General features: G+C 33.0%; 2 protein-coding genes across 2 annotated transcripts in view; both read left to right on the top strand.

The window, feature by feature from the left end:
• The window catches only part of LOC129228269 (mitoguardin-like), a 90,242-nt gene extending 15,998 nt beyond the window's left edge, over positions 1-74,244 (top strand). The window contains exons 2-14 of the mRNA XM_054862938.1: positions 4,837-4,959; positions 5,039-5,139; positions 13,502-13,666; positions 25,453-25,541; positions 27,217-27,441; positions 29,197-29,318; positions 41,154-41,226; positions 42,618-42,704; positions 47,023-47,121; positions 50,121-50,255; positions 65,106-65,159; positions 68,413-68,529; positions 74,066-74,244. Coding sequence (XP_054718913.1) covers positions 4,850-4,959; positions 5,039-5,139; positions 13,502-13,666; positions 25,453-25,541; positions 27,217-27,441; positions 29,197-29,318; positions 41,154-41,226; positions 42,618-42,704; positions 47,023-47,121; positions 50,121-50,255; positions 65,106-65,159; positions 68,413-68,529; positions 74,066-74,203 — 1,515 coding nt within the window. The 5' untranslated portion in view covers positions 4,837-4,849 and the 3' untranslated portion in view covers positions 74,204-74,244. The remainder of the gene's footprint in view (positions 1-4,836; positions 4,960-5,038; positions 5,140-13,501; positions 13,667-25,452; positions 25,542-27,216; positions 27,442-29,196; positions 29,319-41,153; positions 41,227-42,617; positions 42,705-47,022; positions 47,122-50,120; positions 50,256-65,105; positions 65,160-68,412; positions 68,530-74,065) is intronic.
• A 7,534-nt stretch (positions 74,245-81,778) lies between these two features.
• On the top strand, positions 81,779-142,483 carry LOC129228074 (uncharacterized). The gene is made up of 13 exons (XM_054862708.1): positions 81,779-81,908; positions 87,162-87,234; positions 94,009-94,113; positions 100,057-100,066; positions 103,991-104,013; positions 107,108-107,149; positions 108,461-108,511; positions 123,326-123,423; positions 123,878-123,977; positions 126,548-126,648; positions 127,103-127,270; positions 127,673-127,863; positions 142,353-142,483. The coding sequence occupies exons 1-13, from the start codon at positions 81,826-81,828 to the stop codon at positions 142,481-142,483; spliced, it is 1,176 nt and encodes a 391-aa protein (XP_054718683.1). The 5' UTR covers positions 81,779-81,825.
• Positions 142,484-144,179: the final 1,696 nt, after the last annotated feature.

Raw genomic sequence — 144,179 nt, 5'->3', positions numbered from 1 at the left:
TGCCCGCACATGTTACTCTTTTATTCGAACACTCAAAATTCAAAACCAAAACCAATTGAACTGAGTCCGTTTTTTAAGTGTAACTTTTCGAACGTAGACAAAATGTATTTTTTTTTTTTTTAGCAGAATGCAGAGGAGTAGAAAATGATTTCTTGCTAATGAAGATAATAATATTTTAATGCTTTATATCGTATTCGCTCGAATAAAAACTTCACTGGGTGAAACTCGTAGTTCTAATTTGGCGTAGTATTTTTTCATTTGCACAAATGGTCGAACACTGCTATTAGAAACATCTACATTTCAGCATACAATGAAAATGTTTTTCTGCACAAAAAGGATTTCCTTTTGGTAAATCTAATACTTTTTTATGCTTACATTATGCTGAGTGATCTGGATGTAGTCAAAGCTTAAAAAAAAGGAAGAACACCCTTCGATTAACAGTCAACTTATCCAAATGATAACTGTAGCCTGCATAAAGGAGTAAAAACACCAAGTAGCATTCCCACTGCATTTATTTTATTACGTTTGTATGTTATGAGTACATGTAATGCGTAATACTAATATAAATTTGATATTATATCGGACAGCCAAACTTGCCCGAAGTTCAGATAGTTTGTAGCCGAACGCTCTACCGAAAAAAATTTATCAATTTAGCTGAACAACTAAGTCCAGTGCTTTTAAGCTTTATTAAAGTATGAACACACACACAGGCTATTTTTTTTTTGCCGAGAGCGACGTAAAAAATGGAAAACTGCATTAGAACTTTGCTTTTAAAAAATGCGTAAGAACTACAGGCTGCATCAAGGTTTTGAAACAGCAAGGGGCGTTTTCGAAAACTTGATTTTTCGACCGTAAGTCTATTTTTCTTCATTAGCCAGCCTGGTAAGATTTAAAATGAGAAGGGAATAATATATAAGATATTGAAGAAACATTTTTTTATTCTTGAAAATTTTTACAATTTGTTACCGCAGGCTGCTTGAACCGTTATGACTTAGATGGCAGCACGTGTTCATCAGTTAACAGCACGTTTAAAATACAAAGTAAATTGAACTATGCTCTTTTTTAAAGCATAGCTTTTCGAATGTAATAAAAATGTGATAAGCTATTTGTTTTTTTGCAAAAAGAAGAAAAAATATATTTTACCCTTCAAATTGAGGTAGTAATTTTTTTATTTGTACAAAGAGTCAAAAACTCATTAGAAGAATATATATTTCAATATACGATTTATTATTTTTTTCTGACTAAAAAACAATTCTATTGTAGTCTGAAATCTTAAACCTGTTACATATATTTTCGCTTACATTATGCTTTAATTTTCTTACCACAGCCAAAGCTTAAAAAGAAAAGAAAAAAAAAACGTACAATTCAGAAGTAATTTAGCACAAAGTCACTTCAAGTGTTCATATCAGCAAGGAGCGTTTCCTTCTCATTTATTCTATTCCTTCATATTTGTTATTCAATTAATTAAGTGTTCATGTAATGCGCGATATTTCTCTAATTTTTTGTTGCAGATTGTCCGGACGTGGGCCCGAACACGCATTCTCCCGGTTACGAAGAGAACGCTCTGCCGATCAAGCTATCCAGCTCTGTCGGTCACAGCGCAAATTAAAGTTATAAGTTTAACCGAAAACCTCATTCTGGTTCTTTAAAACAGGTTTTTCGGCTGAAAAAAACAATTTTCAGACCGTGGGTCTATTTTTCGTCAGTAGCCAGCACCATAAGCTTTAAAATAAAGCGTAAATCAAAGAAATCGATCAAGAATTGAAGAAAATCTGGCGTAGAAACCAAAAACAGGCTACAGAAATAATATATAAGGATTACTATTAAAAATATTAGATTCATATTGCTTTTTAAAATTTATTTATTTTTAAAAGCTAGGGGGGTGAAAGGGCCTCCTTAGCAGCCCCTTACCGGTGCTGCGAGGGAGGCGTACTGCAGCACCAGAAAGCGTAATGGACATAAGCGTGAGATTAATAATTTTTGTGATGCATTTTGTGACTTTCCCCTATCTGGTTAATTAAATTTTATTTTTGAAAGCCAGGGGGTGAAAATGCACCAGACTGCCAGCAATTAATGAACATAAACATGAGATTAATATCTTTCTTGATTTTCTTAGTAGTTTAAGTTTTCTGTAGCTTGGGTTGTGTTTAAAATAAATTTAATTTTATTTATGTAACACAAATAATTATTTTTAGAAAGTTTAAATATTAAAAAAATATTTAATTTTTTTTTTAACCGGGAGGGAGGGGGAGGAGTGCATTAATGGTCTGGCCCCCTGACTTTTTCAAGGTACGAGCCGCCATTGCAACAGAGTGAACATTTATTTTACCAACATGTAAAGAAATTGTACGGGAAACGATACGTTCCAATGCATTGAATGAAGTGGTTAAAGTGCCAATTCCAGGTGATGTTATCAGGCGACTAATTAATGACATGATGGAGGATATTAAAAATAATGGTTGTGATACACTACAAGTAGCTGATTTTTTTTTTTTTTTTAAGTTCAAGTTTTTTTAATTTCAATCAACAGATATAAAAGGCTCGCTATTCTTGCTGATGAGGACGGCAATCAAGATCATTTTATTTTGTGCAAAAAACTTTCTCATCATGCAACGCGTAATGAAATATTCTGCATTACAGCTAAATAAATAAAAAACAACAGGATTCAGTGTAACAACTGCACACCCACATGCTGTGAGTAGTTGCAAAGATGGGAAATATCAAAGAATTCATGTTGAATGCGAAAATAAAATTCAGGTTCTCAAATTGGTTTCCTCCATCGTGAAACTCTCCTGGAAAACAATACGACATATGAGCTGAAGTTAAGCCATGGTTGAGGCAGTAAAAACCATCAACTTCATACATTTAAGACCACTTAATTCTCATATTTTCATTGTACTTTTGGAAGACTTAGGGCAGATAATCACTCCCGGCTTCGTCACATGGCGGTTCGCTGTTTTTTTTTTTTTTTGAAAAGCAAGGTCTAGCAAAGAATTTTTGAGTGGAGGGATGAGGTACAAATTTCTGATGTCTCTCGACAAAACGAAACATACCAGTTTATTACAAGATAAATATTTTCTGGAAAAACAAGCGAACGTGGCTGATATTTTTTAGAATCTTAACGAACTGAATCGAAGAATTCATGGACGTGGTGAGTATCGTGTTCATATGTATGCACAATTAAACGGATTCAAACCAAAAATTCAATAGTGGAGAGAGGAATTTGATCGTGGTCCGCTGGAAATGTTTAAACAGACCAACTATAGTTGGGGTAAAACTAGAATGACAGTATTATGAAGGCTAAACAAATTCTAATTACAGCATTATGATGCTGCCAGGTTAGGTTTGCCCCAACTATATATACACCTTGAAAGAAAAGCTTAAAATGGTGGTAGGCCATGAAACAGAACAAAGTTTAAGCAGAACTTCAAGTTGACATATAACTATATGACTGGGTCCGTGATCCGTTGAGGCATCAGCAAGGAACTTTCTTCATAAGAAAAAATTATTGATCTCTGGAGCGACCACTCCTTAAAACTGGGGTTTAGCGCCTTTGAACATATATTAGCTCTTAGTAAAAGGAGTATACCTAAAAATTTCTGATCACGTTATTCATGAGCTGTTACTGTAACCGTTATTCTTAGCATTGACAACAACAAAACAAAAAAAAAAACAAAATATTACGGCTACGTCCTCGATTTAAAAACTTCCCATAGCTCTTCTCATCATAGAGCTGAATAAATAGCGCCACTTTCCCTCAAGACAGGCATAACTTTCACAGTCGTGTTAAATGAAAGTTTGGGACTTGCTGGTTATAATAATTACTAAAATTTATGATGGACTTTAATTCAATTTCTTAAAAAACTGAAATATTTGAAAGATTAAATGTTAAATCTATATGTGAATGCTTTTTTCCCTTCCTTGCTTCAATTAGTGAGTGATGAAAACATTGCCCATATTGAGATATGAAATTTAATTCAGTGTGCCGCAAGAATCGAACCAACTATCAAGTGTGCCATGAAGTAAAAAATGTTGAGACGCACTGTCTTACTGTAAATATCGAGGTTCAATGTGTTGGTGTTGAGAAAAAAAAACAGATAATCTGCAGCAGCATATATCCGCACCTCATTAACTTTTCAGTTTTTTAACAGATCATTCATGGGTTATACGCAAGAGAATACTAAAGGGTGTTTTTGTTAGAGGTATAGAACTTTAAGTTGGCATCACTGTTTGATATGTGTGCCATTTTGATAGCTGTCACTTATTTTGTGTTCAGTTCGGTTTGCCATTTCATCATGAATAGACAACAAGGCGGTGCAACATGCCACACAGTTCATGTCGCAATTGATTTATTGAAAGAAATGTTCGGTGAACGAATAATTTCGCGTGAGAAAATTGGACTTTCTCCGAGCCCGCCGAGGTGGCTATATGCCAGAAATCATATTTAAATAAAAATGGCAAAGAATCATCTTTCGAATAAAGCAACATTCATCTCAATTAACAACATTTAACTGTGTTTTATTTGAACCTAAAGTTTCCTACCTCTAAAAAAAACATCCTTTATGTTACATGAAATGAGGTGCGCCTTGCAGCATCCCCTCATTTTGTGGCGCGTGGGGTGATTGCCCAGCCCTTGGGACGGCCCTGACCAAAGTTATATATAATACCTTTACAATCAGTCTATCCCTATCTTACTGAAATTTAATGAAATCTGTTTTTTAAAATAAGTATTTTGGTTCATTAGATTGCATCTTTTAAAGTTTTTGATGATATTGTGATTGAATGTGTTTGATGATCTCTTTTTTTCACTAATTATGATGAACAACTTTATTATAGCTTTAAGGATATAATGGATTTTAAGCCAACTTTAAAATTCTTGCCACTTCCTGTTTCACAGAATGCAAAAATTACATTTCTCTCTGTAACTCTAGGCATAACGTTATTAGGATTGGTTGCAAAGTAAGTAGGTTCTGTGTTTGCATATTAAAAAATGTTTATCGTCACTCCAACTGAAAATTTATTATTTTACAAATTTCAGATTATTACGCAGAAGACGTAGAAAAGGCTCAAAAAGTGGTGAGAAACCTCAAGCTAATAGAACAAAAAATGACTCCTATGCTAATGTTGGTTCTAATGGAGGTATTCAATTTATTTCACTTTTACATTTATCTTATTTTTTTACTGTTTGAAAGTTCATTTTTAACACTGCTTTCAAAAGTATCCTACTTCTTCATGTAAGTTATAAAATTTCCTACATTTTACAACTAGCTGACCCATGCAAAGGCATTGGCGCTCAACAGAAGAAGTTCAAATATCCAATTCTTAAAGTATTTTTTTGAATACCAAAAGTGTTATTTGTTAGCTCATTTTTCACTGATAGCGGTGAATAAGGATTGCAATACTGGTATACTGAATACCGGTATTTCGAGCAATTTTGCAATTTTGTAATCCCGGTATTTGCTGAGGAAAATACTGGTATTTTCGGTATTATCTGAAAATAATAAATAGTTTTAGTTCAAGAATTTTCAAGTTAACGTATTAAATATCTACTTATATTTTAAATGTACATTTATTTTCCCATGATACAGAACCAAAATCAATCTATTGATACAAAAATTTAGCTTCAAAAGCATGAACTTATAGAATATCATTAAACAAACGTATTTTGTGCACCATGTATTTATTCTTTCTATTTCGCCTGATCGCTCCTTTTTCTTTTTGTGAAAGTTAATTTCGAGTGTAATTTTAAATGCTTCCCCCCTTGTCCAATGAACAATTTATTCAAACCATCAATTACAGGAATGCTTGATTTTTTTTCCCTTAAATATTTGTCGCAACTGTACTAAATTTTGACAAAAACTTTCTTATTATGACAATTTGTTGGCACCAGTATTGGTTTGTTGTGCCTTCTCGCTATTTGGTTTCATACTTGGCAAGATAATATTTAGAAATTATATATTACCTTGAAATTTTGCACAGAGGAAAAGCATAAGTATGTTCCACAAATTCAAAGATATTTTCAGATATTTACATAATTATAATTGCAAAGAATTTTAAAAAGAAAGCTAAAATGAATAAGAGAAACCAACAAGTTCAAAGTTATTCAAGTTTATCGTAAATTTCAAAGTATAATCTCTTCTTCTTCTTCAAGGATTAGACATGAAGCCTATTCCGAATTCTTGGTTGCCCCACCTCTTCTTGGGCCTACCACGGTCTCGTTTGCCCCTTGTCTGTAATAAAGGGCTGCTCTTGGAAGTCTCCCTCGTGCCATACGTCAAACATGGTTTTTACAATCGTTACAATATTTCGTAATTTTTTCATTGAGGCTTAATATCTGTAATTCCCTTTGAATAGATTCGTTCCTTATTTTGTCTAGGATAGTGCAGTTCTTTAGTGATCGCAAATACTTCATCTCTGCTGCTTAAATTCAACTAGTTTCTTGACTGTTCGAAGTCCATGATTCAGAGTCGTATAGTAAGGTTGGCCCCGCCATAACCTTATAGAACTTCAGTTGTGTTTTCTTTCTAGTTTTTCTCTTTAGGGTTCTTGTAAGGGTCCCGCATAAGTGTTGAAACCTATGTAGTTTGTTTTGGGCATCATTGTCGTGGTCAAAGATGATGTCACATCCTAGGTAGTTGAAGTGCTTCACCTGTTCAATAATTCTATTATCAATAACAATTTTACTTCTGATTGGCTCTTTACCCCTAAATGCCATTGTTTTAGTTTTCGGGATTGAGATCTTCATATTATATTCTTGGCATATCTTGTGGAGTATGTAGGTGGATCTTTGAAGATCGTCTTCATTTGATTGGATAATAATCTGGTCATCAGCAAAGAGTAATGTATTAACATAGGTTGATATATTTAGGTTAATACCAGCATTAACTAATGCTTTCCAAGTTCACAGGATATCATCAATATAAATATTGAAATGGGTCAGGAAAGAAATTTCAACTAGCTTTAAATTAAAACAATAATAGAAATTCCCACAATACGAAAGAAACACACACACACAAGGGTTTATTCAAAAATGACATGGAACAGACTGATTTTTTTTGGAACTGATGTGATATACCCCACCCTTGGCGACTTTTTCCTGTTGGCGCCAAGAAAGCGTCGCCAAGAAAACTATGTATGACGACATATGTCATACATCGTTCTTAGCGATGCTTTTTTAGCGCCAACAGGAAAAAATCAGATAAAAAAAATGATCAAAGCACTTCAGAACACTATCTATATATATAAAACGCTTATGCGTGGCGCAAAACGAGCCTTTATTTCTTTCTCTCCGTTGGCAACGATCCGCTTTGTTTACGATCGTTGTTTACAAGTGCTGCCGACTCGCTTCTAGCGTTAGATGTCTAGCGTTAGAAATTTTAGTTTTGAATGAGTGTTTTCGATCACTTGAATATAATTTACAAAGAAGAAAGCAGTGTGCTTGGGAGTCTCTAGATGAAAGATTTAAACGCTGAGCGGTAAGAAATGCTGCCGATAGGATTAGACGCGCAAACGCACGCCGTGAACTGGGAATTGCAAATCGAGTGATTTCTGTGTAAGTGTTTTCAAACATATTTCCGGTATAATCATGCACTTTACTGGAGAAAAGAGTTGAAATGACAGTGATAGTAATGAAACTGGAGAAAAATATTATTTTATTTTTAAAAAAATGCTAATAATAACACTGATACTTATATCCTCGAATACCACTTATTTTATCCGATACTAACGTGCCTTTTAAATTCAAACGTGAACAATTTCCTGTTAGATTAGCCTTCCTAATAACTATAAATAATGCACAGAGTCAAACTTTTGATAAATTTTTTTTAGTTTGACAAAACCACTTTTCAGTTACAGACATGTCATATGTAAGGCATTCAAAAGTCATAGTATCTGAAAACCCAGAAATTTTCTATTGTGTATCCAGAGAAGTATTATGATTTTCTTCTTTTTTAAAAAAAAATCCTTTGCAAAGTTAATGTTGATGTCAAAAGGTAAATTGCCCTTAACCATAGTGCTTACAAAAAATAAAGTTCCCTACTTACGAGGGCTGCAGAGTCGGAGGAAAATGTCTTACTCCGACTACAGGATTTTTAGAGACTATGACTCCTTTACCCAAAATTAGTCTGACTCTGGCTGTGACTCCTCAAATATTGGGAGAGCTGCGAATTTTGAGAGAAAATTACTGACTCCGTCTCTTGAAATTTTAAACCTTTGACTCCGACTCCTTTACCATAAAACCAGTCCGACTCCACAGCCCTGCTATAGCTTACCATGAAAAGAAGGTTGATGACCTTAATGCAAAAACATCATTTGTAATAGGTTGTTTGTTATTATTTTGGAATAGATAGGATTAGCGAGACCATGCCTCTTACTCTTTGGTGCTTTCTGGAAGATTCTACCTATTACAAATGATGTTTCCCTTAAAGGTCATCCGCCTTCTTTTCGTGGTCAAGCTTAACTAACTGCAACCTGTAAATACTGAATTTTTTTTCCAAACAAATTTTTTATATACAGTGAAGCACCGCTTATACGTTTTTGAAGGGACTATGAAAAAAGCGTACAAATGAAAAAATGTATAATTGGTAAAGAAAATATATATTAGACCCTCCAGGGACAATTTAAAAAACGTATAATTGATAAAAACGAATAGAAGAGAAACGTATAAACCGTGCTTCACTGTACTATGTTATTCCACATAGACTAAATGAATTTATTGGACAATTCTCATTGCAAAACATGTCGCTTAGTTTTGCAATGCATTGAAATTAAGAACTGAACAACAATGACAAAGTAGAACAACAAATTGAATCGTGAAGACCGGAAGAGCAAAACATTTCACATACTTTTGCAATGGCATTGATGTTAAGAACTGAGCCACAGTGGCAAAGTAAAGCAACAAATTGAATCGGGAAACCTGATTTTACTGCTAATATGTTTTCACAAAATCATTTTGACCCTCTGTTTTATTTATAGTTATTAGGAAGGCTAATCTAAGAGGAAATTGTTTACGTTTGAACTTAAAAGGCATATTGCTATCGAATGAAATAAATGATATCCGAGGTATTTCAAATATTAGTGTTATATAATAATCAATAATTTTTTTTTGCTACAATAATATTTTTCTCCAGTTTTACAATTATCAGTCTTAGGTCAACCCTTTTTTTCCAGTAAAGTGCATGATTAGTCCGTAAATGTATTCGGAAACACTTGCGAAATTCTTTCGATTTGAAGACGGTGTAAATTTGTGCACCTTAGCGTATCGGCAGCATTTCTGACCAATCTGCGTTTAGATCTTTCATTTAAAGACTTCATAGCCCACTGCTCTCTTCTTCGTAAATTATATTCAAGTGTTCTGAAGCCCAGAGGTAGCCCTTCCACACTGCAGGTTCGGGTTCAATCTCCGGGTTGGGCATGATTGATTCAGCTGTTCATTCCTTCAGTGGGTCGATAAAATAAGTACCAAGTATGCTTGGGAACTAAACCCAGGGGGTTCCGCATTAGGCTGACCTCTTAAACGAAAATATCTGCCTAGCACACCAGAGCGCTTGATCAGAAGGAGTGAGATGGGTACAGTAGGCCTTGGGCCCTCTTAAGCTGTCGTGCCACTGGATTTGGTTTCTTGACTCTTAAAACACTCATTCTAACATTTTTTGACTAAATCGCTGCTTTCAGAGAATGTCAAAAGTTGCTTGCTCTTTGCAACTGTTAGACATTTTGAAACATATATATACACATATTTTGACACTAAACATAGTATACTTAATGACCATGAAATGGTTTTAAGTGTGTTAACATTGTAGGGTTTTTTTCACTGCAATTTCTTTTGCATTCAGAAAATGTAGGAAAGAAAGATTATATTATGTTTGTAAATTTAGTACAAAAATATCCCTTTGCATACTTCTCTCAAAAGATAATGGAATTGCAAACTTTTGCTTTATAATAATCCACTGCATGAGTTGCATGTCAAAGTAATTTTCCCCTTTTAAATGTATGAAAATAATAAGTGTTATGATATTCATATTAAGAAAAGAAAAACTACTTTTTAAGATAAAGATAAAACTAGACCAATATTTGGTGACCGGTGAGCGAGCGTAGCGAGCTCGGATCGCGAAGCGATCCGAAGGAACTGCGTAAGCAGTTCCGGGGGTTGGCGAGCGTTAGCGAGCAGGGGGCGATCGCCCCCTAGTATATATAAAAACAACATAAAAGCACAACAAAAAACATCACGAATATATGCTTCAAAAATGTACAGGGCCGGGGTTTTTTGTAAACATATTAAAATACAATGAAATAAATTATTGTATTAATTACAAGTCGAAATTAATGCATTAATTGTTTTTTCATCATTTCTCCGGGATACGAGCCCTCGGTCTCATAGTACTTTCGTAATGAGACCTCGGCTCGCCGGCCCTGCCTCGGTCTCATTACGAAAGTACTATGAGACCTCTGGCTCGCCAGGACCTCGCTCCGCTCGGGTCCGTTATCCCTCCGACTGTTAATATACATTACAGTCGGAGTATGGTCACAATTATGTATATTTATGTATATTATGCATATTCATGTGTATGTACACCCAAGGGTGGCTCCTTCCGTTCAGTGTACAATAATGACACAGTTTTAAGTGTGAAATATGCACCATTATTGTGCAGATTTATTAATAAAATTCAGCATTTTTAAGAGTACAACCGAAAGAACTTTCAATTGTTAACATAAAATTCAGTACCTAAAGGAGGCATGTTAATAGAATTTCTAAATAATTCGTGGCATCGATAAGAATTAACTTTTAAAACAAAATAACCGTACTATTTCTGTAAAATTAATTTACATACAGTAAAAATAAAGTTAAAAACTACAAGAACCCCTCAAGGATTTGTAAAAACAAAGAATTTTGGAAGTGAGAGGTTTTTTTTGAATTCGAAAATAAAGAACTTACCTTTTTATATGGTATAAATATTCACACTCAGTCTAAAACAAAACATCATCTGACAATGGCGCGTTACAGATACACACCACGTTGGAGTTAACTTTTAATTAACCTTCAAGTTTGAAGAAACTGGCATTTTCTAATGTTTTTACTTCAAAACACAACTACTGAATCTAAACTAACACAAAATAAGCATTCCTGTAAGGTATATTGCACAAAACAACACGTATCTCTCCTGCGTAAAACCAAGTAAAGAACCCAAGTAAACAAGTTCGAACAAGTTTCCCTTCTCGTTGCCAACCGCAGGTTAGTTTCACCAGGGATGCCATGCTTAAAAATTTATCACCTCATTGGCGAGAAAAATATTTCAATTTTGTGCAAAAAATCGGATGTCGCCAAATGGGGGGGGGGGGGGGTATATCACATCTGTACCTTTTTTTTTAAGATAAAATACTTTTAGACAATTAAATTAGAGGAGGAGTATCATGCATTGTTAACAGTACCACCAACCTGACTGAATTTAGAAAGAGTTGTTTCAACTCTAGGAAAGTTGAGCACTAAAATAAGTTCCAGGCTAAGAGACAATTTAATAGATGTTTTTTACTAGTATTGATTTTTTTTTAATGACATTTGATCCTTCATTTTATATTTGTTCACAATTACGTTTTCATAATAATACAATTTTTGTACAAAATTATGAAACATGGCAATGAAACAAATATGTTTTCAAGTAATTTTTGAGAATTTCAAATACCGGTATTAACACCAGTATTCCAGTGTCTCATTTTAAAAATACCGAATACCGGTATTGAGTTTTTGGTCTAGTATTGCAATCCCTAGCGGTTGTAGCAATCTTTAAAATGATGTTTAATTTTGAAGTTTGATGAAATATTAAGTAAGTTGTGGCATACCCCCCCCCCCCCCCCCCCCCAAAAAAAAAACACCTTTTAGAAATAATATCCTGTTTGCCTCTGAGAAGTTGAGCTATGGCCTTGGGAAAGTCTATTTCTTGCAATGGAGAGCTATCAGTAAGAAGAGGAATTGTTTGACGCAGAGTTGGGCTATGATTGCAACCCTTTTTATAGGCGAGAAAATCCTCTACCTCTTGCCACTTCTTACCTGAATAGTAATATTGCTCGCCAAATGGGCAATAACACTGCAAACTAAATCTGCAAGCTCTTAAGCCATTTTTCCTCACCCCTATTTCAACTAATGGAATTGTTTAATCGGGCAGCGAAGCTCAACTTGCCAGAGATGGACAGTATATGACACTGATTTACCAAGTTAAAATAGAGGCTTTTTTTTCTGATTTCAATGTAATGGCACTATACAACTGGTTTAGAATCTTGGCTTCAATGAGTTTAGATTGTATATGTTTGAAAATTTAGAGTGGAGTTCTGCTGAAAAAAAAAAAACCTTATTCTGCTTAAAACGATATTTTCAACCTATGGGGAGTCGGACGCATGGCCAAAGCATTACGGAGGGAGTTTACACCTTTTTAGAACCATTTCAGAATCTTTTTTTAAATGTTTAAAATGAAAATAATATTATTTTAAATTCTTACTCTGATAACCTTAATTCTGAACAATTAAGTCTACATTATGCTTTCCATGATAGAAATGTCTTCGTAACCTTTCTAGTGGTATCGCTTGCTATTCCTGTTACAATACTTTCTTAAGTCTATCACTGATAGTGCGTTTTCATTTATATATAGCTCATTTCAGCAGGCCAAATGCACGATAGTCTATAGGAAAAGCATCAGGGGACTTTGCAGGAATGTGTTAAAAAGGCATATGCACAATACCAGTATATATATATATATATATATATATATCAAGTTTATTTTTTTCAATTAATGCAGTTGTACTCTTCAAGTTATGATTGATCGCTTTGTCTTAGTCCCTGTTTCACATTTTCAAAATTGCTCTGATAAAGAAATTTAATTTTTTCTTCTAATATTGAACGTAAAACATTCTCCTGATCATAAAATGAGTTTATTTTAATATTTAAAAAAAAACTCTTTTTACTTTTAATTTCCCACTAACAGAAACTTGACAATCATAATTTCTTTACTGAAACTTGCTTCACGTTCTTGGAAACAAGATTGGACATTTTTTCTTTGTGCTGTCTGTAGTAAATGCAGAGTGCCCACCCCCTCAAGAACAAGGATGCACCTCCTTCCAAATACCATAAAGATCCCCCAAAGCGAGAACCCCCCCCCCCCAAAAAAAAAGAAGAAAATACTCCTCAAAACCGCTCACTGAAACTAACAATGGCTCAGTTTGCCATGACCCCCCCCCCTCCAAGGTAAATGAATGTATTTTTGTCTGGAATCATTCATACAAAACCTAGTGGCTTAATAACTATTATCGCAAAAGAAATTGAAATCTAAATAGAAAATTTTTCAATTCAACACCATAAAAATTCAAATTTGTAGAGCACACACATAATAAAAACCTTTTAGAATTAATTTCATTGTTTATAAATAGAAGAAGTAAAATACAGAAAAAATGTTATTGTTTGGTAATATATATTATGCATATTCCTGTTTGAAGAAATGTGATTTAATTGTTTCAGACATCATCCCTGGTAGAGTTGGCACAAGTTTGAGTATTTATCGGCATCACCGCCAAGGGTCAATATGCAGTGACCGGCAATCCATTCACTCCATCCTGACTGCCAACTTAACCATGGATACTGGTGCATCAACAGAATTAACACCTCAGCAGTTAGGAACAATGGGTATTGTTTTTCAAACTATAAAATGTTATGAATATATAACTCATACATTTTTGAGCCAAACAAATAGATGATCTAATTTATTTGTTTTAATGTTGAAATATTTAATGAATTACATCAGTTTCAACATTTTTTTTAAATTGATTTTCTTCAATTGTGTCAAAGGCTCTTTTGCTGTCTCTTGTTCACAAGTAAAGCTGCCTTCTAAATATCTATGATTGTCTACCAATATATATTTTTTAAAAATCATGTGCAAATCTGCGGCATTTCTGCTATTAATCTGCAAGCAGCCCAAAAAGAGGAAGAAATAAAATAATAATGTGAATAACATTGAACATTGATAGAGTCATCGTTTGAAAACTTTAAAATAATAGGGCAGTACCTAAGATGATCACCTTCCATCTCACCCTGGCGACACAGAGGACATCAGGGCGAATCCTTTACTCCAATTCTATGCAGATGCTTTTGCAAATAGTCATGTCCAGTGATTACACGAAAACAAGCCACTCCAACAGACCGAGGCAATAAATTGGGGGTTTTATTACTTTTATGAGCTGGGAATTCCACTTTTTACTCACAGCTGCATCACTATATGAAGAAATCAAGTCCTTTTTTAGTTTGTTAAAAACAATTCGTTTAATGTTAGGCGGAGGCAGAGGAGAATCTGGTTGTCTGCCAATGTGGCAATAAGGTGGGTGTATCCTAGTTTTCAAAACAAGATTTGAATGAGTGGAAAACTAAGTGCTTCTATTTTGCTCATTTAGTATCAACTTGACTGATTTTCTTTCCTGAAGAAATTCAGTGTCAATATTGTGACGAGTGCTTTTCTCATGAAGAACAAACAATCCTTTTGTCTCAGCTAAACAAAATAAAGGAGCAGTTGCAATAATTATTTCATATTTTGTATTTATCATAAATTATCTTTAAGCAACAGTTACACTTGAATGGTTGAACACTTTTTGTATAACTGTTAAGTGTCATTAGTTTATGTTAATGATAATCCTAAGTAACTAATGCTGATATAACAAGTTGTATTTTTAATGCTAAAAATAATTATTTCAGACTCTTCAAAGCTATGTAATTTTTTGTATCTCATAAAATAAGTTACAATTGACACATTTAAAATTAAAAGTTCGAACTATTCTTATTTGTAAATCATGGTTAAAATCTTGTAGTTAATTTATGTTGCACTAGGGGATTCTTGCTCCCAGGGCCAGACAGGGCCGTTAAAACGACCTGGGCGATTACACAAAACTGGCCCTTAGATCAAGGATACATTTATTCCCCCCTCCTCCCCCGGTTTAGGAGGGTGTTATTACAAGATTGAAGTGTTGGCAGTACAAACCTCATCGTAAGTGTTATATTCTCAGAGTTCAGGGTTTCTCCTCCCGAAAGTTTATAAAATTGTATTTTTATAAATGCATGTTAGTCAATCTTTAGTAGTGTTGAGGGAGGGAGAGAAGTTCAAGGGCCCTGGCCCAGTGATTTTTCAAAGTAGAAACTTTAAAAACTCGCGTGCATTGTGATTCGATTATGATGGTGGGGAGGAGTCCGGGAACACCATTGGAAAAATTTTGAAATTGTAGTTCTAAAAACGCAGTTTTAGACTATCCCTGGTCATGTTGAGAGAGAAGAGATTTGGAGGCCCTCCTCCGGAAATGTTTTGAAATTGAATTCTTAAATAATCTTGAAATTGAGCGGAGGAGTTTTCTGAGAATATCTTCCCGGAAATTTGCTGAAATCGTAGTTTTAAAAGCGCAGTTTTCGACTGTATTTGCGTGGGTGACCCGAGGTGCTTGCAAGTGAGATACTGTGGGTTACAAGATAGGATTCGGAGGGACAGACGTGGAACCCTCGAGCTGCCATTCGAGAGGTGTTGGTTGGGTTGGAGAATGGCAAGAGAAAATGAGTAGCAGGAGTCTTGTTCCACGGGGGAGTGTCGAGAGAGGATACCTTTTCTATAAGGTACTGTTTGTGAGAGGAAGGGGGTGGGGTCCGAAAATTTTTCGAACCTGAAATTCCTGAAACGCTGTTGTAGTTGATCTCCAATGATGTTATGAGAAGAGGGGGTTTAAGGGCTCTCCCCCAAAAATTGTTTAGAAGTGTTGCCCGTAAACGAAATTTTAGATGATCTTTAATAGTGGAGAGGGTGCATTACAAAGGATTATGAAGATTTTTCCTCCTCTGGGAGTTTTTTGAAATTGAAATCCCCTAAATACGCAAGTGTAGGTTGCAGTTGTGATGTTTGGGAACTCTCCCTGGGAATTGTTTCTTCGTCGAAGTTTCAAATAATGATGGGGAGGGCAAGTTTCTTAGTCTGCTTAATCAAAATTTAATTTCTTCATATTTGTTGGTTGCAATTGTGAGGTTTGGAAAGTCTCCCCCAGTATGCTTTCAAAAAGTTTTTAAAACACAATTCTAAGGCTACCCTTGACCACGTAAAATGAAGGAATAAGGTTCTTGGCTGTCCTATCTTATTTATTCCAATTATGGTTATAACTATTGTGGGAAATAAACCCTCAGTTTTTCTTCTCCCAAACCATAGGACTGATTTAGTTACTTTGTGCTGCCTAGTATTTTTATCTGTATATCTAATGGTGGCTCCAATAAAAAGAATTTTTAAAATTTTGGACTGATGTTGTGTACTTTGCTGCGATACCTTTAGGTCTTTTTTTCCACTTTTTAAATTCCTAATATCATTCTTCCTGAATCTCTTGAATAAGGTTTTTTTTTAAATTCTTGTCAGCCTAGTCGGAAACTAGGCGCCCGCCCACAGGATCGCAGTACTAGTTTTTTAAGTGTTAATGAGGATATTATTTGAAATTTCTGCTTTAAAAGCTAATTACAAAAAAACTATTCAAGTTCTTTAAAAAAAACTACAGTCCTGGGTATACATCCCTGGAGTCTGAAAACATTTTGTCCCAAACTTTAAGGCTGTAGGTTCTATTCGGTTTCCTGCACATAAGACAGACAAATTCAATTTCTTTACTATAATTCTTTTTTTATATATAATGCATAGAGATTTCTTTCATATCTAGTAAAGCTTTTTTGATATGATCGCAGAAATTTTTGAATTTTCAGCCAAACATTGAGCATGAGACAGAAAATATATGTGAAAATCAAATGGCTCAAGCGGTATCATATTTAGCTGATATGATGAATGAAGATAGAACAATTAAACTCCATTATGTCAAAATCACACCTAATATTATAAAATTTGAAGTGAGACCCATGGGCGTCGCGGCCGGGGGGGTCCAAGGGGTCCGGACCCCTCCAATATTTGAGGATCGAACCCCCTCAATATTTGAAAATCGGACCCCCTCGATAATTGTCAAGATGAAATTCATTATTTTGGGGAAATTATTTTTGCTTTGAAGACTTTAAACAGTTGCATAATACATAATTTACCATGTTCAATTCATATCAAATAAAACAAAATGAACATCGAAAAAAAATGAACTAAAAAAAAAACAAAATAGGTGATGTGTATAGTGAACGGAAAGTGGGGAAGTGAACTACATTGACAAACCATTGTTCTTCTCTCTGCGCACACTAGGTTCAGTAGAGGATGCTAGAAAGGGGACAACTTCTCCCGAATGCAATGTCAACCATCCATAGTTGAGTCTAAAGCGTATATGGACACTCCCCCCCCCCTTTTTTTTACGACTCTCGTGCTAATAAGTCAACAGAAGTCAGACGGGGATCTGAGTTTCTGCCCCTTTCTTTCTTATCTCGTTTCTCGGCGCTTCCAGGTTTCTGTTTCGAGTTTTGCAGTGTTTGTTTCGCCGATTCGATTCAATTTATAGCGACCCCGATGTTACCCAAACAAAATGAGACACCAGACCTCTTTGGCGGTTTTTTGCAGCTGGAAACAACACCCTGGCCAAAGGATGTACAAAAATTTAGAATACCACTTACAAGGAGAGGTTACGGTCTCGGAAATTCAGATCGGAATGAGATTTGGTAGATTAGTAGTATCCTTTAAGGGTACTCTCAGGGTAAAGTAATAAAGCGCACTATCCATAAAATTCCGAGAAAACAGCCTTTAAAGATTTGCGCGCAACTTATAAACTAGTAGAGATTGTTCGTAAACAAGCGCCTGGTGGTCATGTGGGCAGCGCTCTGGGGTTCCATGCGTCCTATCCGAGTTCAAATCCACTGCAAGTTTCTTTTTTGTTCATTTATAAAGTGACTGTTACAGCTTTGTGCAATTTGAATTGAAGATAATGCGAAATTTTTGAACACGTAAAGCACTTTAATAGAGAAAATGGAGATAAATTAAATCGATACAAGTTAAAATTTGAATTACAACGGCTACAAAATCACTGTAGAGCTTAATTTATAGATGATTTTTAACAATATAGTTGTTATTTATATACATACACCAGAATTATATTTATCATAAAAACATGGAAAACAAAAACTGTTTTGACATCTCGCACAATTTATAAAGGAAGATTGCTTACAGGAACAACTTCTTTGTAAAAGAGTCGTTGGAACATACTTCATTTACATTCAGGAAAATTTCTCTTTTGTCAGAAAGTTTAGAAGTATACCAGGCATCGAATCATTTTATCAAAAATTGGTGATGACAGTTGATGATGGACAATTGATTGTATTTTATGCAGTCTTCACGGGTATTCATTTCTCTATTATTTTCAACGAGATACGCGCAATTTTGTATACGTTTTATTAAATTCTTTACCTGTCTATAAAAATGGAAGCGAGAAATTGAACTTGATATGATTCTGATGCAATCAAATGATTTTCAGTAAGCAAGCTCTCGTAATAAACGACAGCATCTTTTAATCTCTGCTTCAACATTTCACTGTGCAATGAATTTTTATCCATTTTGTTAACAGATTTTATTTGTTTCAGGGTTACTTCAATAACCGACCATTTCGATTCACAATATTTAAAAAACTCAAATCCTTTTTCACGGTATAGAATTTTCCAGTCTAATATACAGCACAGACGATAAATAAATTTAATGATGAAAACAAACATGAACATTGCAGACGATAATTAGATGGAAAATAAAGAGTTGAATATTCAATGTAAAATACAGCAGACGACAAATTTACAAATAACAGAATCAAGGAGCAAAACCATTGCTCGATAAGTGTGGTTAGGGTTTTTAAAACTTGACTACCTGCTTATATGCAATAAAACAACATTCTTCTTACTCATCCACAAAGAAACTGATTATGCATTTATTGCAAAAATCATTTACTTCGTCAAAGTTTATAATATCTAAAAATGTGTAATCACTTGTTTGTGAGAATAGTAAATAGAAATTTAATGTACTATCACACATTAAAAATACATCATATTTTTTAAATTAAGTATTACCTTCAATTCAAACTGCAAAAAGCGGTAATAGTCACTTCATAAAATGAACAAAAAAGAAACTTGCAGTGGATTTGAACTCGGATCGGCCGCATGGAACCCCAGAGCGCTGCCCACATGACCACCGGGCGCTTGTTTACGAACAATCTCTACTAGTTTATAAGTTGCGCGTAAATCTTTAAAGGCTGTTTTCTCGGAATTTTATGGATAGTGCGCTTTATTACTTTACCCTGAGAGTACACTTAAAGGATACTACTAATCTACCAAATCTCATCCCGATCTGAATTTCCGAGACCGTAACCTCTCCTTGTTAGCCTGGTCAATGGTTAAGTTTGGGGTAGAAAGGGAAAGGACGTGTCATGTGTTTGCCATTATTCAACACGTGGCTTCAAAGTACCTCACCGAAGCGCGGTTTCTCAAATGTGTTTGCACATCTCAAATTTGACCAAAAAGCGTTACGTTACAGAAAAGAAAGAGGAGGAGTCTAAAAATTAACGTGCAATTTCAAAAGCAGATCGTAAGCCAGCATAACGATGGATACTGTGATGTCACATCCGATAGACCAACGAAAAAAGAAGCGCAAGATGACCAGAAAAAAAAAGACAGAAATAAAAGGACATTCCGACAAAAATAAAGATAATTTCTTGTGGTCTTTTGGTCTCCTTGAGAGTAGGTGACCTGAAGAGCGCTCCTATTTTGGTAAAAATACCTTTTTTTACATATTCGATTACGGCTATGGAGAGGTGACTTGAAACGGGAAAATGTAGCAAACCTTCTGCATCAAATGAACCTGAGCAATTTTTAACAACTGAATCATCATCAACATCCACGGAATCATCTTCAAAAACAAAAAAAAAGACCGTGATAGGTAAGTACCATTTTGTTTAGTGTAATACATGCAGAGGCTCCCCGATTTTATACTATTCAGATGGGGTTACTTCTCGATTTTCCGAATGAAGTTCCTAATTACCCACATCACTACATCTAATGAGAATATCTTTTTAATGCAATATTTCACAAAAAACTACTCGAAATTTGAAGACTCGTCAGACAAAATTTTCTGGGAAAGGAAAGTTCATGAAAGTGCAGTGACCTCTTATCGACAATTTGACATTATGAGTCCTGTCGGAGCTAATGCGTTCAACTTTCTCTTTTTTTTTTTTTGAAATGTTTCAACTTTTATAAATTTTAATGGAATAAATAATACTCTTTTTAGTTATTAAAGCTTAACAGAAAATTATCCATTAATAATCCTGCTTTACTAAACAAATTTTATTGAAATAACCATTTTAAAACTTATTGTCACGTGTCAGAAAAAAGCAATTCATTTCTCTATCTCTTTCCCATTGTCCGCTGATCAGAATTCAATTATACACCAAATGCTGTTTGTTCTCTGTGTAGGCCAGTACTTTTCAATCTGTGAGGTGTGCCTCTCAAGGCAGGCCTGTCACTTAAAGAGGATCAGGAGGGGCACTTTCCCTGTTGACTTTGAGAAATCAGAAATTAATGTATTTACATAGGCATGGTTTTTGATGTTTTTTTGGTTTAATATGCATTAAGTGTATGGAGGATTCAACAAAAAAGCAAAATTTTGGTGCATTTGTTACAAAAAACCTGAAAAAATTAAGAAAATACTTTAAAAGGTAGCATTATTAAAATATGATATTATGAGAGCTTAATTATTTGTGTCTTATTTTATTTTTGTAGTTGTGTTTTTCGTAGGTTCGTGAATGTCATAACGGTGAATTATATACTTTAATTTTTTAATTAAAAAATATCAAATTAAACTCCTTTGATTCCAACTTGCGCCAAGAACTTAGAGCTGCAGGGTTTATCAGTATATAATCTTAAAATTTAATTATACAGTTGTTGCGGCTTATATGAGTCACATTTTGTTCTAAACAGCTTTGATTTAATAAAGCTGGATTTCGTTTTTGATGATTTCATTCATTAAGAACGGTTAATTAAATTGTCCACTGTTTAAAATGTTGAAAATTTGGTGCGGCTACTCTTGGTGTGCCGCCCTTCGTCGTGTAAAGCTGAAAGAAGCTTCAGTGCGCTGAGAAAGCTGAAATTGTATCTAAGGTCGACTATGACACAAAAGCAGTTGAATCATGTTGCTTTATGCTACCTTCACAAAAACATCTTGGACGAAATTGATCACAAAAAAATAGCACGGATATTTGATCCTATGTGCAGTCTAGAAAAAATGTATTTGTTGGTATTTATTTTTTTTTCTTATTGTTTAATTATATAAATCAAGATGTACCCGTTTAAAAGTGTTGTATTAAATGTAAACCCATTATATATATATATATATATATATATATATATATATATATATATATATATATATATATATATATAAATGGACTTTGGTAAATTTGTTCTCTAAGATCTCAGAAACTACCCGGCAGATTTGGCTGAAACTTTCACCGTTTGTTCTTTTTGGTACTGGGGAGGTTTGTAGACCAGTTCGATAATAATCCGATTGATAGTTCCTTTTTTATTCTAATTTGTCCAAATTTTCGCATAAATGCCCCAGTATGATGATTAAAAAATACGTGCACATATTAAAATTATGTGTCCATCGAAAGCGCTTATTTTTCTGCTGAAGATGGCATCTGTTAGAAAGTTCTAAGTTGTATGAAAAACGAGTTAATGAGCTTTTTTTGTTCCATGTTCGAAGGCTTTCCTCAATATAATTCATTTTTTAGTGTATCATCTCAACTCCCAGAATCAACTCCAGCTAGAATTGTTGAATATTTTTGTGTTTTGTCTGACTGTTTGAGGCTTTTCTCAAGTCAAATCTTAAAGTAACGTTTTTTCCCCAAGATTGGCTAATAATAACTAGATTTGACTGATTTTTTTCCATTTAAACGAAACTTCAATCGTAATTACTGGGTTTTTTTATGATTATTTGTGCTGATTGGACACTTAATCATTATCCAATCTAACAGCAGAAATCTCGCCAAAATTTATGTAGAAAGATTTCAGTAGTTGATGCATTTGGCAGTTTTTTCAACTGTCGCGGTTTTTGAAGCCAAAGACTATGTAATAATGTTTGTCAGCTTTCAGAATGTAAACAAAGTATCGCCAATCAAAGAATCTTTAAAAACTTTTTTTACTGTAAAATAATCCAGCAACTAAATTAGGCAAATCCATAAGCAGCACAAAAACTTCCATTAATGTGACTTTGTGCACAAATTCAAACCAACGCCAAATTTTACTACTTATTTTGGAAACATTACGGATGAAATTGTTCAGCGCCATTTTATGGTGACCAAAAGTATCTTAGCATATGGCGACAATATCTCTTTGACAAACTTTAGTAACATACCGTTTTACAAAGTAAGAAGGGGGAGCATTATCTAAGGTATCCCAAAACGATTCCCGCAAATTCGGTAACATTTTAAATCGCACCAAGAACCCACAATAATTGAAATTTTCCAAAATAACTAAAGCAAGTTTAAGGGGATCACGGGCGTGCGGCCAGGGCCGGATTACCAAATAGGCAATGTAGGCAGTAGCCTAGGAGCCCCGGAGAAATATCAAAGTTGCAAATAGAAAAAAAAATTAGATTTTCTTCAAAAAAAAGGGGTGGGGGTGCTCCTTCCTGGTTTGTATTCAATAAAAATATATGTTGCGCGTTGGATGTGAAAAATTTAGACGCTACAGACCCCCGCCCCTGTTTTCTGACCTTGCGATGGCTCTAGGGAGCCCCATCACTTCTAATGCCTAAGGGCCTCCGAATCCTGTATCCGGCCCTGCGTGCGGCTGCATTTTTTTAAACAGTTCGTTCTTCAATAGACATACAGAGAAGGTAAAACTCCATGTTAAAAAAATAAGTAATACTGTTTGACCACGGATTGCATGGAATTGGCAAACATCCAGTTAAGGCGACTCCATCTGAAAGAGGGGGAAAATAAAAATTTTATGCGCGTATTCCGCTCATTTGAATGTGACTCTCTTTAATTTAGAGGCTAACATACATCTGCAAAATCTGACATCCCTGAAAACTAATTGATGCTTCCATTTCCGCGTGTAAACCGGATGTTTGCCTTTCCATAAATCCGTGGTTAGACAGTAATTGATAAATCTTTTTAACCATGTGAAGTTAAATTTCATGTTTCGGAAATTCTTCAAATTTGTATACGCCTAAATTTCGTGTTTTCGTTTCTAAATGAATAGTATTTTGCTCTTTTTACTTACTGCTACTTTAGTTTTATGAGTAAGGCAGAAGCTATATTTTAAATCACGTCAAAAAGGTGTGTTTTAAGTTCTTTCACTTAAAACAGAAAACAAATGCAAGTAACGATTGTTTCTCATAATTATTGCTAACCCAGGCAACGCCGGGTATTTTTGTTAGTATATATATATATAATAATAAAAGTGAAAAATATTAAAAAGTCCACACCAAGAGCCCATAGATGCACAACGCAGCAAAACTAAAAAGCCAAGTAAATATAAAATTAAGCAAACAGAATTACAAATATTAAACAAATTATAAATAACAAATGATGATAAAAAGGAAAAATGCAAACAGCTATTAAGTAGGAATAGAAAAAGAGTGAATCCAGAGCTCATCAGCCGTGGAGGATTCATTAATAATGGTCAAAAGACCAAAATTTTAACTATAAACTAGAAGAGAATGTTTAAGCTCCAGTACATGTAATATAGAGTAACAATGGGCAAACGCACCACTTGCTAAGCTAAAAACAATAAACTGGAGCTCAAACCTAAAACTAAAAGCAGGGGGTTTCGCCTCGACTAATTAGGAAAACAAGTTCCGATAATTAGCCTTCCACGGGACAGTACCTGCCTATAACAAAATTGTCTTACCTTGAAATCCACGTAAAGAAAACCAAATCCATTGTTCAACCTGATAAAAAAACATTCCATTTGTCAACAAGACAATAAAAACATAAAAACAAATCCAGAAATCACGCCAATGTTGAGACCACGACATATTTAGTCAAAAACATATCGTTGCTTTCTTGATTATCAGTTGGATAAGAATGATCACTGGGTTTACTCGATATTGTTGTGACTGTGCTAATGGTAGGCTCACTGTTGGATGTTGTTCACACATTGCGAGGATCATATATTTTCTGTCTCATGCTCGATATTTGGCAAAAATAGTAAAGCCTGCTGAAATATTGAGTTGTCTGTTCATTGATGAAAAAGTCAATGTCGTTGTGAATGAAGACGGTTACAAAGACTGACCTTACTTAAAAAATCATCATAAATTGTTGAATATTATTATATCTACTGTCAGTTATTTAAAAAAGTTATGTTAAACGGTGTCTAAAAATTATAAAAAAGGTTACTTTAATGTTCGAAATTTTTGTTCTTATTGGATCCAGACAGAAAATTCATTCAAAATATCGTGGACAAATTATAGATTTGCCTTTATGTACAATTTAGCATTGAATAATATTTATTTAAAAACTCTTCAATCTTTTTTTTTTACATTCCTAAAAACTTCATGAAGGATATGTCTTAGTTTTTTTATGGTTGTCTTTGTTTTTTTCCTGATAAGATAATATTTTTGAAATGTTTTTTTTTTAATTTTCTTTTTTACTTAGCAGACGATTTTTTACTGACTTAGTTCAAATAAATTTTTTGGCAATAAAAAATATTTAAATTTGTTTAAACGCAAAATTATGAAAAAAAAAATCAATTTTTTTTCGTATTGTTCCACCATTTAAAAAAAAAAAAAAAGGAAAAAATTCCTGAATGTAGAAGAGTATAAAAGACATTTTCTGACAAAATTTGATGAGTGACACTTTTCAGAAAGGCATTAAACAACAATATTTAAATTTTAGTTCCGTTGCAAAAAATCGACTTTTTGTTTAAAAATTATTTCTATAATAATTTTTTTATGTATTTTATTTCTTAGAATAAAGAAAAAAATTACCATTCATTAATTTTGATTTTTACTATGGAAAAAAGATTAAAATAAAAAAAATGTTTTTTTTTTTTTGAAAAACTCAAAAGTCGTTTGAGGTGCTGAAAATTTGGCTAAATTATTTTTATTCGACATCAAAATGATCCCCCAAGTGCAAGTCGAAAAAGCTGCAAGGGCAGATTTAACATAGAAACCAGGGTTATGGCCTTTCGGCTCTTGGTTTTGTTTTATCTTGTTTGTTTAGTTATTCCCCGATTTTTTCTTTTTAAATTGTCAATTGTTCCACCTTGTTACTTTTCTCCGGTTTATTTTACATTCGAAAGCTCAAACTCTTTTGCATTGGGAAAGTGGTTAATAGAACCCCCAAAATACACATCTGCAACCAGTTGCTAGTTTATGCATTTTCAACCTTGTGTTTCCCACTGTTACACCATACATAAAGTGATTATAGTTACACTTCTATTGGTAAAATAGAACTGCGTTTACATTTTTTACTTTCTCAATTACTTATTTATTCATTGTTTTTAAGGTATGGAGGCTTTGGAAACAGCTATAGCATATTGGGAAGATGCTTTAGCAGCCTATAGACCTCCCCCTGGAGATGTACTTGCTTTGACTGTAGGTATCGAACTCAAGTTATCTGAAATGAATGCTTTCTTTAAAATACTTGACTGAAAGAGTTTATTGAGAATTTTTTGAAAATAATTATTATCACTTCTGGATGTAATCCCCCCAAAAAATATCTACTCTTTGCAATTTTTCTATTTCCTTTTACTCACTTGCTGTAATGTGTGGTAATGTTTTTTTTTTAATTTTTTTAAAATTTATTGAAAATATATCATAATGGTCTTTTCATTTACTCATTCTTATCAGTTTAATCAGGAGCTACTTCATTCTTGTTAGTTATCACACAAAAGTTACATAAACTCTCATCGGTGACATTTTTTTTTTCTACTTCATTCAGCAATATTTTTTCGTTTGTGCTGTAAATTTTTTATGTTTTCATGGTGTCTCATGGTATTTTTATTGTGTTTGTGAGACATCTCTGTTGGCAATCAAACACATTGCATGTGTCCCTTCCTCTACAAATATTTCTTCAGTCAACAAAATAGTCATCAAGCAGGTATCTGTTTTTCAAGCATTATTAAAAATTATGTAACATAATTAAACAGCAGCATTGCACTCCAACTCGCTCTACTTTTCAAGCTCCTTTTCCACTATCCTTCTAAAATTTTGTTTTTAAATATGATCAGAACTGGACTATGACTTTATATTTTATTAATTGTCTGTTTTGCCCCACATATTAAAAAAATAATGATAATAATAGTAAAAATTTAATTTCCTTCCCCCTTTCTCTGTCTAACATTTTACTAAAATCTGAATTTTGAACGGTATTTGTACTTTGTATAGGGTGTCAAAAAAAATATCATAAGTACTGTATATGAGTATATTGAACACAAGATTGGTTTTTATGTAATCACTAGTGGTACCCGCATGGCTTTGCCCATAGTTGAAAATTAAAAGGTCATTCGGTTTGCCTATATATTTACAAATAATGGATGACGAATTTCTCGCTATGTTCATTCGCTCTCCCATTCCATGTCATGATAATTTCGTAATTTACTCATCCATCTTATGATAATTTTGCTCCGGAAAATGTTCTTAAAATTGAAATAGAAAAAGAATAAAATTGAATTTTTGAGAAATCGCTTTGAGGTGCACACCCCCATGCTACAAATTACTTTGTGCCAAATTTCATGAAAATCGGCAGAACGGTCTAAGTGCTATGCGCGTCACAGACATCCTACAAACATCCAGACAGATAGACTTTCTGCTTTATTATTAGTAAAGATTGTTACTTGGAACCTCGGCGGACACATTATTTGTTAAGAGCATGCTGTTTCTTCCTTTTCTTCTTACTATTCTGCTGTGCCAAGCACAAAGGTGGTATTTGTACTTTTTATCAAAATTGAGTTCTTGTCCCCTTGTTTGTATCATATTTTACCTAAATACAATATTTTGCAATGATTTGGGAATGGAAATCATTTTTTTTTTAAATCTAAAAATGTGGCATTTGAATCAAGTGTATGGAGTTGTAAAACTTTAAAATGCATTTTCTCATTTTAAGCTCCTCTGGGGGTACTACTTTTGTACTTAGCATGGCAGTAGTGTTGTTTATGACTGTTGTGCTATTTGGGAAAAAATTCATATGTGAGTAAATTGAAAATTAGTTTTTTTTTTTTTTTTTTTAAATTATTCAGTACTCTATTTCTTGATAATATTATATCCTTAGGATGCTGAAGAAGGAAAATTTACCCACATGTTAGAAAAAATTTTAGAAAAAGCCTGCAAATTGCAAGATTCTTGCAGCCAACTGTTTTTAGATTCCAACTCTGTTCTTTTTAAATCTGAGACCCATTCTATAGTATCTTCACGTCATGATCGAATCACAGAATCAGAAAGAAGAACTATCTGTAGCATGTCGTCTGTTGAAAGTTTTGTTTCAGCTCAAGCAGAGGTAGGATTTTGCTTTTCTTCTTGCACATAATTTTCACTGAAATACTAACTTGCTAGTTATACGTCATGTGTAAACATCATGGAATTTCTTGATTTTTATAGTCATTTTATTACACATTTTTAAATATTGATGATTTTATCATGTTTTTTAAATCTGAAAAGAAAGTTGTATTGTTCCTTTTAGCATTACTATACATTTTTTTAGACTGCTTGAAAGTATGCAGTACTTGGTAGATTAAGAAATAACATTGTCAAATAGTAAAAATTGCAGATTGCTGCAGACACGTGTTTCGGCATTACAAGGAACGCCTTATTCAATTCGAAAGACATGAGCTGATGGATGAAAACACAACCAACAAAAGATTTTGTCGGATATCTTTCCATCCATAAATAAAGTAAAAATAACATAAAATAATTATCTATAAATGAAATAATAATCATCCATATAATCATCCATAATCAAAGAAATAATAATGTTGATAATTCCATCTACAACTTGTGCTATTTGACGTTGTTATTTCTTATTTTACTATTTGTGCACAAATGTATTTATTTAATATTCTAGGAGGCTCTGTCCCCTGCTCACTAACGTTCACCAACCCCCAAAGATTGCTTGGCAATGGTTTAAATCATTTATTAGAAAGGAACCGATTAAAAAAGCATTATGAGCTGCCTTTGGAACAAGAAGCACCCCTTCCCTGTTTTTCAAAATAATTTGTACCAACTTTTAGAGCGATAAGGGCTAAGAGGCTCCTGAGCATTTCAAAACTGCCGTTGCGTACATTTGAAAAGCCGCTTTCATATTCATGGTCTCTAGTAATATATTTTGCTCTTTAGCTTGGGGCTTGAATTGAGTTGAGCCTAAGATTTTGCGTTAAAATCGAAATCCTTAAAATTTATGAGTAAGGAAAAAAAGAAACAAACAAATCGAAAAGACATAACTATGGCAATGCCAAATAAAACATCAATAATTTGAATAGAAATGAGTTCTTTCAAGCTTGATTAAAACTGCTTGTAACTTTTTTCTTTGGAGATAGAAGCTAAGTTTTTCGATCATAGGTCGAGATAGATCTGGAGTAAAAAAAAGCCGCTCTTTTCCAGTTGTGTCAAAAAGAAAACTGTGGGACAATTCCTTCACTTTTAACGGATAGATTGAATGAAGAAAGTAGTGCCTAAATTTTAGCTAAGCCTAAAAAAAGTTTGAGCTAAAAACACAAATACTCGCGCCATATTTAAGTTAGAGCATTGAAACAAATTGCGTAGAACGCGGAAAATTCTATCCTTTCCAACGATATATAATATTAATATGTGCAAGTAAGTTGTCACCCCTTTAATAGGCAATAATAGGCAATTTACGTGAAATTCGAGCATAAAAAAATTAATTGCAAAAAAACTAATTCGAATTTTAAAGAACAAAACCCAATGTGCAAACCACCGGGACTTGACGTAATTTTGTACAAAATTTCAAGCCTGTAGTTGCTATGGCGTCTCCTGGACTCATTTCGGCCACAGACTTCCTTTCAAAATTTTCTTTGACCTTACATTTTTTTAATATAAAGAGACAACATTAGTTACGTTTCTTCAAAAAATAAGCTTAGAGAAAGCTGAGTATGTTTTAAAATGCTCGTGATTGTTTGAACTATTTTGCCTACCTGCACAAAAGTTAATTTCGCTTTTTGTTAATCTATTTTCAAGTTCTAGTGTTTTTTGCATACTTAGTATTAATAATAATAATCAGGAATTTTTCTTTCTCTAGATTGCAGATTTAGCTGACTTTGACGATTTTGCAGACCTGCATATTGATTTGAAGGAATTAGCTTTATACCAAACTGCCCTGCGAAAATATGAAGCTGGTGCTATTCCTATTCGGTTACTTCGGTAATTACTGTTACAGATAATCTACTTAATTATTCTCATTAGAAAAATATACTTTCTGTTAAAAAGTTACTGGCGAATAAAATTGCTTTTACCTTAAACTGCGACTCAAGCAAGCACGATAAAATTTCGCTGTTACAACATTATTTTTGAGAACTGCCTTTATACCTCTCAAACTCCTAGGGTTTTGTGAATTACCTGCGGAAAAATCAATGCGTTAAAACAAATAAGCATCTTCATAAGCATTTCATGTACTGAAAAGTATAGCAAACTTAGAGGTCTAGCCTCTGCCCATACCTAAATAGCATACGTTAATCATGACGTCATCGCTCGGATGCATCGTAACGAACCCTAGCAACTTACGCACTTACCGTCCATACGGTAAATGTCGTAGTCTCTGCCCAAAAATACCGGAAGTTGGTTAATATTCACTGGGATAACAAACGTACAATAAGCATTAAACCACGCCTTTCTTCCTGTCCCTGTAAGCCAATGGAAAATTAGGATCATTGGCATGAAAATGCTCAGGAGACGAGGCTAGCTTCAGTTGTTTTGTTTTGATTCTCCTTTGGACGTCTGCTCCCAATCACAGAAACATGGAAAAAATGTTCTTATTGTTACTTACACCACTCGGGTACCCAAATCAGAAAAAAAAGGGACACAAACAAAGAACCATAATGATAATAAAAAAGAGCACTTTTGTTGGAGCATTAAAAAACAAGTTCCTAAAAATTAAAATAGGAACTAGCAAAGAAAACAAAGCAATGGAAGGTTCTAATTAAATTCATTTCTAATATTTCTTCATTGATCTGTCAACATGATAATGAAATTACAAAATATTTCTAATGTAGCGAAATATCATTCTTTGAAACATTATTTTGAATAGTTTTGTATATTATCAAAATAGCTTTAACAATGTAATATTTTTTAAGAATTTGGCTCAAAATAATTTTGTGCCAGATCTCAAATGAAAAACAGGCACTTCTGGCCCCATGGACATATCCACCGGGGGGCATATACACTACCTTTACTCCTGTTCGGTCATAGGAAAATTTCAGGCCTTCTCATTGACTTATTCGAGTGTCAATCAAAGCTTCAAAGACGCCATTGTAATGTTACTAGTTGTCTTTCTCACTGCGTTTCTTGTTTGTAATCTGCTAAATACGAATAAGCATTTGCAAATGATATCTTTAATTGAATGTTGCTGGCAAAAACAGCATTATTATTTCTTTGCAAAACAAATGAAAGCTACATTTGAGCAACTATGCTTTGAACAGGGAGGTAGAAGGGAGGAGATAAATCTTTCCTATGTAGAAGTGGCAATGATTGTTCACTTTTTTAGAGGGCGCTGTCGGCGAACCGCTCCCGTCAATCGCAGCAGATCAATGTAAATGATGCTAAGTTTCTCATTTTTTTAGAGGCAGCTATTAAAGCAAAAAAATAAAATACTACTGGAAATTGGTTGTAATAAGTGGCTAATATAGTGGACGATGTACGACTTGCTTCCACAGGAAGTTTGCACAGTATTTTGATGGAAAAATTAATTTTATTTTTCATCACCAACTTGCCAAATTCGTCTGCTATTAATATTGCGCTGTGCGATGTTCTCTTTTTTTACGAGTTGGAATGTTTCTATTCCGGTAAATAATTGAAAAAGTGAGAATGTAGTACAATTAATTACTTAAATGCCTTTTTTTAATTTGTTGTAAATTTCGTGACATGTTTCGAGAACTAATTAAAGCGAAATAACTTTTACTTTCACGACCTTTAACAGATAAAAATAAATATTACTGTTCTGTTTACTTAACTTCAAGCTGATATTGATTATAATAATTTTATTCATGTATTTACTCACTGCTTTAACAGAATTGTTATCATTATTTTTTTTATTATTGCATTTATTTCGACAACCAAATGGAAAAAAAATCGAGAAACCTTATTCATTAAAAAAATTATACCTTGGAATGCTTTTTTGAGATATTTGTGGGATTTTCTGTTGAAATTAATCAAGTTTTCAAAAATTAAAATTTACTCTTATTGTACATGTATTTTTTAGATGAAAAATGTTTTCCGATTTTTTTCGATTTGGTCGTAGAAAAAATTTAATAGTAATAAAAAGCAATGATAATTATTATGTCTAAGCAGTGAGTAAATACATGAATAAAATTTTTATAATCAATATCAGCTTGAAGTTAAGTAAATAGAACATTAACATTTATTTTTATCTGTTAAAGGTAGTGAAAGCAAAGAATTATTTCGCTTTAATTAGTTCTCGAAACTTGTCACGAAATTTACAACTGATTAAAAAAAATGTATTTACGTAAATAATTGTACTACATTCTCACTTTTTCAATTATTTACAGGAATAGAAAAATTCCAACTCGTAATAAATAAAACATCGCACAGTGCAATATTAATAGCAGACGAATTCGGCAAAGTTGGTGATGAAAAATAAAATAATTTTTTCCATCAAAATACTGCGCTAACTTCCTGTGTATGAAAGCCGTACATTGTCCACTATATTGTCCCCTTATTACAACCAATTTCCAGTAGTTTGTTTCTTTTTTTGCTTTAATAGCTGCCTCTAAATAAATGAGAAACTTAGCATCATTTACATTGATCTGCTGCAATTGCCGGGAGCGGTTCGCCGACAGCGTGCTCTGGAAAAAGTGAACAATCGTTGCCACTTTTACTCTAGCAAACCCGTAGGACATTTCTCTCCTTCTTCCTACTCCGTGGCTTTGAAATAAAATACGTAACACCATCTTTGGGCAAAAAATGCATCTTTTACGACATTGTTTTGAAGTTGTTTTAAAAATAATTCTCATGGTAAATTATTTTGTAGATGGAAAAGAGCGAATTCTGCAATTTTTCATATTCTTAATGATATTTAATGCAATTTAAACAGCACTTCTTAAAGAAATGATTACCATTTAACTTAATAATAAATACTTCTAGTGAATAATTTAATACATAATAATTTCTAATATAATTTTCTCTTGTGCCAATTTATTTCTAGCTAATTTCCATTGAATATGAGTTAGCATTCAAGAATAAGACCTTTAATTGAGTAGTGAGTGCATTTGGAAAAAGTTCCTTTTTGTTTTGGAAGAATTTCCTTCTTTACAAAAAAAAAAAAAAACTAATCCTTTACTTCAAAGATTGTTTAAAAGAATCAGCTGTTCGCGCACTACTATTGGATAAAATCAGCTGAACAAAATATCATATCGTTATTGGTCAAAAGCTTTATAAAGCTCTCTAACAGGTTGTCCATTTTTTTTATGTTAATCCGTTTTTTTTTGTCTATATTTTGTTTATCTTATCGTTCATTGGTTGGATTGCTTTATGTACGTCTTCACTGGTTAAATTCATAATCCTGAATTAAATTATAAATAGTCGATGTGTACTCTTTATAAAATGCTAAAACAATTGAGATGTCTGTATTTAAAAAAGAAAGTCTTCCACCTTCATTAAATTCAATTTTTTTGAATACTTTAAAATTTTTTCAATGAATGTATGATATTTAATGTATTTGAATGATTACATTCAAATTGTTCAGAACTATCCATGAAACCAAGAAGGTCTTATCAGCAGTACAGCAAAAAGGTAAGGAAAACTTTTTTGCTAATTTTGCTGAAAATATTTAACAGCTGCTGTTCTTTTCATGGGTCAGTCTAAAAAACTTCGCTGTATTTTTTATTACAATACATTAAAAGTCATATACTAATTTCAAAATTGTCTCAAAAATGGTTGAGTTTTCAAGTTTTAGAATTTTGTGAAGCTTTTTTTTCTGCAAATGTATTTAAGTTAAATATTAAATGAAACTGCATGAAATTCTCTTGAATTGCCTCATCAACTGTATGTGATAATTTTTTTAATTAATAATAAATGAATTTAAGGTAACAAACGGTGCGATTTCTGAAAGTTTGACTTGAAATAACACATATATAATTTTACGTTATGAAACATTACTTTTTAATGTTATTTTCAATTATTTCATTCAAGAGTTTAAATTATCTATTCCTTTTTACATAACTTTAAATATTATGAAGAATATTAAAAGATAAAGAATTTGCTGTTTAATTAAAAAAACTTACATTGAGAATTAGTTGGAAAAATGAGTTAAATTAAACTCCAATAGCTCCTTCTTCAAAAGTGCCATTTTTTGCTTAAAGATAATGATATTTATTCGTTTAATTATATATTTTACAGATTTTTTTTAAAAAAGCAGAGCATTATTTTATTTTATGAGTTATGAAATTAGAAGGAGACAAGAAGGATATGTTTGCCAGACTCACTCAAAATTCAATTGGAAGTCTTATTCTTGAATGTTAACTCATATTCAATAGAAATTAGCTAGAAAAAAATTGGCTCTTTTAAACATAATTCTTCTAAACATAATCTTTGAAGTAAAGGATGTTTTTTTTTTTTTTTTTGTAAAGAAGGAAATTCTTCCAAAACAAAAAGGAACTTTTTCCAAATGCACTCACTACTCAATTAAAGGTCTTATTCTTGAATGCTAACTCATATTCAATGGGAATTAGCTAGAAATAAATTGGCACACCTTACCGGTCCGGTCAACATACCCCACCATCGGATACAGGTTGTTAATCTCTGTATTTATTGCACCTTGTCTCACCCTTCGGAACCTTGAGGGGCCGGATATCCAGTACTGATTATGCGTTAGGATATCCAAGGATGTCATGATACCCTAAAAGGCATAAAATCTTTGAGGCGGATGGCAAACAGGTCGGCGTGCAAAGCGAGCAGGGGGGTGGGGCCCCCTAGTCTAAACTATTTATTTCTGTGTCTGTAACTATCTTCTCCAGATTGGCCGTGTCTACCAGTACCATTGGATACAGGGCAAATAGGGGAAGCCATTTCGACTCTTTAACACCCCTCTAAACCTTTAGGGGCCTCCATTCCTGTGGATATCTAGGGATGTCTCGACACCCCTAAAATCATTAATAGTCACCTGCTGCATGTGGCTTTGAGCCCCCACAGGTAGCAACCGGGGGTTGGCGAGCCAAACGAGCAGGGGGCAGAGCCTCTAAAATTCCATTACAACTATACTGCAGTTTGTACAGAATATGTTTAATATTCCTTTTTATAATAAAACTAGCTGTACCCGACGCGCGTTGCTACGCCAACAAAAAAATACATCATTATACTGATTTTCATGACAATCGGTTGAACGGGGCAGAAGTTGCTACTCTGCAGTGCCACCTGGTGGCGAGTGGCTTCAATGAGCATATTATGCACCTTCTCCGTGGAAAAATACATATATATAGCAATTTTCATAATAATCGGTCCAGGTATCAAGTGAAGCCGTGACTATACTCAAATTTTGTACTCACGCAGTTTGCAAGATCAATCAATCGCTAAAAATATCAAATAGAAAAAGTTTTAAATCCCCCCCGTTGCATGAAAAGCCATAAAACAATAAAGAAAGAATTTATTTGTTCAAACCAATGTGGTTCTCCAGGGAAACTAAAGACGCTCTAAAATTACAAGCAAGCTGCTTTTCATAGGTTTAGAGAAACAGGTCACAGTGCAGATAGGCTCCAATATTGTAAGGCAAGGCGTAAATTTAAGTATTTGGTACGGATTCAGAAAAGAGAGTTGGAACAAAGACTGGCAGATAACATAAACAGGAATCCCAAGAGGTTTTTTGCATACGCTAATTCGGGGAAAGTTCGAAATAGTCATATTGGGCCACTGGTTGATGAGCACGGAATTTTAATTCAGGACGATAGTGATATTGCTAATGTTCTTAATAACTTTTTTTCGAGTGTTTTTAACGATAACTGTATCTCAACAGTTGACACCAACAAGACACAAGCTAAAGTACAGCTTGAGGACTTTGTATTTTCCAGGGATGACGTTTTACTTCATTTGAAAAAAATTAAAGAGACTAAGGCTCCGGGGCCAGATAATATTTATCCGAAAATTTTAGTTGAATGTGCTGAGGAATTAGCAGATGTAATCGCAAACATTTTCAGTGCTTCTTATAATTCGGGGACAGTGCCAGAGGACTGGAAGCTGGCTAACATTACACCGCTCTTCAAGAAAGGGTCTAAAGTGAGTGCGGGAAATTATAGACCTGTGAGTCTAACTTCGGTAGTTTGCAAAATTTTTGAAACATTGATGAAAATTAAGATAGTAAATTTTCTAGAGACTAATAATCTATTGACTAGTTTTCAGTACGGTTTTAGGAAAGGTAAATCTTGTGCAACTAATTTATTACATTTATATGACAAAGTTACCATGGCTTTGGACAATAAGAAGCCTGTAGATGTTGTTTACATTGATTTTCAAAAAGCTTTCGATAAGGTACCACATGTTGCTCTACTTAGCAAATTAGCTGATATAGGAATAGGAGGGAAAACTTTCATTTGGGTAAAAAATTGGCTGACCGGAAGGAAACAAAGAGTAGTTGTAAGGGGAAATTATTCTAATTGGAGTGAGGTCTTAAGCGGGGTTCCTCAAGGATCAGTGTTAGGGCCTGTTTTGTTCATTGTCTTTATGAACGATATTCACAAAAATATTTCTGGGAACATGAATTGTTTTGCTGATGATGTCAAAGTTATGGGGAGTGTAGAAAATGAAGAACAAGCAAATCAGCTGCAAGAGGATCTAGATCATATTACGGAGTGGGCTGATAAATGGGGGTATGGCTGTTAATGTTGGGAAATGTCAAGTGCTACATTTAGGGCATGGAAATAAGTGTACAAGTTATTATTTGCAAGGTTCAGTCATTAGTCAGGCAGACAAAGTTACTGATCTGGGGGTCCTAATAAGTCAGGATTTAAAGTTTAGCCAACAGTGCAGCATTGCTAGCAACAAAGCCAATAAGATGCTTGGGTTTATCAATAGATCTATTTCAAATAAATCTAAAGAAGTTCTTCTGCCCTTATATAGAAGTTTGGTAAGACCCCATTTGGAGTATGCTGTTCAGTTTTGGTCTCCTTATCTTAAGAAAGACATTAATGTATTGGAAAGGGTTCAAAGGCGGGCTACAAGGCTAATAAGTGGACTTTCCCACTTAGATTATGATTCCAGGCTTAGAAGGCTAAAAATGTACAGTCTTGAGCAAAGAAGAGACCGAGGGGACATGATTCTGCTGTTTAAATTTATTAAAATGAAAGATGTTACGGGGCTAAAGTTTAGCACTGAAAACAGGACAAGGGGTCATTGTTTTAAGCTATTTAAATCTCAGGTTAACATGGATATTAGGAAAAATTATTATTTTAGCAGGGTAGTGGAACCTTGGAACAGCTTACCAGAAGAGGTAGTAATGAGCAAAGGAGTAGACAGTTTTAAGAGGGCCATTGATCTTCACTGAGGATTTGTAAATTGACTAGGACCAGTCTAGCTGGGCCCAGAGCCTGTTGCTGGTCCTCACTTTTGTATTTGTATTTGTATTTATAAACTCAAGAAAAATGGCAACAGCTAACTTCTTATCAATGAGATCTTTCACGCGAATTAATTTCTGCAGCCGATAATTTTATTTGTATTTATCCAATGGATTGAGCCTTAAATTGGAATAAAAAAGGAACTATCGATCGGATTTTTTTCGAACTGGTCTATAAACATTCCCAGTACCAAAAATAACAAACGGTGAAAGTTTCAGCCAAATCTGCCGGGTAGTTTTTGAGTTCATGGATGACATACAGACAAACATTCATTTTTATATATATAGATAACAGCTTAAGTAAAGAAATTTGTTTGAAATCAGCCGAAGGATTACAAATAAAGTGCATATTGAAGAAACAACAAAGAACATTGATGTAAATGTGCATTTATTGGTTCCGCAAATGTGTAAAATTTTGTGATGTGTATTATGGGAATGATGATATGTATACTGAAGAACATGAATTCCAGATCCATCAATTGGGTGGTAAGGGAACCCTCTAAATTTTAGAAACAATCAAATTTGGCATTATTGTGTACGCATTTAATTGTTTTCTTCCTATATAATCCATTGAGCACAAATCGTTAGCCCCCCCCCCCCCATGGAAAATTGTGAAATGAGACCCTACTGTAGCTTAAGGGAGTCCTACGGAAGTATACATGTGTATCTGAGCTTACAGCTATTATGTGCAAAGTCTATGATGTTTGCTGAGTACTGAATTTGCTGCTTTGAGTGTTCAACAAAAAGCAGAAATATTGGAATGCATCAGAAGACAAGTATTTCAGGAGTCTTATACAATGTGTTGAATAGTTTGGATGCTAAGTTTGTCAACTTCTTTTCTGACCAAAATGTTCAGATTAACCTCACAGCAATGAAACATTGCTTTCCGTCAGCAATATTACCAGCTCATTTGCTCCTTCATCATTATGGGATTACCAACTAATTTACCTCATCATTCGTCAAACACATCATTTTTAATTCCTAGCATTCATTTCTATTTATTGATGGGAGTGAAGTAAAAGGTCTTGCAGCTTGACCCTAGAAACATTGTTTATTTTATTTGTACAAATTAATATTATTCGACATGCAAATGGATCATATCAAACCTATAAATAAATAAAATTCTCAACCTGACCATCTCAAATTTTCATGAAAGTTTCAGAAACCCTACTCTTTGACATCTTAAATGTAACAGTAAAACCCCTCCTAACGGCCACCCCTCTGATGTGGACAATATTTTATTCTCCAATTTCAAGGAAAATAACATTATTAAATCTCTGTCCTGCGGACACCCCTCTATTGCCGACAAAAAAAAATTGTCCCATTAGTGTCCGTATTAAAGGGGTTACACTGTATATAATTAAAAAAAAACTTTCATACTTGATTAGTAATTAATTTTTGAAAGTTGTTAAAAAGCACAGCACTTCTTTTTAACTTCCTGGCAGTTCTTAAAATTTTATAATTCAAGCTTTATGAGAGGTACAAGAGCTGTATTATAGCTCACTTTGAAGAGAAAGACATGCACTTCAGTTGAATGTGTAAATTAAATACTTTTCGGGAAAAAATTCTCTTTCCCAAAATTTTCAAATTAAAAAAAATTGAGAATAGTGTCATTTTATAAAAAAGAGTATAATTTTTACTGTATTTTAGTGAATTGGGCCAAAAATTTTCAGAGTGGGACTATAACAAAATTTTAAAAAGTACACTATTTTAAAATTATTGGAATAACAAAATGTTTAATTTACAAATCAGAGATGAAAGATAATGAAATTATCTTTAAAATGCGCTATTGTACAGCTCTGTAGCTCAAAAAAAAAAAAAAAACAAAAAACTTATAACTAGTGATGTGCTGGATCGTTAAAAGTTCAGATCTGCGGATAGGGATCACTAGTGTCTAGAGATCCGTGAGAACTTCTTGTGGGTCAGTACACGCCAGAAACTGAAAGCAGATAAATTTTAAATTGTGGAGCAACAAAGAAATCTTTATTACTCCCAAACGGCAAACATAAAGGTGTGACATTGTACTCAAAATTTTCTTTTATGTAAACAAGATTATAACTCCTACTTAGAAATTCCTAACAAATATTAAACGCAGAAAATTTCATTCTTTCAACTAGTGCCAATATTTAAATGCACACATATAAGATCTCACTGTTAAAACTGCGAGAAACACTAAGTTGGGTTTTTAATTAATATCTTCATTAATTCATAGGTGTCCACCAAGGGAAGGTCAGACTACGGCATTGAAAATGTTAGGAGGGTTGTTTTCAGGGGTATTTTTTTCTGTTGTATTTGGGGAAGAGGTGGACACCCCTGGGTAATTAGTGCTACCAAGACGAGACCAAGCTAAGAACACTTTCGATCAGGTCACCTTTTAAGCGTAAAAAAGAATGAACAAAATCGTTTCATCTGTGTAGGAGCTACGATTCCACAAACACTCACAAATACACATGTCAAACTTATTATATCTTTCCTAATAGAGTCAACGTTTTAAAAAATTAACTTTTTTAAATTCTGAAATGATACCTTATTTAACTAAATGAAAACACCTAACTTACATAGAATTTAAGAGTTTCATACCTATCTATATTTAAAATTCAAATATGTGTTGAAATTGAAGAATATAAAAGATTTGTTTAAGATCCGTAAAAAAACAGATAAGGATACAAATCTTCATCTTCCCTCGGATATTCAGCATATCACTAGTCAGTATTTTCTAAAGCCAATTCTTTGCAAAAATTATCCCTACAATATTTGCTGTAACTGTTCTGAGCCCACTCTGAACATTTGGTATGCATTCATTATAATACATTACAAAAAAAAAAAAAAAAACCTGAAGTTTTGAGACACAATGTCAAAATTTAAAATTGTGAAAAAAATATTTTTACCTTAAATATTTGTGTTTTTACATATCAAAGTAAGGCACATACAGTTTTTTTTTTTTTTTAAATGAGCTATCATGCAACTCTGATGCTCCCATAGAACTTGAGTTAGGTATAACATTTCAAAACACTGCCGGGAAAATAGTATTTAACAAACTCAGACATTAATTACTGATCAATTGTGTAAGATAGATATTTTTTAAAATGTATATACATTTTAGGTGTCAGAGAGTAGTAGGATTTCGGAAAGTTTTCTTGAAAACCTGAAACGATCAGCTTGAGAACTTTGTTTGTTTTATTGCTTGGTTTAAAATGGAATGACCCACTTACCTGTCGGAAAATAATTAATCTGTACAAACAAAATCAACAGCAAATTTCGTAGGGCCATGGTGCAAGATCTTTTACTTCACTCTTATCAATAAATATAAATGAACGTTAAGAATTAAAAATGATGTTGTGTTTGTAGAATGACGAAGAATGTACTCACAAATTAGCTGGTAATCCTCTATACAGGAGGGAAAGCAATGTTTCACTTCTGTGGCGTTAATCACTTAACTTTTGATCTATTCATAAAGTTTGACAAACCTTGAATCAAAAATATCCAACTGGTGTGATGATCCTTCAATACTTTTCTTTCGATAAGTTCCAATAGTTCAGCAAGTTTCACAAAACTCAATGCACGGCGAATACAGCAGCCATCTTTGTTTTGACTCTTAAACGTACGTACGAAAGGTTTACGCCAGAAAAATCATGGCGTTAATTTACCATACGTTCACCTTTTGGCAGCTGCCTTTTGCGTCCGGTAAGAAAGGGCAGAGACTAGCGAGTTTTGTTGCGTACGTAAAAGTGACATCATGGGTGGGCGTTGCATGCGTTAAATTTTTACATATTGGGCAGAGACTAGGCCTCTTACTCAGCATAACTTTTTCAATGCATGTAATATTTCAATGAAAGGTTAAGGCTAAGGTTAAGATGTAGTTTTTTTTTTTCAGTACTGAGAAATTTAGCATGAACTTTAGACAACAAAACTTTAGTAGTTTGGAGTTCATTGTAAATATGTCAAGTGTTGGATCCAAGGAATTATAGAAAGCTTAAGAGACTTTAAAATATTATCATCATAAAGTGATCTGAAATTGTATGAAATATTGTTATAGCCAGTTTTTTATTCTGTTAAAAAAATGTTTTTTGTCAGATAAAATAAAAAAAATAATGAAATGCTTTGAACACTTTGGTTGAAAGGTTTGCTTGAGTGCATAGCAAATTTTTATACAGTAAAGGGTGCAAGTGAAGTCTACATAATTCTCACCCTCCCCCCCTCCTCCAATATCATTCTAATTTGTGTGTCTGTCTGTAATAAAAGATGTAAAATTAGTGTGTGGTTTGAGTCAGTGTTTTAGGACTCTCATTTGAGTGTGAAAAGTATGTTTGTTTAGTGTATTCCATGCACTCTATAAATATGTACTTCAATATTTCAATACTGTTTGATGTCTAACTAAAATAACCAAAAGCTAATGTTATCTTTTTTTCTTTACACTGTGTCAGAACAGAAATGCTTAAGTGTCAGAGCAATATGGAATACATCTCAAAAGTACATTGCATTCGAGTGGCTTTTCAGGTAGTTATTGTTATGTTGAATTTTTAGCATTTTCAAATGTATAAAGCATGTTTTTTTTTTTTTTTTGAGATCAAAGTTTTTAAAAATATCTTAAGGAAAAATTAGCATTCTATTTCTGCTTTTATTTCTCTAAATGTTTTTCAGAAACATTGTAGTTGTTTTGCATCTACTGTTCCTTTATTTAGAAAAATACTTCGTTACTTTTTCCTATCTTACAATTGACAGGATTACTGCGGCTAATTGAGTATTGGGACAAATATCTAGTTATTATTAAATTTTACTCAGAAATTCAATATTAATTTCTGAATTTTGTCAGAATAGTAAATAGAATAAATTCAAAAATTAGTTTATTCCAGCATATGTGCATATAGATTACATTTTAATGTTCAGTTGTGAATATTTTGTTTTCTGGAGAAAATTTTTATACAGTTCGCTAGTGAAAAAAAAAAGATAAATAAAGGCTCAACTTACTTTACAAGATGCTATGCCTTAAGCGGAACTCTAGTTTTTTCATTCTAACCAGAAACTCAGATACAAATTGTAAGTTTTCCTTTATAACTTTTAAATGAATAGGTTCTTATTTAAATCCTAGCCTTATTTTTTCTTCTTTAAGTCATTCTAGAATATTTTATTGCTCATGTTAAACTTTTATAAACTGTTCATACTGAAGAAACACTCCAATTCAATTCTGCGTAAAGTGACTTGTACACTATCTTTCTTGAGTATGGAACTAGGAATAAAAGGATTTTATTCCTTGAAGTTTGATGAGATTTGGACTTTTGTTTTCAAACGAACTTTGGTTCCAAAAGTTAAACAAAGCTTAATTTAAATCCCAAGGTTACAAAACTCTTAAATTTAAAGTTAAATGATGTTGGATAATATATTAAAGCAAGAAAGATCTGTATTCAACAATCATATATCCTTGGAGGAATTGATTGTTTTCATGGGTTTTTTCTGTTGAGCATTTCTTGGGATAGTTTGTGTGGAAAAATGCTATGGCACACACTATGCTCTAAAAATAATTTAAAACAAAAAAAAATTCTCAATTGAAAACACAAATGCTGTAAACCTTAAAGGAATTTATTATTTTTATGGATTATTCATTTGTTTTTTTCTGATGTTGGTTTTTATATTGTATTAGGCATAATAAACCATTTAAACTGATGAAATTGAAATGAAAAATTCAATCTTCATCATGTTGGTTTCAGTTAATGTTTATTAATTATTAAATTTTTTTTCTAAGTACAAAAAATTCCAAATTTACTTTTTTAAAACAGATTTCAACAATCTTCCATGAAATCATAATTTGTTATTATTTTTGATTTCAAAGTATATTTCCGTGATATATATGTGTACATGTAAATGTAATGCATTTTCTACCTTTGATTTAGTTATTGTTCCAGCAAGATGACATACGTATATGGTTTATGAATGTTGGACGTAAAATATTGGCTGGCCTTATGCTTCGTGGTGAGAAAGTTAGTTTTGAATTTTTATTCCATTTTAATTCTATTTTTGTTCCCATGAACAGAAGATTTTCAGTTTTATTCTGCTCATGTTTTGTTCTGATGTATTAATATTTGATGAGTGTAATAAAGTTAAAACTTGGTACTTTAGCTTAACTGTATTACTTGTTTAACAGTAGCTTAAGTCTTGAAAAGAACCTTTAACTGAAGTTGTAATCACAATGATTTATCCTTCCTTCTCAAAATTTGTAATAATTGAACTTCGTACTGTACCAAGTTATCAGCATTCTTTTATATGTAAAATGCTGAAATACGCCAGTTTTTTTATTTATTTATTAATGATTTTTTCTAAATCCCCCTCATCATGGGAGGGGGGGGAGGAACCCCTAAACAGATATTGAAATATTAATTCCTTTTTGTGAAATTTTTGTGTATTTTATTGTAAACTTAAGATGCATAAAATTTAGTAATTCAGTTTGAAAACCAAATTATCCAATAGTTGCAATTTTTAAAAGTGAGATTACTTAAAAATCCATTTTTTTTTAAAAATGAAAAGGATCAATTTGCTCCCCTTTAATGTTTAACAAATAGATGTTGATCTCATCCTGTGCTTTCAATTTTTTAAAGCTGTAACTTGAGAGAGAAAAAACATTTTTTTTTTGCTAAATCAAAAAACTTTTCTTGAGGGGGGGGGGCGGTCCCCCCCCCCTTCCTGGGTGACACCCCATCTGTTGGGTGACACCACAACTTAGTTTCAGAGTTTATTAAAATGTAAATACTTTAATTCTAAAAAATTTCCCGAATAATAAATCTTAAATTTCCTCTCAAAAATTTCAACGAAAAGGTTGCACTATATTTTGGGTAGAAATCGGGTACATGTTTGTCTGGAGCAAATTTTACACAAAATGCGGCGGTATACAGCTTTGTAGGAATAGCTTTTACCATGTTTACCTGCATTTCTTGGCTCAATTTTTAATTCTAGTTTTATTGGCAGCTTTAGAATTAATCTTAAAGTCTGAAGATTTTAAGATTAACTGCAGTTATTGAGTGTTGCAACCAATTAATCATATACTGATTTTATTTTGTACTTTTTAGTGAGAACCAAGCTTATAGATATAGTCTTTAGATTTAAAAAAAAAGGATCTAAATTTTATCGATATTTTGGAGTTGTGACTTTGTGTCAACACTTATTTGAATTTACCAAGCACCCTCAGAAGTTTCCCGACTTGCTCAAGCAGTACACACATTCCTTTTGCTGTTTTATAAGTGAGATTGAGAGAAAAAAAAAATTATATATATATATATATATATATATATATATATATATATATATATATATATATATATATATTATTTGAAAGGGATTACTTAGAAAATGTTAGGCAACAAAACTGTTTGCTGACAGACTTGGGGACGGCATAAGGGGCCATTCATTAGTTACGTAAGGGTACCGAGGGGAGAGGCGGTTACAAAAATCTCTACAGACCCATACTTTGGGGGGAGAGAGGGATCTAACCCATTCTCACATAATATTTCTCAAGTCAATAGTTTATATTAGAAATTGCGTGGTCAAGTGGTTTGGACGAGATCATATTTCATTTGCTTCTGGAAGGTAAAAAAACGTATTAGGATGAGCTGTTTTTTACTTGTTTTACAAAGAATGAATAATGTAAAATATAATTAAAGAATCGCACTATTCATGACTTGTTTAATTTTTAATTAATATTGTATCATATAATATACTAGCTGCGTTGCCCGGCTTTGCCCGGTCCACCATGAAATTAAAAATTGTGTCAAATGACATATATTCAACAATCAGGCTTAAATAAAAGAAAAAAAAAATCATGCAAAATTTCCCTTCCAAACAATGACGACAGATATTAAAATACTTTTTTAAGGAATCAAAATGAGAAAGATGGATTTAAAAAGCATAACCATGGAAACACAAAATATAATAAGTTTTAAAATGAAAAAGATGGAAAGAAACATTGGATTCACAAAGCGTTGCTGTGGAAACGCAAAATAATATGGTTAAAAACTTGAATAGAGAACAGATTTTTGAACTTCATTTAATTCGCTTGTAACTTTTTTGCTAATGGAGATAGAGGGTTAAACTTTCGACCTTAGGTCAAGTTAGATCTGGAGTTGAAAATTCACTTTCATATTCGCGTCTCTAGTAATATATTTTGCTCTTTAGTTCAGGTCTTGAAATGAGTTGAGCCTAAGATTTTGTGTTAAAATCAAAACTCTTAAAGTTTGTGAATAAGCAAGAAAAAAGCAAATCGAAAAGACGTAACTATGGCAACGTCAAATAAAACATCAATAATTTTAATGGATATGAGATTATTTTGGTTTTTCTTTTAACGGCTTGTAACATATTTTACTTTGGAGATAGAAGCCCAATTTTTCGATCATAGGTCGAGTTAGATCTGAATTTATAAAAGCCGCTCTTTCCAATGCTATCAAAAAGAAAACTGTGGGACAATTCCTTCACTTTTTATTGATGGAATTAATGAAGAAATTAGTGCCTAAATTTCAGCTAAGCCTAAAAAAATTCGAGCTAAAAACGCAAATAACTGCCGTTGTAATAAAGTTAAAGCATTGAAACAAACTGCGTAGAACGCGGAAAATTCTACCCTTTCTAACGATATGTAGTATTAATATGTGCAAGTAATTTTTTACCCCCATATTTGACAATTAATGTGAAAATTGGAAGTAAATTGGAATAAAAGAAGAACTATTCATCGAATTTTATTCGAACTGGTCTGCAAACCTTTTCAGGACTTAAAGGAACAAACTGTAAAAGTTTCAGCACAATCGGCCGGGTAGTTCTCGATATTTGCGAGTTCAAACACACAGACGCTTTTTGGGGACTTCATTTTATACTCTGTAGAGATTTGAAAAATAAAAATCTTTGATTTACGTCAAACTGGGAGTTTTAGTGTAACTGATCCTTTTCTAACAACATTTTATCATTTTGAAGAATGAAATAGAATCTTACATAAAAATAGGGGGAGTGGTTTGAAAAATCTTATGTACCCTTACATGAGGTGAGGGGGTGGGGAATAAAAATTGCCAAATTCATCCGTATGTAATTAATGAACGGCCCCTAAGTAGCTGTTGCAGAAAGTTCGATAAACAATCAAGCCAGCTGATGGTTGCCATGCCACAATGACAGTTATTTTCTTATTAGTATGCCTTTATGCATGCAATCAAGCTAATTGGTAGCCAGTTTTTTAAAGAATGCAAGGAGAGTCAGTGAAAGTTAAACGAAAAAAAGAAGCCTGTATTCGGAGTTGGCATGTTTTCGAATGACTTCGACTCCTTTACCTCAATATCAGTCTGACTCCCACTCTTCAACTACGACAGCCCTGATAATTACTGATTTTACGTGCATATTGGATTAGTATTTTTCCTAAATGTTCATTCAGATAAAATTCATGAATAAGCATCTAAGAAAGGGGGAATCAAAAAGTATGTATGAGAAGTTCGTCGTTGCAAGTTCATTACAGTAAGCAGACTGGTAGTGTTGTTTTTAGTGACATAGCATTTTTTTAAAAATATTTCTAGAGTAGTGCCAAATTTAAATGCCATTTTAATATTTCAAGTATAGATCATTTATCATACTTGTTTAAAAAAAATATTCATAAAACTGATGATTCTAAATTGCAAAGATGTTTCTCTATTGATTTACAGAAGATATTGAAACAGAATTTTATGTTATGTGCCTGTTGTGATAATTATTTTCAAGCTGATATTTGTCCCCGTTGCCTACTCAACAGCTGGATTAAGTGTTCCAAAGACCGAATATGTATATACCCATAAAGCACCCTATTCCAATTGAAACTTTGATGCAAACCGAAAAACCTAAAATATATTTTGTCACATATTTAAGGAACTATATTATAAAAAATATCTACCTGGATTTTTGCTATAAAGCAATAAACAAATGCAAAAATAAGGGCAGGATTAAAACAGAATGTTACTTGTGTTTTAGACTTTGAAAACTTGAAATTGATATTTTGTATTTGGATGTTTTACACCCTAAAACCCGCCTTTGGTTAGGGCCTTGTACTCGTATGTATACAAGCATGTGTTACGGAAGGTGTAGGCAGTTGTCTGAACATGTGTACTTGAAATGTTTGCATTTTGAAATAATGTCACATTATTTAAGCAAATCTGTTATTGTTTGCTTTGACTTACATTTATTTTTACTTTTTTGATAAATGCTCCATTATGCTCTACTTCTTATGAATGGTTTGCTGCAGTAGCATTTCTGAAAATAGTTTTCATTTTTTATCAATTTTTATGTGTATTTTTTCTTTTTTAGGATCCAAAGGAATGTTTGTTTGCTTATGATGAGATAATAGCATTTTCAAAGGACCAGAGTAATTGGGCTGTCATGGAAGATGAATTGTCAACCCGAGATGTACGATTTAAGAACATATTTATTTGTTTTTGTTACAGAAATAGGTTGTGGAATAATCATGCATTTTATTGATTTTTATTGTTTTCTTTTATGAAAAGAAAGGTTTTTAAACTAAGCTTAGAGAAAAAAAGCAGTGTTGTGTTAAAAACTACAGGATTTTTATTTGTTGCATTTTGTAAGTTTTTAAATCTTGTATAACCATTTTGGAACGGATTCTGGCAGAAAAAAAAAGTCTCCCACAGAAGAGAAGTTGCTAAGTGCCAATTATTAGTTCTAACAGGAGCAATTCTCGGCTAAACCTGCCACACAATAAATTTTATAAAAAGTGTTGTGTGCACTTCATTATAAGGTGTAAAAAGTACTCCTAACATATGTATGAAATTATTTATAATTGTTGTTGTATGTTTCTTTAATGGTATTATAAAATTTTATTTGAATTAATCAGTATTACTGAATTTTAAAAGTAATATTAATGACCCCTTCAAATACTAATGAGCACCCCCCACCCCCCAGAACAAGAGCCCCCCAAAATGAGATGAAAAACTCTCACATTAACCTCCCTTCAAATTTTAATGGTGCTGTCTGCACCATGGATTCTGGATTCCGCCCCCACCTTGTGTGCACTCCTGTTTCTTACAAATCTAGTAAACAGACCCCGAAGAGTTCCTATTTTTCCTACTTTTTCCTATTTTTTAGAGCTCTCTCCTTATTTTCCTACTTTTTCCTTTTTTTTCCTACTTTTTCTTTCTTCAGTATAGCACTTCTTATTGTGCATTGATTCTTATTTTACAATGCCGCACCGATAATTTTCTGCATGTTTCAAATTTGAAAAGCAAAAGAAACAAGCGGATCGAGAACTTTTCATTGACTGACTACAGTAATTTCTGGAAGGAACGCCACGGCGTCTGCGTGTTTAAAAGTTAAATTTTCGTAAGTAACTTTTTTACCGTTGCTGCGTTTATGATCGACTTTTCTTTTTATCGCCCCGACTTCAGTCCTACTGTTTTAACAAAACAATAAAGAAATGGATTTCGGAACATTCTGATGCAATTATATATTACTTACTCGTCAATTAGAAGCTTCAGTTAAAGTAAACGGTCGACTGTTCGAAAAGTGCGGGAAAAGCAGAATTTCCCATTCACCAATTTTTCGTATAGATGATTACAAGGGAAATGGAGCTCTATTTAAACAGAAAGGCAATGTAAAACCTTAAAAGGAACGTAAGGAAGCAAAAAATGACAAAACTTGTGCACTGTACATATTTTCTTGATGTTATTACAAAATAAAAACTACATGTAACAAAAGTTCGCAAAAACGGAACACTTCAAAAATAATCGCAGAAACTAACCTTTTTCATACATGAATATGATTATTGTTCATTCTAAACAAGAAACATGAAAAAATAGTTTATAAAATTTCAGTATTTTTCCTTGCAAAGAGTATTTGCAAAAAAAAAAAAAAAAAAAAAAACTTGGCAAAACCTAAATGGGCAAAACGTTCCCGATTTTTGGAGAAAAATCGGAAATCAATTTAAGTGCGAGATTCCGTTTTTATTTCTTCACATTTTTAAAATTTGAGTGGGGGGGGGGGAGGGGTTACAGCCACAAGCAAATATGTACTGTATTTTTTTTTCTTTTTAATGGGTATTTTCTAATCTGATATATCATCAATATCGAGGAGTTGCTCCCCCCCCCCACTCTCAATTTCGTGAACAATTTCCAGATGAATATTTTTGTTGTATGGTGAGGATTGAGTAAAAATGTTGTGTTTACCATGCATTGATTTTTTCCTTTTTGTTCCGTGACAAAAATTTTGGAAGAAGGAGGTAAAAAATCATCAAACCAATAAAACAATATTCGTTTTTATTTCTTGATTAAAATTAAAACTGGCCCGTCATTTTCACTTTTCCCTCGGGATGGCTAGCGAAGTATGTATACTGAATGCAAGTTTTGTCTGAAAATAATAAAAACCACACAAACTTTTATAGTTAAGCATTAATTTTCTAAAGCCAGGGAGGGGAGAAATTGACCCCCCTAAATGACGTTCCTGAAAGAAAAATTTTGTTGAATGCTAAGAATATGTAACATAATACAAACCTTTTAGTTTACCTATTTCGTTATTTATTTAGTTTAATTATTTTATTATGAATTTTATGTCCCATATTTAAGAACAAATTTATTTTAGTTCTGCATTTTCAGCCTTTTTCCTTTTGCTTTTCAAATTCAAACATCTGCCTTTGTTTATGCAAGAATGCATGTCAGCTGCTGGTTATTTTAAACTAAAATTAAATTAATATTTACTTTTCTTTTTGTATCGCAGTTAATGACAACAGGAGCGGAAAGTGTTAGTATTTTCAAATGATAATTGAATGCTCTCGAAGGAATGTTTTCGTTTTTGACAAAACAAATCTTTAACAAAAATGGTTTTATTGCACCAAAATATGAGTTTTATTATTATTATTATTATTATTATCTTTTTTTGCGATCGCTATATTGCATTTCATTCTTTTACACCTCAAATTTTTATTACTGTACTGTTGAAAGTTATTTTTTTATTCGGATTTTATTTTTGTATTTAGTACCTTTGTTTCCTGCAGTTTATTTTTCATACTGAAAATTGTCAACTTGTTTCTTTCGTTTTGTTTTTATGAGTCGGCCTTTCATTAAATCCCTTTAATACTTCAAAAGTACTGTTACTTTATTTCTGGGACAGTTTTAAATCAAAAATACTGTTAGTTTATTTTACATTAGAAATAAAGTTTACGCTAAATCTGTTTCCTCTTGACGTGTGTTCAGTCCTATCTCTTCCTATTTTTTCCTACTTTTTTAAGTGATTTTTTTCCTACTTTTCCTACTTTTTAAATTTTTGACTCCTTATTTCCTACTTTTTCCCCCCAAAAAACCACTTCGGGGTCTGAGTAAATAATTTTGATTCAAATGTAATTATCTTTAGATGTATATATTTTTTTCATTCTGTCTTTTTTTCCCCATTTGTAATAGGTTAAGTGTCTGTCCTTCTATGATGTTGTCCTTGATTTTATTGTGCTGGATGCTTTTGAAGACTTGGAAAATCCATCTTCATCTGTTACTGCTGTTGTACAGAACAGGTGGCTTTCAAATGGTTTTAAAGAGACGGTGAGTTTGACAAAATTTAATACAATCAGTTCATTTTTTTTTAAACATTTAATGTAGCTTGTAGCATTTTTGTTTTCTAACTTATATTTTTGTCCTCTCTATCACGCTTTTTCTCTTTATTATTATGACTAGAAAATCACTCTTCAAAGTAAGATGGGTGAAAATTGCTTCTACATTTTAACGAAGCAATTGCCTGTTTGGTGATATTTTGATAGTTGAAATTTTAACCCTAACTTCAGTGAATTAACCCTAAACTCCATTAGATAGCGTTCATTGTTGACCACTTTTTCCTTTCTTCATTCTCCTAAAATGACAGTCTTACCAGTAAAACAGTTAAGTTACCAGATCCAGTTCAGCCTCATCAAAATAAAGCATTCCCCTGCCATGTCAAACATTGCCAAAAAATATTATATTATCATGCCGTTTTGCAAGTTTCATTGTTGGTGACGTCAGTGTTACTCAGTCATTCGCTACTATATATATAAGGATTATTATAATTTTATTTTCTAACAATACATTATTCGAAGGAAAGATAGCTGTCTTTGAATAAATTTTGTTTTGGAAAATAATGTGATTGAAATCTTAATCTATACTATCTGCCTACGTTTACCATGAAATTGGCTAGTGGCCAGTTAAGAGGATTTTATCTGAAGGCAATGGAGAAGGAAAAATTTGATGTGCATATTTGGTTCATTTCAATGTGACTTCTACTTAATTTAAAGGCTAACACACATGTATAACTTCTAACTGACATCTCTGCAAAACTAATAGGAATGTCTATTTCTGCCTGTAAACTAGATGTTCGCGTTTTCATCTCATTGGTGGTCAAACTGTACATGTAGTTTGTTCTGTTTGGTTTTGAGTTTTGAGAAAAGTTAGTTGTGGGAACGTAATTACCTCCTGCTTGTATTTTTATCAGAATGATTTGTTCTGTATTGCAAGATATTTGAATCTTGTTATTTTTTTAAAATGTTTTATTCACCTAATGTGGTTTTTTTTAATTTTATGTAATTTATTTATTTATTTATTTATTCTATACTGGCATAATTAGGGTGGTTGCAGGCGTTTGAGAGCTCATATGGTAAAATGAAGTTTAATGAACAATTGGAATAATAACCTATTAAAGTTCTGCCCAAAAAAGCAAACTTACAGAATTATTAATGCACAAATCATAATAAAGTTCGTGTATGCCATATCCATATTTATTTATTGCAGAGGACTTGTAGGGCATGGGTATGTATGAGAGACGGGTACTAATCTTAAAAATTTCTCTGAAACTATTTATTGTTTCATAATTTGTAGCACAGAATGGCTGCTGAGCTGGATGAAACTGTAGTAAAATTTTAAATTTTAGTTTTAATTTTTAGTTAGTAACTATTCCGTTGAATGGCAACAGGGGCAGATACAGAAAAATCTTTTGAAGGGCGCACGGGAAATTGAATAGCCCCCCCCCCTCACCTCCTATGTTTCATAACAAAGTTTTAATGACTTTATTTTTGAATGTGTGTGCTGCTTTTTTTTTTTTTTTTTAAGGATTCTTTCAGGTTAATGAATATTATGCACAAATATACTTTGAATGTGCACGGAAAACATCTTTAACGTTTCAAGCCATTCAAATACTAAACCCAATATAATGTCACCGAGATGCTAGATAATGAGCGTCTTTACTTAGGAACATTGTCATAATGATTATAACACAAGGGCAAGGTCATTAAATAAACCCATACCTCACTTGAGTTTTTTTAAAAATTAATTTGCAAAGAATATTATAATTTCATAACACGAAAGTTTTACTGTAGAATTCAGAAACTATTTTTGTATGTATTTCAAAACAGTTACTGATTTGTTCTTAAAGCCATGATACAGTTGAGATAACATATTGATACTACATGCCGTTTCCATAAAAAATCACGGTTTTTCCTAGAAACTACCAAATGATTTCTTTCATTTTGCATTTTTTATAAGCTGAAAAAGAAATCTATCATTTTGCAAATAAGTTCCTGGAATCTTTTAGGTGTGCCTACACGTTTAAAAAAAAATGTTAATTATTGATTTCATGAAAGAAGAATTAGTGGACTAATCGGGATAATACGGTCCCTTGAATTCGAAACCAGTGAATTAAATGTATTCTGCAACTCTGGGCCTCTGACTCCAGTAATACTTCTTTAGCAAACACAAATGCTTTCAGTCAAAATATGCTGTGTGTGTTTTGTGTTCTTTTTAATTAACTACGTAAAAAAATGCAAAAGAAAGGTTAATTAAAAAGTAATAAATAAAATAGTGAAATTAATTCATCCTTTTGGGAGGGGGCACGGCCCCCTATCCCCCCCCAAAAAAAACCCGCTACTGGATGGCAAACCCCTTGAAATCCTATCAAAAAATTGCTTCACTCTTGCCTGATTATATAATATTCACTCCATTTTTGTGCTTTATTTACATCCTCATTAGCAGAAATAGCATGACCATGCTGTGGGGTACTTAGTTAAAATAATCTTCAAGTGAGTGGACTGTATGCGTTTATTGCTATGGACAGACAAGACAGGTTTTCAATGGTGATTTTCTTACCGTAACAAAAAAAAAAGGTTTGCCATATGTTGGCATGAATAGTTCAAAGAAAATAACTTCGCCAGGGCAATAAAGTTACAAACACTGAACATCCCGCTCGGCGTTGAAATATAACATTATTTCAAATTTTCAAGAAATTACACAAGACATAAAACAATTTTTAAACACAATAGATAATAGAACATTTTAGAAACATAAGAGAACAAATATGAAAATTACAATAAACTGATTTAGTTAACAGGATGAAATTTGAGTATCTTCAAGTGGCAAAACACTAATTTTTGATATTGGTCTTTTAAAAATGCCTTTGGCCGTACGTATTTCGGCAACTCTTACGTTTCTGTCTGGACCTGGAATTACCTTAACAATTCGACCCATTGTTCAATTACATATGGGAAGTTGAATGTCCTTTAATAAGACTAACATGCCTGGAATTAAATTTTGCCTTTTAAACAGCCATTTAGATCGCTGTTGTAAATAGCTCAAATAGCTATTTTGCCAATATATCCAAATAGTTTGGACAATTTTTTGCGTTTTCTGCCACCTATTTAGCAGATTATCCCTTTTATCAACAAGGTTAGGTTCCGGAAGAGAATTGATCGGTTTTCCTATTAAGAAATGTCCTGGAGTTAATACTTGGAGATCGTCAGTATCAGTAGATAAAGGAGAGAGTGGCCTTGAATTGAGAATGCCCTCAATTTGGGTAATTGCTGTTATGAATTCCTCTAGCGTTAACTTTGTAGAACCAACCCCTCTCTTCAAGTGATATTTGAAAGCCTTCACTCCCGCCTCCCAAAGGCCACCAAAGTTGGGTGCTCTGGGAGGTAGAAATTTCCACGTGATACCTTCTGATACTAAGAAGTTAGAAATGTCTTCACTACTCAACATTAATTTGTGTAAGCATTTGAGTTCGGCGGAAGCCCCAGTAAAATTAGTAGCATTATCGCTAAAAATTATAGAGCTTTTACCGCGCCGTGCAAAGAATCTTTTTAAGGTCGCTATTAGCGCTTCTGAGGTTAAATCTGAAACAAAATCTATGTGAACAGCCTTAGTTGTCATACATACAAATATAACAACATAGATTTTCTGAAAAATACCCTTTTCTTGACCCTTATATTTGATCTTAAAAGGCCCACATAAATCGATTCCAACATTAAAAAATGAAGGACTAGCGGTAACTCTCTCCGTAGGTAGATCCCCCATAATCTGGGTTGCCATAATGGGTTTGGTTTTGAAGCATTCAATACACTCATGAACTACCTTTCTCGCGGCACTTCTACCACCAAGAGGCCATTATTTTAAGCGAATCGTGTTTAGTAGAGCTTGGGGTCCTACATGTAAATCCCTCTTGTGATAGTACTGGAATATGAGTTTTGTAAGTTTGTTTCCCTCTGGCAAAATAATAGGATGCTTTTGGTTAAAATTTGAATGCGAAAGTCTGCCCCCTACTCTTATTAATCCTTCCTGGTCTATAAAAGGATTAAGAAATTTTAACTTGCTTGTAGGCATAACTGAAGTTCCCTTTTCCAGTGCCGATATCTCAGGTGAAAAATACCTTACCTGTAAATTTCTTAAGAGATGGTTTTCGGCATTTACACATTCTTCATGCGTGAGCGGACCTGTTTGTTTCACAGGAGACTTGCAGTTTCTGCTAAACCTAAAAATAAATGCTAGAATCCTAATTAATTTTTGAAAGTTGTTAGTGATATCTAATAATCTGTCAAAGAAGTTAGAGTCACTACTAGAAGTTAATGTCACTTGGGAAACAGGTTTAAGCTCCTCGGTGTAGAGTTGATTTGCCAAGTCACTGGAATTTTTCAAAGTCTGGGGATCAGTTAAGTTCAGCTTGCCAAGATTCGGACCATTCCACCACAGTTCACAAATAGCAAGAGATTTGACATCCATCCCACGTGAAATCTTGTCGACTGGATTATCCTCCGATAAAACGTGTGACCATAGGAAGTTCTTGGTCAATTGCTGGATTTGTGATACCCGGTTGCTTACAAAAAAAAACTCGTGCTTGGGGAAACTCGTGATTTACTGCACAGAAGTTGCTTCTTTATTTCGTTGGTTTGGGAAACAGTTTTCACATATATAACTGCACCATAAGCCTTTGAAGATGCATCTGAAAAACCTTGAAGTATGACAGACTTGGTGTCGGATTTTAAAATACATCTAGGCACTTGGATAGATTGCAACTCAGGGAATGTTTTGACGAAGTTGTACTATTGCTCCGCAATTTCTGGAGGGAGCGTTTCATTCCAGTCTAATTTAAGTAGCCATAATTGTTGCATAAATATTTTTGCCTTGGAGATGACAGGGCCTAAAAGTCCAAGTGGATCGTAGATGCGTGCAATTTCCGAAAGTACATCTCGTTTGGTGAAATTGCGATTTGGATTGTTGCTAACCTTGTACATAAATGAATCACTTGAGCTATTCCAAAGCAGTCCTAGCGTTTTAACTACAATTTCTTCAGAATTTCTGTCCAGAGGAAATTCCTGAAGTTCGGTTGTAGAATCTTCGTCGCTGCACCACTTGTGTAAATTCATGCCGCCTTTTTGGAGAAGTTGCGTCAATTCTGACTGAAGATTCAAAAACTCCTTCAAGTTGGAACTACCAGAAAGGCAGTCATCCATGTAGAAATCTTGAAGAACGGCTCTGGACGCCAAAGGAAAGTCCTTTCCCTCGTCCAATGCAAGTTGCTGTAAAACTTTCGTTGCTAAGTACGGAGCAGATGCAGTCCCATACGTGACAGTTTGTAACTGGTAAATCTTAGTTGGTGCAAATTCACTCTCTTTCCATAATATTTTTTGTAGCTTAGTTTGAGAAGAATCTACTTCAATCATCCTGAACATTTGTTTAATATCAGTGGTAAATGCGTAAATATACTTTCTAAATCTAATTAGAATTGAAAATAGATCTTCCTGAATTACCCCTCCTTTACTCAATAAATCATTCAAAGAATGTCCGCCAGTTGTTTTCGCACTTGCGTTGAAAACTATGCGCAATTTAGTAGTTTTGCTATCTGGTCGAAAAATACCGTGATGAGGGAGATAGTACCCGAAATCTGTTCCCTTATCTTCTTTTATTTCTTTCATGTGATTCAAAGTTTTGTATTCGTTAAGAAATTCTGTATACCCCGCTTTCATAGCCGGATCCCGTTCTAATCTTTTCCATAGTTGATGTAACCTTCTAGATGCTGTTTGTTTAGAATTTCCTAGCATGAATTCAGAACAATCTGGTTTGAATGGCATTTGAACTACCTATCTACCATCCGAATTCCTGAAATGCGTTTTTGCGAAGTGTTCATTGCAGTAGTTTAATTCATCATCACTACAGGGCGTGTGATTTTCGACTTCTTCGATTTCCCAGAACTTAGTTAGAGTAATATTGAGAGTTTCCAAATTTTTTGACAAAAAGCAGTGTTTTGCAGAATGATCAGAGCTGCTGTCTGAAATGCTACCCGAAACAAGATAACCAAAACAACTCAATTGTAAATACAAGTTATCTTTCAGCTTTCTTTTATCTGCCTTCAAAAATGCGAAGAATAATTCTGCACCCAAAAGAATATCTACTTTTTGTGGAATATAAAACGCTGGATCTGCTAAGCATACATCGTTTGGAATGTTTAAATGAGCGATATTAATTTTCTTAGAAGGCGTGAAATCTGTGATTTTTGGAACAATTAATAAGTCGATTTCCCAATGCGAATCATCCCCTTTATTAGAGAAGTTAGCTGATATCTTTTTCTTAATATTTAGCGCTGAATCATTTAATCCACTAATCGGAATATTTATTCTTTCCCTTTTCAAACCCAAAGCTTCCGCTGCCCTAACAGAAATGAATGAACTTTCACTTGCACAATCCAAAATTGCGTGTAAGCCCCTTCTTATGCCAGTAGAATCTCTAACATAAACTATTACAGTATTTATTAAAACAGTTTTCGCATTCCCATTAGTAAAGAAAGAGACGCGAGTATTTTCTGACATTTGCGAGTCAAATTCAGAATTGCTTATGTTCTGTTGGCTTAGTCCTTGCGATTGAATCTGAGGCGTTCCCGTCGAACCACCATAATCTGCATTATTTTGTCTGCTGTTTATGCAGTTTACGTATTTATGAAGTAAAGTATGATGATTCAATTTTTTCTTACAAACGAAGCAAGAACTTTTCGAATTACATTGGGAGACTAAATGATGCTCGCTTAAACAGTTGAAACAAAGCCGATGCTTTTTAACGAGATCTATCCTTTCGGATAATTTCATTGCTTTAAATTTATCACAGTGATACACTTGATATGTTTGAGTTTTACACGCGACACATATTTTCGAAGTGTTATTCGATTTAACAATAAAGGATTTAGATTTACATGAAATATTCACACTAATACTATTTAAGATTTGACATCTTCTTTCTAAGAATTCCAGCAATGCATCAAAATCTGGAACTTCATTATTTTTAAGAGTTAGTTCATATTGCTTTCTTGTTTCGCGGTCTAATTTTCCTAGAACAACATTCAATAAAATTGCATTAGATAATTTGTCTCTTGCGAAATCCAAGATTTTTAGCGATCTTAGGTTTTTCTTAACATTATCCAAAATGATACGAAGATCTTTAGCGGATTCGTGTTTAATTGGTTGAATATTAAGAATGTTTTAAATGTGACAGTCGACAGTTATTCTTTTGTTTTCGTATCTTTGTTCTAAAGCTTTAAAGAGTGAAGAAAAACTATTGTCAGTTGTTTCTGGAATTTTTGCTTCTCCCTTTAATGAACCGCGTAAGTAATGAAGCTTTTCACTTTCAGAAAGTTCGGGATTTTCATTTATTAGGCTACTGAATTGAGTTTTGAACAAGTTCCATTCCTCAAATTTTCCGCTAAAATTTGGAAGAGGAATTTTCGGAAGTTTCATTGAAGCCTTTTTTGGCTGATCAACATTCATCGAATTAATTTCTTGTGTAGAAGTATCAATACTTTGTTTTAGTCCAGAGTCACTGTAATGCTGTAACTTCAGTTTGTTAATAGATGATTTCAAGCTTACTTCCAAGTTTTGAATATCTTCGTCCACTTGAGACAATAAGTCTTCACATTCCTCAAATTGCTTTTCGGTGATGATTTTGTAGAAGTCATCTTTTAGCGTATCAAATTTTTGATGTATGTTCAGCACTGTCTCAAAAAGAGCTTCTAACTCGGAAATGTCCATCTCGTCCTTTCTTTCAGCGAGGGCAATAGAAATCTTGATGATTTGCCCTTTAATGTTACCGCGCTTGCGGTTTAACGAAGTGATGTCCGCCATTGCAATTTATAGTGATTGCGTAATTTAACTTAATTGTATATTTGCGAGTTGACTTGAATTTTATAACTAATTCAAATTTATCGTATCCGGCTCGACGGACCAAAATGTGCGGTACTTAGTTAAAATAATCTTCAAGCGAGTGGACTGTATGCGTTTATTGCTATGGACAGACAAGACAGGTTTTCAATGGCGATTTTCTTATTGTAACAAAAAAAAAAAAAAGGTTTGCCATATGTTGGCGTGAATAGTTCAAAGAAAATAACTTCGCCAGGGCGATAAAGTTACAAACACTGAACACATGCTACACCCGTTGCAGAATCTTGAAGAGGTTTGCAGGCTATTTCTGAAATGGAAAGATTTTTTTTAATCACTTTTTATACAAATCTATCAAATGAAAAGAAGGATATACAGTTTAGAATGAACAGAGGCGTAACTTGGCCACGTGAAGTGGGTGGGCAAACTTTTTTTTTCAAGGGAAATTTATTTGATTCATATTCTGCCATCCAATTAAAATAATGAAAAAAATTACTTTTTAAAAAAATAAATTGATAAATTTAAGAAATCATAATAACTTTTAATGCAATGTATGTTATTCAGTTTAAACAGAACCAAGCTACAGAGAGTAATGCTCACATACATCTGGAGAAATTTCAAAAAATGAAACTTCTTTCCCAAAATATATGCTGACCCTCTTTAGTTGCGTTTATAATTTACACGATCAATGGCACCAAACAGTTGGTCTTACGCTTTGTAATCCTAAAGTACAGATTTCTTTTTCTAAGTTGCGTTGGTTTTAATTCGCGAATAATTCCATGCACTATAGAAAGCTCAAGAAATGATTTTTCTTTCTTCCGAAGATGTTTTCCAGGAATCCAGGAATGAAGAATCTGTACAGTGTACATACCCTGTTATCAGTGATCTATGCCCTGAACCAAAGTGGTATTCTATTTCAGTGACTCAACCAGAAAAAAAGTTTTTTGGGGGGGGCTGGACACATCGAGAAAGAAGAGAAAAATTTAGATGTAATAGAAAAGGGGGGTCCAGGAAAATTTTTAAACTTGTAGCTTTAAAAATGCAATTTTAGACTTTCTTCGTTGATGTTAGGAGAACAAAAGGTACAAGGGTCTCAGCTGAATTTCCAGAAATTGAAGCTTTAAAAATGTGGTTAGGCCACATTTACCGCCGTTAGGGTAACGGATAGAGCTCAAGGAATTCTCGATCGAATTTTTTTTATAAGTTGAATTGAATTCCTCCTCCCCCCTGCTTTCAACATTGAAGTTTCAAAAACACAATTTTAGACAAACGTTGAACATTGTACGGGAACGAGGTTTTGAAGCTCTTCCGTGGTAAAGTTTTCAAAATTATGGTGCTGAAAACTAAAGCAATATTTTATATTCAGTATCTATTCCACTTAAAATTTTTGTAAGTGTATTTTAAAAAACCTAATTGCTTATGATGTTGGAGGAAGGCGATATAGGGACCCTTGCCGAAATATTTTCTAAAATTCAAGTCTTTAAAACACGATTGTATTTTGTAATATTAGGGCCAGTAATTTTTCGAAATTAAAGCTCCAAAAATGCAATTTTAAGCGGTTTTAGATGTTGTTCGGTAATTGGGGTAGTTCCCCTGGAAAATTCGCAAAATTGAAGACCTAAAAATGAAATTTAAGATGCTCCATAATGCTTCTGGTGTGTGAGGGGGGCTTTGGCGGAGTAGAATTTTGAACACTTTCTTATTTTCAGGCGAACTAGAAAAAAAAGAGAAGAAATAGGACAGGGGGGAAGGATAGCTGATCAATAAGCTGTTACTTTTGAATATTTTTAATTCAAAGATTTATTTTCAAAAGAAATTAAGATCTTGCCCTAGCATTAATATTAATTTCTAAAAATCACTTTGTTTTCCAATGACATGTTCTTTTCTTCTCATCAGTAATAAAGGTTTTGAAAAACATTCAATTCAGCATTCTGGGGTAGGCTGTGGGCTCCCTTTCTGGTTGTGCCACTGTTCTATTTTGGCCCATCTATTACATGGTTCGTTGTTCATTCGTGTCAGCACCAGTTAAAGGATTAAAAGTAAATTTCGCATTAAGAAAAACTTCGGAAATGCAAAATGTCCGCTATTTTTCAAAAACACTCATTTTTTTGGACATCAAATCCTCGTTTACTACCTAAATTTAGTAAACTAGGATTACATTCCTATATATATTGTGGGGGGGGGGGGAGGTTCATCATCACTTTGGGATCAGGTGCACGAGCCTCTTCTCGGCTTCAGATTTTGCTGCTGTGGTGCAGTTTAAAAACAGATAAACTATTGGTTGAAATTACTAATTGTTGGTTAAAGACAAGGGGATACAATTTTTGCATATAAATTCATAACAATTGCATTGGTAATATGCAAATTATATTTTATTATTGTTTGAAAATAATGTATAGATCATATGACTAACAATTTTAAAAAATCCCATGCTGAAAAACTAGGGGGGCAAAATAATAACTCTTCCCATGGCTCAAAAAAAGTAGGAGGGCACTTGCCCCCCCCCCATGCCCTCCCCCTAGTTTAGGCCAATGAGAATGAAACAGGAAAGAAAAACAAAATAAATACCTAACAGGAATGGTGACAAGGCTTAAGTGTGCAGTCTGGTGTTTGTCAAGTTAGTAGCTTCTTGTACTGGATTAGAAGACAGAAATTGTCCAGCATGTGTAAGTTTTAAATTAAGCATTTGATTTTCAGTCATTCCTTGGTGATGATTTAAGACATATTACAAATAACCAAATGATAGTCTGCCTTTCAGACTTTTTTTTTTTTTTTTAGTCTACCACAGACTGCTGAAAAATTCTGCTGCTGGTGTCATATCACTCTATTTTTACATTGTCCAGTATTAGTGTTTCATGCAAAAATCTCATTTGTTTTTCATATTTGAAGAAAGTTTCGTTGCATATTAATTGGATGGGAAAGCTAATTCTTCCACCAAATGAAAACAGTGCTCAGACTGATTTTGGTTCCTTTTGCAATCAGAAAACTTGCTCCTAATTCTGGTGCTTCTTAAAGATAATGCAACCATTCTTTCCACATATTCATTGTGTAGAGTACTTTTCTATGATTTACTCTTCTCTTTCGTCAAAAAGTTTTACAAAATTTTGCAGTACTAATAGTTTGATAAGCAGTAGTTTTGCTGAAATTTAAGTGTTATTTAGAAAAGTCAACTATGTACTAGATGATCCTTTTATATGTATTGTGCTACATTAAGCAAAGGCTTTGCTCATTATGATAGTTAAAGGACAGCTTTGTTTAATCAAAAATTAAATTGCACGGAAAACCAGTTTCTGGAACTATTCAAAACTGTGACACTATCATAGAAAATCAACTACCACTGAACTTTTTTTTTCTTCTCTGATACAAACTTCTCTCGAGTAAAATAATGAAGTAAGGATGACAGCAAATCTTGGTTTGTAATTTTCTGCTATTTTCCATGTTTTCTCATGTGATCCAGAAAAAGCTTTAAATTTTATGTGCTTTCTGGCCTGTAAGATTTATCTTAATATGAGGTGCGAACCGCAAGTAAAAAGAGGTTGGACACCACTGTTGTTAAAATTACTGAAAACTACCTAGGACATTCAGAGGAGTCTACATTCAGAGGAGAGTCAAAGAGTCAGCTGACTCCCCTGGTGACAAGAATTTTATTATGGTTAGCATTAAACTTCAAGCTTTTAGATCCGAAAAAATAGTACATGGAATCAATGTTAATCTTATTTTGCTTCGTTCTGTAAGATATTTCTTCTCAGCTCGCCTTAAATTCAACGGATTGATTGGGTTCATTTACTGAGCTATTTCTATTTTGAGTGTTTTGTTCATTTTCAGAAGAACAATCATCTCTAATGAGCTTAACACTTGTTCAGAGTACTCTTCCACCTCAAACCACATGTTGCATGTGTGTGCTATAAAATGTGTATGGGTGATTCTCCAAAAGCCTGATATTTTCCTATCACATTTTTTTTAAAAATAAAAATGCTGAAAAAAATCTGAAAAAAATTTGTTAGGAACTTATTAAGAGAAAAATAGTAGGAACTCACTTTAACTATGTTACACCCTCAAAAGAGGGGGTCAAATTTTCATACAGCAAGAGACTGACAAGCAGCACCAGGAGAGTTACAAAATGAATTTCTTCATGGGTTATCTACAATGTTACTATTGTAATAAAGAAATAACTGAAGCCTAAACAAAAAAGTATGGTTATTAAATGACAAAACAAAATTTATGCAAAACCTCCCTTAATGGACGCCCCAAATTTCTTGGAGTAGAAGTCCCATATAGGTTTTTCCTTATTATTCAATCTGAATAGCTTACACTCTGAATAACAGACATTCATTTCAACGGAAAAAAATTAATTGCTACATTAAAACTTTCTTGAAGTTAGCCATACACAGTATGATAAAATTTACGAAGGAAAAGTTACCTTTTCATTATCTGCAAATTGTTTTATGGTTCAGAAAATAAACATAAAGCAAAAACGGAATCAGCCATATTAATAACATATATTTTACTTTTAATTTAAAGCAACAATAAAATTTATAGCAACTGCACTAATCTATTTGAGCAACATTTAGATGAACAAATGTTTAACCAATAAATTTCTTTTGGAACGATTCAATTCCTCTGTACACAACAAAAAAATATTAAATAGAATTACTCCACTGATACATTTTTTATTTATTGTTTGCCAAATTTAACTTTTTTTTCTCAGTCTATCTTGTTTTTCAACTAATGTATTGGAAATAAATCTTTCTATTCTACGGGATGCATTACCAGTGCTTGAGAAATAATGCTAGGTGAGTGATTTTTTTTGCACCAGGAGTATGACTTTTTTTAAGATGGGAGTATGACACTGTTTTAGGACAGAATTATGACATTTTCCATACAATTTGCCTGTTATGTAGTAACAGGATTATATTTAAGGTAAACAATGTTAGTTTTATACTCTAACCTCTTAATTCAACCACACACTTTGAGTACAGTTAAAATTTTTCGTTTATTTAAAACAAAAATATTGTCCAGGAGAATGACAGCGAAAATGTTACATACCCTATTCTTGAACTTCGAAAAGTTAATGTGAACAGCAGACAAATCTTATTAACAAAATACTCATGGAGTCCAACAAAATGGTGATAATAAACAGTTTTATAGTACATCAGATTAAAAATTCCTTTTTTATCTATAATAATTGAACTCATTCCTAGGACAGGAGAATGACATGAAAACCTGAGGACAAAGTTTAAAACTATGTACCTTGAAGATTTGAATAATTAAATTTATTTAAAGAATGCTGTTTTACACCTTTAAGTATGCTTGATTTTGTACTACTAATTGAATTTGTGGAATGTTGATATAACATTTTTAAATAATTTGAGTTCATTTGAAAAATGGATGGGGACACGCCAAAAGTATGACTTTCTAATTATTCAAAAATTTTTGAAGAAAAAACTAAATGAGTTATTATTTTAATAAGAGTAGAATAACACCAGATAAGTTATTTCTTACTATTAAAAAAATGAAAACACTTTCTGGGTAAAACAATCTTTGTGTAAGGCTACTGGGACATAATATTGTTAGGATTTTGGAGAAACACCCATATGTAAATATATTCAACTATTTTCTACTTCTAATCTCGTATTTTCAAAGCTTATGGTAATGTATCTGCCAAAAAAAAAAAAAATTACTTTTGATGAAAATTTCAATTCAAATCCCCCATTAAATTTTTCAGTGTCACAGGTTAAGCCACTGAAAAATTTAATGGGGGTCTGTAGCATATGAAGGGGTATGCCATCACCTTCGGGGGAATAAGCCCCCCCCCCCTCCTTAACTGATACTTTTTTGCGTTGTAAGTATAAGATGTTGGACATTGAAACTTAACCCCCCTTACAAAAATTTCTGGATCCGCCCCTGAAAAGTATTGTTTCAGGAACTTTTAAAGTTTGAAATTAGTGGTTAGCTCAAAATTAGCAATAATTTAATGTGATGAGACCATATATTTAAAATGCACATCATGTTTGATGAATAACTATGATACAAATGCAATATAACATTCCTTGCAAAATATGGTGGCAGTTCATGACGTATAAATGTAATCTTTATTTTATGTCAACATTACTAAATTTTGAAATTCATAAAAAAATTCTACTGCTGAGCAAAAGGTAAAAGAGTTTAGTAAGATGAGTTTGCTTGAAGTCCCATAAGCATTGCAACTTTCTATGATAGAGCTGAATGTTCCATGTGTGCGGGTATTTTGCTATGTAAAAACTGTTGCACAGTATTTATTGTGTCTATATACTGTCTGTCTTTCACGAGAAGGGCTCCAGCTGTTGAGTCTGACCCCTTCTGCTGCCTTAGAAACGGACTTAGTTCATTTTCTGCGAGGGTTAGCAGGAGGGGGTTTTTGGCTCCTGTTCACCAGTCGCCCTCTCGCCTTTCTGCAGTTGTTCGGGTTTTTCCAACATTAAGCTTCTCTTGGAAAAATGAGACATGCCTCATTGTTATAGCAACAGACAAGCCAAAACATTTCGGGGGGGGGGGGGCTGCTTTTTTCGTGACAGTCGGTCAGTTTAACTTTTTTTTTTCCACTTACTGTTTGTTTCATGTACTGTATTCAGTTTTTATAAATAATTAGTTTTAAATACAGAGCAACCCTTAAATATGTGATGTGTATTGGTATATTCAAATGATTTTAAAATAAAAGGTTTAGAGAAATGATTGGAAATAGTTCTGCTGTTTTGTCACATAGAAAATTATGTCCTCCTTTTGACATTCAATTTTAAATCCTGGTGCTTCTGTATATTTTTTCCTTTTTCAGAGCATTAAGTGTTTTTTGTGGCTTATGTAAAAAAGCAGAAAACCTTTTAAAAAATGTCTGTAAAATTAAATTTATACTTTTTGCTGATATGTTTCATTAGCATTTTGAAAGCATTCATTGTTTCAACTTTTGATATCTCACAATGTTTAGGCCCTGGCAACTGCTGTGTGGTCTATTTTAAAAGCGAAAAGAAGAATGCTGAAGGTAAATCTTTTGCTGCTTATTTATTTTTTTTAATTTTCTCTTTTTTTTTTCTTCGGCAAAATATTTGTTTTTTAATGATCTTGAATTTTCCTAATAAATCAAGATTTTTCAGAAAAGTAACTATTGTTCTTATTTATTTGTTGTTTTTTTTTTACACTAGCAGAAATATAGATACAAAATGGGTTGCATTTTATTTGTTTCTTTTGTATTAAAATATTCCAATCTTTGTAATCCTAATGACTTATTAAGTAAGAAAAATATTTTTTTAAATCATTGTTATTTTTTTAAATTCAAATGCATAATTTACTGAGTAAATTTCATAATTAATATGTAACTTGAAGAAAATTAAGAAGATTGGAAAGTGGAACACATTATCAGTATTAATGGGGGTCATTTCCCAAATTTTAAAAGTATTTTTCATGCTTAAAAACATAGGATTGGACCATTTTTTTAAAATAATTTGGCTAAGTTTAGTATTTAAAAAAAATTATTTTAATTGGTGCGCTTTCATTGTTTACACTAATGCCGATGACATCACAAATGATGTAATGTCATTCACTGATGCCATTCATGGATCATAATATTTAATTCGCATCTTTACTCATATGTAGTGGCAACAATATGGTTGACAGCAAGCTTAGAGCGCAACATTTAATTCACTGCTTGATTATCATGACATGGAACTGCCAGTGGAGATGTGCAAAAGTACATCATTTGTGACGTCATAAGGACCATGCCTTGTTTTCAAAATCGGACACTTTGATCGAACACGGCATCGTGATTGCTTAGATGCTTAAAATGCGAACCTTTTTTTCTTACTGCACAGTGTTTTTAGCAAGCAACAAAACAAATTTCTAATTTTACTTTAAATCAGCAAACTTAGAAATAAACTTGAAACAAAACTCGTTTGGTGAAATCTTGAATGGTACTAAAGACAAAAATGTGAGCACTGAAGTATTTAAAAGCCATAAAAATCCAGTGGAATGCATATTTACCTTATTATTTGTATGCCATTTTATATTTAGCATTTTCAACTAGTTTAAATTGTATTTCATATTTTCAACTTGTAGAAAATGAACAAAAAGTACTATAAGAAATTGAAGTTTTCCCTGAAGTAATCCAAACTTTCTGATTTTCCGAAAAGAAGCAAACAAATAAAATGATGCCCACAATAAAAATAATTTATACCATTCTTCTGCTTGAAACTGAATAAATGTCTTTGTACTTGAAAAATAAAATTCAAAAATAACAGTGTATAACTGCACAATATTTCCAGAATACTGCATACACGTGTGTCGCGATTACAGGCCCCCTTTTCAATGCAATATAAATGAGCATATGGATGAAAAGACATCCGACAAAAGGTTTTGTGATATCTTTTCATCCATAAGTGTACTTATTTTGCTTTGAAAAAGGGATTCCTTGTAACCCTGAAACACGTGTATATGCATTATTCTGCAACTTTTGTGCAATTATACGTTGTTATTTCTAAATTTTATTCTTCTGCATGTTTGAATAAGTACAGAATTTTTATTAGTTTTTATTAAAGCAATGTTAGACCTCTACTGCTTTAAACAATATGAATAGATTTTTTAAATTCACACGGGACAAATGAAAACATAACAAAAGTTTATCCCTGAATTTGTTGTTCTGATTTATTAAACACTGTTCATGTGTACTATAGGTGTGTATGATTTTAAGTTCTTTCATTTATGAAGTAAATATTTGCTGGATTCAACTAATTATTTCAAAACATATTCATAACATGAAGTTTCTATAAGCCTACAATTTATATTATGATCCTACTACTTTTTTTAAAATTCTTATTACTGTCTTATAGAGGTGCGACATCAATAGCAAAACATCGATGTTTCAAAACATCGATGTTAGAAATTGAAACATTAATGGTATTGACACATCGACCAAAAAACATCAATGTTTTAAAACATCGATCTTTTTATCAATGTATAACATATATTTTTGAATATACTACAATAATTTAAGCAATACAAAAGAATACGTCCCCGACAAATATATTGAAAATACTGAACCTCAAATCATGAACATAATTTTATAAGAATAATTTCGCAACAGCTTGGTATTATAGTAGGACAAAAATTGATAATAAGATAAGCACCGATTAATACAAGCTAGTTATAGTAATAAGGAAATATTTTCAAACTGAATGAAACTGAAAGTAAATTTTCATCAAAAAAGAATCTAAGAAAAAATGTATCATAGCACCTTCAGTTGAGTGATAAGAAAAAGTTGTGCTAATTATTTTAAAAATACAAAATTAATTCTAACAATTATTTTTAAGAGCAAGAAATATGTGTTGTACTCTTAGTTAATAATTAAACACAAATTGCAAGTAATAGAGGGAAGACTTGTTGGGGGAAATCGATAAGTAACCCTGAATATTGGTGTTGACAGTTTGCAGAAAAAGAAGTTTGTTTACTTTGTCCCTCAGAAGAGCATTTCTCTCTTTCGCAGACTATCCCACCAGTCAGAGAAACATCTCTTTCCGACGGAACAGAAGTTGCCATCACTATCAAATATTTTAAAGCAACTTTTACCAGCTCTGAATTTTTAAAGTTATAGTTTTCACCGTAGTAACGTATAGGATTTTACTTTAGTTTAAGAACTGGACCCTTGAAATAGACTACAAGTTCTGGCACCAGACTACCAGTGTCAGGTTCTTCCAATAGCTTTGAACTTTTCCTCACATTCCATTTATTTTCTACCATCTTGTAGTGATCTTCCCAAAAGCCATCCTCTACACAGAAAAATTGATCTTATAAAATGGGTGCAAAAAAAAGGATTTTTTTCTGGCAACTCCATAAGTAAACTTAACTACCTAGTCAGAAAATTGGAGCAAACTTTATGATAATTTTCAATTAAAATACAAAAACATCAACATCGAAAAAACATCGAAACCAAAACATCGATGCTCCAAAAACATTGAAAGTAAAACATTTATGTTAAAAACATCGATGTTTTAACAAAAACATCGATGTTTCCAAAACATCGACATTGATGTCGCACCCCCACTGTCTTAGATTTAAAATAACATTTCATTTAGAAAAATATTCTTTTCCCTGGAATTTGAAAAATTTACTTTTTTTTCTTTGTATTTGTTACAATCAGATTTAATTCAATTTGCAATAAGAGTAAAATCTATTTTAAAAATAGTTATTTATGCTTGACCTTTTTAAAATTAAAGCTTATTTATTTATTCTTTTTCTCTCCATAGTATCCAGATGGCTTTATAAGTCGATTTTATTATGTATCAGAACATCTGATTCCAGTTTTAGCTTGGGGATTTTTTGGACCTGATGAAAAACTCAAGGAGATATGTTTTTATTTTAAGGTTTGCTTATTTATTTATTTTATTGCTTTAATAATTACTCTAAATTATTAATTTTGTCTATAAAAGGTAGTGTTTGATTTTTTCAGTTTTTTATTGAGTTCCACTTTAAAAAACATGAAATTACTTTTCATTATCTTAGGTCTGTTTTTAATGATGTGATCTTTTGTAAGTCCCACAATATATTTTACGCAAAATTTATGGATTCTTTACAAATTTATGAACCACAACTTTGTGTAAATTTGCATAAAAAGTAATCTCAAAGCCATATACAGGAACTCTATCTAAGAACCATATAGGAACTCATTACTACATAAGAGCAGTTTGGGCCAAGGACTGATCCAGCACCTGATTTTTGAGGGGTTATTTCCGGTAGTGGTGTCATAATTGTAATATTCAGGTAAAATAAAGAGTCTTGGACAATTTTTTTCTGATTATAAATCCCTAAAACAGCTTTAGGCTAAGTTTCCTTGCTTTAACGGAAGAGAGGGAAGGGGGTCATGAGCCCTTCCTCTGGATCTACACTTAATTTGGTCATCCTCAACCAGATTTTGAGTAAAGATTGAAAAATACTTTTAAGGAGATAAAAAACAGAGGCTACAGCTTTCTAAGTTGGAGGTGAATAGTCTGTTAAAGCTACTAGCTGAATTTTCTTTCTGTGGCATCTGCCTTAAATTGAGTAGCCTCACTACTCGGGCTCGGGTTATAAGTAACATAAGCAACAAAAAGTCTGTCAGGATTTAAAGCCCTAGACCAGAAACTCTAAATAGTAACCACTTGTCATCAAAGTCACAAAAAATAGTCACCACTTTTGCACTTTTGGTAGCCATTTTTAAAAAAGTATATATGCATTGCAAAAATTAAATTACCTATTCTCTGTTAATAATGTTATATTAAATTAAGGAAGTATGATCAGCGGCATAGCTGGGGGAGGGGGGGGACCTCCCCACGGGCGCATATAAACAACCTTAACTTTGCTAGTGGAGACCATGTAAAAATTTGAAGACTGCTGATTGACTATCCTATAAAACTATCATCCATTTCTTTTTCAGCTTGATTTCCATTCTCTAATTATTGTTTCATTTCAAAACAAGATCTTCCAGATGTTATTTGAGGCAGGAGAAGGATTAAAAGCTTTCATACGTGAATCAAGAAGTGATGACCAAACACTGAACTGCAAGGATAGGGTTGGAAGTGTGCTGTCTTAACGTGATATGATTTTTAACAAATAAAGAAAGACATGGTTGCCGCTTTTGGCAACTTTGACTTCATAATTTGGTAACCATTTTCATTATAATCGTCGTCCGTTGCCAACTGACAACCGATATTCTAGAGCTTTATCAGGAATGTGTTCCTTATGCATGATTGTTGGCATCAATGATGATATGAAAGTACTTAACAAAACCTTAATTTGCATGTGGGCCACTATTCAATGAGTAGTCTGTCTCCTCTGTTTGTCTATGGCACATTGTGCTGAATCTGAAGCAGAAAGTTAAGCTTCTGTTGACCCCAGAGTAATACAACAGCCTATGGGAAATAAGTTCCTAATTATACCCTCTGTAGCAAATCTCTGCCGTTTGTAACTTTGAGGATGTCAAAACTCGAGTCCATTATGTAGTGAAGTAAAGAGCTGTTGTACTCTTAAGATGATAATTTGTATTCTGTCTTTGCTCTAGTAATGATTGTGTATTAGAGGACAGATAAGCTCTTGAATCCAAACAGTTTGTTACAAAGAAACTTTTGTATAGTTGCACTGCATGGTGTGATCTGAGTAGCAGTTTTGAATGACAACATTAGCACGCTCATCATTATTCCAAGTTCTATGACAGCAATTTTTTATGTTGTACTAGTGATGGAATTGGTTGTGCTGCAATTTTTATCAATGTTCAAGGGACCGTTTTCTAGTACAATAGCACAGATGAAACATTACTGGATGACAAATACAGCTATGCTTCCACAATCAGAATAGAATGCTGCTGATTTTACTGATCCAGTGCAACAAATATGGCACTCCATCCGATCAAATTAGTTATCTTTATCATGCAAAAAGAGGTTTCGTGCTAACGTTTAAAATTGTTACTACTACAGTATTTATTAAAATATTACAGCTTTTTACATTTGAAATGGTATGAACTCATGCTTACTTTGACCTGGGTCCAGTGGCGTAGCTACACTTTCTGCCGTCCGGGGTGGTTCCTCAATTTGCCACCCTTTTGATGGGTAATAGTTAATACATTAAAAAGTCAAAAGTATTTAATAATATTTTTAAAAAGAAGAAAAGAAACTTATCTTTTTTCTTTCATATTTTTCCTGCTGAAGAAAAAAAAGAATTCAGATCCCCAACGAAATATTCCAAAAGTTATGTCAAAATTCGGAATTTTAAGCAATTTTAAGTAAAGCTTATAAGAAAAGGGCTTGGAGTTCAATCCAGATTTTTTTTTTTTCAAAATTAAAATCAGTTTTATGCTTTCTTTGGTGAGGTTAGGGGGTCGGGACTTCTCAAGCAAATTTTCCGAAATTGAGATGTTGAAAAAAGCAATTTTAAGCTGTTTATAAATACTTGAAGATACTGGGGAAGGTTCAAGGGCGCTGTACGGAAAGCTTTTCAACTAAACTAAAAAACACGTTACTGTAGGCTGTATCTAGTGGTGTAAGGCTTCCCCAAACTCCAACAAAGACTGGACTTTCCTCCCAAAATATTTTCGTTCTTGAAATCAATTTTAGTCTATTTTTGATGACGTTAAAAAGAATAGGGAACATTCGGGAACTCTCTGGAATTTTCCGATGACGAAGCTTCAAAAACGCAAAGGCTATCTTTGACGGCATAAGTTCCCAAATGTTTCCAAAAATGTTGGGAAGTCAAATGGTTTTCCCATCTCCCCTTGAAACTTTTTGAAAATGACGTCCTAAAACCGCGATTTTAGCCGTTGTTTAGCAAACGTTATGAGAGAGAGTTTGGAGGGGAGCTCCCACCCAAAATCTTTCAAAACTTGCTCATTTTAAACTCTTTATCACTGAGGAAAAAAAAGCTTTGTGGTCTTCCCTCAGAAATTTCTAAAAAACGAAGTTTCGAGCCAACTGTGATGATGTTAGGAGATTTCGTGCACATTTGCCCTACCTTAGAATTTTTCTGAAATTTAACTTTCAAAAACCCTACTTTAAGCTATTTTTGGAGACAATGGATGAGCTGGGGATTTTAAAGTTGGAAGTTGATGTCCTAAATACACATTTTAGACTATCTTTAATCACATTACAGGAAGTGTCAGAGCTTGACCGCCCTCAGATATTTGTTGGTATTGAAGTTTTTAAAACTCAATAATAGGCTAAAAGATGAGATGGGAAGGGATGGGTTGGCCGTTATCCTTTGGAAATGTTTCGAGACTCAAGGCCTAAAACTGAACTTTTGGGCTGCTTGGTGACGTTAAGAGATAGGAAGGTTCGGTTGCTCTTCCCGAAAAATTTGACATTTTTTGAGGGTTTAAGAACACAATTTTAAACTGTTTTTGGTGGGTCAAAACTCTTTGGCCTTAAAACACATTTTAAAGCTTTCTTAGGAAACGTTAGACCGCAAAAAAGGGGGAGGATTGAAAATGGAGCCCCCAAAACGCTGTTCAGGCTATGTTTGGCCGAGGTTAATGGAGAATGGGATGGTTAGTGGCTCTCCTCTGGAAATTTTTCAAAATTAAAGTCCTGAAAATACATTTTAAGCTTTGTGACGGTATAGGAAAGAGCTTAAAGGTCGGGGAAATTTTCCTAATTTTAAGTTTTAGAAATGCTAATTTAGGGTCAGTTTGGTTTCTCAGTGGGAGTTATAATTCCTTTTTGGATTTGTGCTTTAGCAAATCACTTAATATTGACAAACTCAAAAGTTCCCACCCAGGGTATGAGCAAGACTCAACCCCTCCTCCTTCCCTAGATCCGGTACTGCTATATTGCCAAATTTGAAAGATTCTATTTTTCAGTGATTGAAGACAATAAGATAAAGAGACCCTTTACATTCGATTCAGCATACTGTGATTCATGAGAAGAAAAAATTGAGCATCAAAAATCATTACTTTTGATGTAAATGTGAAAGCCTTTGCCTAGAGAAAATTTTACTGATTAAAAACCTTTCCTTAAAATGAATGACTAAATGAGTTTCTCATTGAAACTCATTTAACTCATTTGTTTAAAGGATTTTGCTGATATAAAACAGTAACACAAGCAATTATTATTCGAGTTGGGAATAAGTGTTTTTTTTAAAAAATGAACTTAAAATTCATTCTGTCTTAGAGAAAATTTTGTAATCAATGGCCAATCAAAGCAATTGTTGAAACAGATAATGCTATCTTCAAAATGAGCAAGAAATCTCCCACCATTTCAGACCTCTCTCCTTTTACTCTTGTTGTCACTTTCCTTTTAAAAAAAGATTTTTAAAAAAAAAATAAGGTGTTTTTTTCCAAGGAACTTTCTTAAAATAAAGTGATAGCTTCCTCATATATCGAAACGTTATGAAATGTATTGGTTTTTTTTTTCGAAATAGTGAACCTTAACAGTAAAAAGAAAAATCATAGTCCCTTGACTTTACACTACCACCTCCCTCAGTCTGTAGCTTCAGACGAAGGAAGAGAAAAAACAAACAATAGTGCTGAGATGTGCACAAGAAAAACGCATGTTTTGTATAAGAGTAATTTATTTATCATAGTTGTACCAAAACCTTACAACTCAAAGGTCTTTTTTGAGCAATCACGATTGCTTATTGTTCTCATTTGACTGTTTTTGACGTTACACTGATTTTATTTTCCCGCTCATACCACCGTCGCGTCGACCGGCCTCACGATGCTGCTCCTCTTGCGAAAACAGTCTCCAGGTTGCGTCCATATCCTACACACAAACACACACACTTACACACAAACACACACTCATGCCTGCACACAGACACAAACACACATGCCTACACACACACACGAACGCCTACACGCACACGCGCGTATATGCACAGCACTGCATACACAACACTCACACACATGCATACATACACACGCACCCACACACACGCGCATACTTACACACACACGTTCTTGATTGCGAAAAACATAATTTGAATTCAAGATGCCAAAAATTCAAATTAATATAATTTTTTAAATTTAATATTAATTCTTGTATTCTGACAATATTGGTAAGATTGCAGTAAATTTGCTCTTAAGGTATTTTTCTGCTATGTATATGTCACTTGGCTTGGTGAATTGTTTTTCTTTTCTTTTGCCTTCAGTTATAGATCAAAAGCAAAATTTCCTTATTGGAAAAAAGCATTAAGTTTTTTCGCATCAAAAAAAGTGTGAAATTGCCGCCCCCCAAAATATGCCACCCGGGGCAGACTGCCCCCTCCGCCCCTCCCTAGCTACGTCACTGCCTGGGTGGTTAAAAGTTTTTGTAAAATGTTTCCTAGGAAAATGCTTGCGTGAGCTCCATTATTACATGTTTTCAAATTTTTAGTAATAAGTCTCTATGTTTATTCTCTCATTATCATCTTCTGTGAGAATTTTTTATTTTATTTCAGGAAGAAGTAATGGGCTTCATGTGCGACATTTTTAATTTTGGTAAAGTAAGATACACAAAAGTGGAAGAACTTGCTGCAGATATTATGCATTTAGCAACTATAAGATTTGACAGAACAATTCACAAGCTAGTGTTATGAAAATTCCTCAATCATAGGCTTGTTTCAATAAAAATTAAAGTGTTTCCTGTGTTCAAATAAAATACTGTACTTTTGATCTACAGAAGCGTTATGTGATCTACAGAAAAACCTTTCCCGTTATTGAAATAAATAAAATGCATTTCTTAGTTATCTTACCAAACATCAAGGCAGTAATAGATTTGTTATTTTAATTTTAGAAAACAAGAAATATTTTTTTTTGGTGCACTGCCTATGCTTCCTAATGCACAAATGACAGTTTTGAAAGAGAGAAAGAAAAAGTAGAGTCTTTATTCGAAACACAACCTGGAATCTATTACTTTAAGTATTACTAAATTTTAACTTTTTGGTAAAGTCAAAAATATGATCATCAGACAAATATATAGTGTGACTGAGCATTCATGGCGCTCAATGTAAGAGTCAGAAATATTGAATTTGTAGAAAATGGGGAGGGCTTTGTAAATGCAATAAAGTAATTCAAGACTTCAGAGTGTGCACCTTATAAGAAGGTTTGGAGCCAATTTTCTTTTGAAACAAACAATGCCATTTCACAAGAAAAACTTGTTCCACCAATGCTGTATTTAAGCAACTCATGTTTATCTCGTTTTTAACTGATTTTGAGGTGGAGTCATCCAAGGCTGAGCGCCTAGAACTTTGAGCTAAATTGTAGGTGAATTTTTCTCTTTAAGGTTGTCCTATGAACAATGTAAGATATCTTTAAGTGCAAAAGACTTCAATCTGTATGTAATAAGTTGATATCTCATTAGTCAGAAAGTACCAAGTGAAGCAAACTTTAGATATTTAATGGCTTTAATACATTACTCAGTGCAGTTGAAAAGTACTAATTTTTTAATAAATATCATTATGATTAAAATTGACATTTATTGTATTACATCTCTTTGTTAACATTTTTCATTTTCTCACACACTTATCATTGTATGTTTCTCATTATCATCATTTCAAATATAAGAGTTGTTATTAGATATTGTTTGGCCTCTGGGTTTGTGTATATGAATAGTCTTGTCTGATCTATTGATTAGGGGTGTTATCTCCCCATCAGATGACCCAGGCTCTCCCCCTAGCTTGCAGAAAACCAAACCCCTGCTGTGTGGCACTGCATTGTAATCCTATGGCTTCCATGTAAAAAGGTAGGGAGAAATGTGCACAGGCATGCGCAAGGAAGGAGAAGGAACACCTGAGCCCGAGGTTTTTAAAATGAGGGGTGAAACATATGTAGGGGCATAGGAATAAACAATATGGAGAGGAGCTTGTAAAAGTCATTTGTGAAGCTCCTCAAAATGTGTGGTTGAATAAATTAAAGGTAATGGTAAAGGTATACCGCTATCCCCTTTTAATTATGCATTGTAATGATAAATGAATTTTAGTTGTACAAAATGTTTATTTTAACTCTTTATAGGGCCATTTTATCATTTAGTGTTATATTAAAACTATTTTTGGATTAAGGTTGGTTAAAGATAAGAAAACGTTTAATATGACTTTTAATCATAACATGCTTTTAAGAGAGCATTCTGCTTTGTTTTTAAAGCATCAGCATATTATACTTCCATTGGTCTTAAAAGGTATTAAATAGTCAAGAATGTCCAAATAGTTTATTTTGGACAGTAACATTTGTTAAACTACATTATAAAAGATTAAACTTTGACTGTGTCTAAAATGTTATTTGAATCATTACTTGAGACTTATTTTCCTTCCTTAAAAAGCAAATAATGCTGTATCTTTCTCTGTCTCTTCCTGTATAATACATGTAGTATAGGCATTCTGCGAGAAGGTTTATCTCTAAAAAATGTAACGAAGTCTAGGCACATTTGTTTTGCACTGCAGTCTATAAACTAGGATTTTATGTTACATGATAAGAAAATAGCCAACATTTTAGTACAATATTGTACTTCTACAGCTTTAGGTGATTAGCTGTAACAAAATAGGATAAATTCTGGGAACCTTTTGTATAGCTCTGCTGCATCAATAACTAGTTTTTTTCTAAAACAATGAGAAAGTTGCAAAAATCATAATGCAACACAATAAAGCTTAAGGTAACATGTTTTTTATTTAACACGTTTACAAAACAAAATACGTTAAAATAACGATAGGAAGGAAGAACAAACTATAGTGAATAAAAACTGGCTTTCTCTTGTAATGGATGTACAGTTTCCTTTTTTTTTTTACGTAGGGGAGGAGGGGGGAGATTCAGCCTTAGCAATATTCTATGCTTGCTTCAATGCCTCTGACTAAATGGTTTTAAAGTTATTTTTCTATGTTAAAGTAAATAGATATTTTAATGAGGTAAAACTAGTGTTTAGTTATATGTTAATAATTAACATTCAAGTTTTTCCTCTCATTCAAGATTAAATGAGTGAACCTCATTTGAAACATAAAATATCAGTGAAGTTTTGCAGAATTATGTGTAAGGCAACACAGCATTGTAATTTCTAAAAATTTATATGGTTTTTATTTATATAAATGATAGAACTTTGATCTATATAGAAGAAAATCTCATATATGGAATTGAACAAAATTTGAAGAAATGTTTCTTGTGAATTAGTAAAAGTTAAACTGTCTGTATATAGTTAAAATGTCTATACATAATTAAAGTACAAGTAACTGAAATTTCAAAGCATATGAATTGTTTGAATATTAATAGCTTAGTATTTGCTACAATCAAATTTAATAATGAAAATTGCGTATTTGATAGCAGTGAAAAATTAAATGGCACTTTAAATTATTTTTGAATTGATAAGGTAGAAATATTTTTGATTGCTTGATGTAGAGGTTGTGACATTTTTTCTTTGGGAAACGTAATGGAAAGTCCAGAACTGGCAATGACTAACACAATATGTCTTGTCTCATCACTCATGTGTATATACAACCTGAGTGAAAACTTTTAGGCCTGTAATAAACTTTGAGAAAACAGAAAAATGAAATCGAAACAATTTAAAACTGTTGTATCATTAATTATTAATGTTCATCAGTAAGCAAAAACAACCAAGGTCCCCTGAAATTGCATTATGTGCTAAACTCAATTTAGCTACCAGTTTGTTGGCGCTCTCAGCTTTATTGAGATAACATCTACCTCCAGTTGGATTATTGACTATTCCAGACTGATGAGTCCATTACAAGGGCAAAACTGCTGTCCCTTGATGTGATCTTTAACATGATCAAATTTAGCAGTAGGCAAAATATACTAGAGCCAAAAAGGTTTCATTGCACTAGGTTTTGTGATAACTCATCAGATTTTAAACTGAAAAAAATATGACTACAGTTATATTCAAATGGTATGAAAACTGGAAAGTAAGTTTTACTGCACAGTGAATAACAGTGAAGTTATTTTACCTTTTACATCCCATCTACACAATTAATTTCGCATTTTGTTAAATTAACCTCCTAATGTCTGTTCCTACAGATATAAATTTAGTTTTTGATATGGAGATTATTGCTCCAAACTGTATTGTAGAACTTGTATTGTGCCATTCATTTTGTTGGTATAATATCGTAAATTTTTCACTAGCAAATCCATCTTTATTGTTTTCATTTTACAATCTTTTATTTTAAAAATTCTTTTGCAAAATCATCTTTAAAAAAAATTTCCTGTTGTAAAATCATATTTTAGCCAATGTTTCATTGTTTCATCAGAAAAATTCCTTGTAATGTTTTCTTACAATTTATATGACTATAGAAGTCAAATTCATTATGAGCATACCCCCCCCCCTCCCTCCTCCACCCCCACCACGGCTTGCTGTATGCAGAAAAAAATATTTCCTTTTCATTCATCAGGAGAATCTTGCCTATGTGCTTACATGAAAGAATTGAATTTGGATTTGAAGTTGGATTTGGAAACACTCTTTCTTAGTTTTCTTGCCTCCAAATACTAATATAATATATACTTTATGCAAGAATTTTATTTCAGGAAATAAGAACTATTTAAAAAAAGATGCAAGTCAAAATCATCAAGTTGTAAAGGTTTTTGTTTTTTGTTTCATATATTTTTAAACTTTAATAGCTAGAAAAGTTTTTGTTGGTGCATTTAAATATTAAATGTGCATATTTGGCTTTCCTGAGAACTAATAAGAACCCAAACCTTGTTATAAAAAATCAACACACTTGCAAAAGGTTTAGTATTTCTATTTAATTTAATATAGACAGATGTATCTACTTCTAGGCCATTAATATTCGACCAATTCCTACTCGCAGTTTGCACAGGTGTCCAAATGGCTAATAAGAAATAGAAGTTGTAAAGTCCATGTCTGCTCAAAATGATTGTTAAGAAAAGCAATTATTACATAGAGCTCTTAAAAAAAAAAAAAAAAAAAAAAAAAAAAAAACTTGTTTGGATGAATTAGGTAAGATTTCATTTTGCAATTAAGTTTATTGTTTGTAATATACTTAAGAAATATATAATTAGCAATTGGTAAAAGGTAACCCCGAATTTATCTATGTCTGTCTCCCATTGTGACCCTAATTTTTAAAAAACAAGCATTTTTGTAGGCATTGAAATTTTTGCCATTGAATTTCTCTACTTATTTTAAAAGGTTAATTTTCATTTAATGTATTGTTGCTGCTTCTTATATGACTGCTGTAAAGTTAAAATAATGTGTTCATTTGAAACCTCATCATTGTTTTTAAAAAGTGGTACATCCTTAAGTTAATAAGACAACCATACTTGACTTTGCGATTTTACTATTGAGTTTTAAATGTTTAAATTTTTTTGCTGTAAAAGGATGTTACATATACTGGAGATTATTTTCTTTGTAACTCATTAAGTTTTGTGAAATAAATAGTTTGTTTATTAATAGTCTTGAAGTCTTTAATTCTTATGAATGTATTAAATTAGGGACTATATTCATGTGAATCATAGTCTGTTGTTGGGTTTGCAGTGTGATAGGAAGGGTAGATCCTGTCGACTAATTTATTAAGATTCTATGAGTAGCTGTTACAATGATTGATGGAACGGAAAGGGATTCAAAGCAGTTGAATTTGATCCACTAAGCTCGCCGTTTATGGTTCAGTACTTTAATCACTATGACAAAAGGAGACCATTTCTGACTCTTGATCTTCTTTGCAGGTTGACTATGCGTAGCAAAGCTGGGACTCTTGTTCTTCTGATTAATGGAAAAACTTTTGAATGGAAATTGGGAGTCAATGTGTTAATAAAGACAGATACAGAGCTTTATGCAGATTTAGAAGTTTTGATGTGCTAAATGAAGTATTTTTCTTTGACTTACAGCCTACCAGTGGCACTGCCACAGGAAGAGTTTGGGAATTAAAACCCCTCCCAAGATTTCAACACATTTTTTTCTTCGCAAATGAAGTGAAAAAAACTATTTAACTTATTCTAACAGAATACGTTTCAACAAAATATCTTACTATTTGTTGTAGGAAAAGTAACTAAATTACTTCCCGGTTCTTAAACATGTAAGTAATATTTCGTGATGAGCACCAGTTAAGAGGGCTAAAAGGGGGTTATAGTCACTCAGCTCCTCTAGAGCTGCATTAATCCATTTTAGGTAAACAGTTTAGGTTTTGTCTTTTTCCTGATTTCAAATATGTTCTCCTCGATTGCTTATGGCATTTTCCCTTGGATTAAGAATTTCTATATGGCGATTTTGGAAGGACGATTAAATGGTCTAGCTCTTTTTCACAATCATGAAAACATTGGTGTATCTGAAGATAATGTTTTACATGATCTAGTGCCCTTCCCTCCCCCCACCAAATGGATAAAAGATTGAAATAAGAGTAATTATAAATATATTGTGCCTTTTCCCTTCCTTTCTTTCGTTTTAAAGTTCTTGTGATGTTGATATAAATTTTGGAATTATTAATTATTTTTAAATGGTGGGGTACGTATAAAGAAATAATTATTGTGCCATAAAACTGTTTGACTAAATATATTAAACAATATTTTCACATTAGAACTTTTATGAAATGAACATAATTTTCGATTATGATTTTGAAAAACTCTTTCTGAAATTTTTTTTGATTGCGCCACTGCAACCAACAAGTTAAGGCCGTTTCTTCAAGCTTCCTTCAACTGATCCAATCATATGCCACTGTCGACTGTTCGCCAACGATTAAGAATTTCCATAGTAGTACATGTCGTACAACGATATTGTAAAAATTGTCAGTACTATATCGTTACGTCATCGAGTCACGACATAAAGCGATTTCTAATCCGACACCGGGTGTGATATTGTAATGACATTGTGACGATGACGCGAACAATATCGTGCCGTTATTGTTGACAGTTCCAATATTGCCGACAGTTCCAATATTTCCTTACATCGTTTATCACGCCACGTCGTCTCTCCAATGAAGCGAGCAATACATGCTGTCATCGAAAATTTTTGTATCTCCATGTATAATTTAAGTAAGAAAAATATATACATTGACACATAAAATACACCGGCAGCTCAGTCATCCCATCCGAGGACTGGCAGTTTCGTGAGAAATGTAATCAGCAGAAAAGAATTTTTCTTAGGAGTTATCTACAGCAGTGTTCTCAACCTTTTTTGACCCATAGACCGGCAAAATCTTTGTGATTTTTTTTTTTTTTTTTTTTGCAAACAGTTGAGAAATTTCTCTTTTTTTAACAGGTCTCTGCGAAGTAGGATTGATTTTGGACTAGAGCGGTAGACGAGACGGAGTCTTAAGTCGAAGGTTTGAAATTTCAAGCGTTGGAATCGGTCATTTTCTCGCAAAGTTTGCAGCTCTGCCTGTGCTTGCAGAGTGTGAGTCGGATTGCCAGAGTCGAAGTGGGGTATTTTTCCTCCGACTCCACAGTTAACCGTACAATTAACGTAAAAAATGTGGTTTAGGATAATAAAAAAAAGGTATTTTCCTATCTTTTCAAATGTAAACCGTCTTCGGTTGAAGTTCAGTGTGGTCCTCTCACCGTGGATCTGCGCCAGCTTATATGGCTTCTACATATTTGTTATTGCTTAATCTAAGTTTTCATAGCAGAAAGTCATAAATAATAAAATAAATACAGGTTATGTGTTTATTTCATTACTTTTATGGGTGCAAGAAAGTTTCATAGTTTGACATTGTGCCGCTTCCGCCCTGAACTTACCTAGAGTCCCTTCGACGAAACTCACCGGTTGACCGGTAAGTAACTGGTTACTAACCGAATCGTTCTATGATCAACCGGTTACCACGGCGGTTACTATTCTAAGCAGTTGATTGGTTGATTGGAGCACGTGATCATTAGCTGTCACGTGATTAACTAACCGGTCGCTCTCGGTCGAGCTCGTAGAACGCAACCTAAACTTACCTATTGCTGACAGCGCTATCTGTGAGTGATTTTTTGTAAGTTGTCAATACAGAATTACATTATTAAAAGAAAATAAGCAGAATAAAAATTGAAGTAATATTGTTGCTTGAAAAAGGGATTTTTAATTTTACAAACAACATCATTCAAAAGTAAATAATCGGGAATGCTTTAATGGGCTGCGGTTTAACTCTGTCACTGTGTAAATCGCTCCTGTGAGATGCGTCGTTTTTGCTGCTGTCAATCGAGGTTCAAGATGTCATAGTTTTGTTTTCCCTGAATGGAAAGATGTTGATCTTGTTAAAATAGGAGAAAAAACAAAGCAATCAAAGTCTGAGGGTACAGAATGGCAGCTGTGCATCCTCAACCAGCTCAAGAGTCTTTACCTCCTGGATGGGAATGCCGATATGACCCTCGAACTGGAAGGCAGTAAGTTTAGTTCCTGTTCAAGAGGCTCATGAAAAGTTGCAAAACATAAATTTTTGTTTGTCTGAAAGTCGTCATTCAGATAACTTTTGTTCCATGCAACTATTTTACCTGCAGCTATATTCATTTCCTTTTTTTATTAACTTTGAATATTGATGTTATGTGTTTGTTTTTTTCGTTTGCTCAAATCACTTCGTTTTAGAAAAGACAAACCATGTTTATCAGGGTTTTCATATTAAGTTACAATTTAAAGTTTTCGAATAGAAGCGTAAGCATGCAATCGTTAAGCTAATTTACATAGCTAGTGAAGATATTTTAACACCACATCTACAAAGCACAAAAATTTACGATTGATTGCATTGAACTTAATTTGAGAGCATCAAAAATGTCTTGTTCATTGTCTCATTTGTGAACTTTATAACTTTTACTTCTAGCAGAATACATTCTGAGATTCTGATGATATCAAATAGGCAGCTGCTATAAGCTCTCTACTAAGGAAGTGGTCTCCAGAAAACCACTTTTTGAAATGAAAGATTAATAACTTTTGGCGAAAGATTTTTTGTTGTTGGTCATCATTTTTGTATTTTCTGGCCCCCATCCCCAGTGGCGGATGGGATACCATGAATCGGCCCTGGCATTTACAATCCAGTCGGCCCCTTAACAATTGCTCCATAAAGAGGTGACGCCCGCCTCTACTTTTTTCATATTAATGTAAAAGAGAAAGCGGATCCAGCTTTTAGTTTCAGTAGGGAGTCGTCACTAGAATATGAGGACTCAAGTTAGAAGAATTTGCGTTTTACAAAATTAGAGAAAAAGAATAAATAATACGCATACCAGTAAAAAGTGCAATTTTCGTGTAGAACATGGGGGGTCCGGGGGCTCTCCCCCCGAAATTTTTCGAAATTATAGCTCTAAAAACTCAATGTTAGACCACTTTGGGATGATCTTTTTCAATGTTTCCGGCAGGGGGGATTTGAACAATTCCCCATGAAAATTTTTGAAATTAGTCTTAAATGCACATGTGTAAGCTAACTTTGGACACAAGGAGAAGGGGTGGTAATGTTAGAGGAAGAAGAGTTCGGAGAGGGGCTCTCCCGGAAAAGTTTTGCGAAGTTGTTGGTCCAAAAACGCAGCTTTATTCGGTTTTAAGTTATTGTAAGGAAAGGAGGAATTCGGAGTTTTTGCATAAGTTCTGGGCGGGGAGTGGGGGCGGAACGTTTTCCCGGCCATTATTTGAAATTGAAAATTTAGAAACGCTATTCTTAGATCACTAAATATGTTAATGATAGGATGGCACTCTTTGAAAATTCTTGATAATTTTAACTCTAAAAACGCAGTTTTAGTCTATTTTTGACAATGTTAATAAGAGCAGGGATCCGATGCCACCTCCCTCGGGAAGTTTTCAAATTTGTTTTCTTAAAAATGCTTTCTAGATTTTCTTTATTAATGTTAGGGAGTGAAGATGTTCAGGGGTGCACCCCATTAAATTTTTCGAAATTGAAATCTAAAAAATAGGATTGTAGGCCTTCTTTGATAACGTCAAGAAGACCGACAACTTTTTGAAACTGAAGCTTAAAAAACTTTATTTTAGTCGATTTTCAATGACGTGTAGGGGAGGAGTTTTCGAGAGATCTCCCCCGAAAATGTTTCGAAATTAAAGCCAATTAACAAAATTTAAAACGACCTTTAATGATAATGACGAGCGCGTTGGGGACGCTCCAACGAAAAATTTTCAGATTTAGCTTTTAAAATGCAGTTTTCAAGCGATCTTTGGTAATGTTAAATAGTTTTTTATAATGCTAAATAGTGAAAATTTTAACTTCCAGCCTAATGTTTGTACTTGTTTGAAGTTAAAGCGTTGGGGACTCATTAAAATAATCTTTTAGCATTTTGGGCTGATGTAATACTTTTTTCAGTGACACTGTAGGTCTTCTTTTTCCAACTTTGTTTTACTTTAAATACATTCCTCCAGAATCTCTGGATAAAGTTTTGGTTTACTTTCGTTTTGTACATTGAAACACTTAAAACTGCTGATGTAACTACATTCAATATAGCAGACAGCCCGGTGATCACGTCCAGAGACTGCAGTTTCGTTCTTTTTAGAACTCATCAGTCTGGAATAGTGAATAACCGAGCAGGAGGCAGACGTCATTTCATTGAAGCAGAGAATGCCAACAAGCTGGTAGGTAAAGTAAATTTATCTCACCAGCGAGTGTCCACAGTATGGTGTGGTTCAACTCGCAAATTGAAGGCAAGGCTTGTAAATGAAGGCTATCTCGGTTATTCACTATTCCAGGCTGATGTTCCGAACAAGAACAAATTGCAGTCTCTGGATGTGATAACCGAGCTGTCTGGTATAATGCATATTGTTTTGCCTTAGGCCTGGTTTAGGTTCGGTAAGTTACTGCTAAACTGGTGTGACTATTTGTTACAATATTTTAAATCTCCCTTTTAGTGCATTTAAACTTTTTTCCCATTTTCAACATGCTTCGGCGGCCCCTACGAAACCCATGATTATTTATCTATTCATTTCTTTTCGTTTTCTGCTGAAACTTGTTATGGGTTTTTACTATATACTGAATACTTTTTTTCCTTAGAAAAAAAAATGTCAGAAATATACATTTTAGCGGTCTTCAGATAGGTAATTATAATAAAGTATCGCAGATGTTCCTAACTAATACTCAGAGGTTTAATTGCTTAATATTCAAACGACGCATTTTCTTCTAAAATAAAAAATACTTTTTGTCACTGGAACTCCTCGAGTTTTTTTTTTTTTTTTTTTTAATACTTCATTTTTTTACTACCGAAAACGTTTTTTTTTATCACTAATTAAAATTGACAGCCTCTCATAGCGACGACCTTACCTTGACGTGTTTATTATCTCCTACGATCGAGAGGACCCTTAGAAGATCCTGGGCAGTTATGAAACAAAATTATCTTATGGGCCGATGAATTTACCGTTTTCAGAAAAATATCGTATTGCCTACAATATGAGTTTGTAGAGTTTTTTTTTTTTTTTTTTTCATTTGTAGCCATTACTTTTTTTGTAGCGATTTTCTTGTAAATCGTTGAGAAATGTACCAGAATATTATGATACTGCCATAGAAATTTAAATGTATGTATTTTTTAATAAAGATAGTAGGAAAAGAAAATAAAGAGTTTTTTTTTTTTTTGTGCTATTCAGTTGTAAAATTCAATGCAGCCCAAACAGAGGCGGCCCACCGGGCAAATGCCTGGCTGCCCGCCGGCCCCATCCGCCCCTGCCCATCCCCAAGGATTTTAACTCACGCCCCTCAATCTCTATGGAACTTATCTTAAGACTTTTCACAAAAAAAAAAAAAAAGAAAGAAAGAAAGAAACATTAATAGTATGGTGAAGAGATTTTTATAACCTTGGGTGATTCACCACGATACATTTGCGAGGAACCCCCACGACTTTTGGGCCCTCAAATAGGGCATTCAAAAATGTATATTTTGAATGTTTTACATAGTTATGTGACAGACTAAGACTTTGTTGAAGAATATGAATTTGAATCTGGTATCTAAAACAGTTGCAGCATAATATAGTGTTCATGATCTTGAATTGATAAAAGCTGGATTTTCAAATTCTGTTCAAGAGTGCCTTTCATGGTACCAACACCAATATAGTCTGGTTTTACCTAAATAAAATTATATTTTTTCTATTGGAATAACTTCAGAAATTTAATTTTCTCATAGAGAAATTTGGTTTGTTACTGCTAATTTTGTCACATATCTATGCGATAGAAATTATGCTGTGTAATTCCATGCTGAATCATTTCAGTTATTTAATTTTTTTCTTAATTTATTTGAGAAACTTTATGAATTTATGACTGTGATTGAAAAAATGCATTTTTATAGCTTAAATACAGTAGTCTCCACTTAATGTGGTCACGGTTAATGTTAACATTTGCTTATGGTTATCAGAATCACAAAGTCCCGGAACACTTGTATGTTAACACACGTTAAAAAAGTCGGATATTGTAATCAGCCTCTTTGTTTATTGTTATCACTTTTTCATAACCTTTCAATTTTTTCTCCGTTTTGTTCCCCAATTAACAGAAATGCATAGGCAAACCTGTGTGAGAGTAACTTTCTGTGTCGTATTTTGAGGTTTTCAATAGCAGTTCAAAATTTTTCTAGGAATAAAGCTACAGAAAGTTTGCCCCCAGTGACCACAGACTCCCCCTAAGAAAACTTTCTTTTACACCTAAAAAAATTCAGTCGCTGGACATATAGCAGGCGTTGATGTAGGCCCTCCATTGTTGCTATTACTTTGTAAACTGTTAAAGAATTGTGTCGAGATTGAAAACAAAGCGAAGTTAAATTGAAATTTAAACAACAAGCAAAACCATGCTGGAAAAGATAGAAAAGCTGAATGTGCTTTGAAACTGGTTTACGAATGTCAGCGAAAACGGTCATGTTTTACTTCACCTATTCTTATGTGATTGAAAATTGCATAATTTAGCTTTAACTTTTTATAATTCAAATATTTCCATTCTGTTAATTTAATAATTTATAATTTAAAACTGCTTTCAGTTGAGTCATTGTGATTTTAATTTGAGGTTGCCAAAATAAATGCACCTTAATTGGAAAAAAAAATCATTATTTTGTATCTCCTAGATTCTTTTCTGTTATTGTTATCAGTCAGTTATTGTTATCAAATTGTATTTGTCCCAAAGTGATCACATTAAGCGGCGCCTACTGTAAATAAGATCTCATTTTTACAAACTGTTGCTCAGGCTTCGTTTTAGTAATTTCTTTAATAAATTCTTTATAGTCCATATATGGCTGAATAGTTTTAAAAATTAAACTAATGTTATCATTAAAGAAAAACAAAATGCTCCAAATAATTTTTAAATCATTATTAATGTATATTGAATAATTAAGCCTACAAAATTATGCTTCAAATGCACCCTGTGCTTTGTTTTTATGCAAAAAGAAGTTAACTATTGGGCGACCGAATAGCCGAATATTCAATATTTGGCCAAATCGCTATTCGTTGCATCCCTACTATCTATGTCATTGAACTAGACCCTCTTTAATGCGATCAAAACCCCTTTAAAATCCTCTCTTAAAGTTTCTACTGCACATTGCTCCGTGACCCCCCCCCCCCCCCCCCCCCGGATTCTGGTCCTTGTGTCTGATATTTGTTACACATTTTTTTGCTCGTATGATTTTTATTATTTAACGTTGTTGTTATTATTTTTTTACTTTTGGATTTTCTTTGAAAATCTAGTTATTTCTTGAATCATCTGGAACACATCACTACTTGGGAGGATCCTCGACTTAGGCCATCTACTTTGCAACAGGTGCTTTTTAAAATCTTATTTAAAATCTTACTTTATATTTATGGTATACTAGTATAAGTATGTTCATATTTATTTGTGTGAAATTTACAGTGGCGCCGACTCCATGGGGTCTGAGGGGCCCCGAGCCCCCTCAAAAATATTTTTGAGGGGGCAGAGCCCCCCCCAATAAATCAAGAAAATTATTAGTTATATTATGGTTTCTAAACTCATACATTTATCTTTTATTTTCCTTGTTTGAAGATAGTTTACCTTGTAAAATACATTCAGTAATGAGTTAAAACAAATAATTATTATGGTAGTAAGCAGGTTAACTGAAAACGACTGGTGGGAATAATGATGGTGTTACAGTGCGCGAACTTACGGGTCAAGTCTGTTGCCTGTGGGCAGCGCTGCGGCGCGCTCTTCTAAGTGTTGCTGATCTGGAAAAAATATATGAGGGTTTGATTTGTATATTAAAAGGGAGGCGTGATAGTTTTGAATACTTTTGGGAATTGTGTTTAAAAGAAAAACCTTCACAAAATGATGATCCTTTCGCTTCCTCGAAATCGACGTACACCAAAGAAGTATGAAAACAGCAAAGCCAGCTCACCGCACACTTTCAAAATGCCAAAGTACTACAAGACAATACATTGAGGTGTGTGTACAATCTTGCATTATTAGGTGGTTTACATCAACTGGACTCACACAGGTCATTGCAGTTGAACAAGAGTGCTTGCTTTTATTAAACAAAGGTGAAACAAATTTTGAAAAATCAACTGAGTTTTTCAGAAATGACCAAGACATTGAGAAATTGCTTGAATAAGTCAGCTGATATCACTAATGAAAAAACAACTCGTCTTAAAAAACAGGCGTAAATTAAATTACCTTTTTACAAAAATACTGTGCATGTTTGTATTTATTTTTTCCTTTTTTCAAAGCCAAAAAATATGTGCCAGGCTTGTCGAGTTTTCCGGGTCCTAATGTTGATTACATGACGTTAAAATGCTTATAAAAAAAACTTTGAAGCTCACTATTTTTGATCTCAAATTTAGAAAATTTCCCGCGGCAAGCCCCCCCCCCCCCACACATTTTTTTTTAAGTCGGCATCTCTAGGAGTGCCCTTTCATGCAAGTCAAGTGCTCACCTTTTTCAATGCCTCGCTACAGCACTGCACAGCTCCCCATAGAAAAGAACAAAAAAACTCCCTTTTTAAGACAAGTGACATGATCTAGTTGAACCAGAAAATTTGTATACCAATTTTTAGATTGTTTTACGTTGAAAATGTCATGTCACATTTGCTTGTTTAAATTAAACACACCAGAAAATATGTAAATTGGTATTTTCAAGGTACAAAAATCTGACCTTTATTTGGGGGGGGGGGGATCCGTCTCCGGTGGGATTACATAATCCCCTAAACCCTTAGGTGATGTCTAGCCCCTCCAATAATTTTTGCAAGTCGGCGCCCCTGGAAATTTAACATGTTGTCAGCATAAATGTGTATCGTATATATCGTTAAAGGTCAAAACTCACAGATTTTGATGGTGGCCTGTGGCCACCTAGCTCAATGTATTGTGATCCCATGTATGCATCATAGTGTTTGGAAAGAATGCTCAGAAGCAGCGATCTGTCCAGGATTTTTTTACATGATCCTATTTTGTGAATTTAAGAAGAAAATTGAAAAATCAAATCTTTTTGTGAAGTTTCAAAATGTACACCAAAAATAATATATCAATATAGATTAGATTTCTGATTTGTGCCCTTCTTTGTTAATAAAAGAGTTTTTGAAAGGATTTTGATTTGGTCCATCAAAATTTTGTGAAGGGTTCCTTTTAACTAGTTGGAATTTTGGAAAGGATTCTTAAATGAACTCAAATTTCTTCTGACCAGACCCTTGAGAAGTACCATCATTTTTCAGGTGATGAAATAAAAAAATAAACAATTTTAACCTTGAAAAACTGTGTATAACTTTAGAAATTTTTATTGAAAAAAAAAAAAAAAATCTGTAACTTAAAAATCAACATAAAATTTAGGGTAATAAATATAACAAGAAGATAATTAATAGGTCAAATTACTTTTGTCATTATCTGACTATCTGCTTCAGCACCAAATATATGCTTTTGCTATACTTGTTTCTGCGAAACAAAATATGTTTTTATTTTTGACCCAAGTATTTTTTACATTTAAGAAATGAAACTGTCAAGTATGATTCTTTTTTTTTTCAAAATAAAAAAAAACTTGCATAATCTGTTCATATCCTTCAAGTAAAAAAAAAAGAAAGTAAAAGGAGAAAAATTTATAGCTTAAGATATTGAACTAAAATTTTAAAGTATAAAGTACTAAAGTGCCAGTAAAACATGTGTGCGGTGTACATGTGTGTTTACTCTAGTTAATTGGTCATAAATGTTTTTTTAGATTTAAGCATTTAGGAAAATCTGTTTAAATAAAGTTGTAATGCTAAGTCATATGTTTTTAAAACTTTTATTTAAATATATTTGTCTTATATTTATTTCATTTTTGTATGTTTTTTTATTTAATTCAGATATGATTGTGCATGTTGATATAAATTTATTTTTTGACATGCTTATGCACTGCTTGAAAGGATATGCACTTGACTTCATTTATATTATTCAGAGCTATTTTAAATTATTATCAGTACATTTCGTAATACATATATTTTAATAAGGAAATATTTAAATCCACACATTTAAATTGTTGTTACTTTAAGTATAACTTGGCTGAGTCATTTGCTGTTAGCCTACATTTTAATACCTTCGGAGTTTGGGATCATAGTTAATACTTACATGAAAGTTCTGTCCTATCAGTACATAAGTATTTACATTTTATGTATTTTGTACATTTACTATACATTTTCTTATGTATATTTTTAAGTATTTTTTTTACGGATGCAACACATTTAGTCATTTATGTAAAGAATGATGATGTAGTGATATTTTGTGGTATAATGAAATATAATGCAAACTTTTGTTCAACTCAGAACCTTTTAGGCACATAAGAACATCTTTCTTTAAAAAAATAAATAAAATAAAGAAAAAGGGGGAAAAATAAATAAATGAAATAAAATAAAATAAAATTAATATTTGTTAGCTTTAATTAAGTAACATCAGCTGAATTTTCTAGTTATTCTAAAATTTGATCTCATCAAGTTTTAACAAGTTAAACCTTTTTCTGGCACCCTTTAATTTGAAGTTTAGGTTTGATTGGGTTTATTTGTATAAGAACTTGATAAATATGTCAGATACTATTTAGGACAATAAAAAAGGTTATTAGTATTGGATTAAAAAAAATAATTTCAAATATATTCACAAAACTGCAGGGAATTGGTGTTCTAGCATATCAGAACATCATTCCAGTAACTGCTTTTTTGACAAAATGAACTTTTTATTTCACATAAAATAGGTCATGATACTGGATTCAATTATTTTTCATTGGCGTTTGATGCTAGAAAGTTTCCGAATTCACCCTGTCTCAAAACTAGTGTTAAAGAACAATTATCATTTCATTTCCTTTTTCTGTTACAATTTTTTCCCAATAGGGCATCTGATGCCCTAGCCTCCCCCCCCCCCCCCAATATGTTTGCTGTTTAGTGTAAAATGGGTAATTTAAATCTTTTATAAATTATTATTGTTAAATTAAATCCAATTTCCTGAATTTTTGTCTTTAAAGTCTAAAATGTTGGTGTATTTTTATTTTCTGTACATTTTTATATTATTAATATATAAACTATTAATTCTTTTAATATTAGTAAGTTAAAAATGAATCTTTTACTTTAATTTTCCTTTTAATTATCCAACTAAGGTCATTTAGGTATTCTCTCAGTGTAATTCACTCCCCCCCCTTTTTTTTAAAAACTTTTTTTATTACATTTTGTTTAACTGATTAATTATTTTATGTAATGATGTACTGATATGGCAAGCTCAATTCATCCTTTTTGGGATATTATGTAAGTTTGATTATTTCATGCAGATGATTAAACTTATAACTATCTTCTTTTATAAATTCATAGAGTCTTTTAATGAGTAGATCTTCAGGAAACATTTAAGCCAGTGATCTGAATTTTTTTCAATCTCACCACTTAATAGCAGTCTAACCAGTGGCGGTGCTAGTCCTTGCAGGGCATTGTGCCATAGGAGTTTGTGGGCTTCTCATATCCAGTGCTGGCTACAGCCCTTCATTTTTAGAATGTGCCACAGGGCCCTGTGCAGCCGCACTGTTTGCACATGCCTAGTGCCGCCACTGCATGTGGGACGTGCACTTTGTGGTTCATTCAAGTATTCTTTTATTTGGTATAGTTACCATAATGTTTAATATATATACATTTAACTTATAATTTAAATTGCTTATTTCAACATGCATTGTTGTTTCAAATTCTACTTGAAGTTTGATAGAAACAATCACAGTTCAAACTCATTGTAATTGAAAGTTAGTCTACATATCTGTGCAAATGTTATGATTGCTGTGATATTATCAGTTATCACCAGAATTGCCGTTTGTACTAGAAAACTATAATTTATATTAGTTTTCAAGTGTAAATATTGTGCAGTGGTATGTTGCCACATCTTATACAGTGGTGCTGTAGCCTCAACAGTTGTAGATGGCTCATCTAAGGTATAATAATGGGATAGACATTTGGATGAAATGATAGTTCTAAAGCATGATTATGAAAGCTTTAGCACCACACCAAGTATGTAATGAACATTCAGATCTTTTCAGTTCTTTTACAAGCTCTAGGACTTCTTTTTAATGTTTATGTTTTTGAAATAACATTCAGTAACCATATGTAACATGTGATTCATTAGTTATTCTTTGTAAGTTTGATGTAACCATCAACTAAAAAAGACTACCCCATGCTCATCATTTTTTAGTTAAGTTTGCCATATTTGTGTATTTCTCTCAGGGGTCATACGCAAAGTATTATCTGTATGGAACAGGAAGGCCAACAGCAGGACCAGTCAAGGTGATAACCCCTGTGCATGAATTTTTAAAACGTTCATTATTTTGTGTTCAGTTGAAACCCTGGCATGATGCATCCATGGTCATAAGAATAGTTTTCCTTTCTGGCCTGTTTAGTTTGTGGCTCCTATGTATCTTCATATTTTTCTGTTCATTTCTTATTATTTTCTTTGAACAGAATGTATAAATTTCATTTCTTAACCTTTTCAAAAATAGAATGAAAATATTTGATAGTGTCTTGGCTGCATGATGATTTGAGAACAATGTTTTGTCCATATTTCTGTTTTTATTTTACTCATATGATTTACTAATAGTGATGATTCTTTAGTTTCATATCTTCAGGACAAAATCTGTTTGTGGTATGATCAATATAAATGTATGTATATATGTGTGCATTCTGAACATTTTGCGAATATTTGGTCAGAGATGTGTAAGATATTCAACTTTTGCAACATCCTGTAGGTGTAAATATAATATGTATTCTACTTTGGAAGCGTTTTTAATTTGTTTTTTAATTTTTAAGTAAAATATAAATTATTAAGCTTTAATTTAACAGCAGTGCAACAAAATCAAATAAAATCAAAAAGCATTGAAAACTAGTCATCACATATGATAAGCATAGTTCCCCAGGTGAACTACTATATTGAAAACAAAGATTAAGAGTCAAAATGAATGTATACTATGACAAAATCAGTGCATGCTATTAAAATACTGTCTAATGTGCCATTGTTTAAACATTGCACTTTGAGGGTGTTTATAATTATAATTTATTTATGTTTCATTCACGGGAAAGATAGGCTAGATGTAAACAAAGAATTACGCCATTTGGCAACCTCAATCACGTTTTTTGGCTTGGAAAATTGGTGCCAAGCAGATTGCGAATGCAAATCCAATTGTTTAACTTTTTTATTCATTCAGGAGAAAATCCCCAAAAGTGGCATAGTGGCAACCCTTCTGGAAACCTATCTGTTTCCTTTCGGTCTATGTATTCCATGAACAGAGTTTGTATGTAATATTTTGTAAGGTGCATATTTTATTGCCGTTAGTAGACTTTCATTTTTGTTTTACTTCAAAAAAAAAAAAAAATTCTCAGTACAGTTATCTAAAAATTCAGATCTTAATGGCAAGATCCATTGACCATTTTAAATCTAATGATTTTTTTTCTAGAGATAGAAACAATTTCAGAGAAAGATGATAATTTTTTTCATTTCTGTTGCAAGAAAGAGCAACTTTGATTTTGTGTCGAATTTAAAAATGTTGTTTTCAATTTAAAAAAAGTGAAAATGACATTATTTCACTGAAGGGTTATTACGGGCTAGTGAATTATCATAAAATCACGAGAGCTATGGCTCTAATAACTCGTACAACCCCTCCCCCTGAAAGTAACTTCTGTCTGCACTACTGATATATATGTTGAGAGGTTTATTATGTTTAAATATGTCAAATGATGTTACCAGTTGGACACAAAATGCAGACCAGGTTAACTTTGTGTTGTAAAATTATTCTCTTCAGATTTTATAAATGATTGTGTTGCAAATCTTATTTAGGTTTGAATTTTCCAGTCAATTATTATTATTATTATTTTAAAAATTCACGAATGTTTAGCTATTAATTTTTGTGTTCATAAAATGCCTTTAAATTAGAAATTGAAATGTCATTTTATTTTAAATAGTAGTTATTAAATTTCCATTTGGTAGGCAATCACAATGGTATATAACCATTTTCTTCAAATTAATTATTTATTTATAAAAATATTAACTTTACTGATATTTATTTGAATAGCTTAAGATGTACACTAAAAATGACTTATTTTTCTTATTTCAGTCATACCCACCGTATTATGGATCTAGTCAATATTCAGTCACTGTTAGTTCCCCACCTCCACCTCCTCCTCCAGTCAGTTCGCCTCCTCAGTCTCAGGTGACAAATGTAAGCAGATATCTTTAATCTTGTTTTCATACCTAATTACTGTTGATTGAACCTTTGGACATGTCAATGTATCTGTTTTAACTACTCATTAATTCGAGGAGATAACATTTCCGGGCTTATTGGCCGTGGTCTAATTGGAGTAGAAATTCCAGACGTTTCGGCATGCTTTGCTGCAGCCATCATCGGTGGTTTGAGTTTGGTGGGACTAATTCCTGGCTTCGGTGGCTCCGGTATTTAAGCAAGAAGCAGTTTGCTTGTATTTTGACCCACCTATGTAAATTAAAAAAATTATATTAGCCAATACCGGAACTCTATTCTTCCGAGTTGAGCAAAGACATTAAACTATCGCTAGTTAATATTTTCCTTTAAGTTTCTAAATCAAGTTTTAAAGTTCTGAAAAAAGAAAATTGTGAAACTTAAAATAAATCTATCACTGACACATTTTTTATGTGCCATCAAAGAAGGATACTAATGGTATAAGTCTGAAAATGTACATCTTTAGGCTTCTATACTGACAACATAGGAAGGACACGCAGAAAGGGAGGAATCAGGTAAATTCTCCTGGAAATTTTCGAAATTGGTTGATCATATAGGCATAAGGAGAAAGGAATCGGTAGAAAGGGTTCTAGTTCCCTTCCAAGCGATATTTTCAAAGTTGATGTCAAAAACCGCAATTTTACAATTTTCGGTAACGTTGAGGAGAGGGAAAAGAAGGGGTTCCCAAACGATTTTGTTTTCTTAACTTTTTTTTCTTCAAAATTGAAGTCTATTTTAGTCTATCTTTGTTTACAATAGAATGTCGAGGGCTCTTCCCAGAAAATCTACAAAATGGGAAGTTTTAAAAATGCAATTTTAGGTTACCCTTGGTAAAATTAATGGAACAGAGAAGCATCAGGAGCTCTCAACGAAAACGTTTTGACTTTGAACTATTAAAAAACAAAAAACTATCATTGGTCCCATTTAGTGATTGCATTACCGGTAACCCGGTATACCAAATACCGGTATTTTGAGCAATTTTGAAATACTGGTATTTGCTGAGGTAAAATACCGGTATTTACGGTATTACTAGATGAAAATAAAATATAGTTTTAACTAAAGAATTTTTAACTTAACTTATTATATATCTACTTATATTTTCAATGTACATTTCTTTTTCCATGATAAAAAACCAAAATCAGTCTATTGATGCAAAAATTTGCCGTCAAAATCATGAACTAATAGAATATCACGAAAAAAATAATTGCAGAAAGATTGCAAAATGATAGTTTCATTACTAGATGGTGAGATGAATCGCATCTTTGTGCACCATATTTTCATTTTTTCGAGTGCAATTTCAAATGCATTAGTTCTACGAAAATTTGTTCCAACCATTAATTGCAGTAATACTTCATGATATTTTCTTTGAATATTTGTCTCAATTGTACTGAATTTTGGCAAAAAGGTTTTTCGTGTTAGTAAAAAAAATAGTATTTTTTGTCACCGGTATTGGTTTGTTGTCATGTCTCGCTTTATACTTGCCAAGATAACATTTAGAAATTATATAGTGCCTAGAAAATTTGCATAAAGGTTAAGCATAATAATTCAAAACCTATGTTCAGATATTTACATAATTGTAATTGTAAAGAATTTTGAAAAGAAGGCAAAAACGAATAAGAGAAACTAACAAGATTAAATTTAGTCAAGTTTATCGTAAATTTCAAACCAGAGGGCTAATAATAAAAATTAAACCCAAACCTCTCCTGCTCAAGAGAAAATGATGTTAGTATTCTAAAAATATGGTCTCTCGGAAAAAAATTACAACTAGCTATAAATTTTTAAAAAAGTAATAATACACACAATACAAAAAAAAAACACACACACACACACACACAAAAGGATTTATCCAAAAATAACACGCAAGAGGCCGAATTATTTGAAGATGAAGGACTTCTAGACAATTAGAGGAGGTGTATCGCACATTGTTAACAGTACCACTCACCTGCATGAATTCAGGAAGAGTATTTTCAACTGTTGGAAAGTTGAGCGCTAAATGAGTTCTAGGCTCAGAAACAATTAAATAGATGCATTATGTTTTTTACTATAACATTAATTATGTTAATTTTTATTATGACATTTGTTCCTTCATTTTACATTTGTTCGCAATACGTTTTCATAAATAATACAATTTTTTTACAAAATTTTAAAATGTGGCAAAGAAACAATATGTTTCCAAGCATTTTTTGAAAGATTTCAAATACCAGTATTGATACCGGTATTACGTTTTAAAATTACTGAATACCGGTATTGAATTTTTGGTCCAGTATTGCAATCCCTAGTCATATTTGAGAGAGGAGGAGGCTCAGTGATCTCATTTGGAAGCATTAAAAAACTGAAGTATACTCGACAGAATTTTAAACTACATTTAGTTACTATACGGAATCCAGCGACTCTCCTTCGGAATTTTTCAACATTGAAATTTTAAAAATATAACCTTATTATGTGTTTGAAAACATTAAAAGGAAAGGGGACAGGTTTCCCTAGTGTTTCCCCAAGGTTTTTTAGGAGGGCACCTTGCCCTTCCAGGAGAGTCAGGAGAGGGGTACAGGGTCAGTTTTGTTAAACGTTAGATTATTGCACAAGTTCTCTCCTAATTCTATGTGCACGTAGAACTGTGGAAGAAGAAATGGAAAAGCAAATATTTTGCTGTTCATATAGTAGTACATCAAAAATCCAAATGCAAAAATCCCATGAAGAATAACCCATAACTGCTTGGGAGTTGCTAAGAGACAGATACATTTGTGAAATAAATAATGACATACAATGAATAAAAAATGAAACAAAGTACACATGTAATAGAGGTGGAGTAAGATATATACCTTGCAAAATGGTACACATTTTACCACACGGGAAACTGGTGTGATCAAAAAATTGGCTTGGTTCAAAACACAGCCAGAAAGTAATCAAGTTAAACTTTTACTACAAAAGCAAATGAAGGATTCAATAGGTAGGAAAAGAATTTCAATATTCTGTGCGCGGAAAATCAGTGAAACATTTCAAAAATGACTTTAAAATCATTTTTTCTTATTGAAATTAGTTCAACTTTTTTGTGTGAAATTGGTGTATTTTTCAGAAGTTCGTTCAATTTATTTTCTATAATTATTGCATAATAATCCCTCACAGAGTACATACAGTGCTGTACAAATTTTTCATTTTACCTATGACCATTTCCATGCTCAATGGTCAAATTAAAAAAAAAAAGCTTTATTTAAAATGTTTCTTCTTTTTTTTTTATTTATAGTAAATAGATTGAATTTCACATCATCTATGCAAAAACTGTTTTTTATGTTTTGCATCTGGCAACAAACTAGCATCAAAAAGAAATTTGTAAACACGTGATGTTGCATGCAAAGTTGATCATTTTCATAGGAATCTTTTTCACAAAAATAAGTTGATGTGTACTATATTAATATTTTTTAAAAGGGGGTGTTTTTGCAGTACTTTAAGGATGCATGCCAATTTTTTACAATAATGACTTAAACACAGTCAAATTTTGCATTTTTGCCTAAGCCGAATTAGTGATGTAAAATACCCGGGTATTTATTTTTAGGGGTAAATACCCAGGGTGTATACCTGGGTAAATACCCAAAATGGGTATTTATTTCAAAAATTTATATTCAACTAAAATACTTTTCTGTATGTATTCCACTATGTATATATATATAACCAACCATATACAAAACAATACATTTTTGCCCAAAAATTGAATTTTGATCACATATTTAAAGAATTATTATGTGAAACAACTTAGCAATCTAATATGATATTCACATTAAATGTGTTGGATATGCCTAATCAATGTTGATAGCTAAATTTCAGATATAAAAAGCCATTCTACAAAAAGTAAAAATCTTAACTGGTTACAAAAAAAAGCAAAGATCAATTTTTTAAGGTTCTAGTCTTTTATAACCCAGTAATATGTCCCTGCATGACATCAAAATGTAACAAAATGTCGCTATTTATTATTACTATTTTTTTACCTATATCTTTTGCAGAAATTTCCTCCAAACCTAGTTCAAGTGTTCAGGCCTATTCTGCATCTCATATATATATATATATATATAATTATTATTAAAACTTGAAGTAAAATATTCTACATTTAGACAGGGCAAATGCAGCTAAAGTGTTAAATGTACTACATATATTACACAATTTAATGTCACACTCGTAGGTAGCATAGTGGCAAGTGTACTAAACAACAACAAGAGACCCAAAAGAATATTAACAATGTAAATTGAAAACCATTTTAAATAGGAAAAGTTGAACAATATGAATATTAAGGTAATTAATGGAATGGGCAGTAACTGCTACGTTGTCAAAGAACTGGAGCAGTTGGCATATTATAATAATTTGCAGGTTTCTATAGAGGTCGGTACTGCGCAAGTCAGTGAGTAATTGCATTTTTATCAAATTCTCAAGAATTTGCTTGCTTATTTCAACTGCGTGGTAATCTTTGTATTGGTCGGTCGACATTAAATGAGTATATTATAAAAGGTGACAAGGTTTTTTATAATGCTGACATGTACTATCCAACCCCCTGGGGGCTGAATAACTTCTCAGTTTATTCTTCCAAACATCCCTAATGCTTCCTTTTTTTTCACTTTGGATATGACGTACCAAGATTAGGATTTTGAAATCCTGAAATTCATCATTGAATTACTTATACTTCTCCAATTATGACATTGAAAATAAAGATTTTTTGGTTCACACGAAATGTTTCTTTCATAATTTCATCAAGAAAATAAAGAATATTATAAAAATTATAATATATACAATAAAATTATAAATATATACAATAAAAAATATTATAAACTGTATAATACATGTGTATGTATCAGTTTTACCAATTATTTCATATTTAGATTTAGGGAAAAAAAATTCTCATTCACTTTTTGCATTTTTTTGTAAAATACCCAGTTTTTGGGTATTTACCGGGGCCTTGGGTAAATAACCAGGTAAATACCCAAAAAATATTTACCTACCCGCTGGGTATTTACCCGATCCACATCACTAAGCCTAATGCATGTAGTGTGAGTCACACAAAACAAAGATTTTTTATTTTTATTAAATAATGCTTATAATTTCAGCTCCAATATTTTTTATTTTCGTTCTATAACTTAATGTCAATACTTTTTCACAATTCATTTCATATAATTTTGAATACTGTTAGAAATAGAAAGATAAATGTGTGTGTAGTGTGAGACACAATTTCGGTTTCGTTTTGCGAGTGTTTGCACTTGGATGACAAAATTCGTCATCAAAATTATAAAATTTATACAAACTAATATTTTAAAAGTATTTGCTATAGATTCTGTGGCTAAAACTCCATCTCAGCGTAGAGCAGAACAAAAAAAAAAGGACTAAGGAAGCCAGGAAATATTTAGATTTTCACAAAGCTGAGACAGAACGTCAACGAATAAACTTCATTTGGGTACCCTAATAGAAGGAAAATTTCAATGGCAATTTTCTGTCACTATCCAAGTGAGGGAGGCCACCTTATCTAGGAAAATTGACCCCCATTCTGCTAAAGAGTTCACGCAAATAGCGGCAGGGATTTGTCCGAATGTTCACTCCATATATGTTCCACAGGAGTTGATAACATCCAAAATGTCTTATTATGTTAAGCTGTGGGCACCAAATGGGATTGAAATCAAGCTGATTCCTGAAACAAGGAGGATTCATTGTTTTGAGAAAGTATCCTCATACAAGCTAAAAATTTCGTTAATTTTAGGGGGAGAAGAATAAAAATATATTCAATTTCACAAATGGGTGCTTTGAGGAACCAGAAGACGTAGAAAACATACATGAAAAATCTTCAAATTTTAATGTTGAGGACTGGATTCTTGTTCCTTTTTCTGGCAAAAGACTAGTAAAGTATTTTGTTGGTCAAGTCATTGGCAAGCCAAGCTTAGGTATCGTGACAGTAAAATTTTTAAAGTTGCATAAGGACTCCTACGTTTTTCTTGGCCTAAAGTTGACGACCTATCTGACGTAGATATAACTTTTTCTGATAGTGCTACAAAGAAACTTCCAGAGCCATTTATTCAGAGCATGAATTATACAATTCAAAATTTTTACTTAAATAATTATGTCATGGGTTAATTTAAATCTTGTAATTCTGCATTAAAACATGTTCTTTGAGATTTATGTTGTCTAAAATATGTCAATGTTGAAAAATAAATGTGTAGGATTTGTTTTGTGTTTCGAAATTGGAAGCTGTAGTGTGAGTCACAATCTATATGTAGTGAGAGTCGCACATGGGAAAAGCCCCCTAATATTTCAAAATAGATTATATTAATAAATATTGCATATTTTTCTTAATTTTGAACCTTCTGGATACATAAATAGAGCAAGTTTTATTTTTAATTTTGTTAAAGAGGAAGATATCCAAAGATATAAACATCACTAAAATATCACTTCCTTTTGCATGTAGTGTGAGTCACATTTGTATTTTAACGCTTCCAACTGTCGTGTAAAGATTTTAGTGAAGAATAATAGGTTGAATAGTTTGTTTCAATGCTAATTAGTAATGCTGAGAAAAAAAAAATAGGAGATAATACTTCAATAAGTTTGTGATAAAGAGAGATTTGTATCTTGAAATTCTCAATTTGTAGTGTGAGTCATGCATGGAATTAACCCTTTATATTCGGTTAACAATAAAAGATATATTTTCATAAATTTTGCTAAAAAATATAATTACATATTGTACTGTACTGTATTGTATGTTATGTATATAGTCAAGGTATAACTGCTTTGAATAAATATCGTACTATTTTCCTAAAGGATATTTTCTATGTTATTTTTTGAAATCTGAAATGCCTTATTCTTTGAATTAGTTTGGACTTTTGATGCCACTCTACTGTATACATGGTTCATTATGAAAGTAATGCACATTTTCTGGAAAAAATGGATTTATTAATCGTACTTGTATTAATCGTAATTCTTCAAAATACTGTCCTCCTGCATCAATACATAAACGGAGATGTGTTTCCCACTCCTCAAAGGTACCATGAAACTCCTTGACGGGAATGTCTCACAGGAACGTTGTAATATGGTTTTCGATATGTTCTACGGTGTCCCAAAGCTTTTCTTTCACCACTCTTTTGAATCTGAAAAACAAAAAAAAGTCGAATGGAGCTCAGTCAGGACTGTAAAGGGGTTGGGGGAACACTGGAGTGTTGCTCTGAGCCAGAAAGTTGTTTTTCGGTCAACGCTTTCGGCACAAGCTTCGCGCAGATCTTGCGCATTTGCACACCTTGGTCACTATTCCATGTATCCCGAATGGGGATATGTGTAGGGTGTCAGCAGGGGGGTGCTGGATGCTCGATTGACTGTCGGAATACAACACTTCGCGTACATGATCTACGTTCTCGTCTGTTCTGGCCGCTGTCGGGTGTACAGAACTGGCCTCGTCGGCAACATCCTCCCGGCCTTCTTTGAACACCTTGTGCCACCTCCCGGATTGTGACCTTGAATTGCAATCCTCCTTGAAGACCTCTTGAAGCATTTGGAATGCTTTGGTTGCATTCTTTCAAAGCTTCACACAGAACGTTATGGTGTATTGTTGCTCAAGTAAACACTCCATCGTTTGCTGTGTTCAAAACTCGAAAAGGGCAATTCCATGGTGTTGGACGTAAAAAATGATTAAAAATTTCTCAGTTTTAATTCTATTTACCAAATATAAACTGTTCCAAAATGATTAAATTTATTTACAAGATACTTACTACATCCCACTGAATAAAAAGTCATGTTAGTTTTTCAAAATAGATCCCTAAAGTATAAATTACAAAACTTTAAGGAGTTGGTGTCGGACATAAACACACAAATAGTAAAATTGATGTGATTAAGATGAAAAAACAACGTAAATAAAGCACAAATATTCGAGAAAATACAGCATATAGCTATTTCAAGGCTACAATGGAGCCTCTTTATCAGTGCAAAAGCTCACCAACACAACCAGAAGTTGCGAGAGAACTGACAAAAAACCAGGTGGACACCGGTATTTATACCAAAGAGAGCCAACCAATAAGAATACAGGAACATGACAACAAACAACCAATCAGCGAACAGCATGTACGCTCCGGGCTCAAAGCAAGGCAAGAGACATCCAATCAGAAGCCAGGAGACAAAAAGAGTGCGAGACACCAAAGAAACAGGAAAGGCAATTATAGAAATTGCTTCCAAATATCATGAAAAAATGGAGTGCTGGAAAAATCATTGACAAGAGAATGAGAATTTTTCCAAATATGGTAAGCTTCCCAGAAATCGAGGTCATAAACCGAAGAACATTTACAAATAATCTTTGCAGATGAAAAATCAAAACAGTTATCAGAAGTCCAGCAATGCTGAGCGATGGAAGAACGAGCAAGTTCTTTATGTTTAACATAGTTTTCGTGCTCTTTCAGACGGTGCTTGAGAGCACGTTTAGTCTGTCCAACGTAGCCAAGTCCACACTTGCAGGAGATGCTATAAATGCCCCAGTTGCTATGGCAATCAATGGGGTCCTTTAAGTTTGTAAATTTTATCTTATTAACTGGAGAAAAAGCTGTATCGAAACCAAATTTCTTCAAAATCTTTGCAACTTGATGACTAACTTTTGGATAATAAGGCAAAACAATAGTATACGAAGCACTAGAAGCAGAAACCTTTTCAGAATGAGAGGGCTTAATTAACTTATTATAAATTGAATCAATGATGCTAGGAGAATAGCCACGATCGAAAGCCACTGCTTTAAGATAAGAAAGCTCAGCATTTAAAGAATTGGGGGAAGAACAGATGTTCAAAGCACGGAACACAAAAGCCTTGAATGAGGCCAACTTTTGGTTTGGAGGATGAGAAGAACATTTGTGAGGAGGTAGTGTAACAGCAAAAGGCTTACGAAACACCGAAGTCATAAATTCATCATTACTTTTAGTAATAAAGACGTCCAAAAATGAAAGAGAACTATCAGTTTCCATTTCAATAGTGAATTGGATGCAAGGATCGATAGAATTTAAAGTAGAAAGTAAAAATTCATTATCAACATGGTTTTGGTCAAGCAAAACAAAGCAATCGTCAACGTACCGAACATAGAACGGAAACGTTATGGTTTCAAAAAGTTTAGTCTCAAAATAGTGCATATAAATGTCACTTAAAATAGGACTCAAAGGATTACCCATTGCTAAACCTTCAGACATTCGAAAGTAAGTACCATTGAACACAAAAGTATTCTGTTCAAGACAAACACGAGTAAGTGAAACGAGTTCCTCAATCTCAAAACTAGAAAAATGATGCTCTTGGAGTCTCAATTTAAGACAATCCAATGCCCCAATAACCGGTACATTAGTGAAAAGTGATTTCACGTCAAAAGAAGCCATCGTTAAACCATGAGGCTTAAAATAACGTAACTTCTGAACAAAATGAACAGAATTTCTGACAGTAAAAGAGTTGCTAACCAAAAGAGAAGAGAAGATAGAAACTAAATACTTAGCAAGTTTATATGAAGCAGTACCAATGTTTGAAACAATAGGCCTCAGCGGAATGTCAGGTTTATGGACCTTTGGTAGAGCATAAAATCTGGCACAATGTGCAACAGAAGGAGTTAAAGACCTTTTTGAAGACTCACTGATGATAGGAGAAGATTTCACAACATTTTTAATAAGATTAACCTCTCTAATACTAGGGTCTTTGTGAAGTGTCACATAAGGACCAACCGCAATGAGCTCATTACATTTATCTAAATATGAACTTTTGTCAAGAATAACAATTTGGCCACCTTTATCAGCCTTAGTAACAACTAGATCAGGATCAGAACACAAAACTTTGATGGAAGAATTAGCATGCTTGCTAAAAGTATTTGAAGTCCATTTGGAATTGAAATCCACAGTATTGGCAATGATATGCCTAATAGAGTCCTTTTGAGAAGCAGTGAGAGCTTAGGAAAAGAAGGTTTTGAACCAGAAGCAAAATTGTTATCAAGTTGATTAATTGTTATTAAGTATGATAATTTTTCATTTAGTAAAATTGATGGTTCACTTAAAAATTATTAAAAGTCTATGAATTTGCTTACATTTTAATTTTAAAAACAGCTTAATTCTAAAGTATACTTATGATTGAAGCATATTTCACAGTTTTCAAATGATATTATAAAGAATAAAATTAGTAAAAAAAATATTTTTAGCTTGGTGTTGGACGTAAATTGTTCATATTGGACGTAAACTATTGCTCTTAAATGTAAATACATAACAATGATTACAGTTATAAATATGTAAATTATATTTTACATATACTTTAACAAAATTAACCAAGTAAATTCAAAAGTAGGATTGATTGGGGGAAGTGGGAAACTGGGATAAGTGGGTCACCCCCTAAAACTAAAATATGCATATGGTTTTTATACTTTTTTACATTGATCATGTCATGGTTCATCACAGTGATTAGTTTTGCATATATTTGGGTTAAATGAAAGAAAACTTAGACAAAAAAAAATCTGAAAAATATTTTTTAGTGAGTTTAAGCAGCATTTTTCAAAGTGTTTCCCGGTTAGCATATATTTTTTTATGATCATTAAACATTCATGTACAGTTTAACTTAGAGTGCATACTGCAATCAGAATTTTTGAATAAGATATTATTCAAAACTGCTTTAGAGGAGGGGCCCCACTTATCCCATAAAATTTCGCTATAAGAGGTCCTCACACTATTGGGTAAGCGGTTCCCCCTATAACAGTGAGGATTTGAAAATCAAAAGCAACTCTGATGAAATATTTGTATTAGTGAAATACGAGACAACTATGATGACTTAGTAGGAATTGATAGTTTAGCTATAAAAGTTGGTGATTAGTTATTTAAAACTTACCTGATAGAAAACCATCAAGATTTATATGGGTTGAATGTTGATAATTGTTCTTCATTAGCCAACTTTACATAGACGCAGTCATTTAATGTTTCCAATTTCTTTTTTCACTCATAGTTATGGCAAATTTGCCAAAATTGATCTTAATCAACTATATTATGTTCATTCAACACACCTTTTCTCAAAAGGGGCAACCCTAAATGCATATACAGTAAATTCACTAAGTTGTTTTCTATGCATTTTTCACTTTAACTTTGATATTAAAGGCAAAAAAAGGAGAAACACAGTTGAAAACATATGTTGTTTAAAGGAATGTAACGGTGTCGGACGTAAAAATTTTTTTACGTCCGACACCTAGATTTTAGTAAAAAATATTCACTCGTTACAAAATGAAAATAGGTTACATCAATGAGATTGAAAATATTACTTTGTACCCAAAAATACATGTATGTAGCTTCAAAATTATTGGCTCAGCATAATTAACTGCCCATTTTGGTGTCGGACGTAAAACACTTAATGTACCCCAGAGGAATTCTTTTACAAATCAAAATGAATTAGATTTTGACACATTTTTGCAACATCACGAGAAACACATTGTATCTTTAAATGGTTATTCATCTCAATTCATAATATTGAGATGAATAACCATTTTATTTTTTCAAATTTTGGCAAATTTGCCAAAATTGATCTTAATCAACTATATTATGTTCATTCAACACACCTTTTCTCAAAAGGGGCAACCCTAAATGCATATACAGTAAATTCACTAAATTGTTTTCTATGCATTTTTCACTTTAACTTTGATATTAAAGGCAAAAAAAGGAGAAACACAGTTGAAAACATATGTTGTTTAAAGGAATGTAACGGTGTCGGACATAAAATTTTTTTTACGTCCGACACCTAGATTTTAGTAAAAAATATTCACTCGTTACAAAATGAAAATAGGTTACATCAATGAGATTGAAAATATTACTTTGTACCCAAAAATACATGTATGTAGCTTCAAAATTATTGGCTCAGCATAATTAACTGCCCATTTTGGTGTCGGACGTAAAACACTTAATGTACCCCAGAGGAATTCTTTTACAAATCAAAATGAATTAGATTTTGACACATTTTTGCAACATCACGAGAAACATTGTATCTTTAAATGGTTCAATTCATAATATTAGTATGTATTTTTTGGAAAAAACAGAATTTCTTGGAGAGTCACCAAATATGGTTTGAAAATACTCAAGATGTTGACCTTAGTTTAACCTCCTGTGACTTATTTATAACTGAAGTGATCAAATTTTAGACAGGCATTTCAAAATATACAACTCTTTACATTTAAAATGACACCTTATTTGTTTAGAAATTTTAATTTTGAAAATTTGATCATCTGGTTGACCTTAATTATGGAATTGCCCAAAACACACTTCACGCAGAGCTACATCTTTCCGCTCACTCTGCTCGAAACAAACTGACGACCAGCTGCTTTCAGAGAAGAAATACCCCACCACATTTCCCCCCTGTTTTACCATGCTGCCATCAATCATTGCGTCAGAATAAAATTACGTGCATTACTTTCATAATGAATCATGTAATTTTATTTGAAGTTGGGAAATGAATGATACTTTGATCTTTTACTTTAAGAATTTTTATTATTTTTATTTTAAAGGCTTTTTGGTGTTTTTTAGGTCATTCTTTACTATGAACTTTTTTAATTCTTTTAAATCTGGTCCTGAATGATGAGTAAATCATATAAATGTGTTTATACTAAATTACTTTTGAATAATCAGGTAGTAACAGCTTTCAAATCACCTCACAATTATGTTTTTTTTCTTAGGGGTTTGTCGTATAGTTAAAAATTTCCTGGGCTAGTAAAATTTCTATAAATTTCCTAACCCTACAGATATTTACAAATATTTGTATATTTTTATGTGTTGAGAGTAGACACAATTTTTTATTCTTACTTATTTTATAAAACATTTCATTCTTTAATCATTATATATAATTTCATTATTGATGAAGTTTCTGAATTTCTTGCATTCTAAATTGATTAATCATAAAAATTGTTCAGTCTTACTTAAGCTTCTGCTTGCTTCTATTTTATTGCTGTGCTACACTCTGCTTTGCTTCTTAGGGCTCTGGTGGAGGATACTATACCCCTCGTCCATTAACTCAGGTGAATTTTGTGCTTTTATTAAAATCTCTCTTAGTTTTTTAAGCATTAAAGTGCAAATCTGGAAATATATTTAGACCAGGTTAAAATCACACCCTATTTTGTAGAAAGATGATTGAATAAATTTGTTCCTTTTCTGATATGCCTAATTTTTTTCCTGTGGGGGAAAAAAAGAAGTATGTTAACTATAGTTTGGGAGCCCTAATATTCACTCCACGACTTATTTCTGGTAAAATCTTATTTAAGGAAGGCATTAAAAAGGGTGCCGGTCGCCTTGTCTAATGGTCAGAGTAATCTGACTGGGATGGGGAGGTCTCGGGTTCAAATCCCGGCTTGGGCATGGATGTACTTTCTCTCTCCTGTCCTTGTGTGAATGTGGTGTTGTGCTGTGAATGGCTGCCTACCCTATAAACGGGTCCTTATGGCATGTGTGTATTGTGGAAGTCGGACTTCACACCAAATTATGGTACAGCTGGAAAAGTGAAGCAGCGCACCCCAAATTGCCAGCCTGGCTGGCACACGACAACAACAATAACATTAAAAAGGGCAAAGTTTATAAGTCAAGTGATATTTTCTGAAGTATGAAGAACAGTTATTGTAAAAATTCAAAACAATATAGTGATAAAATAAAAAAAGTTGCAAAAGATGTTGCTACAATCATACCCTTGTGGAATATTAACCATTTAATGTTTTGTTGCTGTGATTGTCATTAGGTTTATCTGGTATTACCTTTAGCTATAACCATACACAATGTGACCAAAGAAGGATAAACCTCCTTCTTTCCTAGCCATTGTCCACCCTTGGCTGTCGAGCCATTAGGTGAGGCGCTGACCAATATAGATGGGCCTCCCTGAAAAAATCGTTTGGGAATTCTCTACTTTGGTTCAGGGCAGAGCATGCCTTCAGGTGTTCCACGTTCGTGGTTCCGCAGCCACATAGGTGGCACACTGATGATGTCAGGAAACCAATCGGTGGAGGTGTGCGGCAAGATAATCATGCCATTGACAAACCTTAAAAAATAAATTACTTGAAAGTGAAGGAAGATGAAAAATAAGGTTTTCTCTGACCTAAAGGAAACAAAGAGGATTTTTTTGGTAAAGAAAAAAGAGAAAGAAAGAAAAATTGCAAATTAAAACATGCATGCCACACACATTTTAATTGAAGTTTCTCTTTCTCATACTTTTTTTTAAAGGGTTATCCTGGAAAAGCATGTGCTGTATGTTCCTTAGCATAACGATTAACACATTTGTTGCAACCTATCTAAATGAAGAATTAAAAAACAACTTCTATAAAAATAATTTTATGTGTTTCCAGGGAGGTTATTCACCTCATTATGGGAGTCCAAAAACACCATATAGGTTCAAGGTAAGTTATGAGTATTTCATGAACTTTTTATGCACTTGTTAATAGGTATTAAGTTATTTTGAAAAAATGTAAAAAAATAAGATAGTGAAAATATATATTGTTTTTTCTTATTCAGTACAATATTAGACCGGATTAGAAATTCCCCATTTTCCACACTGAGTAATTATTTTTGTAAGAAGAAAGTTTTATTTTGCTTACAAAAATATTGAATTTTTGTTGACAACTTTAATGTGAGCACAATTGAGGCAAGAACTATCTCTTGCCCCAAGACAGAGGAGAGGTTCACCTACCATGTGTACTGGTTATCCCCAAATTTTTAATTTTGTCACTTACATCCCTTTGCTTCATACTGCCTCATTTGGTCACAAATCATCGCCCTAGAGCAGCGTTTCTTAAATTGTGTTCCGCGGAGCCCCAGGGTTCCATGAAGCTCTCTCAGGGGCTCCATGAGACTTGCATGTTTTCATTCCACATCTTTCAAATTTGTCATCTAAAAAATCGATAAAAGTCGCTTCCAAATATTAAAAAAAAAATTACTTTCACTTTCGTATACTAATCTGAGCTTTATTACTCATCAATGTTAGCCACTGTAGGAATAATTTTATTTGTCGCTTGAAATTGTGCCTTTTTAAGAAGCCAGTTTGAAATTTTTCGAAGATCAGTCATAAAGCACCTCTTTTTCACTTTTAAACACTTCAATTTCGAAAAAAATCTGGAAGAAACTATTGACTAGTTTTAAAGTTACTTCAATGTTGAAAAACTTATGGAAGGACATCCCAAATTCCCTTTCCTGCATCATTACCAAATATTGCCTAAAATTGCGATTTTTGATTTAAATTTCAAATATTCTACTATTAACCCATTAAGCGTCGCTATATGAACCACGTTGGAAATATTTAAGTTTTCATGTGTTTGGATGTTCAATACACATCTCTAATCATATGTAGCTGAAATTTTGCAAAAATATTTATTAGGTTAACAGATATTGTATGGTCCCAAAATGGGAGACTTGGCGTTTAATGGGGATAACATATATATCCCTGCCACTATGTTGATACTTGAATAATTTCTGGTTAAATCCAATTAGAATGCCCTAAAATCATTTTTATGTGATTAATACAGCTAGTTATTGGTACTTTAAGTACATATTTAACATATTCAAGCTTTAAAATGTAGAACTTTTAGTTTTCATGAGACCCAAAGCTATAAATTATGGGCCCCCTTGCAACAAAAGCTGTGGAGGCCAGCTCCAGGGGCTAGCAGTGTACATTTACAACGTTAATAAGTATTAGTATGCTAGTTATTTTCAATTTCTTGAGCCGTTCGGTCCCTTAAGGATGTGTCCCCCCCTCCCCCCTCCGCCCGTACATCACTCTAGGTCTGGTTTTCATTCTTGTTTCATTCCTTCTTCTTATACTTTTTTGTTCAAAACGGAACTTTTCCCACACATTTTACTACCTTCTAGCAAAAAGCCTTAGGATTTTCATACACAAAAAGAGAAGAGGTAGGTTTTTTTTAATTATTAACCATGTCGGGGATCGAGCGACGGTAAATGGCAATGACCCGAAGCACTATATAAAATGGCTCTTATAAAATGGAACTAAGATATTTTTGGGCTCCATGACAGTGTATTTGTGTCATTATAGGCAAGGGTTTTTTTACAGTTAACATTTCGACTGCTTCATAACATGTTTGATGACATGATTTATGCATCATCATAATGTTTTTAGAAATAAATGTCCAGCATGCTTGACATTGAGGAATTATCAATGGTTATAGTTTCTCCAATTTCATCCAACAAATTACGATAAATTGAAAACGTGTAAATTGAGACAGTTATCGCATTATCTGTGATCTAAGCGATTTCAGTTAAAACAAATTTTTCTCAACTATCTGAACAGAATTTGGCAATTCACTAACAAGTGATACTGCAATCATCTTCTTGTTTTAAGCTTAAATGTATTATTTTAATATTGTTTGAAGCTCGTAGCAAAGTCGAAAATTCTAACTATATATTTGATTTCGAAAAAAAAGAAGTGAAGAAATTTCTCTATTGAAATTCAACCTCCCTTATTGAAGCAGGAGTCCTCAAGGGGGAGGGAAATACTTTTATGGGGGAGAAATAGTTTTAAAGGGAATTTTGATCTCTTACAGGAATCTCTTTGGTGATCTGTAGAAATTCAGAGAGATGCGTCATCTTCCTTAGGGAGGATTGACACCCCTGTTATTCCAGAACTTTTTTCTAAACAAGTGGAATGTCACTTGTTTTGATAAAAGCGCCTGCTCTTGACCTTGAACAACAAAAGAGTGTTTAAAGTGAGAAAATACAAAGGGGGCTGTGGCTTCCACAGGAAAAAAAGGGAGAGTTCATTCATGCAGAATGGGTTAGGCATGACTAGCTCTGCTAATCAGAACACGCCAAGTCTCCCATTTTGGGACTTCAGTAAATAAAGTCCAATCAAACTCCTTTAAATTGTTTTTCTTGGCCCCTGTTTGCTGTGATTTGAAAAAAGCTCTATTGAGCTTCATATTCCATGTTTCGAATTTCCTACATTCGCATTAATTATTTTTAGGGAATTTTTTTCCCGTGTAATGCAAAAACAAGAAATTTTTGCAAAATTTAAAATTTTTTTAAAAAAGAATTTACATTCCAAACTTTTTTGAAAAAAATTAGGAATAAAGTTTGGTTTTCTATCATTCATTTTAAAAAATTTCAAAATGATATCTTAATTACTTGATGAAGAAAAAAATATTAATTGAAGGTTCCCAAAATGGGAGACTTGGCGCTTAATCTCCCAGTATCTATGACAGCAGTTGAAAGCACAATTTTAACAGTTAACGAGTGAGGACCAATTTAAGTCAACATGACATACAGTAACATCAAAGTTTCGGATTTATAAATATCTTTAAAAATTGTTGTGAAATAAGAGACATTTTAGTTTTTAAGTTTCAAAAACTTTTTCTTTCTAAATTTTAGTGAATTATTAACACTATTGTAGGTAAAACACATCAGTATTTCTTTTCCTTATTGAGAAAATATTTTAATCATATAACTCATGCATAATTTCTGAGGTTATTTGAGGCAGTGAGAAGCAAAGGGATGTAAATGACAAAATTAAAAATTTGGAGATAACCAGTACAAATGATAGGAGAACCTCTCCTCTGCTTTGGGGCAAGAAATGGTACTAGTAGCTCTAGTAGGTGCTGCTGTACAGCATAATTTAGAAAAAAGTAATTATGAAAGCCTAGGGTCTGAACTTTAAACGCGAATTACTCGAGACTCTAAATAGTCCACTCATAGGCGGATTTAGGACTGAGTTCCTGGGGGGGGGGGGGAATGATAGTGATGATCTATTCACATGATTAAAGAAAGAACTGACTTAACAAGTTCTTGTTTTATACTTTTTTATGGTTATTATTAAGTAAAAATTAAAATGGAATTTTGATTTTGTCGTAGGAGGGAATCTTCTGGGGCCATCTGGTTCCGCTTTTTGAGTCGGTTTTTTCGAATTTTCGGAAGAAGGTCAACTCATAAATAATGACATAAAAATTCAATTGCTCGATTTTTGAAGAAAAAATGTAGCTTGTTAAGGGTGTGTCGCCCGCCAAACCTGCCCCCCCCCCATACCTCCTTTGACACCCCACTTTTTTTGGGGGTACCAACCGCCTATGCAAATAAGAGTGTTTTGGTGTTTCATAACAATAAATAATGATTAGTAGTTAGCAATAATTACTATGGTCTATAATGAAGTCTATTTAATTATCAATTTAATGACAAATAGTTAATGTGATAGTCTCTTTGAAATAAGAACCTGGGCTCCCTCAAACAGAACCTTAGCTACGCCATTGCAAACTATTCACACAAAGTTAAGGGTTCCACGAAAAAAGTGAGCATTTAAAAGGGTTCCACTGATCAAAGAAATTAAGAAATGATGGCCTAGAGCAACAATAAAACATTTAACTCCTGGAATAACACTAAGATACCCTACTGTTGCTCTGAAGTGACGAAATGTCTCTTAATAATCACTAAGAGATACTTAATCAAAGTTTTTCTTTATCATACTTGATCTCTCTTTTTTGTTGTCATTCCTATGTGATGTGTACATTTTTTCAAATCTAAATAACTTGCTTTCCCTCCCCCACCTAAAAGTAGGTATACACCCAAAATGTCACTGGCCCGAAATGTCGGGTTCGCCGCCGGTTCGAAATGTTGCTAGCCCAAAATGTCGCAGGCCTAAAATGTCGCCGGTCCAAAATTTCGCCAGTTCAAAATGTCAGCCAGTCCAAAATATCGCCGCCCCAAAATTCGCTAGTTTAATTGATACGAAAAATTTAAATGTACGTCGATGCTTTTCAGCATAAAAGTTGCAAAAGAATATTAATTGTCTTTCAAAGTAAGTTCCTTGAAAAATTCCAAACATTTTCTTCTTTCTATATTTTTAAATGTCACAATTTTCAGAAAATAAATAGTTTTCATAAAAACATATGTTTTTCTGTATATTATTGCAAACGTAAACATACGAAAGAATGGTGGAACGGAATTCTTTTTTTCGTTTGATATGACTGCTACATCTCAAAGCTAGAGACGTACCGAGTAGCACTTTGGCCGAGTAGCCGAGTACCGAGTACTCGGCCTTTTATTACTCGGCCGAGTACCGAGTTACCGAGTACTCGGCCTTTCACTACTCGGCCGAGTTACCAAGAATCAATTATGTTTTAAGAAGAACCACCGACACACATGTGATGAATTTTGAACCTATTGGAATAGTAGTATAAACCTCCTTGTCCATATAATAATTTTTAAAACTAAATTCCTGCTGAAATTTAATTACGCATTATATATATACAATTTTGTTTGTGTCAAAAATTTTACAAAAAAATAATTTTTTAAATTAAAAATAAAATAAATAAAAGGTATGATTAATCAAGTTGGAATTAAAACAAATTACAGTAAAATCCCTCTAATGCGGACACTAACAGGACAAATTTTTTTCTGCAATATAGAGGTGTCCGCAGGACAGGGGTTTAATAATGTTATTTGAATTGGAACTGGGGAATTAAAAATTGTCCGCATAAGAGGGGTGTCCGCTAGGAGGGGTTTCACTGTATACCAATCAATTATAGTTCTAATCTGCCAAACATAAATAATTTTTAAAAGCAGATAAAACAAATGTGCAGGAACACTCCAGACACGTGTTTCTGCCTCCCCCCCCCCCCCCCCCCCCCGTTACAAGGAACGCCTTTTTCAGTGCATAACATGTGAGCTAAAGAATGTAAAGACATTCAACAAAAAAATACGACTTTTGTCGGATTCCTTTAAATCTACGAGCCCCCATTTTGTGCATTGAAAAAGGAATTCCTTGTAATGCCAAAAACACGTGTCTGCAGAGTTCCTGCACTGTACTTTTAAGGTTGTTTTTATTTTTTAAGCAAAGGTATTTTTTACTTTTTTTATAACTAATTTTTGTTTGTAGAAAAAATCCATTTTTAATATAAAAATTTCATATTTTCTATACTTACATTTTTTGCGTAATTTTTAATAAATAAGTTTTATTAACTTTGGGGACATTAAAATAAAGATTTATTCCATTGAAGCATTACAAACTTCATTATTCTCAAAATTTAAATTTGACTTATAAATTTTAATTGTAAATGATTGCAGAATATAATGCTTGCTCTTTTTTTATAAATTTTAGTATCTGTCTTGGACAATATTCAATTTTTTGCAACTACTCGGTATTGGCCGAGTATCTGATCAGAATTTGGCCGAGTACCGAGTACTCGGCAAATTGGCCGAGTAGGCCGAGTACCGAGTAGTTACCGAGTACTCGGTACGTCTCTACTCAAAGCGTAATGAAAGATTCAGACAAAAAATTGGTATGGAAGTTAAACTAAATGGAGACAGGAACTATTTCTGTTAAAAATGATTTTTTTACTTCCTTTTGCCAAAAAGGAAGTATTGTATTCGCAAAAAAAATTTCACTCAAAAATCTGCCTTAATTTCCATTTTGCTCGCCCCTGAATGAATACTATTGAGTTTTTTTTTCAACCCGACCACACGTGGATATATGCCTAGAATGTATAGACACCCGAAATATTTTGACGATACCCGAGTTAATTACAAGGAGTTTTCTCATTACTTCTGTATGTACATATGTATGTGCGTTTGTACGTATGTGTGTATGTGCATATGTATCTCGCATAACTCGAGAACGATATATCCTAGAAAGTTGAAATTTGGTACGTATACTCCTTGTAGGATCTAGTTGTGCAGCTCCCTTTTTGGTTGCATTCGGCTGCTCCAAAGGGGGGTTTTCACACCCTTTTTTGGGGAAATCATTGTTAACTTCAATGCAAACTCAAGTGGTGTTATAATTTGGCAAACACTTGGCAATATATCACCAAGCTTTTGGTCGCCAACTTGGCGACAAATTTGGCATTTTTTTTTAAAAATCTGGTTTCAATTTGGCCATTATTGTCGATATTTAAAGAGTAAACCATTAAATCACATTAAAACTGCCAGTATTGTGAAAATTAATCTGTGTAAAACATTTTTTTTCCTGCTTCGGTTCGGTTCGCAACAAACTTGGGTTGAAAGTATTTGAAGTGTTTCTTTGCCTACTCCAAGTTTAAGGCACTAAGTCTGGTTTATTTTTATGATCTGGAACCTAAATTTACGAATTTTTTATAATTTACTTATTTATTTCTTTGAAATTTTATAAGTTAACAGGGGTCTGTCCAGGATTTTTCACAAGGTCCGTTTTTTGTGAAAAATCATTTATTTTTTGTGAAAAATCAATTAATTTTGTGAAAAATCAAATTTTGCAAAAAAAAAAAATTATTTTTTTTTAACGAAGTTTTTGAATTTTGAGATGGCGCAAACTGCATCATTGACACTTAAAGTTGAGTGTTTTCCCTCTTTTCTGTTGAGAATATCATTCTTGGGTGTTTTTCGAGTATTGGGGTATGGGAGGGCGGCATCGCTCTCTTGGAGATGGTCACCCCTCAAGTATCAATATTTATTTACCATTCTATATTATGTTAATGTTATATGTATAGTATTTAAAATAATTGTAACAAAGAAATTCAGGCAAGGGTTCAGCATTTAACTTTTAGAACCAAGACATTGTTAAAGAGCACAAAATTTTGTTTAAAACTTAAAAACTCCATGATTTTTACAAAAAAAAAAACTATATATATATACAGTAGGCGTCGCTTAATGTGATCACGGTTAATATTATCATTCGCCTAATGTTATCAGAATCAAGTCCAGGAACACTTGTATGTTAACGCACGTTAAAAAAGTCGGATATTGTAATCAGCATCTTCGTTTATTGTTATCACTTTTTCATAAACTTTCAATTTTTTCCCCGTTTTTATTTCTCAATTAACAGAAATACATAGGCAAACCCTGACGAGACTAACTTTCTGTGAAGCATTTTATGGTTTTCAATAGCAGTTCAAAATTTTTCTAGGAATGAAGCTACAGAAAGCCCCCCCCCCCCCCCAGTGACCACAGATTCCCCCTAAGAAAATTTTCTTTTGTACCTAAAAAAATTCAGTCTCTGGACATGTTGCAGGCATTGATGTAGGACCTCCATTGTTGCCATTACTTTGTAAGCTGTTAAAGAAGTCGAGCTGTTAAAGAAGTTGTGTCGAGATTGAAAACAAAGCGAAGTTAAGTTAAATTTTAAAACAACAAGCAAAACTATGCTGGAAAAGATAGAAAAGCTGAATGGGGGTGCTTTGAAACTGGTTTACGAATGTCAGGGAAAATGGTCATATTTTACTTCACCTATTACTATGTGATTAAAAATTCCATAATTTAACTTTAACTATTTATAATTCAGATATTTCCATTCTGTTAATTTAATAACTTATAATTTAAAACTGTGTTCAGTTGAGTCATTGTGATTTTAATTTGAGGTTGCCAAATAAAGCACCCTAATTGGGAAAAAAATCATTATTTTGTGTCTCCTGAAATCTTTTCGGTTATTGTTATCAGTCGGTTATTGTTAGCAAATTATATTTGTCCCAAAGTGCATTAAGCAGCGCCTACTGTATATATATATATCACCCGCCAGACGCTAAGTGGAGATAAGTTTAAAGTTGGTAACCCTATCTGAAGCTATCACATTTTCCTCCCATCCCTACTATCCTTTGCAATTCTAAGTTCATTTCGTTGTATATTATTGTTTATTAAATCATGAGCGGGAAGAAAAGTGCTTATGACTGACTTAAAGTTGACGCTTTTTCAGAGAAGTTTACAACACCGCTGCATAAAACAAACAAGCAAAATTATAAACCAAACTGACTTTCAGCTGTTAATTTCTTTCAACGAAACCAACAACAAGCATTATATTTATTTGGTCTAGTAGTTATTTATCGCTTGCAGGAGCTTCACAAGAGTGCCGATTTTTTTTTCTTTTGCAAAATTAGCAGTTTTTGTATAAGTTGATCCTCTAATTTAACTACAAAAAAGGTTCGAAACAGTATCGCACGGAAATATGCTGCGTTATTTTGATTTGAGATTTGCTCTTCCAATAAACAATTTGTGAAAGATCCGTTTTTGTTTATCAGAATTTTGTGAAGGGTCCGTTTTGGTTGGTCTGGATTTTGTGAAAGGTCCGTTTTGGTTGATCGAATTTTTGTGAAGGGTCGGTTAACGGACCCAAATTTCCTCTGGCCAGACCCCTGGTTAATATCAAAATTTTCCAAAATTTTGGGCGAATATATATATATATATATATATATATATATATATATATATATATATATTTTAATATTAATTTTCATTTTCAGTTAAAATTTAGGTTCAGATCATAAAAATATACCAGAAAAACATGCATGAAAAGTTTTACCGAAATTTATAAGAAACTTTCTGAGATATCACGTATGCAAAACAAGAAAGCGGCACCTGAGAAAAAGAGGCTTAAACAGCTGCTGTTAACATAAATCTCTGTGGGGGACGTTAACACATTTTTACGATAATTTGAAAAGTTTTTTGCGTATGGTAATAAATAAGGTATCAAATTGTTCAGAATTGAATTATGCATAACATATATTTTTTCTAGAAATTAAATTTTTTTGAAGGTTTAAGGTCCTTAGACCCCTTAAATTAGCGTAAAAGGAAGTCAAGTGATGCACACATCAGCTTGTTTATTATTTGTGCGAGTAATATTTAGCATAATTAAGTAAACAATGAAATGTGCATTAAATTTAAAGGTTAAATCCTTCAAGATTCCCTTAGATCATCGCAAGATCAGCCAAAAGAGGGAGATTGAGCAAGATATTAAAAAAAAAAAAAAAACAACTAATTTAGTCAAATATTCCTTTTTTTTCCTGTAGAACTTCAATTACCGGGGATTTTAAAGAAAATCTGAATTAGCATTCTTTCACAATTTTTGTAATAATTTGCTACTCGAAAGATTGATTCCTTCCAAGAACAATTTATTAATTTTTTTATTATTATCATTATTAATAATATATATACATATATATTTTTGAACTACCAAACCATATATAGAGCTGGGAAAATTACAACGAATTCAAATTTGTATCTCTTGCCATTTTTGACTCGTATCCTCATATAAATAATAGCCGATGATCGAGTAATCCGCATGTTTTAATCAGGGCCAGATTTGGAAGTGTGGAGGCCTCAGGGCAATGAAGGAGTGGAGGCCTCTAATCAAGGTTCGAAAAGATCATCATATTTTCGAAAATATTCAATACTTTGATATATATCCGAATATTTTTATGTATATGTATATGTCCGATATTTTCAACCCGTGAAAGTTAGGATATTTTGTAAAAATTTTACTGTGGGAACCCTTTTGCTGTAAAGGTCCCTGGGCAGTAGCCCCGCCTGCCCTCCCCTAAATCCGGCCCTGGTTTTAACAATGAAAAAAACTCTCGCCACGGCATGATAATTTGGTTATATGTTTTTGTAATGTTTAACATGCAGGGAAAGGCTTTATTTTGTCAAGGCTGAACTCGATCCAGCAACTTACCAGTTTTACTGGTAATACAGTAGAATACCTTTATAAGGCCGACCCATATAACGCAATTCTCTATAAACCGCACAACTTTTCAGAAGTAAACAATAGGTTTTAAAGTTTAAAAAATACCTCTGTTTTTCTTTGCAAACATAAAAATTGTTAGGCAAATTAAATTTTGAAACAAAGTTTCATCTTTCCATCTTAATTAAAAGCTTTTAAATGAAAATTAGTACTAACAGTAAAGATAAAATACCAGATGGCTCTTGAAAATGCAGCTGTTATGCAAACCATGTAGCTAGCAGAAGTGCAGGATAAATTCACTTTTTTTTATTGTAAAACATATTTATTTGTGAATGACTAATGCAGTAATATTAGTGCTTTAATGCTCATTGCAGATAAAACTCATTCTGAAGTGCTAATTTATAGATATATTTTGAATTTCAGTTTCAAAATTTTTGAAATGATCTATATAATGCAAAAATCTGTATAACACAAAAGCTCTGGTCCCAAGGTGTGCGTTATAACGGTCTTCTACTGTAGTGTCATTTTAGAATAATGAAGAAACTAAAAAATGGTCAACAATGAACGCTACCTACTGGAGGTAATCCTTGGTAATTATTGTTAATCCACTGGATTTAAGGTTAAAATGTCAACTATCAAAATATCACCAAACAGGCAATGACTTCGTTCAAACGTAGAAACAATTTTCACCCGTCATACCATGACGAGCGATTTTCTAGTTTTTAAATAAATGAAGTGTTTGTAATTGATTTCAGCGCATAAGCAAGGCTTTTAAAGGAATTTTCAATTGGAGAGTAAAAGCACCGAATGTTGGGTGCCCTTTGAATTCGTCAATTACAACAAACGTGATAAAGTAAAAACAATAATAATGTGCATGAAATGAAAATATAGAAATCTGAGATTAGGATTATTTCAGTTTGAAATCTTAAACAAATTTTTAGCAGTGAGTATTTTTTTTCCAAAATTTTGAAATCTGAAAACAACCCTTTAAAACGCCTAGCAGAACAAGAACAAATTTATAGAAAAAGGCTGTGGGCTCGAAGTCAGAGACGGACTGAGTTTGGAGTAAAAGCATCGAAGTCGGAGTTGGGAGTGTCAAAGGTTTGAAGTTCCAAGAGTCAGAGTTGGTCATTTTCCCTCAAAGTCCGCAACTCTGCCATTGCTAGCGGAGCTCACTGTAAAAAAATTCTGAAGCGTTACTGTTTATTTCCGCGGAACATTTCGGATTTCGCAGGTTTTTATCCCTTTCTTGAGAAAATAAAGTATCTTTGTCAAAAAATTTCCTGAATTGCTACAAGTTGCACAAATGCAGGCTACTCACTCTTGTGAAAATACTTAAAGCTACCAGTATAAAGGCTAACTGAGCGATTACGGCCCGTCGAGATTGACAAAGCTCCCAATAAGAGAGAATAAGTCTCTGGATTCCGTAGCTTTACAAAAACTGCAGGCGAGTTAGATTCATGGTAATTGCCTGCAATTCCGTCTTAGCTCTGGTCATGTTTCCAATAATACTACAGGAGCTTTCTTGGAAAAGTTATTGGCTCTGACATCTGTCCCGCTGCTGCTTCCTAATATTTTATTTGATTCCGTTCATCATTTCTTCAGAAATGTCAGTTACGCATATCGATGAAAACATTCAGTTGCTCCTCTATCATGAACGAATTGACGCAAAAAACCACTCAGCCCTAAATCATCTATGGGTACTTGCGGGTATCGTTCGAATTCTTACTACAGATTGTGAGGTAGAATGGCCACAAAAAATCGGTCACATACAAACGCACACACACTATTCTTGAAGAAAAGTTCAAAACAATTCAGCGAAAGTCGGAACTGAACGCCGTCAGAACGTTTTACAGTTGGTAGATAGCGAGTCACAAGAAATAAGATAACGTAAAAAAGGAAATGTGCGTTTGCTCCAGGGCCATATGCAAGGGGGTGGTTTATAGGGTTCAAACCCCCTCCGAAATTTTTCATCCAAAGAAATGCTTTCCATTATTTATTTATTTTATTTATTTATTTATATTTTGGTGAGAAAAATAATATTGTTGTTATTATTATTATTTCAAGTTTATTTGGGAAATGAAATTAGTATGACTGAAAAATTGTACAAACTCATTGTGTGTTTATGGTAATTTATGGTAGTTATTGCGAAATTCATTTATTATGTTAATTTATTGAGAAATTCATTATTCATTTATGGATGTTCTTACATGGCGTTTTGTAAGAACATCCTCTCCCTCCAATTAGATTTAATCTATTGTAACAAAAATCAATACACATGAAACCAAATTTGATAGACCATATAAACGCTTCAAAAAATGTATTACTTAAAACCCCCTCCGAAACAAAAGTTAGGTTACGGCCCTGGTTTGCTCATATTCTATTCGTTTACTGAAAAACAGCCGAGAGTTATGAATAAAGTGGGAGAAATTTTTTAGAATTTATCAAGAAACTCTCATTTAGTCCAGTCCCATTTTAACAGAGACATTCATTAAAGGTAGTCATCATTTATTCGCAAATTTGATGGAACAGCATTTTTGTACATTTACATTTTTCTTACTAACTGAATGAGCGAATTTTGAACCGGTGAGCTCCTGGACTGCCGACATTTTGAACCAGTGACATTTTGGATCGACGACATTTTGGATCGGCAACATTTTGGCCAGGCGACATTTTGGACAGGTGACATTTTGGGCCGGCGACATTTAGGACATGCAACATTTTGAACCGGTGACATTTTGGACAGGCGACATTTTGGATCGCCGACATTTTGAACAGGTGACATTTTGGACCGGCGACATTTTGTCCCGCGACATTTTGACCCCAAACCCTAAAAGTAAGATGTTTATTGCCATAATAGATTTTTTGTAAGTGTAAGAGCAAACATAAGATTTAGTTTTGGGGGAAGGGGATTATTTTTTTTATCAGTCATTAGTTACAGTAATATATTTAACTGTACAATAGCATATCTGGCATATGCTACCTGTGACTTATATTACAGTAAGTTAATTAATTTTACATTCTATTACAATATTTTTTTCCTAGATACATAGGAAATAGTTTATTCACACAAGGTGTAATAAAAGAGGAGATTGGTCATTATGGAAATATTATCGGAAAAAGCCATGAATCTACTACAATGTTTTTTTGCCTATCTAGTTATGAGTTTTCTGTTGCATGAAGCTTTACTGTAGGTTAACTAGTGTCACACTCATCAACAAGTGTTTTTTTTTTTGCTTTGGACCACATTCAAAACTTTCTATTTCATCACATGAAGGACATTTACTACAGTTTAAGATTCTATTGTGAATCAAATCTCAATGTCAGAACAGCTACTTTCACTGATTTTTTGCATTAGTGTGGGGGTTTTTTTTCAATTTTTTTTAATTTGCAAATCCTTACATAAAAGCTTTTTTATAGTCTCTCTATCAATGTTCATCATGTCCGTCATCAGTTGAATATTTATTTGTTAGTTTTTCCAGGCAGTTGCATGAACATTGTTTTAATCTATTTCTGGTGTCATATGTCAGAAGATAAGCATTCTGGTTAGATGGTTATTGTTCATCTTCTTCATTCTCCTCACCAATTTCTAGATATAGTTCTAATGTTCAAAACCTTGAATACATGCTCACCAATTATCTTTACTAATAATAAAGCTGAAAGTCTGGATCTCTTAATGTCTCGATTTCTAGATGTCTGGATCTGTGTGACACGCCTAGACCGTTAAGCCCATTTTCATGAAATTTGGCACCGAATTAGTTTGTAGCATGGGGGTGTGCACCTCAAAGCAATTTTTCAGAAATTCAATTTTGTTCTTTTTCTATTCCAATTTTAAGAACATTTTACCGAGCAAATTATCAAACCATGGACGAGCAAATTTCCATAATGTAAATGAGCAAATTACCATAATGTAGATGAGCAAATTACCATAATGTAGATGAGCAAATTACCATAACATGGACGAGCAAACCACCATAACATAGGCGAGCAAGTGAACATAGCAAATTGGCGAGAAATTCATCATCCATTATTTGTAAATATACAGGCAAACCAAATGACCTTTTAATTTTCTACTAAGGGCAAAGCCGTACGGTACTCTAGTTTCAAATAAATGCATTGCTTGGTTTTTGAACTTATCATGCAATTTTGTCAAAACAATGTTCTACTTGGGCATGGAGTAACAAATAGAAAGAAAAAATATGGTTTCATTATTATCAAAAGCACTATGATCATCACATTCCATCAAACAAATGGCTGTAGAATGCATATTATTTTGTTATCACACTTTATTAATCCAATTTCATTTCTTTAATCAGTCTCAAAGATATTTAGGTATTTTAATTAAAGAAGAAAAAACAAATGTGTTTTAAATTTGTAGTAAAAAGTGATACTGAAGTAAAGGATAAAAAAGTCTGTAAAATGCTTTTATTTTCAAAGAACAGCTATAACTTATAGTATATAAATAATAATTATTTACGCATTTTAATTTTCTGAGAAGTATTATACAAAGAAATGTGACAGATTCTTTTTTTATTCTGGAAATGTATATCAATCAGCCAGATATTCCTATACTCAATGATATATTACATGATATTTACATACTTTATACTTTAACTTCCTATTGGTTATTTCATGCAATGAATATATTTATTCATTTGTTCAGATATTTGCAATATACATAGTGTGCTTCATATGTTTTTATTTCCTGAAAAATTCAAGTTAGAATTATTTGATTTGTAAGCTTTGTTTACACCAAGTATAAATAATTTTTTTTTTCTCCAAAAATAACAAACAGTCAGAAAATTCTGTTCAAGTTGATGAACGCATCTTGATGAAATTATGTCTTCAGTTTCCTACAGTTGAAGAAGGACATATATGGCAGCTGCTTAAACAGTAAGTTTATGTCAAAAAAGAAGTAAAAATTAAAATTTACTCTACATGATTTTTGAAATGAGCCACTAGAATCCAAATTCTTAACTTTTATGGTTTTTTCTTTTTGATTTAACTTATTTAAATGTCTTTTCTATAGCTTTTATGTAAGTTAGGGAAAGTATTGAAGATTTATAGATAGTACTTAAGTTCCTTTGAAAAATCTGAGAATGTTTTAAGTGCATGATATTTTTTAGCTAAATATGATCAAAATGTGAAAGCCTTAATTTTTGCAGTACTAATTTAATGTTTTTCAGTGTCATACAGCTGAAAATATTGCAATTTTTTACCATTGTACTAATTAAAAATATTGTGAGTGATTAGCACCTATTTTGTCAAAAAGCACACAAAACATGAGGTTTCATGCCTGAAGTTTTTCATGTCTTTTGCAATGTCTAAAATTTATTTTATCCTGCAGGTATCATAATAGAGAAAATGTTGTTGTTAGTTCCCTTCTTGCAGAAGGACAACCTAGAGCTCAGACGCATTCTATGGAATTCACTCCAAAACTACAAAAAGTAACTAATTTTCTATTAACTTTAAGTTCACAGGTTACTATACGTTTTTGCTGCAATCAAAAATTTTCAAATTTTTCTAGAAAGGAGGGGATGAAGAACGTCTCAGGTACATTATATAGAAAATCAGCGAAAGCTACTCCTATTATATTTAAACACATTAATTTCTCAGAACCAGAGGGGGGCAGTTGCTTCCTCTTGAACCCTAATGATAAGCGTGGCTGTTGTCATGATACAAAGAAACTTAAATTCCCCCACCCCTTCACACTAACAATTTAATGTATGCAATTACGTTATGCACTGGAATGATGAAAGTCAGGTAAAAGGTGCTCACCTGAAAATCCTCGTGCATCTGATCTGAAGTTCTTTTCCGGGCAGCAAGTAATCCGTTATTGTTCGAAATTGATTTGCGTATATGTTCTGTAGTAGAACCAATGACGAAGCCTAAATATATCTAATAACACATATTTTAATGAACGATTAAGATACTAATAACTATACTAGACTAATTATTTCACACATACACATTAAAAAATAGAAGATTGACAAGATTAGTGGAATCGAGTTCCTAACTTCCAGTCCTATTCATTTGGAATCAAGTTCCGTACTCATGTCCGTGTTCTGTGAAATCAAGTTTCATACTCCTGAGCCTTCTCGCTCATCCCCGAGAGGGCGCTCGTACAGTTCACAAGGGAAGATCGCTTTCGCAACAAACAAATAATGTAAATTAACACAGAAGTAACTAAGAAAATAAAAATCTTTGTAGGCTTGGAATATAAAGTATATGTACTAAATAATGGCAGTGTAGAAACTAAAATGGATGAGAGAGCGGGAAAGGGAACGGCTAAATGATAAGGATAACCTAAAATTATTTAATATGATCCAAAGATGAAAGTTTTTTTAAAAATGCTCAATGGGCAGTTTAATGGGAAAATCTGAGGACTGCAAGGCCCCCCCCCCCTCTTTTAAAAGTCTGTTATTACTATGCATTCAATGGTAAAAATGTAAAGATAGTGGGTTTAGAAGATTTGTGTGGGTGACCCCCCACCCTTCCCATACGCACTCAATATTTTTATGAAAGGCTAAGTTTTAAAAGTATCATCATTTTGTTGAATGCTCTCACCCCTGAATATATATATATATCAAATGATATAAACATGAAACTGTAGTAAACAATTCGCTATTGACATAAAGTTGACATTATGCAGTATTTTTCTCATGGATGGAGTGACTTTTTTTACTGTAAGGAAACCATGTCCCTTTTTACTCTTAACTTCTATTTGTTTTATGCAATATGATCATACTTTTATAATTAAGTTTTAGTGTATTATCAATTGTGCAGTATTGGTCTTCAATGCAAAAGAATTCACTCTTTCTTTCTATGCACAGGAACTGAAATTGCCTTTTAATTTTCTAACTCATAGCATACTGCAAATTATAAATTGTGCATTATAAATAATGGTATTTCAGGATTACTTATTTAAAAGGAAATATAACATTTCAAATAGACTTTTTAAATGAAAGAAAATTTCTCTGTTAGAACTCAAAGGAAACTCAGTCCTTTAAGCTTTTTCTTGAATCCATTTGTAATTATTTTATGATTTATTAAGTTCCTTTTTTTCCCCAAATTAACCCGTAACGGGAGGTGAAAAAGTAGGACGTAACGGGGGACGTGAGGTCTTAGAGACTGCTCTACTTCAATTTTTTTAAAAATCGTGTAATTAAGATACATTCCTGTAAACTCCCTTAAATATTCTTTGCACTTTTGTTAGCACGGGGGAAAAATATTTTTGATTTTTGAACTGAAATATACTTTTTCCAAGGAAATTTAACAAATGCCTAAAGATTTTTCGAGAGAAATCATATGCTGCAGTAAATAATTTATTAGTCGTAATAAAAATTAATCTGTTATCAATTAATGATTTTATTTTAGTTCTTTAATATATGCAGGATATTTTAATACCAAAAAATTGATTATATCACATTACGGGAAAATTTTGACAACCCTTTAACTAATAGTATTTCGTGTCGTATTTCCAGGAATAATTCAGACTTTATTGTCCTTAGAACATCATTGCGTAACTTTTGCAAACATTTCAAACAACTCTCAACCTCATCTAGAATATTTTGCATTTCTTCCGCATAACGCGGATAATATAAATGAACCTATATCCGCGGTTCTAATGTTAAGAGCCATGACTACTACTGCCAAAAAATGTAACACTGAAGGGGAGGAGCGGTCTCACAGACCGCTTCTAAAGAATACAACGAAATTTAAACCAGATTCACTTTCAAAAACATTCTGATAAGCAAGATGAAGGTGTTCAAGGTCACAAAACAAAAAGCTATTGGGAAAAATCATTCAATCGGACTGAAAATAAAATAGGGGTGGTGGGATGAACTTTTAAGCGGTCTGTGAGACCGCACCTCCCCTGTTAAGGGTTAAAGTCATTTCCACCTGTTTGCAAAGCACTAATAATTCTATTGTTGTGCACTAAGTGTTCTGTGGATCACAGTGTGAAAAACTTTACATAATCTGTATTTACAATAAAGTGAATTCATTTAATTTTTAGGCAGATATGCATATGTTTCAAATTGATGAGGCACTATACCATAAGCTTCGTAATTTCTTCCCAGCTGCCGACTCGGAGCATATTCGCAATCTTCAAAGGATGTAAGTTGTTTTTTGTAATTAAAATTTTTATTTTTGTCCCAAATTCATTTATGTCCTGAAGAAAAATGAATTTGTGTATGCTTAAATTAGGAAATTCTATGGTAAAGATCTTTTGCAGAAACTACTCAAAACTATAAATGCCTGTTTAAGTTGCAGCATTTGAATGGAAATTTTGAATAAATAGGATATCTCCATATCTTCATACTTATTATATTATTATAATTATAATAATAATAATAAGTAAAAAAGCTTTAATAAAGTATGTAATTTTGTTTTGGAGAATTGATTTGGTACTTTGAAACAACTTATTTGCCTTCCACATAAGCCACAGATATTTTACTTTTTCTTGAAAGCAAAATTAAAAGTTGATAATATTTGTTAATATAAATTAATTTTGCTGAATAGTGAAGCCCCAAATTTTTTTTAATGTATAATTGATTTGGCCTTTTTTCAGGTATAACAATCAGGAACATGAAGTTATAGGAGCTTTGGTGGCTGGCAACAGAGGATATGCCAGTCGTCATCAAAGTCCTCACCCAAGTTCACCGAAAATGAAATTGCGTTATTTAAAACTTGTATTCCCTGAATGTGATGAAGCTGTGTTATTTGATGTTTTAAACAAGTATGATATTTATTTTTGTCTTTATCTATTTATCTGCATTCATATGCTTAGATATTTATTCAGAAATTTCTTGCATCCAGTTTTCATCTTTTAAAAGAGTTTTTTTTTTTTACTGTCAAAGCAATAGTGCTTAGATACTCATGTTTTGGCCATTATATGCCATTAAGACGTAACAAGAAAGCAAATGAGAAAAGATACTTGGAGGAGACAACTTTGGAGGAGGAAAAATGTCAACCATTAAAAAATTAAGAATCAGATTGGCTGTCTTTTTGTCCACCTTAGATGTCCCCAATACTATGACCTCTAGCTTATTGCTGCTAATTAAATTTGTTAGTGGTTTGTGTCTTAAAATCTGAGGTTTTATTCATATTATGGCTTTCCCATAATTTGTTTTGTTTTCAGTTGTGACAACAATGCTCAGGAAGCCTCTGGTCGTTTAGTCAGCATGGGCTATTCTAAGCGTGATACACCCATAACTCGTCCAAATTCAAGCCAGCCAGTCCGGAAACCATCACTGGAAATTCCTCGGCCACCTCCAACTCCAGAACGTCCAGTCATCGTTATTCCACCCAGTGCTTCCGACAAGTTACAGTGTGAGTAAGCGCGTTTCAGTAAACTATAAGAGTTTAAATTATATATATATATATATGTACTAGCTGACCCAGCCGCACGTTGCTGCGCCGAAGTAGAGGATTAAAATAATATTTTACTCATTATTTTTAGAGAATCAAATTAATATTTTTAATAGAGCTTAAAATAGTACATCCGATTTTAAAACATATGAGATTGATAATGGGCGTGTTTTAATGTAAGAACGATTCATAAATGTTCCTGGAAAATAATGAGCAGCTGATGTGGCCAATTTCTGCCAGTAACATGTCTTGCCAAAACCAGGAACGTTTTCCGATAAAGTTCAGTAACCTTCCTGAAATTATCTCGGAAGCCTCCTGAAAAATTCAAAGATCTTCCCATTTGAAGCCAGTGGAGTTTCTGGAACTTTAGTGTAAACTTAGGTAGGTATAAAAAAGAGCTTGGCACCTTTCTGATTTATTAAGGAACTTCCATAAGCAGTAATGCAAACATAGCCAGAATTGCTATCTAGTATCGAGAATTTTTACTCAGTAACGTTTCGGATATTTTTTTTTACAGTGCAGGCTGAAGCAAGTACTTATTGAATTCAGTAAGTACTAACTATATTTTCTATAGCAAAAACAATATACTTACGCTTAGTAAATTTTGCAAGCATGACTTTGGCCAAAAAAAAAAAAGCAAAATAACTTGAAAGTGATAGTAAATATTGAAACTGATTGTAAAATATCAGAATGTAGAATCTAAGCGTAAACTGCCATATACTTTTAGATTCTACACTACATTTCATTCATCTCAGCTTTCTCTATAGTTCGTAATTAATAGCTTCTTTACAAAATACACTATCTAAATAAAAAACATATAAAAATTAAGTTTTATCAATCAGGTAGACAACACTGACTTCGAATTATTGTTTCTATTATTTGAAAACTGAAAATTATCTAAGCACCAAGTTGTGCACAATGTTCTTGCTTAACCTGTCTTTTGCTAATACGAAAGTCAGGGGTGCCCATCCCCCCAAGCTCAATGGCGCAAATTCCCCCCTAAAAATTTTCTCTCTTTCGAATCGGGTTAAACTGTTTTTAGAGTGTTTAATTTCCAGTCAAATTCAGGGGGGTGGGGGGTAAGCACTAACAAATACCATTTGAACGGAAATATTGTTGGATTGTTGACCCGCCTTGCCTTCCCAAATTTTACAACGTGAACCTTGAGTAAACAAGTTTTGGGTACCCCTGAATTTTGCTACACCTTTTTTTTTTTTGAAACATATGAATAATTACGGGGAGAGTGGATTCAACTTTCTGGCTTGGGATGGAGTCATTACTAGATGTATACAATATGAATCTATACAATATGAATCCTATTTTATTGTCACTGAGATAGGGGGGTCCAGGGGTTTCTCCCCCGGAAATTTTTTGAAATTGTAGTTCTAAAACCAGTTTTAGACGAGCTCTGATGATGTTAGGGGGATAAAAGATTTGGTGACCCCTTCCTGGTAATTTTTCAATATTGAAACTTTAAAAGCGCAACTGTAGATAGTCTAACGTTGTGTTAAAGAGGGCTCTCCTTTGTTTTCAAAATTGCAGTTCTAAAAACGCAGTTTTAGACTTTCTATGGTAATGTTAGGGAAAGAAGAGATCCTACGGCTCGCCCCAGGAAAATTTTAAAAATTAAAGTCTTAAAAACGCTATCTATGGTTGGGGGAAAAGCAGTTTTTTGAAATGCAAGCTCTAAAATCGCAATTGTAGCCGACCTTTGTGACGGTAAGAAAAAGAGTTTTCGGAAGCTCTTCCGGAATTTTCTCGAAATTGAAGCCCTGAAAACCAAATTTAAGACGATTTTTCAATAATGTTGACGAGAGTGGGAAGGGGGGGGGGGCGGCGCTCCACTTAAATTTTCGAACTTGTAACTTTAAAAACGCAGTTTTGATAGATCTTGATAATGTTAGTGGAAAGTGAATTTCGGTGCCATTCCCCCGGCAATTTTTTGAAATTGATACGCCAAAAGCGCATTTCTAGGCTTGTTTTTGATCGTGTTAAGGAAAAAGGGGGGAAATCAGGGGCTCTCTCTTATATATTTTTCAAAATTGCAGTACTAGAAACGCAAAGTAGGTGTTATTCTGGCTTTACAGTAGGGGCGCTCTCCTGGAAGTTTTCCAAAATTGAAGTCGCATAGCCAAAAAAGATGAATCACACACACCGTGACAGATATTTTTTGGAAATCCTCAAAAATGGATTCAGCTATTAATTCAGCACACATCGAAAATCAGAACACGAGAATTTTAACGAATCAGATATCCTTCTATATATATCAGATATAGAAGAAAGTAAATATGATTTATGAAAAATAATAACTTAAACAACTTAAGAACAGACTGTTCCACTTCCATCAGTGAAAACCAACATCATTGAAAGTTTTAATAAAAATCATCAAATGATAAATTGAAACAATCAGTTTTAAAATGGTAGAGAAGATGGAAGTAAAGCGAAATGAGAAAAATTCTTCATAAGCTTAAGCTAGTTAATGAAGAAAATATATTGCTTGTCGATTGGAGGGATAAAAAATACGTTATTCGCAAACTTCAAAACTAGTTCTTAACGACTGTCAAAGTACAAATGAATCAATGAAAGACTAGATCATACTGGTCAGAATTATTACAAACAATAAAACATTTTTTACCTCTCTCCTTCTCATCATTGTCACACGTATTGATCATGCAAAATTGTGCTACTTCCAGAAAATTTATAAAAAATTGAAAAGAAATCAAATCGTCTGATTCAGTTTTGAAACAGACACCAACTCCACGCCGTCTGTGATGTTCCCTTTATTGAAAAAGAGACACAGTCATTAAATTTTGGAAAGAGTACCAGGGCCGTCACTAGGTCAAAAACACTGGTGGGGGGGGGGGGTACGCTTTTGGCTACCCTTTAATAGTTTAAAACGCGTGTTCCAATATGCAGAGAGAGAGAGAAGATTTGGCTTCTGGTTTAGCAGGGATGGTCATATTACTACACCTTAGTACTAGCAATATAAATGCAAATGTAAGAATAATATTCAGTCAGAATTAGGAGGGGGGGGGGGTTCGGAGGGCTACCTTCCTGCATTATTTCGAAATTTAAGACATAAAAACGCAGTTTTAGAGTTTAAATTTGGAAGGAAGGGGGAAGGAGGTCCAGGATATAGCCTCTTCCGATAATTTTTCCAAATTTAAATTCCCAACACAATCGTGCGTTATATTTAATTATGTTCAGAAGAGAGGGTCCGGGGGCTCTCCCACAAGAATTTTCACGATTGTTATTTGAAAAACAGTTTTAGACGATCTTCGGTGATGTTGAGGGAGGAAGAGACTCGAGGGTCATCGTTCTATAATTTTTCAAAATGCGAACTTCAAGCACGCATTCCAAATTGTGAACTATTTCTGATTGTGACATGTAAAGGGTGGTCCGGGGGCTCTCCCCCGGGAACAATTTGAAAATTGTAGTTTGGAAAAATGCAGTTTTAGACGATCTATGGGGATATTGAGGGAAAGAGAGATGCAGCCCCCCCCCCCCCCCCGAAATGTTTTAAAATTTTGAAGCCTTAAAAACGAGATTGTAGACTTTTTTTGTTGTGCACCGCCAGTTTCATGAAATTAAAGCTCGGAAAACGTAATTTAAGCCAACCTTTGAGGAAGGGGGGGGGGTGAGTTTTGAAGGGGCTCGCGACCAGAAATGTTTCATAGTTGAAGCACTAAAGACGAGATTTAAGACATTTTTCGATGATGTTGGCGAGAGAGAGCGGGGCATTCTCTCGAAAAAATTTCGATTTGTTGAAACTGCAATTTTAGAAGATTATTGGTTATGTTAATGGGTGGAGAGATTCGGAGTCCTTCCCCTGGCAAGTTTTCAAAATTGAAATTTAATTAACTCAATTGTAGACGATTTTAAATACTCTTAGAGAGGTAAATGGTTTTTCAGATCTCCGCTGAAAACTTTTCTGAATTGAAGCCTTAACAATGAAATTTTTGAGGATCTACGGTCATATTTGGAGGACGACAGTTTCGAGACACCTCAGGGAGTTTTTTATTTAAATTAAAGTCCAAAAGACGAAATTTATTCGGCCTTGAATGATGATGAATGATTAATTGAGAGGGCGTTTCTCGGAGGTTACGTTGGGAGCACTCTCACGGTTTTTCGAAATTGCAGTCCTAAATGCTCAGGTGTAGACCATTTTTAATGACGTTAGGATTAGGGATGGGGTTTGAGAACGTTTTCCCGGGATTTTTTCAAAACCTAAGTTTTAAAAACTCACTTCCAGGTTCGCTTTGGGAACGTAAAAAGAAGGGTTTGGAGTTCCCCACTCTTCTTTTCAGTTTGTCTATGTCCCTCCTATCTTCATTGTAAATTTTAATTATTGATAAACATGTTGTGGTAATATTTTTTTCCAATTTTCCTTTGTCAAACACGATTATTTGCTTGGATTTTCCCATAATAAAGTTTTTAATTTCCCGCCTAATATTTTTGTTTTCATTCAATACAAGCGTTTGCCGCCTTAGAAAAAGGACTTTTAACATTTTGAACAGATGTGGTAATTTTCTGGGATACCTTAGGTCTCTATTCCACTTCCATTTTATTTTAAATATGCCACCTGCATCTCTTGATATAAGCTCTGATTTACTTATGATTTTTACATTCAAAAATTTAGAACTTTTGGTGTGAGTATTCATTACAATACTTTGAACCTCTTTTTGCATTTAACTGTTTTTTTTTTCTCTATCTCTCTATTTTAAATTTATTTCGGATACCCATACATTTTTCTCCACTTAGCAATAATTTTCAGGACATTTTTCATCAAAAAAAAAATATATATGGGAATGTTTCGGTGACCACTATCCAATGGGCTGTCCTAATGAAGCTGTCCTATTTATTTATGTATTTTTTTTTTAACTGAAGAACTGTGAAGCATGGTTTTGTATAACCAGGGCCGCCGAGAGATGAAGCGTGCACCATGTTAGTTTTGTCGCCGGTCCTGCCTCCCATTATGCTAATTTTACTCTATGCACAATACTTTAATTTGAGCCGAGCCCATAGTTCCCAACTAGGCAGACATACCCACTCTGCGACCTAGTGAAGAAAGTACTGTACTGAATACTTTCTTGTGCGTTAATGAAAAGCTTGAAGCATACATTTTCGCAGTCCTTACTTAGATACTCTTAATATAAAAGAGAATCATGGATGTTCCTAAATTGTATTTTAAGATTACAATTTCTGTTCAAATTTTACAGAAAAAATACTTCTCTCACTATTATTTCAATTGTTCATTTATAATTACTATTTTAGTTTTTTAAAAAAATGAAGAGTTTCCTTTTTTCTTTGTTAGTTCCATAGCTAAAATTGAATTGGCGACCCCATTTCTGAAAAACTATGGGGAGGGGGGGGCTACGGCGACAGCACTAAAAAGCATGTGAAAAAAGTATTGTTAATGCTTGTTGAATGGGTTTAAATATTTTTTTTTTCCAAAATTCGAAAATTTCATGTTCTAAAGAAAAAAAAAACCTTCTGGAAAGAAAAATCCCCCCCAAAAATTTTGATGGCGCAACTTGCGCCATAATCCCTCCCTGTGGGCACCCCTGACGAAAGTTATGATAGTTTTCCCACTTGTGAGTAGGCCTTATATGGTTGCTCATGAGAGAAACATGGTTGTTTCAAGTGCAAACCGAAAGTAGACATTGTTTTGTCTTGAGATCTATTTATGGTCTTTGCAAAAGCTAAACGAATCAGAAATTGAAGCCTTACAAATGTGTTTGAAAATTATGACCCGATAATATATTACGCGGCAACACAAACATTTATTCTTTAAACTTTCCCGTCAAAATAGTTGACTTTTGATGAAAAAACGTGTACCGTTGCATAATCTAGGTGGGTTTAAATCGCGAAAAAGAATAAATTGGTGAGCCAATTTTTAACCGGAAATCGTGTAGTCGCATTCCTGGTGTATCCAGGGAATTCAAAAATTCAGTAATTCAGTTGGAATGTTTAGGGCTTTGTTTTCATCGACAACTGTATAGCTTTGTTCAGCATCAATGGTCAGCATTTTTTCCAGCCATCAGTAATTGCTCATTATTCGCAACAATTGTAGCTAAGACAGCATCATTGCACTGTTTTTTCTCGATGCAAATCAGTGTTAACTAAGTCGGTGGCCCAACGATCAAGTGACGGCATACCATAATGACTAAGTGGCAAATTTGAAATTGAAATGCAAAAACCTTCAGTCAAAACTAAAGCTTCATATTCCTCTGTGGTGTAAAATCTGGATTTGGAAATTTGTGTGTTTGTTAAACTTCATGAAATACGTCTTCAAACGTAAAAGTTATATAGTTTCTCCACAGAAATGATGATTGTGTTGGATATTATGTCGTCAAAATTATTTTAAACAGTTGACGAATACTGTGTCTAGTTAGGTTAAACCTGCATTAGAAAGTGTCAACTCCCAATGACTGTGTGTGACCAATAAATACAATTTGCGACATGTATCGTGATATGTATTAAACACTCGACAATTAACGGTCTGCAAATATTCCTGTTTTTTCGGGAATGTTTACCGAAAACAAATGCTAAAAAAAAAAAAAAAATTCACTTTGTTTTGGATGCACAGTTTTGTTTTGGATGGAGTTTTGGTTCAATGTCTTGGCTTTAATTATGCCTGAGATTGATGAATGTTGTATTCTTTGTTTATGTGGCTTCCATGATTTTCTGATTTTATTCAACACTGTAAAAACAATTAAGAAATGCCCTGAAAAATAACGGGCAGCGAATAGGCTCAATTTCTGCCATCAACATATCTTTCAAAAAGTAGAAACGTTTTCCACTTAAAGTCAGAAACCTTCCTAAAATTATCCTGAAATCCTTCTGAAGAATTCTGAAGAACCTTCAGAGATAACCTAAGTAACATAAGTAACTAAGGCACATTTTTCGACTCGCCAAGAAAGTACCAAAATAATAATCGCAACCATAGCCACTGCTAAGAAGGACTTGCAAGCATGCACAAAGAATTCTACTTGTTTTACTCTTGGAAAGTTACGGAATCCAGAGACTCACGTGCTCCAACTGGAAGTTAAGTCAATCTGGACGGGCCATGACGAAGGTATTGAATTTAATTCTCATCACTAAAATTCATTATTCTTTCTGAATAATTATCCTGGAATATTTTTGATGAATTTTGTCATCTCCCTGGCTAAAAGCCAGTTGTGCGTCTGAACCTTCAGAGAAAATAGGTAAGTTTAATACAAAAGCTTGACACCTTTCTACTTTTCCAAGACAGCTCCAAAAGTATTACTGCAAGCATGACGAAAGGTAAAACAGAATTGCACCCAAGTACTATAAGACTTACTCGCCAACAACTCCAGCAAAGCTACGGAATCCAGAGGATCATTCACTCTCATTCGGAGCTTAGACACTATAGACGGAACTCACTCTATTTGAAGCCGATACACTTAATGAAAATACTCAGTTAATCTTTAAACTGGGAGTTTAAAATATTTTTCGCAACAGTGAGATGTCTGCATTCATGACCTATAAAATCCCGAAACGTTCCACGGAAATAATCAGTGACATTTCGCATTTTTTACAGTTCATATAGAATAGCGTGGAACATTGGCAAATAGTTTTATTTCTAACTTTCGGCCGAACACATTAGTCATTTGACACAGTGTAAAAAAAAGTGTTTTTGATGGTTGAAGTGCTCTTCGGTAAAATATACTCGTTGGTCGTTTTCGAGATTTCGTTTCGTACTGCAAGATGCTGGACAGAAGGGTCTCTTTCGTATATGGGGAAACTGAATTATGCCAGGTATCTTCGTTGCTGCTTATATAACGTATTCATCTCTCATCGCGTTATTTCGTCATTTGTGTCCATATTTCGTAAAATAAAATGCGTCCTAATAAGGAGCTTTAATAAGGCATTGGCAAAAGTACTTAATGGATTTCTTAGAACTGCAAAACTCGACGATAATATGAGCCTCATACGTTTTTAAAAGCAGTGGGTGAGTATGGAACTACCCGCCGCTTATCAATTTCAACTTGATTTGTAGAATTTGACATTTACATTGAAAAGAGTGGCCGCTATTCTCATTGTTTCTACGGCGATAAAATTGCCATCGATATCCGTAAGATAGTATCATTCATAAATTTTAATTAACTTAAGAATAAAGAATTTAGAGGAAGAATTATCTTACAGCGCCATCTATTAAGAATTTATAGAACTGAACAATTAATACACACTATTAATCTTTATATATTAATAGGTAAGCCGTTTTCTTTCTGTACCGATTCAAATACAAATACAAAAGTGACGACCAGCAACAGGCTCTGGGCCCAGCTAGACTGGTCCTAGTCAATTTAAATTCCCCAGTGAAGATCAATGGCCCTCTTAAAACTGTTTACTCCTTTGCTCATTACCACCTCTTCCGGTAAGCTGTTCCAAGGTTCCACTACCCTGCTAAAATAATAATTTTTCCTAATATCCATGTTAGCCTGAGATTTAAATAGCTTAAAACAATGACCCCTTGTCCTGTTTTCAGTGCTAAACTTTAGCCCCGTAACATCTTTCGTTTTAATAATTTTAAACAGCTGAATCATGTCCCCTCGGTCTCTTCTTTGCTCAAGACTGTACATTTTTAGCCTTCTAAGCCTGGAATCATAATCTAAGTGGGAAAGTCCACTTATTAGCCTTGTAGCCCGCCTTTGAACCCTTTCCAATACATTAATGTCTTTCTTAAGATAAGGAGACCAAAACTGAACAGCATACTCCAAATGGGGTCTTACCAAACTTCTATATAAGGGCAGAAGAACTTCTTTAGATTTATTTGAAATAGATCTATTGATAAACCCAAGCATCTTATTGGCTTTGTTGCTAGCAATGCTGCACTGTTGGCTAAACTTTAAATCCTGACTTATTAGGACCCCCAGATCAGTAACTTTGTCTGCCTGACTAATGACTGAACCTTGCAAATAATAACTTGTACACTTATTTCCATGCCTTAAATGTAGCACTTGACATTTCCCAACATTAACAGCCATACCCCATTTATCAGCCCACTCTGTAATATGATCTAGATCTTCTTGCAGCTGATTTGCTTGTTCTTCATTTTCTACAGTCCCCATAACTTTGACATCATCAGCAAAACAATTCATGTTCCCAGAAATATTTTTGTGAATATCGTTCATAAAGACAATGAACAAAACAGGCCCTAACACTGATCCTTGAGGAACCCCGCTTAAGACCTCACTCCAATTAGAATAATTTCCCCTTACAACTACTCTTTGTTTCCTTCCGGTCAGCCAATTTTTTACCCAAATGAAAGTTTTCCCTCCTATTCCTATATCAGCTAATTTGCTAAGTAGAGCAACATGCGGTACCTTATCGAAAGCTTTTTGAAAATCAATGTAAACAACATCTACAGGCTTCTTATTGTCCAAAGCCATGGTAACTTTGTCATAGAAATGTAATAAATTAGTTGCACAAGATTTACCTTTCCTAAAACCGTACTGAAAACTAGTCAATAGATTATTAGTCCCTAGAAAATTTACTATCTTAATTTTCATCAATGTTTCAAAAATTTTGCAAACCACCGAAGTTAGACTCACAGGTCTATAATTTCCCGCACTCCCTTTAGACCCTTTCTTGAAGAGCGGTGTAATGTTAGCCAGCTTCCAGTCCTATGGCACTGTCCCCGATTCCTCTTCTGTTTGTGAACCGATTTTCTTCATTCTTTTTTTGTTCAGTAGCTATTGCCGAGTTTTAGTGTCATCAACAAAATTTTTTGAAATCGAACTCTAATTAATGGAGATATTAATTAAAAATGCATTTTTGTGCTAAATGGCTCATTCTACGCGAACGGTTGGTCCATTCTTTTTTGAATTTGATATGGCTGGAAAGGTCTTTAAAAAATACTCCTAATGAAGAAAGGGTCAGGGCGCCCAAGGTCCAATAACCTAAATCCACTAGAAAAAAAGTTATAAGCGTTTTTTAGTTAGCCAAACTCAAAAATTTTAATTTTATCTCTTTTCCATTGTTGAAACTCATTGTTGGAAGCATGAAACATTAAGTTTTAATTCATTTTTTAAACCGCTTTTTCTACACGAAAAATGCATTTTAGCGTTTTGAGTTTGGTATGGTTGGAAAGATCGTAAAAAATACTTCTGAAAACGTTTACCCCCCGTTTACGGCTCAAAAACTGAAATTCGTTACCATGACTAGAAAATGAGCTAGAAGCAATTATAAGTTAGCAAAAATTCCTTTTTATTTGATTTTTCACACGACTAAGTTAGCGTGAAGAAATTGCTGGATAATATTATGTGTCGCCATTTCTCGCTTGAGTGTAAAGAAATTAAATTATTGCATTTGTTTTTATTATTGAGGTTTTTTGAGTAACTACAGGCAATTAAAATATTTTCATTTTGATTATGTTTTCGCGATTTTAATATTAAAGTAAATCATTTTCCGGAGCGAGGGAGGCCTTTCAGTTTCAATAAAATCACCTTCATAAAAATAATAATAATAATAATAATAAAAAATACAGCTTCCAATAATACCTGCATTTGCTATCACCACAAACCGATGTCAAGGTGAAACTTTCGATAAAATTGGCGTATTATTACGGCGTCCAGTGCTTTCGCATGGACAGTTATGTTTTGTAGCGAGTAGAGTTCGTTCATTTGACTGTTAGAAATTTTGTATTTCTAACGGCAAAGGTCATGCCTACTTTCACAAAGAATATTGATTGTACAGAAGTTTTACGTGTTAAATAAGTTTTGCGAGATCATTTCATTCAGGAAGACTTCCATAATTGTGAAATTGGCAAACTTTATCCATTGATGTCAAATTTTTGGCACCATTGCCAGCGTGAGAAATATTTTTCTTTTGCATTCGTGAAAAAAGAGGAGAGAAATGTCTATTTGCAAGGAGCTGACTGCGAATTAAGTCCTTCTTTAAGATGGGGTTTATTAAATTGTAACCATTCGTGACAAGGGGAGGAAATAAATGACGAGAGGGACGTACAATATGGAGAATGTGACATCAAGCCTTTTTTGATAAGAAAAGTGCATTAGACAGTTATCCTCTAAGCAGTTAACAAATCACAAAGATGATAAAATTGCACTGTTATTGCGACGTCCGGTGTTTTTGAATGGACAATTTTTAATGTAGCAAGTACGATTCCTTCATTTGACTGTTTGAAATTTTATATTTCTAATGCCAGAGGTCCACGGGACAGTACCTGCCAATAACAAAATTATCTTACCTTGAAATCCATATAAAAAGAGCCAATTCCGATGTTCAACATGATAGAAATTCCTTCCAGTTGTCAACGTAAAAATAAAAAGTAAAATCATATCCAAAAGATTACTCCAGAACCATGCCAAGTCTTCCGTTTCCCACGTGTAAAAATCATCCACCCCGGTGATCCACAAAAAAATGGTTTGTCACGGTTGTATCATACATTTACACTGTTAAACAGTTTCAAAAGAAGCGAAATGCTCATCGAAGGCTATACTTAAGCAAATGTTTTCAACCAGATTTTTAGGGAAGTTATTATTAAAAAGTATGTTTTTGAGTACTGAAATTTCTAGATTAAATGCAGAAATGGTATTGCAAATTCTTTTTATTCTGATAGCTTGCGAAACAATGATGCCAATAAAAACATTTTTACTTAAGCAGGAGGAAAAATCTTGTAAGCTGTTAACTGTGAAATTAAACTTGTGCCTTTTATCATTGATTGTAGTGTAACAATTTGAATCAATTTGTATGTTGATATCCAGGAAATTAAAGCTATTTTGATTAAAACTAGTCTTTTTGAGCGGTTATGAACTATGATAAATAGTTTTGCTGAGTTCAGAAAAATTCGGAAAATTTATACACAATAGGTCATCGATGTACCTGCAACAAAGAGGTGTAGAGGAAGGATTTTCAATTAAATATTTTCTCTCATAATATAAAAGAAAAAGGTTGGCTAATGTGGAGCTAAAATTAGCTCCCATTGCAATGCCATTAATTTGTAGAAAACATGAATTACCATTTTTGAAAAAATTATTGAAAATACAAAATTTAAAAAGACCAAGAAAAAACAATTCATTAAAATCAAGGGAATCCTTGACCAAATTAAAAAGTTCTGACACAGGGGAAAAAAGTTCAATGAGTGGGATATTGGTGAAGAGGTTTTCAAAATCAAATGTATCCAAGTTATTTATATCAAGCATATTACGTAAATTGATCACTTCTACACTATTATTAACAATCCAAAACCAATTCTTTTGTTGAAGTTTAAGTTGTTCGAGAATTTTTTTGAGAAGCTGTTCGAGCTTTACACTCAGATTTTTTCCGATGGTGTTGGTGGCAGAGCAAATAAAGCGAAATCCAACAGGTGTTTTATGAAATTTTGGAATTGCATATAAGTAAGGTAAGTTAACAGAATCAGGCCGTGGCAATTTAAAAAGTTTGTAAGCAGCAGCAAATTTTTTGATGATGGAAGATTCATTAAGTTTGGAGGAATTATAAGTGGTGGTTTTTTCTAGTTCATTTTTCAAAATATTAGCATATAATTTTTTGAAGCAGATAGAATAATTAGAACTGGCTTTATCAACAACTGTAAAGACAAAGGATTTTTTAAAATCATTAATGGCATTATTTTCATCAGCAGAGAGATGGAAGTATGAAGATCCTGTGTTGACAATATCACGTAAACGTGATTTCAATTCAATTAAAAAGTGGTGTCTATATTCAAGAAATGCATTAAGTGGAATATTAAAACTATAGGAGATTTTTCTTAAAAAATACTCAAGTTCAAATGCAAGCTAATTATAAGCTTTTAGGAAATTAATACGAAAATTAGGCTGATATTTAGTACCCAAACTAAAAGTTTAATGAGTTTTTTGTTTTGTAAAAAATTTAAATCACCGGTCAGAATATGACCAAGATCAGAGTTGTAGAAGATGGAATTAGAGAAATTAGCACAATTGCAATCAAAGTCCAAATATTTATCAAAGTTTTTAGCAATTTCTTGATAGTTTAGAATTTTTTTCGAGAAAGGAGGATTGAATTTATAGCTAAAGACGATTTGTAGATCCTTGATGGGAAAAAAATCCAAAAGTTTACTGTGTAGTTTTGAAAAGTTTAAATAGTCGAAGGATTTTTGCAAAAAACTAAGTACAGTAATAAGTTTGATGTTGTTGAGTAGAACCAACTTTGTAGATCAGAAGATCATAACAAAGAAATTCAAAGTGTGTATTTTTAAAAAGGTAATTTGGAAGGAAATTTTTGAGTTTCCTTAGAAATTTAAGTTTTAGACTAAAAAGAAATTTCCTTACTTTAGGTTTGAGCTCTTGTTTATTGTTTATAGTTTAGCAAGTGGTGCATTTGCCCAATGTTATTCTATATTGCATGTACTGGAGCTTAAACATTCTCTTTTAGTTCATAGTTAAAATTTTTGGTCTTTTGACCATAATTAATGAATCCTCCATGGCTGATGAGCTCTGGATTCATACTTTATCTTTTCCTATTTAATGCTATTTGCAATTTTCCTTTTTATCATCATTATTTTTATATAATTGTTTAATATTTGAAATTTTGTATGCTTATTTTATTTATATATATATATATATATATATATATATATATATATATATATATATATATATATATATATATATATATATATATATACCCTAAACATATATATATATATATATATATATATATATATATATATATATATATATATATATATATGTGTGTTTTTGCAATGATTAAATGATTGCACTGTTTTATTTGGGCACCTTTGTAAAACTTAACTTACTAATGTTGTATATAAGCTATTACTGCTTAACCCTCTGGGCACTAGGGATATACATGTAATAATTAAAGTTCATAACTTGCAAAATACTAACTACTGGTGTGCCTATTATGTGTTGCATTATTACAGTACATATTATTTTATTTTTAATAGCATTTTTTTTAACGATTGAAATGCATTACTCGACATGATGTTGCACATTTTTAAAAAATTTCATATCCTCTTTTTAATAATCTGCATTTATTAATTTTTTGTGTACTAGACATAATGAAATTAAATACATTTATTTTTAATCCTTATGATTCAAACTTTACAGATCTAGTATTATGATACATGCTGGTAAATTCTCTGATTTGGTGCTAAAGGGGAGGAGGAGGTTTAAGCTTAATGTTTTTGCTATCTGAGTATTATGTGTTTGCTTTTAGCTCATATTAGTTCGCCATTAAACTTTTTTCTTATTCAATATTTTGTAACTATTTAGCAATTTGTATTGTGCTAAAATTCAGCAATTGTCCTACCCCAGCGTTTTTTATTTTTTTAAACGAAGTAGTTGTTATAGTACTTTCAACAAAGGGAGCAATAAAGTGATGTAATTTTTCTATGAATTTTATTCTCAACCATTTCATGCTCAAAAATGTGTTAAATTAATTATTTTCTGTATTGATAATAGTGGTGAGTCGATTACAAGATCAGTTTCCAGCCATATCAAGAACATTAGTAAATATGGCTTTAGATAGCAGCAACTACAATGAAGATCGTGCCAAACAATTTCTCACCGCTATGACACCCCAAGATGGGTAAATATTCTAATTATTTTCTTTTTTACCTTTACTTTTTCTTTTAAAATATTATGAAAACTAACAATGTAGACTTGCTACAAATATTTAAATATCTAAATACAGTTTATTAATCTAATTTAAAAAAAAATTATTGATATTTTTACAAAATTGCAAAATTTGGTGATTTGTTGATGTTTTTTATCTGATAATCTGACAAATTGTTTGATATTGAAAATGGGAATTGTTATTTGTGTTATCTTTTCATGCATGAGAATAAAATGCTTTTAATATCTTCCTCCCTCACCCTCCCCCCAAAAAAGAAAGAAAAAAGAAATTATGTTTATTAAAACTAATTTAGCTTCAGAAAAGAATTTTTTTTATCAAACTTATCTTTATTTTTATCACAATTTTATCAATGAAATAGCAAAGCAGATTGCTCTTTAAAAAGCTGAAAAATATTTCATGACAGGATGGACATATGACTTTTTTTCAGCTAAATTAATGTCACTTTGAAATTATTTTTCCTTGGTCATGTGATTAATTTGAATTTCAAAGTTCTGAAATGAAACATATGGTCTGTAAATAAGTATAAAGGAATCTGCTTTACAAACAAAAAGGTGAAAATAATGCTAGTTTGTTGATGTAAGTATTTAGTTGCTGGTTGAGCTAATTATTCTATTAAAAATGGATAATGCTCTTCATTTTGAGAAACAAGTATAATTTTGAAGTACTATGAGAAGTCTGTATATCCCTGTTTTTTTGTTAAGCTCTAAAAATCCTTCACAATTTCAGCTCACGTCCCCCAGTTCCTCTTCAAGATGTGGGAAGTACAGCTGTCTTGAGTGAAGCCAGTCCATTGATCACTTTTCCCGCCGATTCTCCTCCCGTGCCACCCCCGCGAAGTAGACATACATCTGCATCTCAAGATAGTGATGCTGGTTCTCGCCATTCTAGTGCTGAAAGACATTCTTTAAGAGGTAATTTGACTTCTATTGTTTCCTAACTTGTTTTGTTATTCTGTGTAGTTAAATTTTCTTTTTTTTTCTATTAAACTAATTCAGATATGTAAAAAGCTTTTTAATGTGAGCTCCGCAATTTCAAGGTTATTAGTTCTAATTAGGGAGTAATGATAGACTCACCTCCAGGTTGTGCAACCTGGGCAATGTTTTGTAGTTAAGGAAAAAAATCTTGGTCTTTGTTTAGGGGGGAATACTTGATCTCATTTCCTCAAGTTTCAACCATAAAAGTTTTGTGATGGAGTATTAATCTGCAGTATGATTTTGTGATCATCAGGTTAGAGAATGAACATGAAGGAATGTAATTGGTGTCCCAGAATTTTATAGTTCTTGGAAGCATTGAGATTGCTTTGTGCATGCAATTAAAATCGCACCAATTATATTTTTCAAAAAGCTTATCACCCAATGGTAGTCCTGCTGTTAAAGTGCTTCAACTGACAGTGCAATTAGGCAAGAATTCCTCTATCACTGAATGCCACCCTGAAAGATGTCCATCTGCGTAATCTAAACAAAAAGGAAGATTCGTCTCTCCACGCAACCGTCCTCTTGTCCAATGGGTAAGGCTGTGTGAACAAAGCAAGTATTTATAGTATTGCATTGTTAAGAATACGAACATGTTGATGTAGCAACAATTTCATGGTCCTGTCCACAACAATGTCAAAGGAACACCATGTGGTACTACGTACATTCATTGTATCACAA

The sequence above is a fragment of the Uloborus diversus genome, chromosome 8, assembly GCF_026930045.1.
Source record: "Uloborus diversus isolate 005 chromosome 8, Udiv.v.3.1, whole genome shotgun sequence".
Lineage (NCBI taxonomy): Eukaryota > Metazoa > Arthropoda > Arachnida > Araneae > Uloboridae > Uloborus > Uloborus diversus.
The sequence above is the reverse complement of the archived record's forward strand: the minus strand, read 5'-3'. Positions and strand labels throughout refer to the sequence as shown.

Coding starts and splice junctions, on each gene's coding strand:
- LOC129228074 (XM_054862708.1), top strand. CDS start 81,826: ATGGCAGCTGTGCATCCTCAACCAGCTCAAGAGTCTTTACCTCCTGGA. Junction 108,512..123,325: donor AAACACCATATAGGTTCAAG/GTAAGTTATGAG, acceptor AATAACAAACAG/TCAGAAAATTCTGTTCAAGT. Junction 126,649..127,102: donor ATTCGCAATCTTCAAAGGAT/GTAAGTTGTTTT, acceptor GCCTTTTTTCAG/GTATAACAATCAGGAACATG.